We start from the raw sequence: 137,116 nt of genomic DNA, 5'->3' as shown, positions 1-137,116 counted from the left end.
TGGCGTCGGTTGCTTCAGGGTCGGCTTCTCTTTTTGACCCGGCTCTGGTCTCGGCGATCGGTCACCACAGTATCATAAGAGAGATCTTTGGTGATGTAAGGGAGAGTACTAAGTAGTATATTAGTAGTAGTTATATAGTACCTGATATAACCCTAGCGATAATAACTCATTTGGTAACACAGTTTTAAAGATAATAGTTCTTCAGTTCCTAGTCATCACCTCACAATACCAAACTCCTTCCTCACTCACTAATGAGAGATTCGTTACGATGTCTGCTGATACCCTTGGCACAATTTAGCCTCAGGTCTAAGATATACCTGCATGCAATTAATAACAAATTCATGGCATTTTTTACGTAATAGTTAAAGTTGTGAATTCCTAAAAACAGTGTAACTTTACAATTTTATCAATGTAAAGAAGAAAACTTGAAAAAGTTAGATAATGCGCCTAAATGATGTTATAACACAAATGCTAAAAATGTACTGTTGCATTTTCTGCAACTCATTCTAAACTTGAAAGCATGTTTTTATTTATATCTATATTTAACAGTGTTAAATAAAATATCATTGCACTCATTGATATGTTTGCTAAAGCTTGTTGCCAAAACTATAGCTTGTAATGTGCAATAGAAAAAGAGTTAGGAATGTGTATCCATTGTAAGCGGTGTTAAAGATTGACTTGCAACAAAATTCACAACACAGTTATTTGATATGAAAAGATTCACCATGTCTTACTCCGTTGTTTTGTAAGTGCAAAATATGTGGAAATGTGATTACAAGCTCTTAAAAGCTCAAAAACGAACAGTTAATCGCAGCCACACAAGATCACCATAGTTTGGATTCTCTTTCCAAAATGGCTCAACTGTGACGCAGCTGTGGTAGACGGTTTCTGTTTACACTTTCGTGCAACCTTATTCGTCGAAATATTTTCACAAATATACTTCACGCACTCAAAACCCTGTATAGACATGATTAAAGATGTTGTCTGTTCTTACGCGTCTGTTTTATCGTCATTGTAATGCTGTCACTTTTAACAGTGATATCTTATAATTAACCGTAAAAATTGAGGTATTTTTACGCATCAAATATGGCTAACAGACTTTTTAACAGACATTTGTATGATCTCTATTTATATTAGTATATTTTGCTCTTTTTAAATATTTAATGATTAAATAAGTCAATTGTGAATAGCTGGATAGGTATTTATTAAAAAATAATGACGTTTTTGGTTGTTTTCTGATCACTATCTCACTCAGTAAAAAACCCCGTAACGCCATGGAAAACCCTGGGAAATCCTTTTCGTGAATGCTATTTGATTGGCTTAGCTCAAGTGCGAAACTGCACATCTCATTCCTGAGTACTTGGGAAAAGTGAAATGTTGCAGGTAGTTTGATGTTTCTTCTTTCTACAGACTTGAATTTACAGTTTGGAATAGTAAGTGAATTTCACAGGGACGGATCTACTGTGGTGCATATGGTGCAAAATTAATGCACCACTATAAATATGGCAAAAATTAAAAAAAAAAATTTAAAATCCATCAAGAATTGAGTAAATTATAATTCATTTCACTAAGAACTTGCTTTGGGAGGAAAGGAACAAAAACGGCCTAGTAGAGCTCGTTATAACGAACCAGTTTCAATTACATTGACCTAAATTTGTTTAGCTTATAAACAAATGAGAGTGGTCCCAATAAACATCCCCAATTGAGCCACAATTTTTCGAAAGAAGTACTACAAGCAATTTTAAAAGCAAAATGTCTCAAAAGAAAGGTCAAGAACGAACTCTGGATCATTTTTTTCGACGACAAAACAACAAATCAAAAAAGTAGGCCCTAATATATCTGTTTTATAATAGCATCATTATGTAGCTAATACTACGAAACATTTTTTATGGTAGTTTACAGAAATTATGGCTAATTTCTGCACAGCCAAACCAAATGGCTGTTGAGGTTTTGTGATTGATTTTGTCTTGATTTTATTTTACTGCACAAATGTTTGTCAACTTTCTGTTTACATGTAATCTTGATATAAATAGCTTAAGGAACATTATAAAACACCAATTTAATTGATCATGTCTAATGTCAATTTTTACCTCTAAACTTGTTGTTTGCTGCAAATAAATGATTAGACTCTTTTGGGCTCAAACACACCTCTCCTTCATTCTAAGATGCCTAAATTTCAAAAAGTTCTGCTAGCGCGGGGGCCAGGTAAAGGGGTCGCCCCGCGCACCCCCTCCCACTCCAGAGATATTACACAAATTTTGCACCACACACTTTTTTTTCTAGATCCACCCCTGGGTACATAAATTTCAATATTTTATTTCTCCTAACTTTGTTTCTCATTTAGGCAACGGTTAGAGATGCGATCCATATCCTGCAACCACAAAGTGCGGATAACATTCGAAAAGGTTGCTTGATACGTTGTGTGTATCAATCAAGTTATGAGACCAAATCATATATTGCACTTGGACAGAGATGGCAAGTTGAAACCTTTCGCTTTTAATGTCCATGAACTCACTGATGGTTTCAGCAAAACATTAATCCTGCTAAATGTTGGTCAAAAAAATAAGCGCCGGCAGATTTTTTGAGCCACTACCTTACTGCTATTCACGAACACTCGATAGTACCGAGCTTGCTCAGGTGTGACAGGTGCACTGAGAACCTTTTTACAAGGATTTGCAAATGCTGATGAATGACGATAATGACAGGTTCATCAAAGTGGTTCCATCTAAGGCTGTTCAACCCATAATCAATGCATGGACTTTTTTGGAGCTATCCCTAAAGACAGTGGTTGCAGACTTACCTAGATTTGTTTCAAGACATATAAATGGTTGGCATATCATCATGCTTGTGTTTCTGCTTCACAGCTGGCATTGTCCGTTTTTTGAATTTACCAAACAATCATGGAAGGCACATAAAACTGATAAAAATACCAACAAAGCTACAGCCATTGTGCCAAATTTCGTTTTGCTCACCCAGAATGTGACAAGTTTACACATATGGAAAGCCTGTGAACAAGGTATATTTGAAAACCATGAAGTGGGAACACCAATTTAGTAACAGCTCTAATCATGACTTTAGTTACACTCAGTAAGGGTTAGAATATGCCTAACACTGAGGGTGAATATCTAGATTTGTATAGCAATTTTCAACTGCTGAACCAACAGGATGCCGTAAGGCATTTACTTGACTCAGGTGGATCTATCATTTATATATCTTCATTTAGATTTACTGAAGCTATCATCGATGTTTTTGCCATTATTTTATGCATAGTTTATCGTTTCCAATAAAAAACTGAGCGACATCACTAGTTTTAGCAGTATTAGAGCAGTATTTCTTACACTAAGTAGTTTATTACTACTTAGTGTAAGAAATGTGATTCCAACTCGTCTTAAAAAATTAAAAACCACAAGAACACATAAATGAGCACATGATGTAATAACAAAAAGTAAAACTCCCCTAGTCATACAAATAAAGCTACAAAGAATCTCATTCAAAGATATGCAAACAGGCTATGAACAAATATATGGCAATTGTACACATTTGTTAAAAATTAAATGCAAGACCAGAACTGACTCCTGTCGGAGTTATCATGCGTGCCCATGCACACTAACTTCAAACGGTTTGAAGGGAACTGAGCTGGCACATTCAGGTTGCGAGAACTGATATGCCAAAGGCTATTACATCTTTGACACTTCAATCCAATCAATTCAACTGTGATACAAATGTTGAATAGTTCACAATAATTTTACCACATCACATACATGAACTTCATACATGAGGACATTAAAAGGGCAAATGTTTTGTAATGTAGTTAATAAATAACTTGTTTATCATCTCAAGACCATGATCTCTTACGATAACAACGCCATTCGCCACATCTGGTTTCTTTATTCTCAAATTGTTTGTTTAAAGTATACTTGGTGTACAAAACTTCGCCTTAACAGTAATGTGGTGTGACTCTCTCAATATTTTTTTGCTATGCCTCATTTTATTAGCAGCCACACTTCCTCCATCAATACGCTTGATAGAGTCACTAGTTGTGCGATTCTATACTGAAGTGTAAAGCTAGATTCATAAGCGCCTAGCTCCTGAGTAACTCGATGCAAAACGAAGCTGTTGAAACAGACATGACTGTTAGTAGTATCACTCAATGCACTTCTGTAAAAGAAAACACTTCACCTAAGGCTCAATGTAAACACCTGCGTAAGAATAGCTCATCTTTACTACAGTAGTGATGGATTATTGAATGACATAAACTGACCAATGACTACACTAGTAAGTGCACAGTCATTGTAGATATGACTAGATAGGCCTAGGCATTCTATGCCATTGACTTACCATATAGTTCTTCATCAATAAAGGACTAAAGTCATAATGCACAAATAGCTCAAATGACCAAAAAGGATGAACCTTTATTTGACTAAATCCTGGTGCCTTTCGTTAGCTGTACCCTAAATAATCCGCTCTGCATGCCACCACCATGGCATAGTTGTAGGCAGCGACAACATCTGACATAATAGATGAACGTGTAAGAATGTTGAAACATACCGACATATAGATATGTGAAGTGTGAGTGAGAGATACATTAGCCAGGGTATTAGAGAGGACATTAGCCAAGACAGCTAATCAAGGTCTTGACTCCCTCGAGGAGCGTGGGTTGTACTGTGAGAAGAGAGGGTAAAAGACCAATCAACACACTGAAAAAAGACAACTCCGAATTGAGTCGTAGTTGTGAACACCACTAGAAACAGTTTGTTGACTAGTCTGACATGTATTCTGTACAGAAGACATTTTGGCTAGTCGGAGTCATTTTTTTAAGTCTGCTGATTTGTGAATGTCTGCTGTCTGATCCACAAATACTATAATAGTAGAAACCTGACATACCGAAATACAACAACATCAAAAGTGAGTAAGAAGTCATCCACTGACTCACATATATAATTGCTAGTGAAGTCGTACACGAATAAGTCAAGGCTTTGCTAAAGGGGCATGTAGAGTGACGCTGAATAGTTTGAGCCTTGGGATCTTGAGCCAAATGCCTACCACTAACTCCTGCCCCAAGTATCTTGGCTGCCAAGCAAAGACTATTATACCATGCACACATCATATGCATGTGATTTCAGTGTAGCAGCCATTCTATTGCTCGAATCATAGGCAATGCCTTGCCCAGGAAAAAACAAAGTGGTATAAAAGAAACTGTGCCTGACTTTTAGCTGACTTATTGGTATAAATATTTAACAGTATTTATGAGTGACTTCCTCTAGGAGGTACTCCTCGTTTTATTGCTATCACAATGATTATAGTATTTCATTTTATTTCACTCAGAGACTTGAATAAAATAATAAGTCTAATAATTCATAAAATTTAAGAAAACAGTGGAACTTCTATTTAGGAAATTAATTAATGAAGGAAAACATTTCATAGCAATTTTATATGTAGAAACGCATTTTATCCCACAAGTGCCCTAACCTAATCTGCTCAAATCCCCCAAAACTCGGACAAAATGTTTGTATAATTATAATAATAATTATGAATACATGTAACAGATTTAAACCTGTAACAAAAACATGTTAGAATTATATTACTACATAATAAATAGAAAGAGCATACACAAAATGAAGAAAGAAGAGAGAAATAACAAATAAAGACCCTAGTATGTTTGTTTATTCAGCTTTGGTGTTGGCTAAGCAAAGACTATGGGGAGTGGGAGGACGGCGGTCAAAGAAAATGGGTGTTGTATTGTTTCGTTTTGCAGATAATGAGTGCTTCAGGAACACAAGTAGGAACATTTATTTACACCAGCACAAACCGAAGCACTGTAGGCCTATGTCATAGAACAGAAAAAGACAACTTGAATTGCTAAAAACTAAAGTTATCCTACTCTGTATGTGATAAAAGATAACTCTTAATTATACAACAGTGGGAAGAGGCAGCCAATGATTGACAGCTGAAAGAAAATGCAATGTGCAAAGATGATCAAACAGTAAATTCAAAATTAACACACACACTAAAACAAAAATCTACTTTTTTTGCTTTTCCATTTTTTCTTTGCTTTTTGAACGAATGGGCCAATATACAAAAGGCCTTTTAGCATTTCGTATCGAGAAATATTTTTTGTAACTTGAAACAATGTTTGTACAAAAAGACGTTTTATAACTTGGAAATCTCGTTTGAGTAAAAGTTTAAGGTACTAAATAGAGGCTTGACTGTATCATTAGACATAACAACAACTTATAACAAAAAATAATAACATAAAATTAAAAAAATCATTAAAGAGGATAATTAGTTACCGTAAAACCCTTAATGGAACGCCACCTCTATTTGAACGCCACCTTTATTTGAACGCCACCTTATTTGAGTGCCACCTCTATTTGACCGCCACTACGAGGGAAGGATTGAAAAATAGAGCATCACCCTCTATTTAAATGCCACCTCCACTTGACTGCCACTTTGAAGGTCTTTGATCTTTATCAACCAATATTATCAAGTGATCAGTGGAAAAGTGTCCACCAAATTGTATGAATAATGAATTGTTTACATTATTAACAATTGACTCTCTAGTTATCCAACTCCAAAGCTTTTGACTATTTTTCATTAAAACTTTGAAAGCAACACCATGGAAATAATCCACAACGGTCTGTCTAATAGTAGTTTCTTGTTTAAGTTTGTCGAAGTACATGAACATATATAACAAACAGTTTAAATTCACCTTGGTAGATGAACTTTGAAAGCCACACCATCGAAATAATTACTGTTTCAGGCTAATAGTAGTTCCTTGTTTAACGCGACCTTAATACTTCGAAGAAAACGCATATAAAAACTATTTGCAAGTTATGGGTCAAAGGTTATGTTTAGCGAGCAAACTTTCACCCGTTGCATTTGCGCTAAATGCAATTAGTAAAAGGTTTGCTCTGGCAAAAAAATGTTTCGGTGCTAATATCGACTAGTTCAGCAGTGCAGAAGAAGAGGTGGGGCCAGAAGATATTGGACAACTAAAAGATGTTCGTTCCATCGGAAGCAACAATCAGAATGTAGCTATCTGAGCAAACGATGGAAATATTTTTGTTTTAAAAACATTAATCTTTGTTTCTGCATGTAATATAAGTATGGTTCGTTTATGTCACTTGTTCATGAATATATATTTTTATCATTTGAGAGATTATTGTTGTATAACTTATAAATATGCAGATTTAAAGTATGCTATTCAATAGCATCCTTGTGGCAATCTCAACTCAGCTCATGACTCCACTTCTATTGCGCATAAACAGCTAGTTTTGGCTGCAAATTGTAGCAAATGAGTGCAATGAGCTTTTATGTAACGATGTTAAATACAGATATAAAATAAAAACGTCTTAAAAGTTAGAGTAAAATAAAATTGAAAATGCCAACAGATTGCAAAGAAGGACACACCCTACAATATCACCGCAAGGCTATTGCAAGCAATAGATATCAATTGGTAGAAATATTTCTCGTTTCTCGATGCATATTTATTAAGAGATCTTTGACAAGTTGGAAATAAGTTAGCAGATTTATTGCATCCAAAAGGTTTCATATCGCTCCACCGGAAAAAGAGAGTAAAATATAGGCGATATTCGCTTCGCCACAACAGGGCTAAATTTATCTTCCTAAAATTCTAACATTTAAAAAATACACCGCCAGCCTCTATTTGAATGCCTCCTCCAATTGACCATGACTATAGAGAAAGGGTTGAAAAATAGAGTACCTTGGCGCTCAATTGGAGGTTTTAAGGTATTCTATAAAGTAGTGAATGCGTTTTCAACAATATGAATATGCATATCTCTTATAATAATATTTTTTTCTGCGAGGCTGCATTGGCGGGCATGTAAGGATATCTATACATGCCAGGCCTTTTTAATGCAAGTAACTCTACAAAAATAGTTGCTTTCAAGACAATTGTTCAACCATTACTCGAGTATGGCAGCCAGGTATGGTCACTCTAAACTAAGGGCCTGACGGACAAGTTAAGAGACCATTCAGAGGACGAGTGTTAGGTGGATGTTTAGATTAGGTCCCTTGAGTAGAACTATGAATTGTATGGAAAAAATAACATCCAAAGTCTGACAGAGGAAGTGAAGGAATGAGTTAGATTTAAAGTTTCAAAAGAGAATAGAGTTTGGTCTATATGCGTTAGATCTCTCCAACTAGATATCTTTAAACCACTCTCACCAGACCTGTTGTGGCATATAAAAACCACATTTTAAAATAGATTTATACATATACACAATTTTAATAGAATGGCGCCAGACATTAAATGGCCAGAGATTCCTTCTACTTTCCACCTATAGAACAATTTTGGTTACTCATTTAAACTTTTAATTTTATGTCCATGCATGTATGTATGTTGTATGGAAGTATTTGCAAAAACTGATAGCATAATGGAAAAACGCCTAAACCACCGGACAGATACATAATGTTACAATGAACGAAAACACCTAGTACATAAGAGGATCATCAGGAAAGACAGTCATCATATGCCCATCTACAAGTGGATTAGAAACCTTCAGTGAAAGTAAGCCATAAGACATGAATTGATGTGCCAGAAAACCATTAAAAAAATTAGACCTCTACCAGACCCAAACAAAACAATTGGAGTTAGTCATAATCTTCAATCAGTAAATTCCCATGACGTACTTAAAACAAGTCCGCTCAATTGTTCAACATGCACGCCTAACCACCTTCTCATAGGCTAACAGAAACATCTATAGAAGAGAACAGCTCCATTGACTCAGCTTCTCTTTCCTAAGGACCCGATACGGCTCTCTCTTTTTCTTCTGCCTGCTGAAGCTTACCCCTACCTGTTGAGCCTCTCTTTCCTTCTGCCTGTGGAGCCTCTTCCCTCATCACCTGTTAAGCTCTCTTTTCCTCCGTCTGCAAAACCTTTTTGCCTTCACTGCCAAAACTCTTATTTCAACTGCTGAGCTCTTCTGCCTAAGGACTGTCATGACTCTTGTGTGACTTGTTTTGGGATAGAAAGAGAGTTCCAGGGACACAATATACTATTTGTTGGGGATATGAACTTTCCAGGTATTTACTGGACAAAAGAGAAGGTCAAAATATCAGCTCCATTCAAAAGAGTGCAGCAAGCCTTTCTTGATGTGTTACACAGCAACGGGATAAAACAATTAATAACTGGTCCTACACATGTACTAGGTAATACTCTAGATTTAGTGTGTACCAATCACCAAACCTACATTCTTGATACTGAAGTTGTAGCACCAGGACTAAGTGATCACTCTTTTATCACTGTGTATCTTCAAGAAGAAATCATATCTGCTTTCCCTAGACCACACACTATCAAACAGTACAAGAAAGCAGACGAGGAAACATTTCAAATAGATATGCAAAACACAAATGAAGAACTTGCTCAATTGACTGACCCTGAGCTAAAGTGGGATATCTTTACTAAAAATCTAACCAGAAGTAATGAGCAGTATGTACCAATAAGGAGGACACCCATCTACACCAGATTGGTTCAGCAAGCGGGCACTAAAACTTCGATATATGCAAAGAAATGCATATATAAGGTCTAAGGAAAATTCAAACAAACACGAGGAGAAACTAAAAAGGGGCTAGACGCTATTTGAAAAGCATATTATACAAATAGAATATATCAACCACTAAAAAAGGAAACTCAAAGCTCTTCTTCAAACTCCTTGGTGCAGACAAGAACAAAATATCTAGCCAGAAAACACTTAGGGATGGTCAGAATATCCTCACAGAAAACCCTGAGCACTGTGCTGAACTACTGAACATTTTCTTCCACAGCCAGTTCCAAGATGGTTATTTAGCCAAGGATTTTAAACGGATAGAGAGTGATGATGACAGTCTAAACATAACAACTGATAGAGTGGCGAAACTCATATGCGACTTGCCAAATGGAAAATCACCAGGATCTGATGGAATTAGGAAACCTGACAGGCTAATAGACCTGCCAACCACTGCGAAAGCACTAGCACTGATTTACAAAGCTTCTCTAAAATCTGGAAAACTTCCTGAACAGTGGAAATATGTCAATGTAACCCCTGTACATAAAGGGGGAGACCCAGAGTTACCTAATAAATACAGGCCAATATCACTCACAAGCATACCCTGTAAAATGATGGAACACATAGTGTTGCATTATCTAAACAAGACACTTGATGACGTACTTCATTACCGACAACATGGCTTTATGAGGGGAGTGTCCTGTCAAACTCAGCTCTGTGCCACATACAACGGACTGGCAAAAGCAGCAGACGATGGCCATACCACTCACACCATCATCATGGATTTCAAAAGGGCTTTTGACAATGTTCCACATCTACTGCTCCTTGAAAAACTACAAAGCATACCAGGGATAAACACACAACTCATTAACTGGATCCACGACTTCCTATCTGACAGGGAACAATCTGTAGTACCCAACAGAAATAGTTCTCAGAAATGTGCTGTAACATCTGGAGTCCCACAGGGCTTGGTACTGGGACCTACCTTTTCCTATGCTACATTAACAATCTACCTGAGAGTTTATTCTGCAATGTTAGCCTTTACGCTGATGGCACACTAATTTACCAAGAAGTTAATAGTTCAGGGGATGCCAAATATTCCAAAATAACATTAAGGAAGTGTACAACTGGTCAAAAAAATGGAAAATGCCATTCAATGAGAAAAAGTGCCAAGCAATATGCTTTGGTACAATGAGCCAGCAGTTTACGTATAACCTAGGAAACTTACCTCTTGTCTGGACAGAGGACACAAAATATCTAGGTGTGATCATCCAGTCAGATCTAAAATTCGATCAACACATAAAGAGCAAATGTAGTAAATCAAGGAAGATACTGGGGGGCATTAAACATCTGATGTATAGCGCCACAAAGGAGGATAAACTGCTCGCATACACAAGTCTATGTAGACCAATTCTAGAATATGCAGATGCTGTCTGGGACCCAACCAATAAAAACACAATCCAATGCATAGAGCTAGTACAGAATGATGCTATACGGTTCATAAGTAACATGAGAGGGCGTGGGAAAGTGTTTCGGAAGCAAGAAACCAGCTAGGTATAAAATCACTGGAAGACAGGCGAAAAAGCCACCGACTCTGTCTGCTCATTAGAATTCTTCAGAATGAAGAAAAACACCATTCCCTCTCTGAAGCCAACCAAGACAGAGAAAATATGACAATAACAACAAGAGCCTCCAGGGGAGAACTTAACTCTGTAACAACAAACAAAAATATCTACAACAATAGCTTTTTGCCTCGAACAATTCGAGACATCAGAGGTCTCACAACCAAAACTCAATCCTAAGCAGCAGTGTGCTGCTCTCCAAATTATACCCCGACTCAAAACAAACCCAATAAATAGAGGCGTTCCTTTAGATTTAAATTAAATCGCTAGGAAGTTCTACCTCGTCTGAGGTAATAGTCTGAGGTAAAAGACTGTCAAGACTCGCAACCGTATGGGACTAAACAAGCGAACACTGACGACTGCTCGAGTAAAAGTGAACTTTTATTGGCTATTTTAACATTTTTCATTAATATTATTGTTTAGCATTTCGTTAGTTGTGTATTTTAATTGTTAGACTTATAAAATAAAAAAGTAACTTTTACTGGCAAATATCGGTATTGTTTACAACAGCCTAACGCATTCACTGGTACGTACTTGACCCAGTAATAATCCAATTAGTTTCCACAAACTAGCATAAGTTCACAAACTATACATTGTTATGTATTTGTATAAACCGGATGATGTTCATTATAGTTTTTGGTTGACTCACTCTGAGTTTCGTTTTGGGTTGTTCTGAAAAAGCATGGAAACTAACAAGACCAAAATATATTGTTGAGTTTGCTTTTAACCAAAACATAAACCTTTGTTAATTGTTGCATAACATCACATGGTGGCAGCGGTGGTTTACAGATAAATGTAACAATGGTTGATTCAGTAGAGCCAGCAGAAGGGCCTCAAAAACCAGTTGTAATACAAAATACTGTAAATAATGCTAGACCTATTCCCAGGGTAGATCCACCTGCCGAGCTAGTATTGAGTGGTGATCGTGAATCAAACTTTAAAACATTCAAGAGCAGACGGAATGCTTTAGGGTGTTAACTAGGTTAAATGGAGAAATTGCTGAGTATCAACAAGCTTTGTTGATATAAGGCTACAAGGCTATAAGGCTTTAAAAAGGCTACACAAAGCTCTCCAATCGATAGAGTATGCAGTATATGTGGCAGAGAACCGCACTCACTGTCACAATGTCTAGCTAGAGCTGTAGAGTGCAGAAATTGCAAAAAGATTGGTCACTGTGCTAGACAATGCAGGTCTAGGCAGGTACAGGAAGTGATATCAGAGAGAGAGAGAGGTCGCCGAGAGTGAGGACGACTTCCTGTTTACTGGTGGACTAACTATTGGAGAGGTGGATCGTTGGAATGCACGGGTTGGGATAAATGGACATGAAACATTGTTCAATTTAGACACAGGTGCTGATGGCACTATAGTAAGTGACACAGAGCCATGGATGAAGCATATAAAGCTATGTGAAACTGATGTTGTTCTACATGGACCTGGAGGTAACCGGTTAGAAATATTAGGAACCTTTGAAGCTAAGATGTCTTACCAGAGAAAGATACATGTGGAGACTGCTTATGTACTGAAGAATCAGGCAGCCTCACTACTCAGTAGAAATGCATGCTCAAAACTAGGACTTGTGACTTGTCACGTGAATGAAGCTGCTAAGCCTTCAAACTTGAGAGGCTAGCCCAATTGTTAACGAGTTTCCTAAATTGTTTTCGGGACTGGGTTTACTGACAGGTTATACATATAAAATTTCTCTTAAAGATGGTAGCAAACCGACTTGTATATACACACCTAGAAATATTGCACATCCTTTGCGAGAAAAAGCTAAAACACAGTTACAGGAGATGGTCAACCAAGGTGTGATATTACCAGTAACTGAGGCTACGGAATGGTGTAGTGGGTTGGTCACTGTCGCTAAACTGTCTGGAGGGTTGAGAATCTGTGTAGATTTCACTGGGTTAAACGAAGCAGTATGAAGAAAGATCCATCCAATGGCTACCGTGAATGAGAGCTTGAGTCAGCTTGGGGACAGTACAATATTTAGCAAACTAGATGCCAATAGCGGGTTTTGGCACGTTAAGTTGGTTGAGGAATCACAGAAACTCACAACATTCTTGTCACACTTTGGTAGATACAGATTTAATAGACTATCATTTGGAATGGCAAGCGCTCTCGAGATATTCCAGAGAGTGATGTCAAAAGTCTTAGAGGGAATACCAGCAGTGATTTACCACATAGATGACGTCCTGATACATGTGATTGACCTTAAAACTCATGACAAGGTGCTATATGAAGTTCTAGAGACTACTTGCATCAGGACTTACACTGAATATTAAGAAATGTGAATTCAGAAAAGATTCATTGAATTTTCTGGAACACATTGATAGCCATGGCGTTGAGCCAGACCAAGCTAAAGTTACTGCTATTACAGAATATCCTGCACCAACCAGCAAGACAGAGTTGCGCAGATTGAATGGCACGTTGAGCCAAATGGCTAAGTTTGTACCTCAACTAGCAACTCTCAATGCACCTATGAGAGAGTTGTTGAGGAGAATCGAGAATGGTTATGGGGTTCCGACCAGGAGAGGGCTTTCACCGAGGTTAAGGAAACGCTCGAATCGTCTAAGACGATGGCTCATTACAGTCCTAACCTGCCTACTATTATAGGTACAGACGCTAGTAATGTGGGACTGGGGGCTACTTTGTATCAGATTCAGGCTGATGGTACAACATGCCCAGTTATTTATGCTTATCGCTCACTATCAGACACAGAAAAACGGTACGCTACCATTGAGAAAGAGGCATTAAGAGCAGTATGGGCATGTAACAAATTTGACCAGTTTGTTCAAGGGATGACATTCACCTTGGAAACTGATCATAAACCGCTGGTCCCTATCATGACAACTAAAGACCTTGACCAGGCATCACCTAGAATTCTGCGTATGTGGCTTCGACTGATGCGTTATGCTCCCAAGGTTGAATATGTACCAGGGAAAAGCCATTGTCTAGTGGATGCTCTTTCAAGAGCACCCGTAGACACTTACAAAGGTGGAGACATTCTATTGGTTGAGGAAATGGAGATTGCCAAAAGGGAAAGCTTACCAACCAACTAGGCAGTAGAGGTGCTGAAGTTAGCTCAGGAGAAAGACGAGATATGTAGAAAGGTTGTTCAATGTTGCCAGGAGGGCTGGCCTACATACAAAACCGATGCATACACAGCTATACATCCTTACTGGGAAGTAAAGGAACATCTCAAAGTGATTAATGAAGTCCTTCTGTAAGACAGCAGGATTGTCGCACCCACCAGCGAGAGACTAAGTATCTTAGACAGAATTTACCAGGCTTATCAGGGCATTGTAAAATGTAGACTGAGAGCTAGGAGATCTGTATGGTGCCCTAGAATGTTCACACAAATTCATGAGATGGTTCAGAGTTGCCATGTTTGCAAACTCAACTCTGATACACCTATAGAACCTTTGTGTCCCTCCACCTTGCCTGAGAGACCATAGGAAAGGCTTGGAGCCGACCTGCTTGAACTCCAGAAGTCTCACTATCTACTTATTGTTGACTATTACAGCAGATGGATTGAAGTTAGAAAACTGCCTTCAATTACCTCAATTGACACCATTGAGGCATTCAAATCTGTGTTTGCTAACATGGCATTGGCGAAGTGCTGATATCGGACAATGGCCCACAATTCTCATCTGGAGAATTTCAGAAGTTTGTACAAGACTATGGATTTATACATATGACTAGTTCTCCATGTTACCCAAGAGCTAATGGAAAAGCGGAGAGAGCGGTGGGGACTATCAAACGAATGTGGAAAACATCGGATCCTCATTTGAGCTTACTGACATATAGAGCTACTCCCCTTGAGAATGGGTATACTCCTTTAGAACTTTTGATGGGAAGACTTATCCAAACTACACTACCAACTCTTACTGATAACTTGCTGCAGAAAGTTACTGCGAGAAGCCAAATTGAGGATTCTAAAAAGGAGAAGAGACAGTATGCAAAAGGTGTCCATGATCAGAATTGAGCCAAGGAGCTACCAGAATTATATTCACGAGACAATGTATATATTAGAGATAAGCAGAGAGAAAGTACTGTGATAAAAATGTTAGCACCAAGGTCTTACTCAATTCAGACTGAAAATGGGGTTATAAGACGCAACAGAAGTGCCTTGATAGATGTACAACCAGAATCCAAGACTCCACAACAGAACTGGGGTGAGGAACTCTTCACAGAAGGCCATGGTCAATGTCAGACCACTACAAAAGCTAGTCGAGTTCCTCGCTCTCCTGACGCCACTGGTGACGCAGAGGGCAGGACAACTTGGTACAGTCCACATGCCAGTCCTAGTGAGTGCCGGGGGTCCAAGTCAGATGTTGCAGAGGGCACTGTAGCCAGGCATACTGATTTGGACCATGGGTATGGTAGACCACAGAGGTCGAAGAAGAAGCCTTTATACTTGGAGGACTATGATCCTAGCGGATAAAAGACAAAGCCAATATTAACTATCTGAACTCTAACTAAATACATACTATTTGTTTTGACAATCCTTCTAGAAAGGGAGATGTTATGTATTTGTATAAACCGGATGTTGTTTATTATAGTTTTTGGTTGACTCGCTATGAGTTTCGTTTTGGGTTGCTCTGAAAAAGAATGGAAACTAACAAGACCGGAATATATTGTTGAGTTTGCTTTTAACCAAAACATAAACCTATGTTAATTGTTGCATAACATCACATGCATAGTCAAAATAGAATGAGATGACAAAGCACATTCAACACTAATGTTGTGTGTGAATTCGCATTAAATATTGGCTAACATAATCTTTCCCAAACCACCCATGACAACGCCTTGGGGTGTATGTATTGGACAGATTTGAATATATATACCAGTAATAGTTTTTTGCACCTCCTACCTGTACTTGATAGTAAGTAAATTTACAACACCCAAGCTGGTGCTAGTCTCATTCATTTATGACAGAAGTGCTGTTGTATGGAAATTCTGCGAAAACAAGATACCAACAGGGAATGTAGCCAGACCACAGGATAAGCATATAATTCGTACAAGCAGCAAGACGCCCAAAGACATTAAAAGATTCAATAATTTGAAAATGTCAAAAGCAAATTAGAAACTACAAGTTTGGAAGAAATCAATCATAGAAACTGCGTCAACACCAGATGGAAAACATGCCAAAGGGAAGTCGAAGCAATTAAACTTACCAACCACTATCATCAAGAAGCTACCAGAGAAACATTAAAGACGAGTTAAATGAGTCACATACAGATCTGCCACTCCTGTCAAACATGACCTAGACACCAGGAGTAAGCCACGAGCTCCACCCTACATGTCAACATCACGTGCACCAGCTGAAGACTTACGCAAACAAGAGATCTTCCCATGCCTGACAGAAAGCATCGAACCTTAACACTCAACCTACACCCACAGGCTAACCATCCCACATGCCAGACATCTATAAAAGAGAACAGCTCCAATGACTAAGCACCTCCCTCCATTCCCCTCTCCATCTCCGGCTCTAGCCTGAGCTCTGGCTCTCTCTCTCTTCCCGAGGGCCTCCTTGGACGCTTTCCCATCTGCCTGCTGAGGAGTCTCTCTCTCTTCTCTACCAATGGAGCCTCCTTCTCCTCCACCAGCTGAGCCTCCTCTACCACTACCTCCGCCACTATCTCAACTGCCGACACTCTCTACCTATGACCTCTCACGACTCTAATTTGACTATCGAAACTCGCAGCCGCATGGACCGAGACAAGCAAACACAGACGACCGTTTGAGCAAGGATGTAATTTTTATTAGCTCTTCTATTTGTTTTGTCATTAATATTGTTTTAGAATTTTGTTAGTTGTTTATTTTAACTGTTTGACTTATAGCATAAAGAAGTAACTTGTACTGGTAAATATCAGCATTACTTGCAATAGCTTAACACCTTCACTATACCTGAACCGGTAATAATCAAATTAGCACCCACAAGCTAAGTAAAAGTGCACAAACTAAACATAGTCAAAATAGAATAATACGACAAGCAAATTCAACACTGATGTTCTGTGTGGATTCGGATTAGTTATGCATAACATAATTTCTCCACAACCACACATCACAGTGCACTTTGAATTATGAAGACTACCTCACTACAGCGAGAATAAAACCGAAAACAAGAAATAAAAAAAACTGACACACTAGAAACTTTAGCAGGCAATCTAGCAACAGTGTGCCCAAGAACGGGCGTCCCAATCCCTTTACCTGAAACGTGTCCACTTGCAAGAAAAACATTTATGCGCTAACAGAAATCGTCTTGCGGCGAGAGCTAAGTTCCTTGTCAAACAACTACGAACAATGTCAAGTTTTTCCCACAATTATCTTTGCCACCTTAGCTATTCGATTAAGTGGAAAAAAAATGTGCAGATCATTAAAACCGTTTTAGATACACTCAATAAATCGACTAAACTAGGTTACAGGTGAGTAGCTTATCCTTGACAACCGGTAAATGCTGATCACCGATGTTGTACTGATCACTGATGTATTGTTAATGCGTAATTCTTTTTGCAGTGTTTGATATCGCAATGATCTCAACTCACTCTTCTTTATTGGAGAAATTTCCTGGTAGAATTGGTGCTAGTCGACCAGCAAATAAGTTTCTTACAACTTCGCACCCCCTTATTCAAACCCACTTGAATACATCTTCAAGACTGCTCGCTGGTTTAGAGCTCTCAGCAAAGCGCCCTTTACCCTCATCTGAAACATCAGGTAGGACACTACACACGTTATTTATTAATCTTTTCGACGTGTTTTATTACTTAGTAGAGATGTCACTGCCACCAATTCGAACAAACGAATTCATTTTAATCTGGGTAATTTCTTCATACGCGTACACGTATTTATATCTGTGTGACTTACCTGTACGCAAGCAGTGGCGTAAGCCAATGGGAAACTGGGATTATTTTTGTTGTAACCTGTAATTGACCAGGCACTCAACTAAAGATTTTTTTGATATTGACAATGCATTATTTTTGCCAGAAAAACCATTCTTACCAATATATATTATGGGTCTATAATTGCTTTAGAGCATAATTCTCTGGGATGTATTGTTTGAGTCTCTTATACAATGTGCATTTTTTAACACCGAACAATGTGATTATTACAATGCTATTACATTATTTCTTAAATCATCACTGCTGCTTAGTTATTACTATTGCTCATGGCAACCTTGAAAAAATACACGCAGAATCTCTCATTTTCGGCTGCTCTAAAATATAAAAACGGCTCACTTTTCAAGTGTACACAATGCAGTATCACGTAAAAAATGGTAAAAATGACAAATAGGCAGCATTTGGGCAGACAGGGCGTGGCGGAACCACCTTTGGTTTTGGCAGGAGTTATAGTAATAAAAAGTTAGTTATGTGTGCATAAAGTTTATAACAATTATTATGGCCCATCTCTTTTTGGTCATACTTACGTTGATTGCTGTGAATCGAGATTGACTACACCGGTTAATCAAAGTAAATGAAAACAGATTAATGTCTCTTTGTAAAACAGCACATTATTAGTTCACTATAACCATTATTTGTTATCTGTTGGCCCTGTTACAGATTCCACTAGCATTATCGATGGTTGAATCAGAGTCATCATACTAGTCAGTCTGATATAAACCATCAAACTCCGAATTGCGGGCATCTCAACTTGCAGATTTGCTGACATATGATGCAAAGTTTGTGCAAATATCTTTCTCGAAATGCAAGAGAAAATGAATAGGCATATTTTTCAACCTGTGGCACACAAAGTTGTGCAAATTTGTACATGCATGTATGCAGTTCATCTTCATCCGGTTTGCTTTTATGGTGCGCGAATAATAATAAAGAGCGCTTTTATATCTTATCAAGTTTTACAGAGACTGGTGTGAGTGGTACAAAAAGACTTACTGGTGACAAACTCAATGATTTCTGTTGTATATTACATCTTAATGTATATTAAGATGCAGGTGTATATTACATCTTAATGTATATTAAGATGTAATATATTATATATTGTTATTTGATATCAACATTTAGCCTTCTTTTCTGTGACACTTCACTAGGCAAACATGGGAAAAGAACTCGGTCTCAGCAGAAGGAGGAGGAGCTACCGGCAAAAGGCGTGTTTAAAAATAAGATATTTTATGTGGAGTTTGCTCTCACTACACCCTTTCATCTTAAGCAAAAGATTAGAAGTGACATAACTGCTAATGGTGGAACGTATTCCCACATCCTTCGAAAAGAGGTAATCATTGTGCCTTCGCATTGTGTAACCACGGGTCATTTTACTGCTTTAGCCAAAACCAGCTAAGTATTTTGTTTGCAACTTGTGGCATCATAATTTAATTTTAATCGAGCATTTAAAAAGTCAAAGTATTAATGTTTCTTCTTCTTCTTCGCCACTCATTATATTGCAAGAAAATGTGGCTACGACACACTTATCAACTGATGTGATGTTTTTAATTTAAAACTTTCAAACAATTATGTTGGTAAAGCGTTTTGTTTATTCCATCAAGAAACCTCTGAGGACTTCCTTGTTTTGTTTACCTCATAGAGAAGCGTATGACGACTTCCTGTTTTTTTTAATTCTATACAGAAACATCTGAGGACTTCTTGTTTTGTTTAACCCATAGAAAAACACCTGAGGACTTGCTGTTTCGTTTGCCCTATAGAAAAACCTCTGAGGACTTCCTGTTTTGTTTACGCCATAGAGAAAAATCTTAGGACTTCCTGTTTTGTTTATTCCATAGAGAAACAGCTGAGAACTTTCTGTTCTGCAATTTTGTAGCAGATTTTGCAACTAAAGTTTCTCAGTCTCACAGGCCATTCTTATGGCGCTTTTGTTTGGCGTGCAGCATTGTATCGATGCTTTAGTAGCTGACTAGGTCGATGGTGTATGTCGATATTTTCAGCCTAATTTTCCTATAGATAGTATTTTTAACGGTGCTTTTAGACTTCCTACATGTTCCCTAGAGAGATGCGCGTGACAAAACATGGCCAAACCATAAATTTATGTCGTCCATAAAATGGGATACTTTAATCATTTTTGTAGTACTATGCATCATTAAAAACTTGGAGTTATCCGCTACTTGCCTCTTATCAATATAGTAATTACTCAATCAATGGTCCATGAATGAATCCAATAAATAAATTTAGTATTCCCTGAATGATTTTGCTATAAATAAAAATACGCGTTCTATTATTTTAGACCACGAACATTCAACTTACTTTTAAAAATCTCAGGCTATGGCTTTTGATGATGCATTGGGATGAAACTATTACGACCCTACTCAACCCCGGTATCATTTACTCCACCCAAGGAAAATTGTCATAAGCCTGCTTTGATTATGAGAGATACACGATTAAATTTGGATTCGTATAATGTACCTGAATCGTATCCTCTCTACGCGTAAGGAATATGAACTCTAGACGTAGGTGATATAAACCGTCCTATAATCACAGCCGGACTGGCAATATATTGGCTAATGAAGTCACGTATTCAATGTTAGCTTCTCTATTCTGATAGTCATGAAAATAATGCTTATCATCTCCATATTTTTAAAAACGAGTCAATCGCTTTCATATCTAAACATTGTGCAAAGCAAAAAGCCGTTTGAAGCATTACCAACATGCTCAACCAAATGGTAATGTCATCAGAAGGATGTGTTGAATATGTTCACATTGTGTCAGTGCTATGCATTGACCTGTTTAGTCACTCAAGTACCATAGTGGAGTTACTCTGAAATCGGATTGAGGTAAATATTTGTTATCAGCAATTTGCGTGTAATAAAATTGGTGATATGGCCTGACAAGTTTTGCAAGCTGTATTGTTGTTGCGCAAGTGCTCTTGGCGAATCACCAGGCTTTTAAGAGGTTGCAAATTAGCTTCCTCAATGAAAATTCCACAATCGGTTCTGCCTACAAGGGCAGTCAATCTGTCTAAGATAACCCAGTTTAGTTGGGCCTTGACTCTATGGTTCTAACATTACTGGCTCCACTGGTACTACTATGTTGCTACACTGGATGATAACATCATCATTTCATTACGCTGCCAAGGTTCACTAGGCTATAGTAGTAACTGGTGTCTAGTGTTACCGATCTTTAACAAAAACCATTATCTACATGTTTGATTTGTTGAGCTATGATGTCAAGGTCAAAAAAAGTGCAGCTAAATAAAGATCCTCTGCTGACTGTTGATAGAATTAAGTTTAAGAGCTCTGTCAGCATTGGAGCATAGCTAAACAACAGCAGACTATTAAGGATGTTGAGGCGTCAATAAAAGCAATCACTTTTTTAAAAGAGATAATATTTAACTGACATTTTGCTGCGTTTCATGAGTTTTGGCGAGCGATAGTAATAAAAATAACAGTGCTGAATCATGTGTAGTGGCACTGCCTGATATGGGAGATAGTGTCTCGTTTCCATGGCAACTCATGAAAATAGAACTCTAAAGATGGACAATAAAACTGAACCTACTAAATCTTTAGCAGCGGTGGTTCAGTGGTTAGTACACTGGCATGTTATCAGTAGGTCAGTGGTTCAAATCACAAGAGGACCATTGGTAGTGATAAAAAGCATGCAGCCACAATTGATTCTGTGCCAAATGTCATGCGCAGATGGTCATAGTATAATTAGTACCAGGATAAATCTGGTTCAGAATAAATTGCCATACATGCAGCAGAGAGGGAATAAATCTTGATATTGAATGTAATGAAAATTAAATTTCTTTTTAAACTTTTAAAACAGATTTCTATCACATGAGTGTGAAGAATACGAGAAGAAATGTCTTATGAATTAGTTTTAGCTCTACTACTCTGTGTATATCTGTCGATATAGTTTACATTGAGCTTTCTCTTTAGTTCATATGTATACAGTAAAGAATTGTGACCGGATGGCAACATTTAACCGGCGACAGTCAACACAAACGGGTTGCAGAAAAGTCTACTATTGGCAATGTTTAAGATCTTGAGGCAGAGTGCTCAATTTCTCAGGTCTCTGACTCTCTGGTAGGAAACTCGAGCCTGGGTAAACATTACTATCCACTTAGGTTAATTGGGATGAAGAAACAATTTTTTATGACTATCGTTTATATAATAACCGCTCAAATGCCAATTTAAGGAGCGCAGGCTTGGAAAAACTCGAATATAACATTTTCGCAACAAAGCGAAGTTTTTCGGTTTACAGTAGATACGACACCAACATACATTGGTTAATTGCATGTTTCTGACTCAGCATTGCGGCTGCAGAGAAACCTATTCGATAGTTTTGTGATCAGCACCGTTCACCCTTCATAACTCCCTGAATCTGTGTTTTTGTCCTCGAATGTTTGTTTTTGTTTTTGACTGTCAACTTTATGGTTTGAACAGGTTGATGCTGTTATCCTAGCCGACAGCACACACAAAGAGTCATACAAATGCAAGAGAGCATTGGATTTGTCTATCCCTGTATTAGACTTGACATACATTACTGACAGCATTGCGCAGGGAAGCTTGAAACATTACGATGACTATATGATATTTGGGCAGCGTCTGGTGAATCAACTACAGTCAGGAAAGATTTCTGGTATGTTACAATATTCACATGTAAGTGTCATTAATATAAGTCACCCAGAAGATTGTGTTTCCACCCAAGTAATTAAAAGATCATGCAGATTCACTATGTAAAACCATAAAATAACTGTTTGACCTGCGGTCCGCAATATGTAATCTTTAACACTTTGAAGATTGTGTCTGAGATCATGTAGGGAATCATTTCCCCCTGATTCTACGCCCAAGCAAACTCGCCTGCGTAGTTTTGCTTTATTTCCGTGTACTTCCGGTTTACGTAGGGTTATGGAATCTTCGTTGCTTTCCACTTAATATGTTCTCAATATGATTTCCAAGTCAGTTGGACTATTACTTCTTGACATATTGCCGACTTCAAAAGACACTTCTAACTGACTGAGAAATGAAAAATGGCAACTGACAGAACATTAATCTCTAATGACACACTGATTAGAATTCTTTTTAATGAAAATCAAAAATGGAAAAAGCTGGAAAACTTGTTTCTTCAGCAACAATAGTTGTAAACTACAACTATTGTTTTACACACTCTTAGCTCCGATAGATCTTACACACTCTAACTTTATTTGCTATACGCTATCTATCAGACTCAGTGTACTGCAATCATTATGTATCTTCAGTTACATCTAAAATATCCCTTCTTTGAAAGAGTGTGAATAAAAACTATTCTTCTTGATTTTGTTTTTTTTGGTTCTACATGTTTGAATCCTAAAAATGGTATTCGGTTCGAGAGAGATTGTGCTATTATAGGTTTTTCATAGTTGATGGAAACTTGTTAATACTGTCTAGGATCTGGGGACACGCTTGTGTATACACATGACTAGACTTCCAAGTGTAAGGCTTACAGGTGCCCATGAGCTTGGAGCTATCCTCTACTTTTAGCAACTTTTAATAATAAGCGATGGGCGGACGTAGTAATTACTCTGTCAAGTGAAGGAACATTTGTAGATGATTCCGATAACATTTATAGAACGCTTTCAAGAGTATGTCGTTAGTGCCTCCGCATATCCGCAGTCAGCATGAGTCTTTGCGCCTCCCATCCCCAAGTGTAATTCTACATTTGTAAATGTTGCATGACTTAACTTGGAATGTTATATGTACCCAATGTTTGTAGCCTCTTCTCAAATGGAATCTAAGAGTGCCTTGATAAACAAGGTTTTTAAATTTGACTATGTACTAGCGTTATTAATCAGTGAGATTTTATCAGTACAAGTGCACACAATTTCTGATTATACACTCAGTTCCTACAAGAAATACCAAATGTTATACAAAGGCTGTCAAAGTTTGTTAGTTTTGTTAATAAATTGTAAGAAATGAAGAGATGTGTAAATTACTTCTCTGTGCTCAATTACAAGTCTTTAGCTTAGATGTCTATGGCTATGTGTTAGTAAACTAACCTACTCGTGTTGACCATTTTGGTTTAACATTGCAGCCTTTCACTTTCCCTAATTCTGCCTTCAATTTAAAAAGAATTGACAAATCAACTTTCTTTCTCTGATTGAGGTAATCCACAGACTTGCAATTACATATTTTCAAAGGAAATACCAAGAGCAAAGCTGCTCACACCTTGCTGCCTAGCTCAGTAGACTGGAAAAGCTTTCCAAGCTATACGGATGATAGGTACACAGGCTATATAGATGAACCCAAAAGATATAGAGTGCCTAAATGGGCATTCCAGCACAAAAAGGTAATACAGTTTCTTATTAGCCTATTTTTTGAAATAAGTTAAACAGAAATAAAGTTGAAAAAATAGAATATTGAACATAGTTTCACAACTTTCCAACCATCTCCAATATTGTGGCTGCTTGTGAAAATTATTATCACTACAATTCAACTAGTTTCCATGATAATCAAGTACGTAATATGTGCAAAGTTGGTCACCTCGCGATTCTATCAGGACTGTAGATCATATCCGTAGTGGGTGGCTGCCTTTAAAGCATTGTTGATTGTTGTATTTCTAGCATGAGGTCACAATAATCTAACTTCAACCCCGCCTCCCACCCGACTGCACGCTGTTAATGCATGCCCAGTTCTTTAATCACTCAATTTAGAAAATTTTAAGCATCTATTACTAGCCACTTTTATGGATGTTTAATGTTGCGGGTTTTTAGCATGTGATCCTAGGAATATATTTTTGATCACATAATGTTAATAAATGCTCGATTGCAGGTATAAGTTTCATAGTCTCCTATACCTTATGTAAATTTGCTCGTGTATGCAAAATCACCGTGTTAGTTTTTGTAATTATTTGATTCCAAAATCTGGTTGGTTTATTTATAACTATTCCGATGTTTTATGATTTGTTCATCCAATCGCCAAGAGGCATAGACTCACGAGTCTCACAGACTCACGAGTCTACCTTTTCTCTCAGAAGTTTCCATCTCTTTCTGTATCGCTAGCTCTCTATTGTCAGTAACGTATAATTTCCTCTTAACCAGACATTCCTTGTAATTTTACAAGATTTATGTGAGTCTCTCTACGCCTGTGTGTACCTCTCCTCTCATCACTTTCCGTAATATACCTAAAATGTTTAGTTTGCCTGATGTAGTTTTCTGCCTTATTCATTGTATACTTCAGAAAGATTATGTATGCAGTATACGGCATACTGGTAACATACATGTGTGTATTTTGTGTAAATTAGTAGTGATTTTTTTTCATTCTCATTCTATCTCAAAAGTGTTAATGATCTGCAGAATGGAGAGCTGTGCGTTCTTGAGATTCATGTTCTCCTGACGGACAGCGACAAGAAAGAGTTCAAAGTCACTACCCAGCACTACCCTGACATGGTAATCCATGACTACAATCTCTAGAGCTATAACTGTGCTATGAAGTGTGAATACTTATTGCGACTATCAATAGTTATCATCGCTGGATAAGATAATACGGTACTGTCGTTACGCACAGTACTCTGGCAGTCTCGGGTGCCGAGAGCAATCGTCAGGCAGGCTGATAAAAAGCATTTTATAACTGCTTGTATATGTACAATAATACTTTAGTATGTGAAGGTAACTTATTGGCTCAAGTAGTAGCGTGCTGTCCGATGATGCTGAATTCTGTGGTTCTGCTGGTTCGAATCCCGTATGATGCTATCTTTTCCCAACATCATATCGTGACATGGAACAGGTGATATGGTGCTAGTTTTTCTTGATCTAAATTAATTCTCTACTCTCGTCCATCATATCATGATAATTGATTAACTTTGTGCCTCAAACTTAAACCATTTTTGAAATTTTAAAATGGCGCTTCTACAAAATTTTGGAAACTTGGAATTTTTCATTATTTTGATTTATGCTAAAACAAAAACTAATTAATTTAAATCTTTTTTTTATGAAGATTGATTGCTAAATGTTTGTCCACTTGTACATCATATCTCAAGAGATTCATATGTAGAGTAGTTGTAAACTGGGATTTTCAGTGTATAGAGAGAAAAATTTGTTTTCTTTTTCTAATTCAGTTTAAATGTAAAATTTTAAATCATTTTTTTACTGATGTTTCACAGAAGTTTGATTCGCAAAACTAAATGATGAATTTTCAAGTAGCAAATTTTTTGATTTAAAAACTAATGCAAACTAATGATGGGGAATGAATGACAGTGAAGATTTAAAGTCTGTCCATTGTGTTGGCAATTATATCAGTAGAAGCAGGTTTTTAGCTAATTATTTTACTTTCTGAGTCAAGTTTCAACTAGAAGACTGGGTAATAATACACTGCCCAGCTCATAAATTGATTTGGCCTAGTTAAAAGCTAGCTTAATAGTAATAATACTATTAAATCTGTCAGATCGAACTCCATATGTTTGTATAGATGTATTGTTTGCATATGTTTGTATGATTGAACTCCATATAGTTCTGTACAACTGCTTTAGCATACGCCTGGTGAACATTTATTACAAGTGATTTTATGGTGTTACTTACTCTTGGTTAAAACAACTTACTCTTGTTTAAAATAACTTTGGTTAAAATAACTTACTCTTGGTTAAAATAACTTACTCTTGGTTAAAATAACTTACTCTTGGTTAAGATAACTTACTCTTAGTTAAAATAACTTACTCTTGGTTAAAATAACTCGTTCTGTAATCTTATTCAAACAATGCGGAAAAATATGCTTGACCTTTACCCTTCCTTAGAGAATTCAGAGATAAATGTTGATGTAAGATTAATAATAACCTTATTTTGTTTATTGGCCCTGATATAGATGTGACACACATATACAGTATATGTATTTGGCATGCATATATATGGCACAAATATACATGTATATGTCGCAAATATATATGACACATATATATATATGGCGCATACATATAAATGACACATATATATATATATATATATATATATATATATATATATATATATATATATATGTATGACACATATGTTGGCACAAAACATATACATATATGTATAATATTCTGATCACTGATGATATTATATAGACTTGGACTTGTCTTACTTTTTAGAAGTGAAATCTAAATCCTTATTTTTGTAATTTAGTCAAAAAGGCCATAGCTACAATCATGCCTCAAGGCAGGTGTGTTCAAACATTGTTACTAAATCTTTTCTGAAGTGTTATTGTCCTGACAAACAAAGTCAAGCGTTTGGTAGCCTTGAAATATGTCTGATAATTTTATGCTGGGCCGTGTGAAACCTGACTCGTATCGCTTTTGTTTATGAACTTTGTGTTGCTTATCTGCCATTCCTCAAGGTTTCTTATGAGCACAATTATTTTTGCAAGAAAAGTATTTTGTAAGACTTGGCTAGTTTGCAAATTTATTGGATGTGAAAATATGGCAGTGGAATAGCTATCACAAACACAATTAAACCCGAATTGCAAAATGTAGTTTTAAATGTGGGTAAAGCTTTCGGGTTAACACAGGTTTTTACCAATGTTAGGGATGCCATCCTTACATTGCCGCTAGAATACTGAGTAATTTACTATGACCCAGTTAAGACAACCCTCTAACATAGCACATGGGCAGAAAACTACCTTCACTATAAGCTTTGAGATAAAATTCACAATTTTGAATTTTTGTTTTTGGTGTTTTGAAATCTTTTTTAAAAATTTATCCAGACAATTTTGAGTTGAAAGGGTAAACGAGCCTGTTGTAAATAAGCCTGTTGTATCGGAAGTGCTAGTGTATCAGATGGTGCTGCTCTAGAATTTCTGGTTTAACTCCTTACTTTACCCCAATTGTTTACTGGCCTGAATGATTTATTCGGTATCAAGAAGTCTTTTTGAAATTAGAGTTATAGAAATTTTAAAAGTTTAGTTCAATGATCTTTATGTGTAGTCGTAATAAAATTATGTCAGTTTATGTTAGCTGTCATAAGTAGAAGTTTCTTTTTCAAATGTTTTGATCTGAAAACTTTGTACAGCTATTTAATGCCTGTTTGTTCTACAGAAAAAGGAGAGCTCATCCACAGAAGTAAGAGAGGCTAATGGGCCTTTTCAGGCAGAGCTATTATTTGCTAGCCTCTGTGCTCACAATGAGTACAACTTGGGCTATTCTCGCATGAGCTACATCCCTGTACGCAGAGGATCACCAAAGCTCATTCAGGTGTGGCATTACACAATCACTTTTGTAACTTTTCTAACAATAACTACAACATAACCTTTCTGTTCTGTTTTTGCTGCTTCTGTCTTTATTTCCTGTGTATCCATTTCCATTATTACTTTTTAATAAATTTAGAATATTGTCCAATATGTTTTCTATATTTAGTGTTATTTTAGTTTCCATGTAATAATATATATATATATATATATATATTAATACATGAAAACTAACATTAACTTTTGCTTCCAAATTAATTTTTTTTACTGTGGCATAATTACATATTTAGTAAAACCTAATATTTGATAAGGGTGCGTATACGCTGTCATAGCATTTGAACCACACGGTCTATAAAATATATTTTGATACCAAATTAATCAGCATAAAATTTAACATCAGTCAATGCGATTGATAATACCACAGATACATGTATGTTGCAGAATGAACTCCGACACTCTTTCGACCATTTTCACTGCGGCTTTGAGCATGTTCAAGTCGCACGATTTATCAATAATGCTACGGCTTACGGCATTATTATTATTATTGCTCCTAAAAATAAAATAATCACTCTCAGTAGTCCTATTGTTCAATAAAAGTCACCCAAAACCCAAAGATCTAAAATGAGAGAAACCTTCGTAGCTCTAATGGGTCTGACACAACTGGTCATTGCCAAGAAGAAATTGCGATACAAAAGAAAGTTTCTGTAAAGTCAAGCTATGCTCAGGACGGGTTTTAAACATATTTTCTATTGGCTCAACGCATGCAGATAATTCTTTCCTTTCGTTAAAGTACAGATACGATACGATTGGGTAATTAATCAACTACTCACTAATCAGAAACGTATTGTTCGAAGCTTACAAAAGCCGGATAATGAGGCTCTTGACCATGCGCAAACGCTTTAACAATAGCGAAAGAGTTAAAATTTAAAAGATAAAATTTAAAAATAAGTTAACTCTTTCAAAGTCGGCAGGTCGCACCATGCGGCTTTCTGGCATTGCGTAGTTCATTTTGTTGCATAGCAACCACTAATGGTAGCTAAATAATTATTTTTAGCTGTGTTCGGCGCAAATTATCTACAAGATACACTCTATTTGAAATCTTATGTCAGCAAAATAGTGGTTTTATTATTTTTCCAATATCGGCAATAAAAAACGAAGGCTAAATTACCAGAGCTTAGTATCCGGTTTAATTTTTCTTATTGCTGTGAAACGAGCCACACAATCGATGTGAATTTTGTTATTCGAAATCTTCAGGAGTTCCTGATTCTGCTGCAACCAAGTAAAAGCGTTTTAGCAAAGTGTTTGATCAACTGATCTGGCTAGTAAATTACCCTTACCCAACTATCATTTTTATGAGCGCTTTTAGTTTCCGAATTTTCTCAGTTAGTATTAGGTCTAGAAATGACTTTTTTAAATTGCTTAGAAATAGAACAAATCAACACTTTTATTTTGTACAAACTTACAAAGAGTGTCCTCACTCAAAGCATTAACGAAAGTAAAAGAGCATTCATCATACAACTTCCACAATCCTACTCATATCTCTTCGTGGTGTTTGATGGAAACATGTCCTCTGTAATGCAAAATAATAAAGCTATTATGATGACAAGGTTTCAGTGCTCACTATGATGTACATGGCTAACATGAGAGGTCATAAACATGTGTAACATTATTTTTGTCTTTTTATAGCCAATGATTTTCTGCAATTTAGGGCGGTTTAGAAATTATATCTCTAAACCATTTTTTTTCATTATTATGGAATAGAAAAACTTAGTAAAGCTAGTCGTCATTAAAAAGAAGATGTGCTGAAGAAAATGCAATTTTCCGTTTAAAGAAATACCAATTACTTTTCAAGTTATGAAAGATTATACATATCCATGTCGACTTTCAATTTTTTTTGAAAATGTGTTTTGACTTTGAAGAGTTGAACAATCTTTGTATATAAAGACTAAGTTTTTATTGTAAATTGGTATGCTGGCAGCGCTGCGTGACGTGAGAGGTCGTTATGCTTAACTATATTCACAATTATTCTTACATGTGCAAAGGTGGTCGAGTGGAGCAGGTGGTAGGTCGAGTGGAGCATGTGGTAGGTTGCTTGAATGAGAATCTGAATATCATGGGTTTGATTCCCATGCAGTGCAATCCTCTTTTTTAACGCTCACGATGGGATTTTCTTTAAATGTTATGTTAAACTGACTAGTGTTATATTACTATTGCCGTTGTCATATGCCTGGGCTACAAAAAAGTTAGCGCTCATATCTAGCCCATTCACTTAGAATACTTCTGTACTTGACTACCTTGACGATGTCATATCTCAAATTGCTGCCTTGTGAAACTCATGAGTATATCACAAACTCCAGAGCGTTTAGTTCAAATCAATTGACCAATGAAAGGTCCGGATTTCTTTACGGCGTTTACAGTGTTCGCATTTAATAACTTTGTTCATTTTTCTGTATATTTCGGCTGAAACAAATACAAAAGAACAATAGATTTCTAATGTAAATATTTTTTATTGAAAACTATTGTTAACAGTGTTGATTCTATGGTACATTATATTGGCGTACATTATAAGTTCATCAACATCACATTTAAAATCATGTGTGTAATTTTAGATATGCTATTCTGTATTTTCCCAGAAACTTTCACTTAGAAGTGAACCTTTTATAATTCTTATAATTGCCCTTTCAGTTCATAGGTTAAGCAACTAAAAGGTAAGTTTTGATTGGTTGAGCGAGCATTCTTAAAAAGATTGATTGGTATGAAATAACAAAATTTCTCAATACAATTTTTAATTTCTTAGTCTTTTTAGCTTAGATAAAAGTAATAATTTATTGAATAATATTGTGTTTACTTTCTGTGAAAATTTATCTTCTCTTTGAATATTCTTTGTTTCCTGTTTTGTAATTGCAGGGTTGTAAACATTCACATTTGATCTCTTTGTTTAGGCTCTCTTCACATGGGCCACTTCGTGCAGGGAATTGACAAGCATGGTCAAGTCATTCGTACACACCGTGTGGGCTGATGCGGTAGGCGAAGTGGCGAAGCACTTGTCAATCCCATTGAGTGATCTGTCCAAGGCAACAGTTGAACAAGCGGAAGGTATGAGATACTCCAGTAAAAACAGACTTGAGGAAACTTGCAAATGCAATTTATATGCCCTCAGTTGATGCCTAATGAAACAAAATTATAAATTGTAACACTCTAACGAAATCAACTATCACTTTTAAATCAATGCAGAAGCTACTATTTTCTGTACCGCTTTGAATGTAAGTTTTACCTGGTATTGACTTTCCATAAATATGCCTACCTACTAGTGTGCTAATTGGGAAATGACCATCTGGAAGTTGCGTGACTCCTCGTCCTAAAGTAACCTTAGTACGCTGATGTGCTAGGATGCCTTTGAATTGGTTAAAAATCATAATTTGGAGTTTTCACCTCTTTATCAGTCTAAATCAGATAACTCCCACGTTTTTTTCAAAATGTCATCTTTCTTTATCTTTTAATAGGAATTCTTATCGAGATAAAAGAGAATTTTAAAGAAAGTCGAAACAACTCAGAACTTGTAAAGGAATTCTACAGCATCCTTCCTTGCCAGGATGAAACACACTCCAGGCTCGATAACCTCATGTCCATCAGCAAGAAGTTTTGTGTGCTGCAAGTAAGACTACTCAAACATTCTAATTGTTGATTACGGTAACTTTTCTTTTCTTTTTTGGGAAAAGGTTGTTTGTACAGTAATCCCTCACCACTTCTCCGTTTAGCTATCACAGTTTCAGTTTTTTCATTGAAAAAGTTCATTAAAAATAAAAATCAAAGAATTCAAATACATAAATATTTATAATATTCTGGCCCGGTGAGATCTCTCTCTCTCTCCATAATGATATCAGTCATTGTGCTTCGCCGTTTCCTGTTACATTTTGTGCAGTGTAAAAGTACAAAGTATTTGTAACACGATACCTCTTAAATGCCCTTGACCCTCAAAACTATCTAACGAGTCCAACAAAAAGATGAAAATGCTTACAATTAATAAAGAAGTCACTTTTTCAGTTTCTATTTCATGAATTTTCTCATTTTACTGAGTCCCGATTAACCGCCAAAAATGAGAGATATGTTATCAAATGTGTTATTTAATAGGATATCTATCATACTTTCATTAATTTAAGAAAACTATTTGCTAGTGACTCTCTATCAGCATGAAAAACTCTAAGAGCCAAGTTCTATAAAAACTCATTATGTCTCGGCCATTCCATGAATACTTATCCTGTTTATTCAAATTAAAAAATATTATACATATATGTATAATACCGCATTGCAAAATTATTTTTGCTACGTGGTATTTTGCGAGACTAACAAAACTGTCAGCCAGTGAGATTGTCTGAATTCATTTACATAGTGGCGTGTTTCCTTTACTAATTTCCATTACTCCTTGTTTAAGATAACTTGTATTACAGGTCATTTAGGATATTTCTGCATTGTTACCTTTTTGTACAAACTGTATGATTGTACACATTTGTTAATGTATTGTCATGACATGCTTCATTCCAACACAACTGGAATCTAAATTACCGTAAAATCTCTATTTGACTGCCGCCTCGATATGACAGCCACTAATAATAGGGAAAGGTTGAAAAATTGAGCGCCATGGCGTTCAAATAAAGGTTTTACGGTACTCAAACTAATTATCTGTATATCTTATCGGAAACTTTAGCACCTGCTTAAGCTGTCAGTTATTTTAATTCCTAGCTGCTGTATGACTTGTTGAGTGTTGGAGAGGCTACGGATTGGAATCTAGAGTGTGACATCACTACGAAACTCCGGTCTCTCAACTGCCACGTTGCTGAATGTGAAAAACAAAATTGGCCCCAGCTCGTCAAAGAAATCGAAAGCGGGTATTTCTTAGCTTACTTTAGCTTATTTGTCGTATCTCAGGCTTTTTATGATGGCATCTCGCAACATCATTCACTGTATTGTCACATGTCTCATTTGCGTGTTATCGTTTTGATAGCCATATTGTCTACAGCTTACATATGCACGATAATGTAGGAAAAAGCCTTGCGGTGTATAGGTATTGAACCTACAAACACCCGATCCATGGCGCCCCCACTTGCAACTTAACTTTTTTATTCGATGCAGCTCTGTTACGAGCTTCTACCCACATTATATGTGCCATTCACTGACTACTCTATAGCTCCGTGTTAGCATCTTAGCCTGAGAGCCACAGCTCAGATTTGGATACGATGTCTTATGATCATATTTGTTCCCGAGTTGTTAGAGCATGCGCACAATATGGCCATCGAATTTTATATAGTAGGTTACTTTTATTGGTGTCTGCTGTGATGATTATTTTTATATTTGCATAGTTGTCTTTTGGTTTATTAATCTATGTATACATAGAGAACTTATAATAGGACACGTTTTTAATATAACGCAGGACCAAAGAATACTGAGAAAGTACAGTCATACCTCAACATAAGAGCTTAATGCGTTTTGCCACTGAGGGCGTATGTCCATGATCTGGTATCTCAATGCAATATTTCCTATATAAAATGACTAAATACAAGTTAATCCGTTCCCATACTATTGAAAAATCACCCAAACACAGGATACAATTATGGCAAAACGTGTTTTGATTTGTTGAATTCAGTAGCTACACTCACAAAGTAACAAATACCTATTTAGTGGTTAGGATAATTATGTAGTGAAATGTAACAGTACTACTTACGCTCTGTTCAAAGTTCTTACCTTCGAGACAGATGTACTGGCTAACGGCGGTGTGAGATACTTGACAGCAATGCGTTTGGTACACTAGAATTTTGTGACGCTACGTAACATAACATAAATTGGAATTTAGCTTAAATGATTTCAGCTCACTAAAAACACACACATAAAGCTGAGGTTTAATCTTGTTCTTAACTTTCATTTTGTCTTCGTGTTAATTTTTTACCATCTGTTCTCGCTTGGTGCTTTTTGCCTCACGTTCACTATTACTTTTAGCCGACATGTTTAAAACTTTTTTAAACTGAGTCAATGAGAAAGGCCGAGCAATGCTGTTCTCAAACTGACCTCTCGCATGCTTGACCTTTTGACCTCTCGCATGCTTAGCCGTTTAGTGGCCATCGAGAACTGTCTTGTATGCTCATATGTCAAAGGGTTCTTGTACCTTAAGCCATAAATATGCTTGGAATTTTGTCCGTATCTCGATTTTCCCATATTTTGGGCACTCGTATGTCGAGGTATGACTGTAGTACACTCGTATGTCGAGGTATGACTGTAGATAACTCATTGCTAAGAACTTGAGTCTAAAACGGTGCCCTGTGTTTTACGTTTACTCATATTTTTTTGCAGTGAGGAGGATATTGTCATTAGTGAGGTATTTGCTGTGGCACGACCGACAGAGCATCTCCCGAAAGATGGCAAGCAAAGACAACTCCTCTATCACTCATCTAGCCGTGAGAATTACCTTGGCATTCTATCCAGGTAGCTTCATTATTGTCATTGTTTATGAATCTATGTATTTGTCTCTGCCAGTTTGGTTTGGTAGAATTTAGTTGCAGACCTCGATTGTACTGGAGACGTTTAATAATATCAACTAGTTAATAAAATTATAATAATTTTAAACATTAAAGGTTGACTTGCAACAAAATTCACATTACAGTTATTTGATATCGAAAGATTCACCATGTCTTACTTTGTTGTGTTGTAGGTGCCAAATATGTGGGTATGTGATTACAAGCTCTTAAAAGCTAAAAAATGAACAGTTAATCGCAGCCACACGAGACCGCCGTAGTTTGGATTCTCTTTCCAAAACGGCTCAAATGTGATGTAATTGTGAAAAATGGTTTTTGTTTACACTTTCATGCAACCTTATTTGTCGAAATATTTTCGCAAATATACTTCACACGTTCAATAAAACCATGTCTATTGTTCTTACGCGTCTGTTTTATCGTCATTGTAAATGCTGTCACTTTTAGCAGTGATATCTTATAACTTGCCGTAAAAATTCATTTAGTTTTTTAGTTTTTAGCCTTACCTCGAAGGAGTACATATCATTGTTTGATAATCATGACGAGCCTGTTGGTCGCCTTTGATAATCGAAAAGTGCTGCAAAAATTATTTTCGAAGTATTGGGTCACATAATCAGATTACGACTTGCCGATTAGACCAGGCCGAAACAAAACTGTAAAGTAGTGAGCATCTATATTTGATACGGGGTCTTCGGTAAAACCCGAAGTGCTTGTCATAAACTAGTGCTACGATAAGTTTTATATTGAGCTTTTTATTGACCTTTCAATTCACGTGAGAACATCCGTGACAAGACAATAAATAAATTTCATGGCTATGTCAGAGAAATAAAGAGATTCCAGTCTAAGGCGGCTTATCGTTTTTGAGCTTTTAAGAGCTTGTAATCACTTTTCCACACATTTGGCACTTACAACACAACAGAGTAAGGCATGGTGAATCTTTTGATACCAAATAACTGTAATGTGAATTTTGCTGCAAGTCAACCTTTGAGCTAACCCACTCCGAGATATTTTTGTCACAGTTCATACGTTGAAGCAAATGCTTTTAGAAGAATACATTATACTCGGTTTAATTCGTTACACAGCCAAAAAACCTAACGATAAATACTTCAAAATAATGACTTATAACATTAATGCAAATGCTTTAGATAAAATTAACTAAAAACTAAATTATACATAAGACACTAAATTCATGAAGTAGTAATCAATAAAAAGGTTTTTTTTGGTCACTGTCTTTACACCGAAGACATGAGAATTGAGCTATGGTCCCAGCAGGAAAAAGATGTTGTATTCATACAGGTAGAAGTTGTGATAGAGATACGGAGCTAGTCTAACCTAGACTAGTATTCATGCAGGTAGAAGTTGTGATAGAGATATGGAGCTAGTCTAACCTAGACTTGTATTCATGCCGGTAGAAGTTGTGATAGAGATACGGAGCTAGTCTAACCTAGACTTGTATTCATGCAGGTAGAAATTGTGATAGAGATATGGAGCTAGTCTAACCTAGACTAGTCTAACCTAGACTAGTATTCATGCAGGTAGAAGTTGTGATAGAGATACGGAGCTAGTCTAACCTAGACTTGTATTCATGCAGGTAGAAGTTGTGATAGAGATACGGAGCTAGTCTAACCTAGACTTGTATTCATGCAGGTAGAAGTTGTGATAGAGATACGGAGCTAGTCTAACCTAGACTTGTCTAACCTAGACTAGTATTCATGCAGGTAGAAGTTGTGATAAAGATACAGAGCTAGTCTAACCTAGGCTAGTCTAACCTAGACTACAAACACTTGATTTTGCTTATCGTAGACTAGAATAGTCTAGATTATTTATTAGTTTGAACTGAATTCTGTAGAGGTCTTCTTCTTCCTAAGCATGTCGTGGAAGATTTCGGAGGAAAAAGAACGGATGCGGGAGATCTTGGAAATGGAATCTACTTTGCCGATGATTTTCGGTAATATTTTAAAATTTGCATACCAGTTGCTAACGTGAAAATAATTAATGTAAGGTTATTTTAGATATCGTTCTTTAATTATTTGGGAATTGCTTTTCATGATATTTTCACAGTATTGATGTTGTGATAATAGCTGTGCATATGGTTGATAGATGGCATTGTTTTGCTTTTGTGATTTTTCTTGTTTGTTTCAGTCATTGCTTGTCCTGTAAAAGTTGCTTAGAATTCTAGGTGTGATCATTTTTATGCATTTTTATGGTTTCTGTTGAAAAACATCAAATTCTTGTGGTGCTTTTTACCTTGGGCAGCAAGAAAGTTTTCAACAATGACGAATAACGAGAATTATAAAATGACATAATAAGTAGTTTGAGAATTAGTCACAATAGATCAGTTGAAGGTGACGGTCACTTTTGTGGTTACAAGTAAACTCTGATGAATTTTAATAACCTTCGCAACTATCAATTTTTAAAAAATCAATAATTTTTCTAAAACTGCAAAATTGAAGAAAGCACATGCTGTCATTGTATAGGCATGCTTTTATTGGTTGTGAAGCTAATTTCACTACCAGTGTAATATCTTGTAGTATCTTACAAGATATGTGCTATATATACTGTATGTGTATACAATATGTACAATCTATATTGTAGATATGTATACATATACAGTATAGATATATTGTACATATATCTAATCTATATTGTGTATATGTACAATATATCTACAAGTACCTTGTGATATCTTGTATCAATAATATTTTGGAATGTTTAATGTTCTTGTGGAGTCTTGTTGGTTTTCTCTTGTAGAACCAGCCACAGGTTCTCTAGTTGCTCCTCAGATAATTCGCGGCTGATGCTTGTATGCGAAGTGGTAACAGGTAGTTGCTTCACAACCACGGCTAAAATGCCCGGTCTGGTTGAGCCTCCCACCGGATATGACAGCGTTATGGCTGAAGGAGGTAGCAGGTCCGGCGACTTTAAGGTACCTGTCATACGTTGTCATGTAGTTGCTGAGTCCATTGATTTTATTATAGCATTCTGTGAGCTGATGATTTTTTATCAATTGGGTAACACTTCCATTATGGTTCATTTTGGTCGAATTAATTCATGCTGAAAAATCTTTGGTTGACATACACTCGGCATTTTTGCTGTAAAAGCTGAAGTTTCTGTCGTAGAGCTTTAATCTAAAGCAGTGATGTCAAACTCAATTGTACAAGGGACCAAAATTCAAAACACAATCTAGGTCGCGGGCCGAACAGGATAAACATTTATTTAACACACTGAAACAAAAGTTGTTGGAACATAAATATGGATAAAAACAGACAGGAATATCATTCAGACACAAACTTCAGGTTTAATGGATGCGAGAAGTGCGTGGCAAGGCAGCTTAATCATTGAATTATAGGATCCTTAGTATCTGTGCAGGATTATATTATCAGTGATTCATATCGACGGGCCCAGAATAACAATAATGTAAAAGGATCTTGCGGGCTAGATATGATTACAAGGTGGACTGGATGTGGCCTGGGGGCCGTGAGTTTGACACATGTGATCCTAAAGCTTTTTAAAATCAGCAGATAATTCTTTACAAGCCTCAATGCATCTGACAAACAAAAGCCATGTTTAGTATTTCTTTTAGTTTAGTGAAATTGGGTGAAAAAGAAAAATGCTTTCATTCTCACACATTGGCCAAAACAGACCACCATTCTCTGATATAGAAATATAGCTATCAAAAACATTTGAGGCCCATTGTTGATGAATTTCACTAGCAAAAATACGAAAAGCAGAAAGCTGTTTACAATTTTTCTTTTCAACCATTCTAAACCGAAAAAAGAGTTTTGGAAACTGGCATATTTTGTTGTGCATTCTGAGTACAAAGGACACTGGTTTTTTTGGACAAAATGATAACACAATACACATATCTTTATTGTGGCAAAATCCTAGGTGGATATGTTAGATCTGTGATTCGGGATCAACGTTTTTATATATTAAGGCTGCGTTATGACCTGCTGATATTATGCTTTTAGGCTCTTATAAATGGTTTTATATACTTTATGTTTTTTTTTATATAATATTGAGTTTTATTTTAAGTTCTAAGGTGAGCTGTTATAATGGCTTTTCATAGCTAAAGAGGTAACAAGTGAGATACAGTCAAACATGGATAACTTGAACTTCACGGGACCGAGCGAAAGTGTTCGAGTTATTAGAGCGTTCAAGTTATCAGAGCACTGTCACAAGTCCATGTATTTATTTATTTATTAGTAGATACATGTACATATACAAACTATAATATAAATCAAAAGCATAAATGTCTTGTTTCAAATTAAATGCTTCTAATGTAAAGTTTAAAACTTTTTATCAAAAACTATAGAGATTTTTCTATCACTTGAGATTGGTTTGTTGTTCGAGGTGATGTTATTGCCAGGACATTTTTTAGATTAAAATTGGCAAAACTTGATCGTTGTTGAAATGCTCAAAAGAAAAGACATCTTTTTCTTTTGAGCGTTTTACCCACTATCTTTTTGATAAAACGTTTTTATCAAAAAGTATAGAGATTTTTCTATCACTTGAGATTGGTTTGTTGTTTAAGGTGATGTTATTGCCAGGACGTTTTTTAGATTGACATTGGCAAAACTTGATCGTTGTTGAAATGCTCAAAAGAAAAGACATCTTTTTCTTTTGAGCGTTTTACCCACGATCAATTTTGCCGATTTTTCTTGAAGTTTATGCAAAGATTACCTCACTTTTCCTTGCTTCCGAAGAGCGATTCCTAAGCGGATGTTTGGTAAAAATCAAATTTCGCCAAACCTTAAGAAAAGTCGTTGACAAAAATTACTTTGCTGAGGGTGGTAATAACGACGCCTATGAATTACGAAAAGTTGAGGTTTACCTCTATGGCTTGGAATAAAGTGATTTTCTAAAGCGATAAAGAACCGTCTCGGTAGCCATTGGGCAAAAAACTGTTCGAATTAACAGAGTTGAGGTCGAGTTATCTAAAGCAATTTATCATTACGTGGGAACGGACCAAAGAAACCGTTCGAGTTAACCATGTGTTCGAGCTATCCGAGGGCGAGTTATCCATGTTTGACTGTACTTAGTAAATGAGTTGGTATAGATAGTGCAGAACCCACTAACCATATTGACATGAGTTGGTATAGATAGTGCAGAACATTCTAACTCTATCAACATCAGTTGGTATAGATAGTGCAGAACCCACTAACCATATTGACATGAGTTGGTATAGATAGTGCAGAACATTCTAACTCTATCAACATCAGTTGGTATAGATAGTGCAGAACACACTAGCTCTATCAACACCATCTAGGTTAGCCTTAGCTTCTGACCACAATCTGTTCCAAAAAGTGTTCAGAAAGAAAATTGTTTGAATTCCGAAATGTTTTTTCCTCTTACAAATAATCTTCACTGTAATAAGAGTGGTGTCTGTCTGTTTGTTCATGTGTCAGGGGTAGAGGTTAAAATACAAGATTGATTTGAACAGACTTGAACTTGTATAAGTAATATTTGATGAAGAGCAATTTCAAATTGTTTTACACCATGAAGTGTATGTCAAGAGGTCCAGTAACACACATTCAGCACACTGAATTTCTTAAAAATACCGGATATCGAGTATAAGTACTAGATATAGAGTATTTATACTCTATCTATAGAGTATAAATTTATACTCTATAGATAGAGTGTTTATACTGCATATAGCATAAATAGAGTATAAATACGTTCCCCAAGTAGGCTATTGAGTATATTCCCATATATGTAGCAGCTAGTATCAATGGATAAGGTAGAAATAGTTTGGGTGTTAAATTCTAATCAAATATAGAAAGCCGTAATGCAATAGTACACTATGCAAAACACAAAATGTACTCCATATTTTGCAAATCACAATGAACACTCTGCATACAAAGGTTGAATACAAAGGCTGATGAGAGAGAGAGAGTCAGTTGCTATTTAAGCTGCATCGTCAGATTTTCTAGGCTTAATGTTTGTGTTCCAAATTTTTATTCAGCATCTGAAGAAAAACAGGTCGTGAGACTTCGTTTTAACCAATACTTGTTTGAATTCTGAGATGATTGAAAACGGGGGTTATTTCTTGTTGAGCACGGAGAAGTTTTGCTGTTTTTTATGTAATTGAATAGATCAATGTAACAGATAGTAACCATTTGAACAATGTTTTCTACAGAGCAATGAGTACTGCGTGTACAGTACAAAGCAACAGGCGCTGAGATATGTCATACGCTATACAACTAGAGCGGACAGAGAGGCTGGTGTAAAAGCTCTAACTGACAGCTCATTTGAAAACATTGAAGATAGCCGACCATGGGAAGATGACAAGACAGCTACTCAGGCTATTATAGGTCAGTGAATTGACAGGTTTGGTAGATAAATGTCTCAATACATATATATATATATATGTACGTAAAAGAGTCAATAATGCTGTTTTGCGGGTAGACAAACATTTAATACTGTTTTGGTTCTTGTTCTGTAGTGTGGTTTATAGAAATGATTTATTTGCCGGACTTTAGATGTATATGGGATTATTAAACTGCAGGGATGACTTTTGGTTTAAAAAGATCAATGTATAATGTTAAGGTACAATCACTCTGTCAAAAAGAAGTAAAAAAAACTTTCCTAAAAATTTTTTCAAGTCTAAACAAGGAGTTGTGTACTCGTCCTAAATTTTTGGATGAGGGAACAATTCCCTGTTTGTACATTATGACCATTGCTTAGCCTAGGATATTAAATAAGGTGATCAATATGTGGCTTATTTTCTCACTCTTCCCATGTCTATAGTAGTAACTACTAGATACGCATTCAACTAGTAAGCAGACAGAAAACTGTAGTTGCAAGATCATATTAAATAAACTGTAGTTGCAAGATCATATTAAATAAACTGTAGGAGTATGTGTGGTGGTGTAGTAGAGGAAGATAGATGTGGGAAGAGTGAGGAAATGAGTTTGGGAGGAGTGAAATTTCAAGTCATTTCAAATCTCGAAATTTATGTACGTGTAGTAGCTTGACTCTAGAGCAGAGGCTTGGCTCTATTTCTAAGTCAGTTGCATTCACTGTAGACAACACTTTGAATCATCACCTCTGCAGGCTGAAGGGACGACTTCAAAGCTGCCTAAGGCGTGACTATCAGATTTTAAGCCTAAATGTAATGCAACGCAGGGAACACCCTATGAGGCAGCTGTTGGAATAAGCATAATCATTGAATGACGTTGTGTGACTTGTTCAATTGGGTCAACTTTTCTGTGGCATTGCTTCTTGCGTGGTCATTGACTCTTCAAACTTTGTGAGCGTGAATGTACTAGTTTGTATGCACAGTTTTTTCTAAATCTTCATTCATAAAATGTAAGCCATACGTTACCAAGTCGAATAAAGTTTTCCTTAGCAATGCGTCTCAACAATAATGTCCGGTGTAACAAACATGGAGAATTGGTTGAACAGCTAAGTTGGTTGACTGTTGAAAGGAAAAATCTTACATATGCAATAAATAAAAGTTATTTTGGATCAGTATCACATGACATAGTCACCATGTCCCTGTTAACCATTCAATAATGTAAGACATGGAACACAGGCTTACAAGAACACAGACTTACTTTCATAAAAAGGAGAAAATGATAGACACTGATTAATTGTAAGCATGTTCACATTGAAATATTAAAACTCGTGAAATGTAGAACTTTTCATCCGCAAGTCTGCCAGATTTTTCCCTACTAGAATTATTTAGTTCCTATTAAAGCCGGCCAACCTTCCTACGCATTCTGTGGTTTATTAATGGAGTTGTCTCTTCTCTGATGCTTCATAATTTTTTGAATTTTCTTATTGTATCTATAAACGCATTGAGACTAAGTCATCTGACAGATAACCCTTTAGTTGTAATGGTACTATGAATGACATAATGTTGTACCATCCTCATTCAGATGATGTCAGCGATATTAAGTTGGCTGATGTGCTTCCTGGACTTCAAGTGGAAGGGGACAACCAGGTGCCCATCCCTCTATCCGAGCTGCAAGTAGGAGCTAAACTGGTAGATACGGCTGCAGAGGTAAGTCAGCTTCAGTTTGTATTTATTTGTATCAATAATAATGCTCTTTTCTCTGCGGCTTTTTTATTATTGCACTGGCTTATACGTGTATATGTTTGGGAATTTGTGTAACAAGATCATGTCTGAAGTTAACTTATTACAATATTTAGGTAGTGGTGCTTCAGCGCTACCGGAATGAGAGCCCTGATGCCATTGAAGCTAAATTTGTATTTCCGCTAACTGAGATGGCAGCCGTCTGTGGATTTGAGGCTTTTATAAATAATAAACACATTGTGGGAGAGGTGAAGGAAAAAGAGAAGGCGCAAAAGGAATATAGACAAGCAGTGAGTGAGGGGCACGGTGCCTACCTCATGGTGCAGGACAAGGAAAGGCCTGTGAGTATTACGCTTAGTTTCAGTCTGCTAATATATAATATATATCCAACATATTATGTTAGATAGGCCAGTGTGTACATCGCATATGACTATGTATATACATGTATACAGTAGACGTTCCTATAACAAAATCTCATACAAAGTAAATTCTACTTAATGTGAAGAATTTTTGTAAGATTTTTGCTTTGTATTACATAATAATTTTTATATAATGTAAATCGTCAAGTCGGTGAAATTTCTCAAATTCGATTCGAATAACGAGAGTCCGATATTTAGCTTTAAGAATATCCTTTTCTAGCTGCAGTTGGAAGAGGAAACCAAGTGTATCGTTGTCTCTATTACAGTATACATATTGGTACCCTAGTAGCCTAGTGTGTCATGAGAAATTGTCAGATCTACTATATAAACGGCAATCGTTGTCTGTCTGTCTAACTATCTGTCTATCTATCTGTCTATCTGTCTGTCCGCTTTATAGAGTACCGTACTTTTCCGACTATTAGCCGCTACTTTTATATAAGGGCGTGTCTATTCTGTGGTTTTTTTCACTGCTAGGGCACATTAACGGGAATCTCCGGTTAGTACACGCCTCTATTATAATACGTAACCCGCTATTCATCGTAGGGATAGACGATAAATACTGACATGCTAATAGTACGAGTTGTCTTCTCGATATATTGAGTCACCGATAACTCCCAAATATGAGCAATATAAATAAATTATATGGCGGTCTTTTTTTCGATCGTTAGTTAGTAATGTTTTATTTTGCTGATAACAAAATAACAAAAAGCCTCTATTTGCAGGCATATTATCCAATAGAACGGAAACTGTAGAAGAATCCTGAATGCAAGATAGTAGTGAACAATTCATATTTAGTTTGAGATTATTTGTGTAAAAGTTAAAAGAAAATTTACATGAGAGGATGACTTCAAATAAGTAATGCAGGATAGCTTATACAAAGATAAATTGATTGATATGTACTATATACAAGGGTTCAGGGCTGAAGAATAGATCCTCTATGAGTATTGATTGTGGCAAGATTGTAACAGATTCGATCGTACGAAGCAAACTTAATTAAATGAGTAAGTAGTAAAATTAAATTAGTAGTAAATATTAGTAGTGAATTAAATAAAATTTACTACTCTTTAAATAAATTAATGAGTAGTAAATTACATCTAATTAATATTTACTGTCAACGTGTACCGGAAAGGTCATGTGAACATTTGTTTTTTGCAACCAGTAGAAAAACGCTGTTCTCTATCAGCCATGACCAGCTATACGTCGCCTGCTCAAAAGTAGGCACACGCCAAAAACTGTTTCTTCATACGCCCGACAGAAAAACCAAAAATGTTGTCTATCCGCATGTGTCGCGTTGAACTAAGGGAGAGAGAGAGGGAGAGAAAGGGAGAGAGAGAGAGAGGGAGAGCGAGGAGGAGAGGGGGGAGAGAGAGAGGGGGGGAGGGAGAGAAGGGGAGAGAGAGCGAGGAGGAGAGGGGGGAGAGAGAGAGGGAGAGAAAGAGGGAGAGAGAGGGGGAAGAGGGAGGGAGGGAGAGAGAGGGGAGAGAGGGAGAGACGGAGAGAAGGAGAGAGAGAGGGAGAGCGAGGAGGAGAGGGGGGGGGGAGAGAGAGAGGGAGAGAGAGGAAGAGAAAGAGGGAGAAGAGGGAGAGAGAGAGGGAAGAGAGGGAGAGAGACGGAGAGAGGGAGAGAAGGAGAGAGAGAGGGAAAGCGAGGAGGAGAGGGGGGGAGAGAGAGAGAGAGAAGGGAGAGACGGAAAGAGGGAGAGAGAGGGGGAGAGAGAGAGGGAGAGGGGGAAGAGGGAGGGAGAGAGAGAGGGGAGAGACGGAGAGAGGGAGAGAGGGGAAAGAGGGAGAGAAGGAGAGAGAGAAGGAGAGCGAGGAGGAGAGGGGGGAAGGGAGAGAGAGAGGGAGAGAAAGAGGGAGGGAGAGAGAGAGGGGAGAGAGGGAGAGAGGGGAAAGAGGGAGAGATGGAGAGAGGGAGATGTAACTGCATATTTGGAGTTGTTTTACAGTATGAAAGACAAATCTCAATAAACCTTATGCTGCGCGTGAATCTATTCCTGTAGACGGGTAATGCAGCTAGTGTGCCTATAAAACATAGAAAAATTAGCCGCATAATTATCCAGGAATCCTTTGAAGTGGTCGATTGATACATGTGTCACAGAGTGTCCGTTTATCAAACTGAATGTCTCGTTGAAAGTTATTTTTTATCATAACATTGAACCCTGGTGACGGATAGATTGACAGACAGACAGACACCGCTGTTATTATAGTAAAGACATTTTTATTTTACTCTATTTTAGACATACAACATTTCCAATAACTGTTTCTTTGCAGAATAGACCTTGCTGTCTGAAAAAGTAAAAAAATCAATTTAAATTGATGTTGAAGGCATGCACTCTCTTTACCTTGTCAAAGAATTACCGTAATCCCTAAACCGGACTCTAAACCGAGTGAAAGTAATAAAAAAGAAGAGAAAACTTGTCGATATAAACCAATAATACCACAGCTACTGTACGGTCATTAAATTAAAAAGTTATGTCGATTTTTTTAAGGGCAAAAGAGGCGATCTTTGAGCGGATTAGGCAATTTAAATATATTTTACTGTTCATATAACATAAAATCCCTATAACATAAACATTCCCGGAACAAATTATCTACGCAGTAAGAGCATCTACTGTATATAGGACATGTCAATATATGTTGGGTATAATAATATATATGTTGGATATATCAATGTATATGTTGTTGTATACAGACGCTCCCCAACCTACGAACGAGTTACGTTCCGAACGATCGCTCGTAAGGCGAGTTCGTTCGTAAGTTGCTTCAGTGCTATATTTTGTATTATAATTTATGTTTAAGGCCTATATAAGTATATTGAAGGTTCATATAAGTATGTTTAAGGCTTGTATAAGTAACCTGTATTGGTTTGTACTGAAAAATATTTAATAAAATGGAGAGAATACTTTGGTGGACACCGGGCCATGACACTGCATTTCTTATTTATTGTATGTGTTGTCCTTTTTATTATATCGTTGTTTTAATCATTATGCTATCACTTACCGTTGTTGTCTTATTTTTTTGTATTTGTTGTCTTTTTATTATATCATTGTTTCACTCGTTATGCTATTGTTATATCTGATATCCTGTCATAACACTATCACTTATCGTCACTCATATTGTTGTCATACTAACGAGCTAGCGGTCCTATTTATTCACCTTGTTAGCCGGTGTTCTTACCGTTTGCCGTTAGCCGGAACGGTTGATATTATTGTATATAAAGGAGCGCGCTCATTTAGTTGAGCAGAGCAGATAGCCGCACGCTTCTCAGCTAGTGAAATTTCCTTCGCTAATAAAAAGCTGAATGAAACTACACGCACTCTCTTCTCTTTATTTATTAGTCTAGATCGGGCCAAGTAAAGGCCAGCAAATTCCTTCACAATACGTACAATATAAAAAAAAAGTTCTTTGCGCACTGGAGATACGTTCATGCATTTATGCACTGCAACGAACTGGGCAGCGGAAGGTGGATGCTGGGTGGTGCTTCCGAGTAGTGCCTCTTTTCGCCGCTAATACATCGGTAATACTGTCGGTATTAGCGGCGGATGTACGCGCAGACCTGTTCGTATGTACCGTTGTTCGTAACTCGAATGTTCGTAAGTAGGGGAGCGTCTGTATACCAATGTATAGACTTTTAAATAGTTCAATATAATCTTTGGGTTCTCACAGATGCACCACTAGCATTTCATACGTATATCATTTCCTTTGGCCCATTTGTTACATGTAAGCATTCCCAATTACCATCCTGACCTATCAAGGCTTCATAAACTTATCTTACTGTCATGCTACACTTGCTGCACACGTTTTAATATTTTTGTCTCAAGTGTTTAGCCTGTTTGCTTTCTGACAAATATAACCGTCACTCACATAGACATTCCCGTGTCAGGGTTCTGATGGTAAATGGGTGCTTGTGAGACTGTTCAAATGTAGCCACTCGGCATAGTAAATATTTTAGGTTTAGCGTGCCAACTTATTATTTTAAATATACAGTTGTAAGGCAAGCTATTTATTTAAATTTGTTTCAATGGAGAATTATAAGTGTATTTTGAAGTTGTCTTCTTTTTTTATAAAAATACGTTAAAAATAAATTTTCGCAAAATTTTTAGTAAATTTCATCTGAAAAAGTTTGTATTTTTCTATCATTTGCAATTCTTTTTGATGTTTGGGGTGTTCTGATTGCCAGGATGTTTCAAGATTAAAATTGATAAAACTTGATCGCGATTCAAACGCTCAGATCAAAAGAAAGTGGTTTTTGATACATTTTGATGAAATCTACAAAGATTTAGTGTAAGTTCATCTTCAATGAGCAATCTTTGGTTCTTGGAAAAAATAATTTGTTATGGAGTTGATATCAATGGCCATGTCTGGTGCATTGTCATTGTTAAAACTGGCAAGTATTTTACCTTCAAAACCTTGGTTGATTGGTAAATTTTCTCATCTTCCGATGTCAGACACCATCTTGTTCCTCATTAATCTTTTAACTTGTCAAATGGTGGTCTATGGATTGCAGAAGAGCAACTCACCCATTGGCTGATTGCTCAACACCAAATTATCCCAAAAAGTTGAGTTCACATATTTTAATTAACGATTTATTAATACCAATAAATATAATAAATAATCGTTTGATTTTGCACACCCAGAATATTGTCTTTTTCTGTTTTATCTCATGTTCCGTACACTTTATTGTTGAATGAAATTGTAACATAAATATAACATATATAATATAATGTTTTGTCCTTTTTGGACGATGTGTAACTTGCTTGTGGTTACCAGCCAAGTTATCTCATTTAGGTTCTAAGGCTACTTAATCACACACTTTTGCTACCCACAACATTATTTGCTTCAACTTATGTTTTAGGATGTATTCACTGTGAGTGTAGGTAATCTTCCACCCTACTGCACAGTGCTCATCAAGATTACCTATGTCTGTGAACTCTCAGTCTCTGATGGCAAGTTCACATTTGAGCTGCCTACAAATATAGCCCCGTGGAACTCTAAACAAGCTCTAGCCGCAGCTACGCAGGTAAAAATTGGTACTTTTATTGTCTGGTGGTTAAAAATGACTGTTAAAAAGAGTCATCAAATTACATTTAATATCATGGAAATATATGCAGTCGTGGCTAAAACTGGAAAATGTGATATTACTAAAAATAGTGCTATTCACTTTCTAAAGCCATCGATCTTAAGTCATACTTGAAATCATGTGTTCAAAGTAACAGATTATGATGTAACAGTCTTATATGTAACGCATTATTGCACTGTCGACATGTCATTTAATCCGTCTATGATATATTTTATTACGAGAAAACTGGCTTAATAAACTCATCTAGGTAATGATTTCCCCAAGCATATATTGATGGTGGTACTTCAATAATAATATCGTAAAGCTGTTAGGTGGTTCGTTAGTTTCTATACTTATTTATTTCTGTCAGCATAGATACGAATTCCTACTGTACAACAAATCTGCGAGCTATTAGTGTAACCTCATCCTATTTTTCAGAAGGTAATTATTGCTATTGCTTAAAGTTTAGAGTACACAGTGACCTTGACCTAAACCTCGTAAAAAGTTTAGAGTATACAGCGACATTACCAATTAAAAAAACTTAGGGCGCATCGTAACCTTGGCCACTTAATAAGCTTGACAACTTACAAGAGTATACAACGACCTTGACCTTTTAACAGTTTTAGAGTAAACCGCGACTTTGATCACTTTACAAGACTTAATCTTTTGTTTCCGATACTGAGTGTTTTCCAAGTAGACTATGTATCGAATGCCTTTACTGTGATGTAATTCGCTATTCATCAACCTACCATCATCTGACTCTGCGCCTACATATGCTGTCTTCTTGTTTTGTTCACAGTCTACCCTTCAGAAGATCGGTGTGGACAGCTCCAAGATGAAAGATGTGACTTGCGGAGTGCAAGTTTCAGTGCAGATGCCTTTTGACATTCAGGAGATATGCAGTCCCACACATAATATTTTCATTAAGGTAAGGTATTCTCATGCTGAACGTTGATTTCAGCAGCAGCGCTCACTCTCCTAAAGACAATAGTTGGTTTCCTATTCTACTATCTGTAGGTACGATCTGTAGGTACTATCTGTAGGTACTATCTGTAGGTACTATCTGTAGGTACGATCTAGTGGTATTCGTTATATAAGCAGTAGTCTCGCTTACTACGTAAATAATTCGTTCCACTAATGTTTATGCTATAGGGATTTTACGTTATAAGAACAGTAAAAAACGTGTAAATTGCCTAATCCGTTTCAAGATCTTTCCAAACTCACCCTTTTAGTCGTACAAAAAAGAAAAACTAGTAGAACAGAGTAGAACTTAGCGTTCTACTTTGTGGGCTGTACCATAACTGCAGTATTATTGGTTTGTGGGCTGTACCATACCTGCAGTATTATTGGTTTGTGGGCTGTACCATAACTGCAGTATTATTGGTTTGTGGGCTGTACCATAACTGCAGTATTATTGGTTTGTGGGCTGTACCATAACTGCAGTATTATTGGTTTGTGGGCTGTACCATAACTGCAGTATTATTGGTTTGTGGGCTGTACCATAACTGCAGTATTATTGGTTTGTGGGCTGTACCATAACTGCAGTATTATTGGTTTGTGGGCTGTACCATAACTGCAGTATTATTGGTTTGTGGGCTGTACCATAACTGCAGTATTATTGGTTTGTGGGCTGTACCATAACTGCAGTATTATTGGTTTGTGGGCTGTACCATAACTGCAGTATTATTGGTTTGAATCTCCAACTTTTCTTCTTTTCTTATCACTTTCACTCGTTTTATGGACCATGATTACGGTAATTTTACAATAAGCTAAGTACATTTTTGACGTCAATTCACTATGATTTGTTTATTTTTTCTAGACCGCAAGGTCTACTCTGCAAAGAAAACCTAATAACAAAAATTTTATGCGTCTACAATAACGTAAAACAAAATTTTTTTTAACTATAATAAGAGCGGGTTGTACCTGTTTGTACCTTGCTTGTACCTGTATCTGTGTCTAGGGGGCAAGGTTAGGATTGACGATACTGCAACTCGTGACATTTAGATTGATAGACCGGCGTTGTAACACCTGAACCAATCGACCGCCTTTAAGTATTTCTAAAATAATTGCACAGCTACTTATTCTCTCTGTTATGCGACACATCTGACGATCTGTCACGGCCAACTAGAATGCCATGGAACTTGAATACAGTATAACAGAAATGACGCTATGCGTAAGTAATTTTGTCTTACAAGTGCGGCGGGGAAAAGAAAGCAACGTTTTAAAGCTAACTACAATATTCTCATTACAGTAATACTTCAACTTACGAGTGCTCCAACGTACGAGAAACTTGAGATACGAGCCAGCTTTCAAGCAAGTTTTAGCACTAACATACGAGCCATTTTTGAGATACGAGCACTTGAGTCAGTTGCCAAGTATGCCGGAGGTGTTTTATGAGAACAGCATCACTCTGTATTTTTCAACTGCTCAGGTTATACTGTTGTACCGTGTTTTTTGTGCACGATTTTCTGTGCAGAATTATGTGAATTAAGAGTACTGTGCGTAGACCGAATGTTTGCCAGTAAAATGAAAGATAATACAAAGAAAAAGCAAATGATAACAGTCGATATTAAACGGAAAATATTGAAAAATATGCGAAATGTGTATGCGTGATTGAGCTAGCTCGGCAATATGACAGAAATACATTCATAATTATCAAACAGAAGGATTATATTCAGGGCATTTAGTTCGCAAAAAGACTAACCATAGTTTCTAAACGGTGCAGCGATCTTCACGACCGCTGATGGCATTGGACAAACAATTGGCCGGTGACAGCGTAACTGAAACGATGCTATGTGAAAAGGCCGGCGCTATCTATCCAAACTGTTTAATAGGCATTCGGACAAGTTGGCTAGTGGTCATGCATTAACCATTTGTGATGACACCTGCGTTCGTCCTAATCGCAACATGTTGCAAGGGCGACAAAGGCAAACGTCCTTAGATAGGTTTTTCTTAAAACGGCCGGCTAGTCGTGAAAGCGGAAAAAAAGGACAAATTTCTAGCTAACCAGCGAGAAACTTCAAACTATGAACGCCGAAGAAATTTTAATTACGTTTAGTTGAAAATGAAAGTTTGCTTTTAGGTTTGCTTCTAAGTTTGTCTTTTAACACTTTGATAAAATCCAATTTTATCAAAGTCAACTGTTGTAACGAAGGATAACTTATATCTCTCTCCCTGGCAAATGCGAGTGTTAACTGCAATTGTATGTATTTAATTTTACATTTTAATTAATCACATTTCCTTGCATTATTTTTTATTTGTTGCTTTTTGAAAGCATGTAGTACGTAAGGACAATAACCAACATGTTCTTTCTGTTACAATATATTGTTTTGAGTGTTTTTTATTTGCTGTTTCTAGAGTATGGAAACCAATCAATATATATATAATTGTTCTATATATAAATGAATTGCACCAACATGCAAGTAAATTGACATACGAGCTCAGTCTCGGAACGCATTAAGCTCGTAAGTTGAAGTATGACTGTATTCAAATAGGAATTGAGGATTTGCACTGACTTGACACTTTACATTATATGGAATATTTTAATGAATTTTTTGAAAGCTTTACATAAATTTTTTACGCTATGTAGAATTTAGGATATAGGAGGTTTACGTTGTAGGAATGTCTACTTTATAGTTTGTAAGAGATTTCAGCTAGCCTAGTACTAGGACTTCAGGCTCTCAGCGATTCATCATGATAATTGTCTTATTTTCTAAGCCACTTTTTCTTGCTGATACTTTTTACCTGCTTTAATAAAAGCAATCGACGATTTCTACAGCAATCCTTGCCGGTTTTCAGCTATTACAGCTTCAGTGCTTTGTGGGGTAAAAATTATTAATTAGAAAATTACAAAGCAATAAAAATAGATATAAAAATAAAAACTAAAGTAAATAAAATACATAAACCTATCTTATACTCTGGCTCAGTGGGTTCTCTCCATGATCATCATCATAATGATAGCAGTCGGTGCGGCTCGCTGTTTGTTACGTTGTGTAAAGTGTAAAAGTGCAATGTATTTGACACTCTTCATCATGCGCCCTCGGTCCTCACAATTCTCTAATGAATCTAAAAATAAAGGAAAATGCTTACGGTTAATGAAAAAGTCCATTTATTACAAATGAATTTTATTAGTTTCTGCTTTGCGAATTTTCACTTGTCGCCAAGAGTGTCGGTCCTGATTAACTGTGGAAAATGAGGGATTATTAATATATTATTACGTATTTATTATACTATATTCTTAATGTATTATTTTTTAGTCTGTTGACAGAATTTCAGTCATTTCTCTTCCCAGTTTAAAGTAAATTGACTAGACGGTTCCCTCAACAACGGTTTAAATATGAACTTACACAAAATGTTAGTAGATTTTATCAGAAAGTATTGATATTTTTCTATAATTTGTGATTGTATTTGATGTTTGAGATGATCTGATTGCCAGGATGTTTGAAGATTAAAACTTACAAAACTTGATCACGTTTAAAACCCTCACGTCAAGCGAAAGTGCGATTATGACGTCTATAATTGCAACGAGGCTGACATATTAGAGACACGTAATGCTGCAACTTGAACACAATAGCCGATAGCAATTAGTGACGTTAATTCGCACATCCTTTTCTTTTGAACGCATTTACCACGATCTTTGAACAGCCTGGCAGTCAGACCACTTCAAACATAAAAAACATTAACAAATTGTAAAAAAGTACTGATACTTTCTGATAAAATCTACCAAATCTAGTGCAATTTCATCTTTAATAATGATAACAAGTGGTGACATTCATGTGACAGTCATGTGAAGATAACTCTATAACATGCATTTGGGTATTGTTCACCAGACCCTTTAATAGGTTCATCTCAACTTTCCTATTGTTACTAAAGTTAACTATTCTAATTTTTGACTTTTTGACCAAACATGTGTTGATCTAGTTTGTTCACAGTAAAGTTTTCCATTATAAAATAATTATAACATAAGGCAGTACTTGGTAAAGCTTCAATTGAAGCTTGAATTGAAGCTTTCAATTCAATTTCAAACAATTTCAATTCATTCAATCAATTCATTTGAAGTTTCAAGTGAATTGAAATCAATTCACTTGAAGCTTCAAGTGAATTGTTTCACTTTCACTGATTCACCTTTCCAAGTATTTATGGTAAACTTGCAATGAACTGTAACTTTAGCATGGCTATGATAGGATAGCTATCTACTGTTTAGTTACATACATGTATTTGTGTTTTAGAAAACACAACTGCAAGCGATGGTCGAAATGCAACCTGACCAGTCATTGGCTGATGGTTTTGTGCTGACCATTTCATTGGCTGAAATACATGTGCCTAGGATGATCATTGAGAAGCACACTGATAGACCAGAGTCAGAACAGGTTTGCAGATAAATCAGCATGCTGTCCTGTGGTTTGGTTGTTAGTTAGGCGTGTTCATGTGTCGCAGGGATTAGATTTGATCTGCCCTGATTTATTTTCTTAGTCTTTTAGCGTGACAATTATTGTATGATGTGCTTTTGCGTTCTGTATTTTATTTCCGTTTTATAATGACCAAGCAACAATGAAAATTGTTCTTCTATTACTGGAAGTAACTGTACCTTTTTATTTATTGGCTTTCTGTATCTATTTGACTGTGTGAATATTTCTTACGCGTTAAGATCACACGATTGATTACATGTCAGGCATTCTGATTTCCATCACAATTTTAGGAGACATGGTAGTTTCTCCTTTTATTGTCATACTAGATGAATGCCTGGCATTGCGAGGGTACTAAAAAAACGCTTATAAACAGTAGCGGGTAATGTAGTTGGCAGTGGTTAAGTTTACTCATTAGTTGATGACAAAATTAGCAAGTTGGCTAATTTGAATGACTTAAGCTCGTAACTTAAGCTTGCTTATATTGCTTACCATGTTGTTAAGCTTACTATAATGAGAGTCGTAAGCCAAGAAGCCAGCTTGTGTGACGTTACGCGTCACACAATGTCGCTACGCATTTTTTTAACCGATGTAATGGATGTGACCACATTTATTCCATCATGTAGCATTGTAGCTAGTTGGCTTAGTGCAGGGGTGGACAAACTTTTCGACCACATTGACTTTTAAAATTTGACAGACGGGTCGGGTAAGACTACCAAGCTGATTTGTAGTAAGATTTGGCTGCATGAAAGCTGGTGCAATTTACCTCAAACTTGTCGTAGAAACCCTAAATAAATATGCATTGGAATGCTGAGGAAATCGTCTACAAACTGATATATTTTTTTTGGAGTTCCGGCATGAATATCTTAAAAAGTGAGTTGCACATTTTTGGACTATTTCTTAGATTTATTATATATTCTAGTGGATTTTTAGACTCAGTGAATATATGTAAAAAATGTATTTAAGTCCATACCAGTGGCTCTTATGTTTTCTACACTTTGCTGCAAAAACTTGACTTTTTATAAGCCATAGAAAATGAGCTATGAGCCTCAATTCACCGCAGTTTAGGTAACGATTGTCAGGTTATCTAACGATATGCCACAAATATGCAAATTACTGAAATTAATAAGTTATATAATAATAATTCATCAAATTTTACAAAGATATAGTCCTAAACAAAAGTGTTCATAATACTTCCAGAAGCAGAAATAAAAGAATTGAAAAATTTTATTTAGCATCGCTAGCTTTTCGACTCTGCTACCAGTTGTGATCTGATTGCTGCTTCCACTTTGGCATTCAATTTCATTTCATTTCTCAAATTCTTAACTGACTTCTGTGCTGAAATATTCTTTCTCACTACTGTACTAGCCGATACCAGCACCCAAATTCATTTTGTACGCAGCAGAAACTTTCTTACACGGCTTCATGAATACTTTTCACAAAACAGAACAAGAACTCATAGCAACCTGCACATGTGCGCGAAGCACAGATAATAAATGTTGAATTAAAATGGTAGCACAGATTGCGTCATAATTGCTAAAACCGATAGTTGCTGCTATAACACAGATTTATATATAGATAAAACGGTTTTAAAAATGTCTGTGAATTAGTGAGTTCTTACGGCTGCATCGGAATCGGTGCGCTTTAGGTTAAAAATAAATTCAATCATTCACCTCGAACCATAATTTCTGTTACTAAACTTTCATGGGCCAGGTTAAAAAGAACGATGGGCTGGGTCTGGCCTACGGGCTGCAGTTTGCCCACCTCTGGTCTAACACGCTTGTCCGCAGACCTGGAGGTTCTGAGTTCAAATCCATTGCGAGGTGAATTTTCCGTTACTAAGACTTTATCACTATAACTGGACACACGAATGACAGACAAACGACCAACACTGAGACTTGTATATATAGACACAATTGACCTACACAATGTTACACCATAGCCGTGTCGAGTCTGTTGGCTGAATAAGTGCATGCGTGGCGACGTATCGGAAAAAGCCATGGCCTCAGATCATAGTAAATATGTTAACGTCTAGCCAAAGTCCTGCCTTAAAACATCCATGTTTGATATATGCATAAGTGTTTTATTGGTCATTGCTTTCATGAGTCTGTGCAAGAGTAATTAGCATGTTGGGCACATATTGTTGAAAGTAGCATGTAGAGGATAACTCCAAATTTATTGATAAGCATGGAATGAAACAAATGCCTATCATGTACCCCATTTTAGGATAGACATTTTCTTATGTTGGGGAATTGGCAAGCGCCCAAATTTAGGGTTTCATGGTTCTTCGATGAAGTAATTACCAAGTTTGGCACGTATGGCTAAAGTCAGCATGTAAAAACTACATCAAAATCTACATGTTTGCGAAAAACAACGTATGCTTATTGTCTGCGCCATTTTCAAAAAATATTTTTTGGACATTTTGTCACACATAACCTGCTAGAGTAAGCTTATGAAATCTGAAAGTATCCTTATTTTTTGTCTCTGTAAATCTTAATTCTATTCATTCAAACACGTTAGCCGGCACTTTTAGGCATGCATGCTGACTTTCTATCCGGAGTTTGACTGCGCGACTCAAGCCAACTACGAGATGATAATCATGCTTGACTTGAGCAATTCCATGTCTGCTGATGAACTTTCTGCTGCCAAAAAGGTCACTCTTGTTCTACTTTCCGCTCTTAGCAAGTCCTCCTCCTTCAACTTGATTGCCTTTGGATCAAGTGAGTATCTCCTTACGGAAGTGTCACACCAGCTACAGTTACACAGACATATAGCTGTATATATTGGTTGTAGGCTGCACAGTTCAAGCATATCAACTCCAGAGTTCTATAGGTTACTTGAGCAGTTTTACAATTGCTGTACGTTTGCCGTACGTTTGTCGTACCTTTGCTGTACGTTTGCTGTACCTTTGCTGTACGTTTGCTGTACGTTTGCTGTACGTTTGCTGTATGTTTGCTGAGTTAAGGCAAAGTTTACAGTCGCCTGTGTAGTGCTGGTTTACAATTAATTGGCTTCTTGAAATCGTGAATATTGTTTCTAAATATATATTTAGAGATCTGAGCGTCAGCTGCTTTATGCCAGCTGATGGTTTTTTAAAGTTTCAGCAATAGCTTGTATTTTGTGTAATCTGGAAGTGGTACCTTTTGCTACTTGCCATAAAATGCCATCGCTGTGCATCAACTTTAACCAGCTACGGTTTAGATCTCTTTGATTGAGTTTTAGATTCAAAAACGTTGTTCATTAGCCAACTCCCTTTGGTATGTAAAACGTGTGAGCGGATTTTTAGCAAAATTGCTTTTTGTGAACAATGTTTGACAGGGGTATGTTAATTGTTGTAGCATATGATGAGTTGTTTCAGAAGTCTATGCCTGCTAGCAGGTCTAACATTTCACGGGCCATTTCTTACATTCAGGTTAGTCTTGTTTTTACTGTTGCCATAGATACCATTAGATAGCATAGACATCAGTAACTCAGACATTGATAAAATATTAAGAGTTAACTGGACAGACACGACAATTCTAAATGTTTTATTCATTCTCATGTGCCGTTATTTTATTCAGGTTTATGGGATGTGATTTTTTTCAATGATCTAACTAGTCTTCATAGGCATTCATAGTCAAGGCAAACATTGATAAAAGGATGAGTTTATTGTGAGTAGGCAAGACAACTCCAAAGTTTTCTTATTAATTTTAGTTCTTCAGTAGAAAATCCCTAATGCTATCTGACTGGAACAAAATTTTAAAAAGTTTTATGGTTACACCGATTTGTTGACTTGTTTTTTAGTGTGTCATTGTTCATCACTATTAGTAGGATCCAAACTTATATTAAGTTTGTTAGAATGAAAAAATGTTTGCTTATATATAGTAATAATAAAGCTTATTCAGGCTTTATTTTACATAAAGGCCATTTAGTATTTACTAATGTTTTTGTAGATATAACACAATGATACACACTAACTACATAATTATAACATTGTGAGATGTGTGTATAAATTAAAGATTAACTTGTTCGTGCTTTAAAATTCTATAACATTTCTGTATTTGAGACCGGGGGGCGCAATACTATTCTAACGAAGGCCTCCACTGTTGGATACTGCATAGCCTTAGCACCTGCTTTCTTGTTAGCTGCTCCGGACACTTGACTCATTCTAATTATTTATGTGTTTTTTGGTCACATTATCACACGCTATAGAAGTAGCAACTTTAAAGGCTTTTCTACCACAAAAGAATATGATTTTAATGATAGTTTATTTTGTATTTACTTGAGAAATGCCTTACATCTGTTTTTAATGTATATGTTTAGACGAGGAAAAGCAGACAGGGCAATACAGACTTGCTCACTCCTCTCTCAAATATTTCTATTTTGACGGACACGTGCAGGCACCGTAATGTTGTGGTCATATCAGATGGTCATATAACACATCCTAGAGAAACGCTCCAGGCTGTCAGTTCTATGTATGGCACCATTCGACTCTTCACTTTGGCACTAAGGTAGTGTGGGATCTGAGCTCATATTAACTTAGTCTCTATGAGATGATGGCATGTCAGAGGTTCGATATCTGGAACTAAATCAGTGTGTTGAAAGACTGGCCTGTCATTGTGCAGATACAGTTGGTGTATTGAAGAACTTGGGCGATTGATATACATGAACTATTGCTGCATATTCTCTACAGAATTGCATGGTTCTAGACTTGAATGAAATTACAATAAAGATTCTTTCAGTTTTTGTTGCTTTTGTTTATGGAAGGACAAGCAATTAGTTGTCTGCTCATGACGATCAAACATAAAAGCAGTGATTTTTACGAACTTTTTTTGGTAAAAATTTGATCTCAATGCTGTCACAGGTCATCTATAGCTAAAACAGAAATAACTATTACATAAAGCAGTTGCCCATATTTATACTGAAATTTGCTAAATTTGGAGCACACTGCCCCAACAGACCGCAAATAAATTTCTATAGAATGTGTATTTTTTAATAAAAAAAATTGGTAGATTGGCTCTGTAATTAGGACAGCAATAGCCTTTAATGTCAGTGCTTTTCAGTGAAATAGTCCCGAGTATTTCAACAGTATAGTCACCACGCTATTTATTGTTGGCTATGTTTCGACCGTAAGTTGACCAGCTAATGCATCTTTGGATTTTCCATGTACCATCACCTCGTGAAAACTATCTCATTCCCATATCTTTGTGGGGCTCTGCTGTGCCATTCAATACATTGCTCATATAGCTTAATGTAAGAAGTTGCAAAGTAAAATAACTTACATTTAAAAAAACAATAACAATTTTTTTCATCAATTGAACTCTCTGGATATGCTGTTTAGTGCAGTAATGCCTTGACATACGAGTTTAGTGTGTTCCGGGACTGAGCTTGTATGTCAATTCACTCGCATCCCAAACCAACTTTTTTAATATAAAATAATTTAAAAAAAAAAAATCTGTTCCCACCTTCTGAAAAAACACCAAAATAGGATATTACAATGGACAAATATGTTTTTAATTATTCTAATTCACCACATTTTCTCACAAAGTAACAAATACTTATCTAGTGGTTGTGATCTGCAATATAATGTGACATCGCTATGTACAGTACTGTATGGAGTTCTTACATTTGTAACAGACAGTAACTGATAACGATGGTGTGAGAGAGTCTTGACGGCAACACATTTGGTACGCTATATACTTTTGTGACACAACGTAACATATCATAAACTTTAAATTTAATTTAAATGAATTTGGCTTACTATGCAAACACTTAGAAATAAGTTTCAATCATACACAAAGCTTAAATATTTTTTATCGTTTTTATTTTAAAATTTTTTTTCTTGCTTGACTCTTTTTACCTCGCTTTAAGACTTGCTCTCACCATCACTTTTAGCCAGCCTTTGTAAATATTTTTTAATCTGACGAGAAATACCGAGCGATGCTGCTCTTGTAAGCTGCTTCTTGCATGCTCGACCACTTAGCAGCTGCCTCGGGAACTGTCTTGTTGTCTCATGTCTCAAATTTGTCCATATTTGTCTTCTATATCTCAAGGCAGAAATTTGCCCGTAGTTTCCCTTATATGTCTAATCTATCGCACGTCGGTACACTCGTATCACAAGCTATACAGCTTGCAACAATACAGTTCAACTCTTACTAAGATATTCGGCTAGTCAGTTTTGATGAAAATGTTTTTTAAACTAAACCTTTTTTTCAAATTTAACAAACGTCTTGCTATTCAGATGTGACAATTTTTGTCCCTTATTGCAACAATGTGGGGCTAAAACTGTAGATAAGCTCATATCTTCACAGCTTTTCATCATCTTGTAGCGCAAACGCCAACAGGTTCATTATGAGGGAGCTTGCTAGAGTTGGCTCCGGTACCATGGAGTACCTGAATTCTAGCTCTAAGTCTAAGTGGTACAAACAGGTAGGCGCGCTAAGCTAATTTTTTCTGGTGATAATAATAACTTTACTATGGTACAACTCTACCACAAGTTTGTCTGAAGGGTCAATACGTATGGCTGCTAGTATGAAACCCTCATATTTTATGTTGTTACACTGCAAGACTTGAACAGCTACTATTTAGTATCATGTTAACTTCCTGCTGGTGCTATCATTGACCATCATCTTTGTAATTTGTCTTCTCCTTTAAATTACATTTGCGATCTTGTGATGTTTCTGACTGAATTTCTTATAGATCAAAGAGGTTGTTGAGAAGGCAGGGGAACCCTTGCTATCTCAGGTTAAGGTAATATGGCAGGAGCAGAACACGGATATGCCTGCACCACTTCAGGCACCAGCCTCTATTCCTTCAGTGTTCAATGGCAATCGGATTGTTGTCTATGGCTTTGCTTCGAATTGCTTTATGGTAGGCATGTTGGTTTATTTGTTTCCTTAGCAATCTTGATGGTCCCTTAGTCTTTGCGTTATTCCTAAAGATAGTCTTTGGGTTATTCCTAAAGATAGTCTTTGGGTTATTCCTAAAGATAGTCTTTGGGTTATTCCTAAAGATAGTCTTTGGGTTATTCCTAAAGATAGTCTTTGGGTTATTCCTAAAGATAGTCTTTGGGTTATTCCTAAAGATAGTCTTTGGGTTATTCCTAAAGATAGTCTTTGGGTTATTCCTAAAGATAGTCTTTGGGTTATTCCTAAAGATAGTCTTTGGGTTATTCCTAAAGATAGTCTTTGGGTTATTCCTAAAGATAGTCTTTGGGTTATTCCTAAAGATAGTCTTTGGGTTCCTAAAGATAGTCTTTGGGTTATTCCTAAAGATAGTCTTTGGGTTCCTAAAGATAGTCTTTGGGTTATTCCTAAAGATAGTCTTTGGGTTATTCCTAAAGATAGTCTTTGGGTTATTCCTAAAGATAGTCTTTGGGTTCCTAAAGATAGTCTTTGGGTTATTCCTAAAGATAGTCTTTGGGTTCCTAAAGATAGTCTTTGGGTTCCTAAAGATAGTCTTTGGGTTCCTAAAGATAGTCTTTGGGTTCCTAAAGATAGTCTTTGGGTTCCTAAAGATAGTCTTTGGGTTATTCCTAAAGATAGTCTTTGGGTTCCTAAAGATAGTCTTTGGGTTCCTAAAGATAGTCTTTGGGTTATTCCTAAAGATAGTCTTTGGGTTATTCCTAAAGATAGTCTTTGGGTTCCTAAAGATAGTCTTTGGGTTCCTAAAGATAGTCTTTGGGTTATTCCTAAAGATAGTCTTTGGGTTCCTAAAGATAGTCTTTGGGTTCCTAAAGATAGTCTTTGGGTTATTCCTAAAGATAGTCTTTGGGTTATTCCTAAAGATAGTCTTTGGGTTCCTAAAGATAGTCTTTGGGTTCCTAAAGATAGTCTTTGGGTTATTCCTAAAGATAGTCTTTGGGTTCCTAAAGATGAACTTGTACAACATTTTAATAGATTGTATCATAAAGGATCAGTATTTTTCATCTTTTGTGATTGTTTTTAATGTTTGAGGTGATCTGACTGTCAGGATGTTTCTAGATTAAAATTAACAAAACTTTATCATCCCACGACCAAACACGAGCGAAGCGATTAGTTTGGGAGATTTATGATAAATGCACATGTGCACACAACTCCCGAAAATTATCCGTTATCGGCCGTCACCAAACCCTTGTAACGAAATCTTATCAACAAATTTAACTATTTTTCAGTAAAGTCGTTCAAGTATAATAATGATACAAAACGCATGTAAACCTATTTCAATATGTTACCAAGCCTTTGAAAAGTTACCGCAAATTCCTAAAACTAACCCATCTGATCGGATTATACATAAATAGACAGATTTGTTTGGCCGAAAATCGTTATTAAAACTTGCTAAGCCTCACTTTTATCAAAGTCAAGACCGGAAATTAAAACGCCGAGCGACAGAGAATAGAACGATTAAGTTGTGCGCATTTTACGAAAAAATAACATGCACATTTCACCAGTCTATAATAGCATTGTCAAATTGCCGAAGGTTTTTGTAATTAACGTAGGAGTACTGAAATCGTTTCATTTTTGCCGAATTCAAAGTAACTGACATTTTTAGACACTTTTGAGTACTTTAGTATTCTAACTGATGTCCAACGCAGTGTAAGTAAAGGAAATGACGATGATATTTTTTCTAACGGTTTTTATGAGATTATTACAATAATTAATTATAAGTTTGGATGACTACAGAACAATGACTACGTAGTACAGATTTTCTAAAAATCTATATAAACATCACAACTTCGTGATATTGTTAGCTATGCCGTTTTGAAATGTAAACAAAATTGTGCATTAGTTTTTTATTATTACTATATAAATAATATTGGTTATTCTAATAATATCAGTGCGTTTTACTTCTATTATTGGCCAATATTGCACTTCTCCTATTGCAGGGGAGAGATATAAACATATAATCTTTTCCTTTCATTATTGCTGTTTGTTGTATATAATAACACCCACACCCAGTACATTGCAGCTACCATTGCAGTTATCCTATTGCACTGCTAATATTGCATTTCTCAACCATCAGTACACTTTCTTTTTTTCCAATATCACTTTGGTCATGGGCTGTATGACAGTGGAATTTCTAGTGGCTAAACTGCTCAGAAGAAAAATACAAGCGAAATGACGTCGCTAGTTGCTATTGATCTATTGATCTATTGGCCAAGTTGCAGCGTGACACCTTTCTAATCTGTCGGTCTCTTTGCAACTATAGAAGTCATAATCACACTTTCTTGATCTGAGCATGTAACCGCGATCAAGTTGTGTCAATTGTAATCTGGAAATATCGTATCAGTCAGATCAACACAAGCATAAAAAAACAATCACAAATGATAGAAAAATACCGACACTTTCCGATAAAATCTGCTAACATTTGCTAACATGAGAGTGCATCTTAAACGCTTTCTGTACAGACAGAAATTTTCAGCTCAAGTCGAACTCTGCTTAAGTTAAGATGCGGTTAAGTAAATCTATGACATTCTTGTGATTTTTAAAAGTTCGTGACCCGATAACGATTTACCGCCGTAAACATTGACCCAGCTAGTTCGAATATGAGGTAAGAGGGAAAATTTGGACATAGCGCTTAGAATCGAAGTGCCGATGCGTTCAAACAATTAATAATTGATTTATAATGATTGTTAGTAAAATTTAGGAAATTATTAAATGCAAGAGACACTTGTCTATATAAATCACTTCCAAAAGTGTTATACCTTTTGGAATCCCATCGTTTGTGTATTATTTGGCTTTCATGAAATATAATATGACGATTCATAAATATTTTAAAAGCCGTGACATAAGTTTAAAAAAGAAACCTATTTAAAACTCAGTAAAACAATACAGTTGTAATACATTGCATGAAAAAAAATTTCTGCATATAATTTGCCATTACAGGAGTTGTCTAGCCTCTGTTGTTATTTTTGAAAACTTCCACAGCTTAGAATTTTCTTTTTTCCAGGCTTTATATATTGAGGTATATACAGTATAACGTAGTGTACAGTATATAGTGGAATGTAAATAGGTCTTGTGTAAGTGATATGTATTTGGTTGTGATTGTACCTCTATATATAAACCTATATGTATCGGCACACTAGCTGTGCTACCCAGCTTTGCCCAAGTATTAAAATCAGCTTATAAACAATGAGAGATAATGAGAGTTGCCTATCACCTGCTATTAGCCTGATACATTGCCAATGGATAATTTGGGTAAGTTTACGAATCAGAGCTATCCCTCTCCGTGACATTACGCAATCATGCCATTACTTTGCGTCGTGACCGAAAGCTGTAGCGTATGTGCTCACAGATATCGCGTGAAGGTATCAAGCTTGTGTGGCTGAATTGGTAAGGCATCGGACTGGTGCTGGACTGATCCGAGATCAAATCTCCTGCGACACGGATTTTTTATTCCAAGATTTTAATAGCTATAGCTGGAATGACACACAAACTTTGAGAAATGTATATATACAGTGCTGTCAGAAATTATGAGACCACCCAATAATTCTCGCCTTTGTTCAACTTTGCACCTCTGCTGGCACCATATTAATTCATTCATTTGCCACATATTGTACATCATTAGATGCAGAATTTTCTCCTTGTTCTAGTAAAGTAAATCAGGAGTCTTTCATTCTTCTTTTACAGCATTGGTGATAGAATTAGTGTCATCAAGTTATCTCTTCAGTGTCCGACCACATAGCTTGTTAGTGGTAAAACGTGATGTCATCACTATGTGTTGTGCATTCTGTAATCTCACAAAGTCAAATAGTTTGGCATAAAAAATAAAAAATGAATAAAATAATAAAATGAATAAAAAAACGAAAATATCTTTTCGTTTTTTTATTCATGTCAGTTGCATATGCCTTTCGATTGAGATAAAAAATAAGTATGGATTGTTATGTGATGGAAATTTGCTTCATATTAATCAGTAGAAAATTCCGCATCTAATGGTATATGGTTTATGATAGTTTTTGTAAAACTAAGTCAGTAAATCATTGCTACCACCAATTGTCTCTTAAAATGTGAGGTGGTCTCATAATTTCTGACGGCACTGTATATGTAGATATAGTGTATTTCTCAAATCTATATATATATAGATAATAGATATAAATAGGTCAATTGGTTAAATTGGCCAATTAGCTAAACCTACCTCTCCTATTAGTATATTATAATTATGGTTGACTGTATAGTAAGCGCATGCAACATGTTACGATTGTCTCCCTCTTTGTCTAATATACTAAAGTACTTAAATAGGGTGTTTTAAAATTCAACCTGGTTGTTTGGAAAATCAAATTTGTTATCAGAACAATGGGATTCAAATATTTGTATGCCAGACTTCAAACATGGCACATTCACACCATCAACTAGATACATTCTTTTGTCATTCTATCAGTTTCATGAAATGAAAGTTACCGCTGCGAAAATGAGTTAGAAGCAGTAAAATCATCTAATTATTGTAAAAAAAATTTCTGTCGATCCTAAATTCTTTGGTTGTAGTCTTGTTTTAGCCTGGTGCCATTCCAAATCAATGCTATTGCTATCCCTGTCTGTTGTGCAGGCGACTTTACAAGCTGTAATCGATGGGAGGGAGGTGTCAACTGTTGTGTCTGCATCCCCCATCACAGCAAGTACAGGCCTCACAATACACAGACTGGCTGCGAGGGCTGTTATTCAGGACTGGGAGAATGGCTGTCTCTCTACTGACTCAGTCGAACATGAGGTGGGTCGCTTCATTTATTATCTAGCTCAATATACATATTATTATATATTATGCAGATAATATATAAATCTTATATACATCATTATACCACATAATATATAGTATAATTGTTATATAAATATTGTTATAAATATAACATTTATTATATTAGAATTCTAAAATTATTAAGAAATTTCTAAATATTATAATATTATAATATATAACAATATTATAATATATAATATTGTTAAATATAAATAGTATATATTTATACAATTTATATATTTATATTATATTTATATAATACATAAATATATAATATTATTATAAATTGTATATGTATAAAAAGATAAAATTTAAATATTATATAAATTATAATATATAATTTAATTATAATATAAATATTGTTAGAAATATGGTACTTATACAATATATAAATGTATCATAGTATTATATAGCTCAATGTACAACTCACTATGTCTGTGAATGGTTTTGTCACACTCGTGCCCAGAGCATCATCAGGTTGCCTTGACTTTTTTCCTAGTTACCATACTTTTCGGACTATAAACCGCACCCCTATATAAGCCGCATCTGCTTTATTTTCCAAAAAACGATAATAAAACAATACATAGGCCACACCTTTGCATAGGCCGCAGAACTAAGGACGGTGTTTTTTAACACGGCAGCAACTTTGCTGTTTAAAACGGAACAGTGTCTAACGGCACTGTTTCGTATTAACCGACACTTTTTAACCTATTGCCTAACGGAACAGTATCGTTAGGCGTTGTTTCGTATTTTATTTCACTGCTAAAGGCGCACTAACCGAAGATTATGGTTATTGCGCCCTAGCGGTCCAAGAAAAAGTCACAGAATCGCCGCACCCTTATATAAGCCCCATGGCTCAAATCATCAGAAAAAAGTAGCAGCTAATAGTCCGAAAAGTACGGTACTTTGATCCTGGTTTCTGCTTTAGTCTTCAACAAAATCTACGTTACGGGACAAACTGTTTGAAAAACAAGAATTTACAAACAAATAGTTTGAAAATTTCAGCACTAGCCCCACCTAATATCTGTTCTCAGAAAAGGTATTTTAAATGCTATATATGTCAAACCATTTATTTCATTTGATTTACTAAATGTTGCCCTTTTTTATGGTGTATGTGTATGACATAGTTTGGAAAACATTCCTGTTTAAAATGAAATTATTGCCAATAAAGTAAAAATAAGCTGTAATATGATATGTATCTATAAATTGTATCTATAAATTGACGTAATGAATTTCTAGGGGGTAATATAGTCCAAATGAAGATGTTTTTGCAAAGACAAAACATGGTAAGGCTGGCTTTTTCAACAGATCTAAAACATTCTATAGAATAACAGTACAGAAACCTTTTTTCAGTTATAAAAAGCACTGTAAATCAGGATAAGTCTTTACTATTTTATGAACTTATTACATTCAGTTCTAAAAAGCACTGTAAATCAGGATAAGTCTTTACTATTTTATGAACTTCTTATTACAGTTATTGAAGAAGAAACAGAAAGCCTCAATCATAGAGATGAGCAAGGAGTACAGTATAATCACACAGTTCACTAGCTTTGTTGCTGTTGAGAAGAGGGGAGAAGAGCCCGAGTCTCAGCTGACATCAGGTAGTTACCGTATATACTCATGTATAAGTCGATCTCATGTATTTCAAGACAGTAAATTGCATTGTTATAAGTATTACTCATGTATAAGTTATCCCTATTTTTCCTGAATAAATCGTTATTTTTGATTCAATTTTGCTATTAGAAATAAAAATTAACATTCAAAATTCAAGGTCTGTTTACTCGATGCGATACATAGAGGTCTTTGACATGTTTTAAACAAGGTTTGGGATGACACAACTTATGCATAATTACCTATATACGGAAAATTAACCCAATTTTGTGCTTGTATCATGGCTTGCATGTTATTATGCAAACCATAAGCTTTCTATGAATCTATCTGTTCTGGGCTCTGTAAAAAAATCCTAGCATTATTTTTATGAAGTTAATTTATAAACTGATGTTATTAGTGTTATTCTTAACACTAACAACATCGGTTATTCGTGGATCTCATTACCAGTTATGGTAGTCCCTCACTTTTTGTGATTAATTGGGATGGAGCTCCTCTCCCCCAGGGGACGGCGCCTCCCCCCCTCCCCCTCGATAAGCGAACATCTTGAAATACAAACTAATAAACTCGTATCTAATAATGCCACTTTACCATTAATCGTAAGTATTGTCCTCTCTTTGTTCCATTAGAATCGTAAGTATTGTCCTCTCTTTCTTTGTTCCATTAGAATCGTAAGTATTGTCCTCTCTTTCTTTGTTCCATTAGAATCGTAAGCATTGTCCTCTCTTTCTTTGTTCCATTAGAATCGTAAGTATTGTCCTCTCTTTCTTTGTTCCATTAGAATCATGAGGTTTAAGAGTGTTTAAGGGGGCATGTGGAAAGTTTCACAAGTACTTTTGCACTTTACGAAACGTAGCAAAAAAACAGCGAACCGTTTCAACTGCTATTACAATATTGCTTGTGGATCCTACAGGGTCAGACTGAAAAAACTAAATACAGTGAAACTCGGATAACTCAAACTTCAAGGGACCGAGCAAAAGTGTTCGAATTATCAGAGCGTTCAAGTTATCAGAGCACTGTCACAAGTCCATGTATTTACTTATTTATTAGTAGATACATGTATATATACAAACTATAATATAAATCAAAAGCACAAATGGCTTGTTTCAAATTAAATGCTTCTAATGTAAAGTTTAAAACGTTTTTATCAAAAAGTATAGAGATTTTTCTATCACTTGAGATTGGTTTGTTGTTTGAGGTGATGTTATTGCCAGGACGTTTTTTAGATTGACATTGGCAAAACTTGATCATTGCTGAAATGCTCAAAAGAAAAGACATCTTTTTCTTTTGAGCGTTTTACCCACGATCAATTTTGCCGATTTTTTTTGATGTTTATGCAAAGATTACCTTACTTTACCTGGGATTCGTTAAGAGCAACACTCCGAGGCAGTTCAATTAAAAGTTTTACGAGGTTTTACGGTACATTGTATATCATTCACGCTTTTTGAATGGATACTTATTGAATTTAAACACGTATTCTGTGTTTAGGTCAAACGATGAATAGTTTTCTTTAGCTAAGACAATGTATACGTTTAATTACAACAATTTTTAAGACGTTTTAAACATTCAACATTTCGACGTTGATTCAACACGGAATCAACGTCGGAAAACTATTCATCACGGGTTAGCCGGGTCACGCACTTAAGGATTTTCGCCACGCAAATGCAAAACAAAAACAACATGCTGTTTTTGTTTTGTATGTGCGTGGCGAAAATCCTTGCGCGCATGCTATTCATCGTATAGCAGTATAAATCAAATTTCACCAAACCTTTAGAAACGTCGTTGACAAAAATATTTTGCCGATGGAGGTAATAACGACGCTTATGAATTACGAAAAGTTGAGGTTTACCTCTGTGGCTTTGAATAAAGTGATTTTCTAAAGCGATAGCAACCGTTTCGGTAGCCGTTGGGCAAAAGACAGTTCGAATTAACAGTGTTGAGTTCGAGTTATATAGAGCCATTTATCATTGCGTGGGAACGGACCAAGCAAATCCATTCGAGTTAACCACGTGTTTGCTATATCCGAGGGCGAGTTATCCATGTTTCACTGTATATATTTTAGTTATTTTTATTTCTACTTTTTTCATTATTAGCTGCCCCGCGATGTAATGAAGTCGTGAAAACTGAACCACGAAGTAGTGAGTGATTACTGTATTAGATCAGTGATCAGTTATCAGTCTCATTATGGGAATCTTCTGTAGAGAATCCAGACTCTTACTGGGAATTATTGAGTTATCGGACACCACTTGTGCTTTTGACTCTTTGATATAATGCATGTTTGTTTGTACTCTTAGTTCATGGTTCGTTATAGTAGTTGGCAGATATTAGTTAATGCTGATCATGGTAGTTAATGAGTTTTAGTTAATGTTAGTTATGGCCGTTAATAGGTGTTAGTTGACGGTTACTCATTAGTTAAAAAATAATGTTCAAAATTCTCATGTAATATTTTAGTTTTTCACATATTTTCATTGTGACTAATTATTTGTGCTCTTTATACCTTATTATTTCTTTTGCTCAATCTTGATTTTCAGAAACAAAGTTATAGCTGTTATTTACGTAGTAACAGGAAATAATGATTTCGTTCAGCTAGAACTCGGAGGTTCGAGCTATAAATTCTATTACATGTATATCATCGATTTAAATTTAGCAGCTCTTGATTTTAAAGCTTGCAACGAAAAATTTCTTACTGTTTTTGATCTTTGTAAAATCAAGATAAGATGATTCCTATATATGACCAACCAGCGCAGCATTAGAGATGTAAAAGTTATTTTCTTGCTACACGTAGATATAGCTGCAACTTGTTGTTCCTCCTTCCTAAACACTCGTAACTTGTTGGCTGAACTGGTAACCAGAACTTGTGCGGGGCTATTGAAACTTTTCAAATATCAATATATTTATCTCTGGGATATTTCTAAGAAGTTTTTCTGTGGGTTTCTTTTCAAATGCTTTTTTATCCTATTTTTTTGGGATATAATTTAATATTTGTCACGTTTCATTTTTTGATTTTGCTCATCAGGCTGTGCAATTTTAGAGCTTACCATGGCTGAGCTGTTGATGTCTCTCCAACTTGACCTGCTGCCTTACATGGCATACGATCACGAATTGGAGGAAGATGGTAAGAGACCCACTTTACCATTTTTCTGGATTTGAACATAAATCTAATGTTTTAGGCTCTCTGTGTAACCTGGAAATTTGATATTTTTCCTTAGCATGTGTGTTTAGTTTGTTGAATTTTTCTAGTTTTACCCTCAGGTTAGTACAGTCGTACCCCAATATACGAGCTTAATGCGTTCTGGGACTGAGCTTGTATGTCAATTTTCTTGTATCTCAAAACAATATTTCCTTTATAAATATTTCCTATATAAAATAACTAACTACAAATTAATGTTTTCATGTTATGAAAAAACCACTTCAAACATAATATTTTGATGAAAAAAATGTGTTTTTAATTGTTGTAATTCACTACCTGCACTTACAAAGTAACAAATACCTATTTAGCGGTTAGTGCTGGTTAGTGCTCTTTAATAAAATTTAGAATTATTATGTACAGTGCTGTATGGAGTTCTTACCTTTGAGACAGACATAGTATGGCGGCTTACAGCGGTGGGAGAGGCTTGACAGCAACGCATTTGGTACACTATACTTTTGTGTAGCTACGTATTGTAAAATAAACTTTGAATTTACCTTAAATTACTCTAGTTTACAGAACACACACCCAAGGCTGAGTTTTAATCTTTTACTAAACTTAACTCCAATTTAATAGGATCTTTTTTAATTTTATTATCATATTTTCTGGACTTTACACCTTTTGCCTCACTTTTGCTATAAATTTAAAAACTTTTTTCAAGCTGGTTTGATGAGAAAGACTAAGCGATGCTGCTTTCGAATGCAGCCTCTCACATACTCAGTCACCAACTGGCCGAATCGAAAACCGGCTCGTATGCTTGTATCTCAAAGTTTTCTTGTATCTCAAGGCAGTAACTCGCTCTGAATTTTGCTCATATTCCGACATTCTCGTATGTCGAGCACTCGTATGTCGAGCACTCGTATGTCGAGTACTCGTATGTCGAGCACTCGTATGTCGAGCACTCGTATGTCGAGCACTCGTATGTCGAGCACTCGTATGTCGAGCACTCGTATGTCGAGCACTCGTATGTCGAGCACTCGTATGTCGAGCACTCGTATGTCGAGCACTCGTATGTCGAGCACTCGTATGTCGAGCACTCGTATGTCGAGGTGTGACTGTATATCAAATAATCTTTTCAGTTAAATAAATCTATGCATGGAAGATTTAAATTGTCCTATAATTAATTGGAAAGTTTGTGTCGAAATGATAAGAATGGTGATAACATTATACCCTGAAAAATGTTTAGTTTAAAGATGGAACGCTTTTATATTTTAATTCACATATAACTCTTCTTTTAAAATCCATATTACCATGTACTTGTGTCCATGTTAAAGACAAACTTACACCGAATTTTAGTAGATCTTATTAGAAAGTATCAATATAGTTCTATCGTCTGCAATCGTTTTTGATGTTTGATGTGATTTGACTGCCAGGATGTTTCAAGATTATAATCGACAAAACTTTGCGGTTACATGCTCGGAAGAAAAATATGCGCCCTAATGATGTCTCTGCTATAATTGATATTGTCTATTGCATTCAAGTTGCATCGTTATGTGTCTCTATTCTGTCGGTCTGTTTGCTGAAGTGCAGCTATAAACATCATAATCACAGTTTCACTTGAGTTTGAGTGTTTTTCCTATGATCAAAATCAATTGTTTTTAACCTTGAAACATCTTCAAGTCGGATTACCTCAAGCGTCAAAACCAATCGCAAATTATGAAAAATTAATAATAATTAATAAAATTAATAATGATTTTTAATAAAACTTACTAACATTATCTGTAAGTTCATTTTTAAAGATGTCTCTCACAAGGTTCAAAAGTTTAGCCATTAAATACAAAGAAGAGAACACAATGTTTCTTTTTCTTTAATGCTTTTCTAAGAACCTTTTACATTTTGTGAAATTGAAAAACTTAACGAAACACACACCTCACCCATTAAATAATTTTAATTTACTGGATACTTGTATGCGATTGCGAAAAAAACTTGCGTTGACCAACATGAGACCCATTACCACAGATCACTCTTTTTATCTGGCTAGAATTCACTCACCGAGTTTTGACTGAATACATTCAAATATTAATAAAGTTATTTATTGATTGTATAGAAACAACAGTAGAGGTTCGTCAGACATATATGCAGGTACAGACATATATGCAGGTGCAGAAATATATGCAGGTACAGAAATAAATGCAGGTACAGAAATAAATGTAGGTACAAAAATACGAGTTGGAAAAGAGGATCAAACGTATATCTGTACCTATGCGTATAACAGATATATTCATAGTTACGGAAATACGTTTAGGTACAAAATTACACATAGGTTCAGAAATACATGTAGGTACAAAAATACATGTAGGTACAGACATACATGCAGATACAGAAAACATACAGAAATAGTTAACTTGTCTACAAAGTCCTGTATGCTAAATTGATACATATTTTTACTTTATTAAAAATACCAGTAATAATAGGTGTATATTATGGTTTGCTCTAAATATTTCAATAACACATTCATCTCTAGAATAAGATAGATAATTATAAGAAGATTAATGCATTCCTATAAATATAGCAATATTTCTGGCTATAGAGTAATATCTGTTGCTATAAATAAACTAAGGCGGCAGCTACACAGCCTGATGTCGAGCTATGACCATTACATCAATGGTCTTGTGGTCAGTAGCTCATGCGCATTCACTAATTTCTTAATAATAATGATGTTTTTTACATTTTTCATACAGCTATAGCTGTTTTTTACACTCTAAAAATCAGCTACAGCTGTATGAAAAACATAAAGAAACATCATCGACTCGCACAACCTAAAACTCTTGAAAAGTAAAGAATCTACCAGGAAAAATTCACCAGCAAATGCTTGCAACTGTCGTGTAAAAGCCAACTGCCCACTACAGAGGAAATGTTTACAGCCTGCTATAATTTACCAAGCCACTGTCACCTCCCATGATGGTGAAGCTAACTACATCGGCTTCACAGAAACTTCATTTAAAACGCGCTATAACAATCACAAAGCGTCAATTACACAACAAAATAAAATAACTGCCACTGAACTCACAAGCACATATGGCGGTTGAAGGATTCAAACACTAACTATTCCATCAACTGGAGAATACTGGAGCAGTCCATGCCGCTGGCCAATGGCTCTAAAACTGTACTTTGTGTCTACAAGAAAATTTATATATTATATACAGGCCACACCTTAGTTCATTAAACATACGCACTGAACTCGTCAGCGCCTGCAGACATGCTAGCAAGTTTCCACTGTCCAACTTTAAAACCTAATGCTTCTATGAATCCATAACCTTCCAGCTATAAACCTTTAGTAATTTTAATAGTTCTAGCTGTATATAAGTAACCAAAACTGGTGCTGACATTTATCTGAAGATTGCTTTTACCAAGCATGGAACTAATAGTAATAAAGTGTTTTATCTAAAGTTATAGTCTGTTTTATTGATTATATATATATATATATATATATAAAAACTGTTTCCTCACCTCGGATACCCCGTATGGGTGGTAATTTCTGCTGCAATTCGGGTCTCCTATCAGAGACCTGGGAGTTTGAGCGCTCGCCTCAAGATCTTAGCTGTTCCCAATAGCGCACTTTTCTGCAACTCACCTGAGTTGATTTTTGTTGGTATTTGGGCAAGCCACATTTTATGCGCCGGTGTTATTGCGCCCAATGCCCCAATGACTACTGGTATTACAGTTGTTCTTACATTCCAGCATTTTTCAATTTCTTCTCCAAGAGGGAGATATTTCTCTACCTTTTCTTTTTCTTTGCTGGCTATATTGTAGTCATTGGGTACTGCTATATCTATTAAAGTAGCCCTTTCGTTTTTCTTGTCTACCACCACTATATCTGGTTGGTTTGCTAGGACATGCTTGTCAGTTCGGATGTAGAAGTCCCAGAGGATCTTAGCGCGGTCATTTTTATTGACCTTACCAGGAGCTTCCCACAGGTGTTGTGGTTTATTAAGGCCATACTCATCACATAGACTTCTATACACAACACCTGCGACATGATTATGCCGCTCAGTGTATGCGTTTCCTGCTAGCTGCTTGCATCCACTGATGATGTGTTGAATGGTCTCAGGCGCATCTTTGCACAGTCTGCATCTAGGATCGTCCCTAGTGTGATAGATTTTTGTTTGGAATTGCCTTGTTGGGAGCACTTGCTCCTGGGCTGCCATGATTAGCGACTCTGTATTGGCCGTTAAGTGTCCTTTGTTCAGCCACATATATGTCTGGTGAAGATCGCCAACCTTAGATATTTGTTGGTGGTAACCACCATGAAGAGGTTTCGCGTGCCAGTCAATTTCCTCATCATCAGGGCGTAGGTCCGTTGTAAGAGCAGCCGATTGAAATTCAGCTAGCAACTTATCTGAAATGGCCATGGAGGCTGCATATGCTTTTGATGCTTTGCTCCTCTTCTTTCACTGTCTGCTGTACACTTTTGAATCCCCTACCGCCATCTTTCCTATTAAGATACAATCTAGTAGTGTCAGATTTTTGGTGGAGTGCTCCATGCATGGTCAGCAGTTTACGAGTTGCTATATCTGTTTATTTGATGGCTTCCTCAGTCCACTTTATTATGCCTGATGGATATCTTATTACTGGCAGTGCGTAGGTATTTATTGCCATGACTTGGTTCTTGGCATTGAGCTGGCTCCGTAGGACCTGCCGAAGGCGTTTCTTGTATTCTGTAATGGCTTTGTGACGTACCTTGGCTTCGTGGTTGATGTTGCTTTGCATAATCCCCAAGTACTTGTACCCTTCTTCTATATCTTTGATGGTACCATTTGGCATTCTTAGGCCATCTGTGAACATAGAATGGCCTTTCTTAAGAGTTAGCCTTCCACATTTCTCAATACCGAAGGTCATTCCGATGTCCTTGCTGTATACCTGAGTGAGGTGTATTAGCGAATCAATGTCCCTTTCTTTGTTAGCGTACAGCTTGATGTCATCCATGTAGAAGAGGTGGTTCATCTTGGTGCCATTCTTAAACTGGTACCCATATTGAGTCTCCTCCAGCATATTGCTTAGAGGGTTTAGGCATATGCAGAAGAGCAGCGGTGATAAGGAGTCACATTGATAGATGCCTCGCTTAATTTTGACACTCGCCAGCTTTTTGCCATTAGCCTCCAGTTCCATCTTCCATTTGGTCATTGACATCTTGATGAATGCCACAAGAGCAGGGTGAACATTGTACATACTGAGGCACTCAAGTATCCAACTATGGGGAATTGAGTCATAGACCTTTTTGTAGTCAATGCAAGCCATGGCAAGATTGGTTTGCCTTTTCCTGCTGTCTTGACAGATCGTCCGATCCACCAGTAACTGATGTTTGGCTCCTCGGGTGTTGCGCCCAATTCCTTTCTGAGCGATGGTCATATAGTGACTCATGTGCTCTTCCAGTTTGTCTGCAACTATTCCGGAGAGCAGTTTCCAAGTGGTGGGCAAGCACGTTATTGGTCGATAGTTTTTGGGAATTGGCCCCTGCTTTGGATCTTTTATCAGAAGTACAGTTCGTCCTTTGGTCAGCCATTCTGGATGGTCACCTTGTTTTATTAGGCATTCCATCTGCTTAGCCATTCTAGTGTGAAGTGATGTCAATTTCTTCAACCAGAAGGCTTGAATCATGTCATGGCCAGGTGCTGCCCAGTTCTTCATACGCTGCACTCTGCACTTGATGCTATTTGCTGATGGTGAGTCCTTGCTGAGCCACAGTGTGTTGATGGCTCTCTTTAAGCCTCTTCAGCCAGTTTGCAGTGGTGTTATGAGTAGTCTCTTTCTCCCAGATGTCCTTCCAGAAATTTGAAGTTTGAACTTTGATCGGAGAGGCTCAGACATTGGCCTCTGCAGTTCACCTTTGAACTGGGAATACACTCTAGACGAATTTTTGATGAACAGTTTGTTCATTCTCTTGTTATCCCGCTCTTTGGTGTACCGCTTCAGTCGTGCCGAGAGTGCTACTAGCTGCTGTTTGGCAGATTCTAGAGCTTCTTCTGTGGCTTCCCTTTTTGGACGCTTCAAACTGTGGTTAGATCTCTCACTGAGCCTACTAACTTTCTTGCGCAAGTGCTTGATCTTATTTTGTAGCCTCAGCTGCCAGGATGGAACTGCCTTGTTGGCAGTGGCTTAATATCCATCTCCTCCAAGATGATGGTTGCTGTACTGTAGATTAAGGCATTAGTCTCACTGATCGATTCAGTTGAGATCAACTTCAGTGCCAAGTTAATGTCTTCTAACAGCTTCTTAGGTATGGCCTTGCTAACTCTTCGTAGTGGTACCCTGCTTCCATAATCATTAGCAGCTGACATGTTGTTGATGATATTTTCCGCAAGCTCTCTCACCCTTGACCCAAGGGTGAGAGAGCTTGCGGAAAATATCATCAACAACTCCTTCAACCTGTGTTGACTCACAGGTTGAAGGAGACATGCCTCAACTCACCCTTGACCCAAGGGTGAGTTGAGGCATGTCTCCTTCAACCTGTGAGTCAACACATGATCGTGTATGTGTGACAGTGTGTGTTGACATGCACTTTTTGTTGGTTGAGGTTACTTGGGTGAATTGTTCTCTAATTTCATCTACCTCAAGTTCCGATATGAGGTACCGCTTGATCATGTTACTCCTCTGAGCTACAAGTTGCTTAGCGGTTAGTGGCAATTTCAGGGCGCATGTTTATCCACAGTTGACGCATCCTTCCCATGTAGCCCCACTTTTGAAGTTCACTCATAAAGTAGCACTGCATGAGGACCGTGTTATCAGTCTGAGTCCATTTCATCCGTTTTGAACCAGTAACCCATTTTTCACTGCCTTGTCCTGGTTCAGCTACAGGCAGCGCTTAGCTGCCTGTAGCTGAAACGTGCAGTTCAGCTACAGAAAAGTGCAGTTGTTGGGGTTTGAACCGAGGACCTAATGATCACGGTCCCGATACCTCACCAACTGCGCTATCTGTCCTGTATGTGTATATATATATAAATATATATATATATATATAATATATATATATAAATATATATATATATAATATATATATATATATGTATATATAAACATATATGTATATATATAAACATATATGTATATATATAAACATATATGTATATATATAAACATATATATGTATATATATATAAACATATGTTCATATATATAAACATATATGTATATATATATATACTATACATAGATGAGCAGCCATGCTTCAACAATTGAGAGTGCCTGACCTGTGCACAGCAGATTGGAAGACAATTTCCAAAATATGTCACTTTTTGTTACAGGAAGATAATCTAACTTTAAATTGCTGCCGCTATCAAATCAACTCATACAGATTACGCTGTACTCTGTCAGGCAAAGCCTAACTAGACTTTTGCGATTGAGAAATTTATAGACTAATACTTGCATATCCATGTTGTTATTTGTATTTCAGGCTTAAGTGAGAGCTCGATTGAGAGCTCGAGTGAGAGCTCGAGTGAGAGCTCGATTGAGAGCTCGATATATTGCATGGCTTTAGACGGTAAGTTCAAGTTACATTTTTTCTTTCATTAATAGAAACATCTATATTTCCTTCCTTTTTGGAACATCTATATTTCCTTCCTTTTTGGAACATCTATATTTCCTTCCTTTTTGGAACATCTATATTTCCTTCCTTTTTGGAACTTCTATTTTTTCTTCCTGTTAGGTACATCTATCTTCCCTTTATTTCAGTAACATCTAGCTTTCCTTCCTTTTAGAAACATCTATCTTCCCTTCTTTTTAATAAAATCTATCTTCCCTTCCTTTTAGGAACATCTATCTTCCCTTTTCGGAACATCTATTTTCCTTTCTTTTCAGGAACATTTATTTTCCCTTCCTTTTTGGAATACCTCTCATTGCTTTTTTGTTCAACTTCGTTCAACTAGAGCAGTGATGGTACTCACATCAAAGACGTTGCGTTAAACAATCCTCATGTCGTTACGTTTTGCACAACAGAATAATTTGTCTTTGAAGTTGCTAACTTGCTATAAAAGTGAACTTCTAGCGTTGGTAGATTCATTCAGTCAAACATCGACATCATGCCTCGTCATCTTACAGAAGCAAAGCGAGCAGTCATCGTACACCTTTACCAGGAAGGCAAATCACAGCGGGAGATTACCAAAGAAGTAAAGGTTGCTAAAAGTACTGTTTGTAACACCATCAAACGGTTTGGTGAGCAAGGTGACTTACAGGAAAGAAAGGGTAGAGGACGGAAAAATGACTGAATGATTTCACTGAATTAATCTACCAACGCTAGAAGTTCACTTTTATAGCAAGTTAGCAACTTCAAAGAAAACTATTCTGTTGTACACAACATAACGACGTGAAGATCGTTTCACACAACGTCTTTGATCTGAGTACCATCACTGCTTTGAGTTTGAACATAAATAAAATAAAGGTTTAATTTTATTCAAAATGAGTGGAAATGCCAAAAATAATTGCTAACTTTGACTCTCTCTAAAACTTATCTAACATTGTTGTTTCAAGCTAAAATTAGTTTCATCAAGTTCTACTCATTCTAAGCTTTCTTTTGATGTATACTATGTATAGGTTCTACTCAATAACAAGAGCTTAATGAGGGATTTAATCACCTTGAGTGCTGAGCGCTAGCAATGACCAAGTTTTATAAGGTGGTCCATTTATTTTTCACACCACTGTATATACATGTAAGTGCATGCTAGCAGAACATATATATAAATGTAAGAGCATGCTAGCTGAACATAGATATACATGTAAGAGCATGCTAGCAGAACATATATATACACGTAAGAGCATGCTAGGAGAACATATATATACATGTAAGAGCATGCTAGCAGAACATATATATAAATGTAAGAGCATGCTAGCAGAACATATATATACATGTAAGAGCATGCTAGCAGAACATATATATACATGTAAGAGCATGCTAGCTGAACATATATATACATGTAAGTGCAGGCTAGCAGAACATATATATACATGTAAGAGCATGCTAGCAGAACATATATATACATGTAAGAGCATGCTAGCAGAACATATATATACATGTAAGAGCATGCTAGCAGAACATATATATACATGTAAGAGCATGTTAGCCGAACGTATATATACATGTAAGAGCATGCTAGCAGAACATATATATAAATGTAAGAGCATGCTAGCAGAACATATATATACATGTAAGAGCATGCTAGCAGAACATATATATACATGTAAGAGCATGCTAGCTGAACATATATATACATGTAAGTGCAGGCTAGCAGAACATATATATACATGTAAGAGCATGCTAGCAGAACATATATATACATGTAAGAGCATGCTAGCAGAACATATATATACATGTAAGAGCATGCTAGCAGAACATATATATACATGTAAGAGCATGTTAGCCGAACGTATATATACATGTAAGAGCATGCTAGCAGAAAATATATATACATGTAAGTGCATGCTAGCAGAACGTATATATACATATAAGAGCATGCTAGCAGAACATATATATACATGTAAGTGCAGGCTAGCAGAACATATATATACATGTAAGAGCATGCTAGCAGAACATATATATACATGTAAGAGCATGCTAGAAGAACATATATATACATGTAAGTGCAGGCTAGCAAAACATATATATACATGTAAGTGCAGGCTAGCAGAACATAGATATACATGTAAGAGCATGCTAGCAGAACATATATATAAATGTAAGAGCATGCTAGCTGAACATATATATACATGTAAGAGCATGCTAGGAGAACATATATATACATGTAAGAGCATGCTAGCAGAACATATATATACATGTAAGTGCAGGCTAGCAGAACATATATATACATGTAAGTGCAGGCTAGCAGAACATATATATACATGTAAGTGCAGGCTAGCAGAACATATATATACATGTAAGTGCAGGCTAGCAGAACATATTTATACATGTAAGAGCATGCTAGCAGAACATATATATACATGTAAGTGCAGGCTAGCAGAACATATATATACATGTAAGAGCATGCTAGCAGAACATATATATACATGTAAGTGCAGGCCAGCAGAACATATATATACATGTAAGTGCATGCTAGCAGAACATATATATATACATGTAAGTGCATGCTAGCAGAACATATATATATACATGTAAGAGCATGCTAGCAGAACATATATATACATGTAAGAGCATGCTAGCAGAACATATATATACATGTAAGAGCATGGTAGCAGAACATATATATACATGTAAGAGCATGCTAGCAGAACATATATATATACATGTAAGAGCATGCTAGCAGAACATATATATACATGTAAGAGCATGCTAGCAGAACATATATATACATGTAAGAGCATGCTAGCAGAACGTATATATACATGTAAGAGCATGCTAGCAGAACATATATATATATACATGTAAGAGCATGCTAGCAGAACATATATATACATGTAAGAGCATGCTAGCAGAACATATATATATACATGTAAGAGCATGCTAGCAGAACATATATATACATGTAAGAGCATGCTAGCAGAACATATATATACACGTAAGAGCATGGTAGCAGAACATATATATAAATGTAAGAGCATGCTAGCAGAACATATATATACATGTAAGAGCATGCTAGCAGAACATATATATACATGTAAGAGCATGCTAGCAGAACATATATATACATGTAAGGGCATGCTAGCAGAACATATATATACATGTAAGAGCATGCTAGCAGAACATATATATATACATGTAAGAGCATGCTAGCAGAACATATATATACATGTAAGAGCATGCTAGCAGAACATATATATATACATGTAAGAGCATGCTAGCAGAACATATATATACATGTAAGAGCATGCTAGCAGAACATATACACGTAAGTGCAGGCTAGCAGAACATATATATACATGTAAGTGCAGGCTAGCAGAACATATATATACATGTAAGAGCATGCTAGGAGAACATATATATACATGTAAGAGCATGCTAGGAGAACGTAACATTTCTGTTACACTCTTGCATTGATTACATACCATTAAGTTTGGAGCTACATTGAGAACCCACAATTTTCAAATGCCGACACATGAGCTCCGCAAATAGTTTTCAAGTTGTTCATCTTCATTGGTGTAATGTGATGCATGTCTTACTTATTGCCATGTCCGAGATTATTGTGTCATACTTCTTGTAGTTAGTTGTTTATACTTTTATACAGTGCACCTTCAGGGTACGATAACCTTGATATATGATTTTGTCACCTTACGAATTGGAACATGATGATTTTTTCATATCACCATACGAATCTTATTTCACCATAAAAATTCAACAAAATTTTCGCCTGAGTTCAAATTTAGCAGCTGGTGTGCTTATTACGTACGTCAAAATAGCGAAGACACCAAATTGATGTTTGCCGTAAATGTTGTTTGAAAGAAACACAATGACCGGTTTCTTCCAGTGTGGCAATTCTCACGTGTAAAACGGGAATATTTTCCCATTAAACCAATCACAAAGTTGGAGTTGCGATCCCTTCAAACAGAAGGGCAATGGTCAGACAATTTCTCTTAACCTGCTAACAAAAATCCACTTCTTGCGAAAACGGCATCGTTTGGGTTTTTTTGCCGCATTATGTTGAGAAAAGTTTTAATAAGATCGACTAACATTATATTGAAAACGAAGCCATAAGCAAATTGCGTTAAGTTTTAGTGATAAAAAGTGGAAATTCGTATCAAGTTTGGATTAAAACCGTATCCTAAGGGTGCACTGTACATTGTAATATTAAATTTATTGCTGATCATAACCACTAAATACACTAAAGTAACTGTAGGTAGTTATGGTTACTAAGGTTAATATACTATTTTGTTACTAATTTTTAATATGTACACTACGTATATAGAATTTTGATGATTTTTACCAGGGGTGTTTCTATTGGATAGTTACTATGGGTTTCTATACCCCTCTACATGACATTTTTACTAGACGATGACATCACTACAATGAATTAAAATTGTAAGACGAGTGTCCGCTGTGTATAATTAGCCTATCATATCGCTTCTTAATTGCTAGGAAATGGTAATAATAATGGTAGGTAATAAGTAGGTAGGTAATAATAATGATGTAAGCAATGAAGTAATAATAACAATAACGATAATGATGTAAGCTATAGTAATAGCGGTAACTCAACTCGTCTGACTCAGAACATGCTCAACTTGTCAACCATGGTAGTATGAAGAGAACAAAAGGTGGCTGAACTCTTTCTGCAACACAATTGTGACTTTTTTATTGGATCAGATGATGTTAAATTTTGTGCAAATTAATTTGGTCAAATGTTATGAAAACTTATATGAGCCAATTTGTTTCGGTAAAAACATTTCGTTGCGAAAGAATTAATGATAACTATTATTGTTGTTTTACTTGTAGTAATAACGTAAGAAATGTATATTCTCTGTACATGTATATATATATATTGTATACATACAGTGTTTATATTCAATATATATATATTCCCTGAATATACTATATATATACACAGTATCTATACAACATATATACAGGGAATATACATATATTGTATATATTCCCTGTATCTAAACTATATATATATGCAACTTATATATATATATATATATATATATATACATATATACATATGTATATATACATATATATATATACACTAGACGAATGTCCGTTGTTGCCCGGGTAATAAAATTCTTTGCACAGAAAAATCATTTTTATTTAACATATAACAACAGTTAACATTCTAACTTTCAAATCATGTGAAAAGTGTTTTGTGCAGTTTAAATAAATTAAGAGAAAAAATAAAACTGTAAAGGTTTTCAAACTTTGTCAAACAACTGTAACTTTTAAATTTCAAATTATGAGGAAAAAATTTTGTGCAGGTAAAATAAATTAAGGAACGAAATAAAACAACTATAAAAGTGTTTAAATATAAATATGAAATAATTATTAGTAATAGCTAAATTAAGCCTGTTTAGCTACGATTACAATAAAAGATGGTTTGGTAATGATACAATTATTACGAACTGAGAAAGTAGTATAAAAGTCCTGAATATGTTGAATTAATAATAACAATTATTGCATAGAAATGTGTGCGTGTGTGTGTATAAAAAGGTTACTGTTCCAGCAGACGCAATCTATCAAAACTTTCAATACGACAATACTGGTACCTCTTGATACTGGTACAAATCTAAAAATGAGATATCGGACTGTCTTTGTCTGGTATTTTGTCTGACCGAACGGAAAGAGAATGTAAAGGCTATTCCTACTCGAGATAATACAATTAACCGCGTGAAAAATATTTTCCTTTACCGATTTAGCAATCAAACCTTATAGCGGAGCAGCAGCCTACCATAAAGTGCTCAAAAAAATTGATTTATTTTATATTAGGATGGACAATATGCTGAAATAATGTTCTAGACCAGAATTTTATGCTGATTCTGAATATCTAGTTTCTACACTTCTAAACTAGCCACCAGACTAATTATAATGTATTATATGATACAATAAATTAATAATATAATTTTTATAATTTACAAGTTCGACCAGAACAGAGCGGGACTGTGATACATCAAACTAGATCCAAATTTGTAGCTGATTTCAAATATCATATTATAAGATTTCAAAAACGGATGGATTTGAATTTATATTACATGATATTATTATGTAAGTTAGATGCGTAACTTGAAGTATGTATTAAATATAATTGTGAATACCACTAAATTCCATGTGTTTTTGGACTAAAATTTGAAGCTTGTTCTGAGTATGTAATTGACAATTCTCTCAACTGGCCACAACATTTTCATAATGTATTATGTAATACATGAATTTAATGATATAATTTCAAATTTCTCCAGTTCATCATTTGGGGAAAGCAAAGAGGTTGCAACACATCAATCAAGATCAGAATTTGTAGTATATTTCAGATTTAATATTTATATCTTTCTAAGTTGCATAGATTTGAACTTATACACGATATTATATAATATAATGGATTACATAATTTGTCTGTCTGTCGGTCTGATGTAGCACCATGACTGTGTGTTATCTCCTATACATCTACAAGAAGGAAAAATGAATCAAAAACTGTCACAGCTGTTTAAAGATTGGACCAAAATGTAGAATTTTTTTTCTGTCTGGTATCAGGGAAAGGTATCATGAGTGGAAATTTTCTGCAAACTTTCAAAGAAATAACCTGATACTTGATGTATAATAACCTAGCTTTACCGACATCCTCATCAGAATCTGTATTCTCTTCTTCAACACCAGTTTTGTTTCCACAGTCCTTGCACTGGCACATATCTGTACATTTGAGTCCAGCCTTCTGGCGCTGGCATCTATTGGATGAACATCCTGTCTTACATCAACAAAACATGTCTTTCATCACATCAGAAGGCGCTGGGTTCTGTGTCATCCATGTGATTTTGAGATTTCCATTATACAAAGTCCAGCCATGATTAGTGGGTAGGGGTGGATCAATTGTTGGCTGCACAGCTCTACGCCATATGGCTGCTTGGTAACCAGCTCTCATTACATGCAGCCTCAATTCATCTTGGGTTGGAGGAAGGTTAGCTTGGGAAATCCTTGAGGGAGAGCAATAAACCAAATAACTTGCTTCATTGACCTTTTCAGTTGTGTCAATATTATAAAGCCTGCTGAGTATCATCATCAACCTCAAACTCTAAGCCCAAAGAGCTTAATACGTTGATGAACTCAGGGTTCTGATTGAGCAAATTCAAAAAGGATTTCTTTCCCTTTGAATGAAATGCGCTGATACTATCACAACCGCTGAGTGCATGTAGACCCAGAGGTGCTTGGCAGTAGGGCGGTGTTAGAATACCTGATACATTTCCAATGTGTATGTATCGCATTCGTTCTTTCTTCCCACAGAAGTAGTACAATCGATCTGATGGAAGCTCATGTACCAAAGATATACAAATCATAAACACATCTGTATCTTGACACTTTATCATCACCGTACAGTTCGATCCTTAGTCTTCCATGATAGACATTATATGTGCTATCATTCTTGTGTCAGCTTCCTCATGATCTGATGCTAGACTCACTATAATTTTATTACTAGTGTTCCCATCCATTTGAAAACTGATCTTGTTGCACTTGGAAGAAAATGCTATGTATACATCAAGATCCTGTTTGATCTGTGCACTGCTCCACTCCTTACTCAAGAAAGCCACCAAAACTTCTTTGTTAACTTCCTGGCAGCTTCTCTGCCAAGAAGTCTGACCATTTTGGTACCATTTGATTCGATCCAAAAATTGTCACCTTTTGACTACCTTTCAATCCACGACGCATTCATTCTGTTGATTTGATGCTGGCCTCAGGATAGCTATCACAGACAAAATCCACCCGAGAAAAGCCATATGATGTAGCGATTGATGCTAGCCTTTTCAATAGGACACTAGCAACCATTCCGAATGTTGCTGGGGGTTTCAAAGCTTGAATCTCAGCCATTCCATCAATGACCACAGCATCAAATTTTGGAAGGTTTTCAAATTTTGTGTAACATGTTGGATGTGGCTCTAGCTCTTTCTCCAATGCTGTCATAAGGGTAGACTTAGCTGTCTTCATCATCAATCCATCCGCATTTGCCAGGCTCCAGCTTACATTGCCAAGGGAATAAGAAAGTACTTTTCTAAGATCGATGTTCCTCTGCTGGCTGATTACAAGAAGACGATCAAAGATCCGTCCTGTACACTGTAGATTTTTCTTACTAGAAGTCTTCTTAGCACTTTGACTCAAAGCAAAATCTTTCAGTTTCTTTGCCTTTATTGGTGCATTGAATTCTACTTCTTGAGTTGCCATCCGTTTGGTGACAAAATCTTGAAACTGCTTTTCTCCGATCTGTCTTGCATTTTGTAAATCATAGGCAATGTCAGTTGAAGCCTCCACTCTACTGACGATAGAGACAAGGTTTTTACATTTGTGCTTGAATAGGTTGATTCGAGCTAATATGATTTCTTTGATGATACATCTTATATCTTCGTCAGCTTTCCATGCTGATTCTGACAAGCCGTGCTTGTCTGAGTAGTGGAGTCCAATTCTAGAAGGTTTTTTATTTCTGTGTGCACAGCTGTCCTTTGTGGATGCGCCATGGTCCATCTCTGTGAGGCAGATTGGGTTTTTGTGAATCCAATGAGACCTCCCTGTGATTTAGAATTCCGATTGACAGTCTGTTCTATCGCCATATCACAGGCAACGCTGGAGAATGGGCGGTGATGCTCATATTGAAAGGTAGAATAACCACGGTGATCTGTCATTGCTTGGTAAATTAGGGGGTGAGTCTTTGCCAGCTGCGTCATCTCCATATAGTAAAGTGTGCCCATACCTTGCATAGTTAGAGTGGTCGTATGCAAAAAACCATGGCAAGAGTCTATGTAGTGAGTTGACATGGAGGTTCCAATCAGATTCCCTTGTGGCGCGGACAAAACTTAGCAGTTGTGTCACCATTTCAATATACTCTACCCAGAATCTAAATGTGGGGTTGCCTTTTGAAGAGGTGACTATAAACTCTTGGAATGCCTGATTCATGTGGGCGAGTTCAGATTGATTACATTCAGTGTGATTGGAAACAGCTCTACTAACGTACAAACTAAAAAAGTCAAGGGCACTAGAGGATTCAAGACTTTCAGCGAATTCATCCAACAATAGGTCATACAGTGCTTCCATGCAAAGTTTGTGTGCCATGATGGACCTATTGTAACTGTGACCATTGATCACCCCTTTCAGGCTTCCTTCAGCGATACATTGCGATTCTGTGATTATTTTAGCCCACCCACCATCACCATACCTTTTGCCTATCACACCAAGAAAAGCCATCACTGTGTGGAAATCTCCTAATCTAGAGACAAGTCTTGACATCAGAATGGGATTGAGGAAGCGAATAGTTTGTGCTTTACAATATATAGCTTGGTCAAACACTACTACTGCAGTTTCTATACCAAACTTGTCAGCGTCATCGATACTTTTCTGAAGAACTTGATTTACAACCTCAATATCAGTAGGGGCAGCCTGTATCACTGGCAGGTACATAATCTCAGTTTTGGGAGAGCTTTCAGCTTGCCTAAACATCTTATTGAAACCAGTCCAGCTAGGCTTGCTGTATTCGTTTTGCCTGCGTACAAGGGCAAACTGGAACTCAAGAATGTCAGTGTCAAGAATTCTTTGTATGGGAGAGATCTCAACTGCATTCAAATGTGCAGGGTTTGTTCTTGAATATGTGGGCAGGTGGTCTATTGATTCAGTAAATTGGATTAGTGTTCTAGTTCCACCGCGTGGTCGATTTTGTTTGTCTGTTTTGGTTTTGGGTTTTTGGAAACGTAGTTGAAGTAATATCCCATTTGTGTGTTGTGTAGTATTGTGGCCCGTTCTCGTCGCTTCCAAGAAGTCTATGTTATCCCATACCACCACTATGGGTTGTCCATACTCAAAGTTGTCTGGCACTTTTGACTGGTTTTCAAGTGAGTGCATAGCAAGTGATGTTTCATACCTCTGTATGCTGTCATATGATGCACAGTGCCCCATGTTATGAAGAATATTTATCAGCTCTTTAGATCCAGTCAAATGTTTGACAACTAGCCCCAATGCCAACGCTTTTGGAGTAGTAAGCTGACCCTTTGACATGAGCATAACCAAATCCTGGCAAACTGAAGTGACTTTGACTTTATCAGAATGTGGGATAGGCATCCCTGAGCGAGATTGCAGGAGTGTACCAACAAATTGCAAAATTTCCTCAGGTACAGATTCTTCAAATGATTTGAGATTGACATGGGCAGATGTTAAAGGCCATGGCGTCTTGTAGGAGTGTTCATCTAAAGAATTGCTTAACATGATTTGAGTGTAGTAGGCTGATTGGAGGGGAGTTTGTAAATTGTGTGTCCCACCTAACTTGAGAGGGCTCATGGAGTACTGTGAGGCAGCATCATCTGTTGTGTATGTATCAGTGTCTTCATCGCTGCAATGATCAACTGCTGATGGATGGTAGACATTTATACCTTCTTTCTTTGTCTGTGCATGCATAATCAAAGTTGGGCAGTCTCGTTGTAGTAAGCGCTTCAGTTGTTCTGCCCTATAAATAAAAAAGTAGCCATGATTTGAACTTTTTTAGCAAAAAAAAACACATCCAGATCTAGAGTAACACATCGTAACACATGCTATCATATTTATTCAGACCTACTGTGAATAAGTTTTGCCATCAAAGAATATTATTAGTTTTTCAATGTCGCCACTTACTGAAATGTTTTGACGGCTTTATCCTCATACTTGTTTATCATTTTGGTGAAGACTTTGGTCAGTGCCACCAATCTATATATTTTGCCTTGCTCTACAATCTTTTTCTGGATGAATGGCATAAAGTATTTCCGGTACGTTTCAGTGTATGGATCTGATTCTCTGAAAGCATCAATATAAAAAGCAATGAAAAACTTTCACCAATGACCCCAAAAAGCCCAGAATTTAACAAGGTAATGTGCCATTGCTAGATAGCTCTATTCTAAGATATAGATATATATCTTAGTATATATCTATATATCTATATCTTAGAGATATAGATATATTCTCTATTCTCTTATATACAGTATATGTTCAAGTTAGATTGATTGCAGGCAAACAAAATGGCTTACCTTTGTACGGCTGGCTGTGTTGTCCTAAAGTCTTGGCGGGTGAATTCTCTGAAACATACTCTGTGGTATCTCGCTTCCATAGCTACCAAATCTGGGTCCTGACCAATTAAATCCAATACCTTTTGTCCATCTGGCCGTCTTCTGGTGTAGTCAATCAGCAATCCTATAAAAAAGTGAATGCCAAAAATTTATGTCGATTGGTTATTTTGGAAGTAATAAAGGGCTAAGTAGGTCGTCATAATCATGCAGCCTATTTGTAACAAGACTTGATTCATCACCTGCTGTCAAGGTTTGTGCTTTGACTAGCGTATCTCTTACAGTTTTCTTTCCCGATTTCTTCAACCATTTATCTTTCTTCTGACATATGATGCACAACTGAGGTAAACGAGGACCAGTTCCTCTAACAGTGCCAAATGACCTTGTTCTTTTTGTGGTTTTCTAGAATAAACTCATGACACAAATAAACAGTCATTGTAACAGTGCATGACTATAACATGGACGGAAGTCACCAAACACCATGTAAACTTTCAAATAAGTTAACACAAATGGAGCACAAATGACATTGCTTTGCTCTTACTAAACTTGTAAAACAATATGAATATAGAGATTTATTAATAATAAATATATAATTTATGTGTATCACAATGGCAATAAAAACAATGAAGAGCAACATTATTCAGTGCCCAGTGGTGAAATGGATGGACACCACAGTACCCACCTCTTCAGAGCTGGCAGCATCCTCTGCTGATTTTCTCTTCCCATGTCTGGCCTCAGCTCTTTCCAAGAGTAACTTATTGCAGTATTTTTTGTAGCATGCATAGTGACAAACAAGGTTTGTGTGTGACTCATGTTCAAGAATGTTAGCTGCAATTACTATGTTAAGTTCATCATCCAACTCAGTCCACTTCCGTGTGTACTCCTGAGCAGTTTTCCACTGCTGTGCTGTGACCCTAACCAAGGTTTCCCCACAAATTTCCACACAATGGAAGACACACTCCTTATCATCCATGCTTTTATAACTCTTAAATGTGAAAACTTGACTCGTAGCAGTAATTTCAAACAGAAAAATACCAATTTTCCGAAATTTTAGGAGTTGTCCTCTCTCAAAATAAAATCGTCCTAGAACTTCTAAATGTGACCAGTTATAGGTGTAGAAACTATATCATTAAACTCAGCATAAAATTCTGGCCAAGAATCTGGTCTTACTTTATTCTCCATATTTATATAAATAAGAGTGAAAGATAGCTCTGGGCTGCTTCTCCACTATTACGGAAAACCGGAACTAGAAATATAACCAACATTTGAAATTGAAACGGCACATTTAAATATTACAAATTAAAAATATAAGTAGTGGTAGCAAAAATTAGCTTTTCAACAGCTTCAAAAAATAACCAATGCAAAAGGTAATATTAGTTAATAATCAAAAGTGCATATTTGGCCTGCACTTTTGCACCGTGTGCGTACGGTATACACTGTATGATAAGTGCAACACATTTATGTCTGCATAGCTCAGTGGTTAAGCGTGTGGATTGAAAGACTGCGGTTGTAATCATCATGAGTTCAAATACAGTGAGCAGGGAGCTTTTAATCTAAGATTTTACTAGTTATATCTCGACATACACAGACACACACTAACTTTGAGAAATATATATATAAATATATATATATTTATTTATATATATTTATATACACTGTAAATAAATATATATATATATTTATATAAATATATATATATATAAATATATATATATATATATTTATATATATTTATATATATAAATATATATATATTTATAGATATTTATATATATATATATTTTTATATTTATATAGATTTATATATATAATTATATATAAATATATATATGTAAATATATATAAATATATATATATATGTTGTATATCCAAAGCCTACTGTGAATCACAGATGTGTTCTGTATAAATAAATAAATTTTTTGTATGGGGATAGTAATTGTAAGCTGGTGGATAACCTATTATTTGAACTCAGCAATTGGCTGTTGAGGACCTTCTGTTGTTCTACCTGATGTTTATCAGTTTTTGACGGTGTCCATAGTTTTAATGTGCAGTAATTTGCACTATGTGATGACTATTTTGCTCGGGGTATTGTCCTCTACACAAAATGCTGAGAATTATCAGTTTGAGAACAGATGATTGCTATAGACAATATTTTTAAAAATTAGTCAAGATTTTTCCTGTTGACTAGCAAATTGTTTTAGCCGAGTCGGTTTTACGGATTGAGTCGTGGTGACTGTTGACCATTAGAAAAGATGATGTTTAAGTGACTAGCTTGGCTTGGTTTAGCGTGAACAACAGGCCTCTCCTCTAAATTAGCCTTCTAATCGTACATATAAATATCTTAGGCAGCCCTCTAAAAATGTGTGGAAGCTTTTTTACATGATCATTGGGAAAATTACAAATATTCTGTTATTTCATACTAATTTTGTATTTATTACGGCATTTACTTCTTTTGTACCTCATTTTTTGCCTAAATTTTTGCTTAAATTTGAAAGATCGTTTGTCAAACATCTGTCACTCTTTCATGGCTTCACGCTTAACACTTCAGCTAGCGCTATGCGTGAAGCCATACCAGAAGAAGAATATGTGCCCATACGAGAAGAAAATTGCTTCAACTCACATGGCCAACAAGACTATTGCAATCAGTATAAAGCTGTAGTAGGTACTGCAGCCGATACAGTATGAATCACACAAAAGTAATGGTACACAAACATAAACATAGTACATGGAAATGAACAAAAACCTTCATTGAAAAGTTGGAATGGTAGATATTGCATACGTTGGTTAAATGTAAATTTTCTGTGCAAAAAGGTTTTTATTACCTGTGCGACGCCGAAAATTAATATACTATATATATACTGTAGATATATATATATACTGTATGTATATATATTGTATGTATATATACATACTGTATTTATATATATTGTATGTATATATACTGTATGTATATATACATACAGTATATATACATACAGTATATATACTGTATGTATATATACTGTATGTATATATATATTGTATGTATATATACTGTATGTATATATACTGTATGTATATATATTGTATGTATATATACATACTGTATTTATATATATTGTATGTATATATACTGTATGTATATATACATACAGTATATATACATACAGTATATATACTGTATGTATATATACTGTATGTATATATATATTGTATGTATATATACTGTATGTATATATACTGTATGTATATATATTGTATGTATGTATGTATGTATGTATATATACTGTGTTTCTCTCCAGATATGGAAATGTATGATGCTGCTGTTATGGACTGTGCGGAGGAAACGGTAGAGGACTACGAAGATTGTCTGTATGGAGGTAATGAAAGAGAAGGAAGAATGTATGCTGGGTGGAAGTGCTGTTATTAACTGTTAAAGGTTGACTTGCAACAAAATTCACATTACAGTTATTTGGTATCAAAAGATTCACCATGTCTTACTCTGCTGTGTTGTAAGTGCCAAATATGTGGAAATGTGATTACAAGCTCTTAAAAGCTCAAAAACGAAAAGCCGCCGTAGATTGGACTCTCTTTATTTCGATGACGTAACCACGAAATTTGGTTATCGTCTTGTCACGTATATTCTCACGTTAATTGAAAGGCCAATACAAAGCTCAATATAAAACTTATCGCAGTACTAGTTTATGACAAACACTTCGGGTTTCACCGAAGACCCCGTATCGAATATAGATGTTCGCTACTTTACAGTTTTGTTCCGGCATTATTCAATCGTCAAGTCGTAATCTGATCACGTGACCCAATACTTCGCAAATAATTTTTGCAGCACTTTTCGATTATCACAGGTGACCAACAGGCTCGTCACGATTATCAGACAATGATATGTACTCATTCGAGGTAAGGTTAAAAAGTTTAACGAATTTTTCACGGTAAGTTATAAGATATCAGTGCTAAAAGTGCCAGCATTACGATGACAATAAAACAGACGCGTAAGATCAATAGACATAGTTTTATTGAATGCGTGAAGTATATTTGTGAAAATATTTCGACGATTAAGGTTGCAAGAAAGTGTAAACGGAAACCATCTCTCACAACTACATCACATTTGAGCCGTTTTGGAAAGGGAATCCAAACTACGGCGGTCTCGTGTGGCCGCGATTTTCTGTTCGTTTTTGAGCTTTTAAGAGCTTGTAATCACCTTTCCACATATTTTGCACCTACAACACAACAGAGTAAGACATGGTGAATCTTTTCATATCAAATAACGGTAATGTGAATTTTGTTGCAAGTCAACCTTTAACATCTCAAAACCCGTTAAATAACTTGTTGGCATATTTCCAAATTTGATGAGATGACTATTCTGTTAAAAGTTTATAACTGTTTGTTAAGTTAATGTAGATATAACATATATGCTCCAATAATATCATAGTGGTTGTCATGCAAAAAATCACTTACATGAATCTCAAAGACCTTCGGCTTGGTAAAGGGTGTCTGTGACAAGAAACTTGGTGGGAGAATTTTAGCGCCTAAATACTTGAATGGTGAAATTGTTAGATATTTTAGATTTTCAGATATTTATTGTCACAATTTGACCCTGTATTAGGTTCCTGTCAAGCCCTTCATTCTTACATTATGTAAATAGAACACATCAATCATAGCAAGCATAAGCCAGGCAGCCACGTGATTAATAGATTGAAGTGAGTTGGGGCAGCAGTCAGGGGATTGTTAGATTGAAGTGAGTTGGGGCAACAGTCAGGTGATTGTTAGATTGAAGTGAGTTGGGGCAGTAGTCAGGTGGTTGTTAGATTGAAGTGAGTTGGGGCAACAGTCAGGTGATTGTTAGATTGAAGTGAGTTGGGGCAGTAGTCAGGTGATTGGTGGACATAGAGATAATCTGCTTGATTACACAACTTCATGCGTGATAGAAAGCTGATGGGGAAAGGGAGTTGTGTTTGCTTGTTAAGGATTTGGATCAATTTAAGCTTTGGCATATAGCTAACCATTAAGCTCACTCTTCAGCAAAATGTCAGCTCGAGTTATTGGTGCTCGAATACTTATCGGTATTCGATATCTGTAGCGTAAGAGGGAGTGATCATCATATACATGATTATTACCTGACTCTATCGAGGTCCTAAGGTTATTACCACCTAGTTATAGCATCATTCATGTGTTTATAAAGCCACTGTCTTTGCTGTCGGCATCATGCATTACTTTTGTGTTAGTCTAATTATGTTTAGTAGAGTATAATTACTTCTGTGTAATAATTTGACTCATATAACATGTTTTCTTACTATTTAGTGGATCGGTGCAGGGATGCTTCTATTAAGGCCCGGCGATCAGCACCTGCGACAGGTTCGTTCAGTTTTTGTCCAGAGTATTTCTCTATTCATTGTTATTATTTATCATATTCTTGAAAAAATTGTGGATGTTTACTGGCTGATGTTTTCCAAACTTCACCGGCATATGCTCTTTTATTTAGTCAGGTCACTAAAGTATTTGATCTCAAAACTCCATCTGGTTCCTATGAACCAGCTTCCTAAACACTCACCTTTAGGGTATCTGATTGATAATGAAAAATCCCAAGCATCACCAGGCCTACTGGTGGTTTAGATTAAAATAAGTAGTGTGACTAAAATAAGTAGTGCGACTGCCAACCAATCAATGAGCACAAAGAGCTGCTCAATCACATGACCTCATTTTATAAGTTTGTACTCTTTATATCAGTCTAACTGTATATTTTTATTTGGTAAATAAATTATTTATTACATCGGTCAGTGTCAATGTATTATTTTTTGTTTAAAACTGCATATCAAGAATTTTCATGTCTTTATTATGCCAGTTTATAGTCTCTGACATTCTCAGACTGCCAAATCAGCCATTGAATGAACTAGTTTTAATATTTAATGTTAGGAATGAGCAATTCCTCTCTTGATGATCTTTTCCCTCTTCAGACAACTTTTTACAAAGTTTCTGGCTGCCCTTTCAATTTGCAATGATTCTCGTGGCTCCATGTGACAATCAGTAAATGACTCTAATGCTTTGTTTAACTAAAGGTCTTGACCCTAACCATTGTTTAAGCAAATGATGTCAATGAGATGAACTCAAATTTTGTTTGTCTATCTCACTTAATATCTAGTCTTGTTGACACCTAACTTTATTGGTCCTGTGTAAACGTTTAGAGCCGTATCTGCCCAGACCATGTTTTACTACTTGATTTAGATTGGTTAACAATCAATTTTCTTTTCCTATGAAAGATTACATGATGTGACTTTTAGTTTTATATTGGGTATTGAACATTTCAGCTAATTCAAACTTCATGTTTCAGGCAAGCCAATTCAAAATTATTCAAGTCAAATGAGTCAATCAAGGGAGCGTCGTAAACCTAGAGGTAAGCTTAGCTACTGTACATAAATACATAATTATCCTTATATGCCTTTGATTGGTGCAAGCATTAGTGTTCCGGTCTACGAAGTGGAATGCCACAAACTGAAGTCCAGCACAATGCATTATTTTGTTTTAACCTCTACTCCTGGCCTCAGGCAGATGGACAGACAAATACAAAATGTGTACTAGAAATTCCCCTGTCATACAGCCCACGACCAAAGTGATATTGGAAAAAAGAAAGGGTACTGATAGTTGAGAAATGCAATATTAGCTGTCAAATGGCACTGCGGTGCAATAGGATAACTGCAATGGTAGCTGTAATGCACTGGGTGTTATTATGTATAACAAACAGCAATAATGAAAGGAAAAGATTATATGTTTATATCATCCCGCTGCAATAGGAGAACTGCAATATTAGAAGTAAAATGCACTGATATTATTAGAATAACCAATATTATTACTATACAGGCCTGCCAACCCAAGAGTGGGGCAATGCTTGAGATTTGGTTTTGGGGCAATTGATGTATCAATGATAGTATATATAAAATTGTGGAAATTGGGGCAAAAATCTCACGCATTTTCACTTTTTTATTTGGGGTGATTGCGTGAGTCTCACGCCCAATGCGTAAGAGTTGGCAGGTATGTTAATATACTAATACAGTAATAATAGAAAACCAATGCACAATTGTTTACATTTTAAAGCGTCATAACAACCAATATCAAGAAGTTGTGATATTTATCTAGATTTTTAGAAAATTTATTTAACAAACTTATTTAGAAAAAATAATAACAGTGACATATTGCCCAACATCGGTCACTATATACTTCGATCTTTTAAATTCGAATGACTATTCTTATAATTAAACCTTATAAAATCAAATAATTATTCTTATAATTAAACATCGTAATAATCTTATAAGATTCGTTGGAAAAATATCATCGTCATTCCCTTTACTTTCACTGCTCCGGACTTCAGTTGGAATACCAAAGTACTCATTATAATTGTCCAAAACGTCAGTTACTTTGAAATCGGCAAAAAAGCAACGATTAGTTTTGTGTACTTTTACGTTAATTACAGAAATGAAATTGAAAATGAAAAAATTGAAATAGGCAAGAATGAAACGATTTCTGTACTCCTATGTTAATTGCCGAAACCTCCGGCAAGTAGACAGTGCTATAGACTGGTGAAATGTGCACGTTTTTCTCGTGAAATGTGCACGACTTAATAGTTCTACTATTTGTTGCACGGCCTTATTGGCGTTTTGTTGGCCGGTCTTAATTTTGATTAGAGGAAGATTGTCAAGTTTTTATCGTGGTTTTTGGCCAAATTAATCTGTCTATTTATCTATAATCCGATCAGATGGGTTAGGTTTAGGCATTTGTGGTAACCTTTCAAAGTCTTGGTAACATATTTAAATAGGTTTATACGTGTTTTGTATCATTACTATACTTAAACGACTTTACAGAAAAATGGTTAAATTTGTTGATGAGATTTCATTACAAGGGTTTGCGACGGCCGTTAACGGATAATTTTTCAGCAGTTTTGTGCACATGTGCATTATCATAAATCTCCCAACCAATCGCTCCGCTCGTGTTTGGTCGTAGGATTATATATCTATATATATTTCTCAAAGTTTGTCGTATGTTTGTAGGATTGATTGTGCGGCTATAGATCTTAAAATCTTGGAATTTATATTCCGTACCGAAGAAAATTCGATCTCAGACCCTGCCATTCACCAATCTGACGCCTTACCTACTAGACTACAGAAATCGAATTGCTAGCTTGCCAATATAAGTCATTATATGAGAGCAAATACCTAACTGCTTTGCGTATGATACGGGTCATAGCATAACGTCACGAGAAGCTGTTTGCTCACATTACTAAACATACTGGCTAATAGCGCGCGGGCCAATAACAAAAACGCTCATTACTTCTAAGACAAAACACTTTTCTCATATGTAGTTTTAGAATGGCAAATGTTGTTATATGTTAAATACAAATCAATTTTCTGTTAAAAGACTTTTCTATTACCCGGGCAATGCCAGGTAGCACAGCTAGTCTATATATAAATCAAAGTTTGTCATGTTTGATTGTCCAGCTATAGATCTTAAAATCTTGGAATAAATATTCTGTAGCGAAGAAGATTCGATCTCAGACCTTGCCGCTCACTAGTCTGACGCCTTACCCACTAGACTACAGAAATCAAATTGCTAGCCTGCCAATATAAGTCATTATATGAGAGCAAATACCTAACTGCTTTGTGTATGACGCGGGTTATAGCATAACGTCATGAGAAGCTGTTCGCTCACATCATTAAAATGGCTAATAGCGAGCAACTCTTCACTCCTTCTCATTATTTATAAGACAAAACACTTCTCTCATGATATGTAGTTTGATAGTTAGAATGGCAAATGTTGTTATATGTTAAATACAAATCAATTTTCTGTCCAAAGACTTTTCTATTACCCGGGCAACGCCGGATGGCACAGCTGTAGTATATATATACTTATTATATATCTGTCTCTCCAGCCATGAAAGTGTGTGATACCTATTGGGGGGACTCAATGAATGAATTTGAAGAGGAATATGAAGAACTTAATGGTATGTATTGTTAACATCTCGTAACCTGTTAAAAACATAACATGTTAAAAACCTGTTAAATAGTTTGTTGGTATGTTTAAATTTGATAGGATGAATCTAATTGTTTGATGATACTGACTCTTCTGTTAAATATCTGTAACTGTCTATTAAGTTGAAGGTATTTATTAACTTTATGTTGTAACACATGTGTAAGATTTTCTATTATGAGATTCTTGCAGAAAATTTTTGGTGCATTTTTCAAAGTTTTTTAAACATTCTCTAATTTTAATATGTCATAATACAACATCTTATCTATTTAAAACTTCAAAAAAGTTTAAAATCGGCCAGTTAGTCCATTATATATTGACGATTGTGTGGCGTCTCATTGGGATGCAAATGCATGTGACAAAAAGACACCATGATAGTCATAAGACACTAATGAACTCGGTAGCACAGTGTGATGTGACACCCTGTGTGTACTGACTTGCAGGAATATAGTACATTGTTACGGTGTTTTGAATACTTCATCTCTCATAGCTTGTCTCTTCTCAGTCATATTGTATTAATAGTTATGACACAACTGACTGTCGTTCTTGGCTTATTCTTCCTGCTCTTTGCGAAGCTTTTGATAACTCTTGCCTTCTGTCAATTTAGATGGCAGTCTTCTTAAAGAGTTATTTGAAATGATATATTTTAGTTGGAGTAGTAGCTTATTATACATCATAGCCTACATAGCTATTATAGTGCTTTATTCTTAAACCGATCTAAGTGAAACCTTATTGTTTAGTTGATGTTTAGAAATTAACACCATATTTATTATAAAATTAGAAGAGTTTTAATTCAAATAAAATTGCATCAATATACAGACTCTGCAGGCAATAAAGCTATTTATATTCAATGAATGATATGTAAATATGTTTTTTTACCAATTCCACAAACTAAAAATTAGTAACTCTTCTTGTGACTGATTAAATTGTTGATAACTAACATTTGAAACGATAACAATAAATAATTTATAGATTATGGGGCAATAAATATTTACTAACAGCAGTTGTAATCTGAGCCTAATTTAATTTAATTTAATCATTATTTACTATCTTACTATTTACCTATCTATTCATGATCGTTGTTTAGAAGAAATAACAACTGACAAAAATATTTTAAAAGCGAATTAATCTAATCATTAGCGCAAGACAAGCACCTAGTTTATAGTATATTATGTAAAACTTTATTTTAAATGATAATTTACTACCAGTCTAGATGTTTGTTCTTATCGCAACTCGCTAACAGAAATTTAGTTATACATTAAAGAGTAACGACTGAGACGATTAAATGCTCATACAGTCCCTCATCAGTATTACTAGATTTAAAAAAGCATCAGGTTAGTCTCTGTTATTAAAACTAAAAGGAAGCAATTTACAAATATCTCTTTTACAATTATCTGTATGATCCATTTTTCAAATAAAGTATAAAACAAACAAGCTTTTATTCATTGTTGAAGTTGGAGATCAGAACAATTTTAAATTAGCGCTGATGGCGTGATAATCATAGTTGAATTAGAATGTCATATCTGTGATGAAATTTTTTTGCAATGCCTGTGTTATTATTGTAAAAATGGCTGAAAGTGTCAAATTTTCTATTTTACTAAAAGTTTGTCTGGATGGAGTAGTGATGTAATTATAATAATTTTTGCAAGCGAGCCTAGTACTATCATCACAAATTTTAATGACTAGCGTGACGCTATTTTGAAAGTGTTCGTAACGGTAAAACTGGTGTTTGAAGATTAAAATGCTTGCGAATTATGTTTTAACTGTAACAAAAGTTGTCTCATTTTAATTGGAGAGCATTTTAGAATTATATTTTATCTCTATACAGAGAACAACAACAATAAAACTGAATGATACTTCTGGATGCACTAGGTCGCAACCCCACCAGCCAGCAAAACATTTATTTAAATGTCGTTTTCAAGTTAATATTCTTTATATTGCAGTTTATGATAGCATAAAATGTGAAAATTCTGAAAATAAAGAATTTTGTTGTAAACTTACACGTTACAGTATGTTTTCAGTCAAATCTTAATAGGAGGTTCTGAAATTCTGTGTTTCCCATAATAAAAGGGCTTACCTATATATGCTCCAATAACAACGTAGTGTGTTTCATACAAAAACACCTGCATGAATCTCAAAGATCTTCAGCTTGGTAAAGGTTGTGGCAAAAAACTTGATGTGGGAATTTTAGCGTCTAAATACTTGAATGGGGAAATTGTTAGATATTTTAGATTTTAAGATATTTACTGTCACATCTTGACCCTGTATTAGGTTCCTGTCAACCCTTTCATTCCTACATTATGTAAATAGAACACATCAATCATAGCAGGCATAAAGCCAGGCAGCCACGTGATTAACAGATTGAAGTGAGTTGGGGCAGCAGTCAGGTGATTGTTAGATTGAAGTGAGTTGGGGTAACAGTCAGGTGATTGTTAGATTGAAGTGAGTTGGGGCAACAGTCAGGGGATTGTTAGATTGAAGTGAGTTGGGGCAACAGTCAGGTGATTGTTAGATTGAAGTGAGTAGGGGCAGCAGTCAGGTGATTGGTGGACATAAAGATAATCTGCTTGATTACACAACTTTATGCATGATAGAAGCTGATGGGGAAAGGGAGTTGTGTTTGTTTGTTAAGGATTTGGATAAACTTAAGCTTTGGCACATAGCCAACCAATAAACTAACTCTTCACCGAAATGTCAGCTTGAGTTATTGTTGCTCGAATACTCATCGGTATTCGATATCTGTAGCGTAAGAGAGAGTGATCATCATATACATGATTATTACCTGACTCTATCGAGGTCCTAAGGCTATTACCACCTAGTTATAGCATCATTCATGTGTTTATAAAGCCACTGTCTTTGCTGTCGGTATCATGTATTACTTTTATGTTAGTCTAATTATATTTAGTAGAGTATAATTACTTCTGTGTAATAATTTGACTCATCTAACATGTCTTCTTACTATTTAGTGGATCGGCGCTGGGATGCTCCTCCTAAGGCACGGCGATCAGCACCTGCGGCAGGTTCGTTCAGTTTTTGTCCAGAGTACTTCTTTATTCATTGTCATTATCATATTCTTGAAAAGATTGTGGATGTTTACTGGCTGATGTTTTCCAAACTTCACCGGCATATACTCTTTTATTTAGTCAGGTCACTAAAGTATTTGGTCTCAAAACTCCATCTGGTTCCTATGAACCAGCTTCCTAAACACTCACCTTTAGGGTATCTGATTAAAGAATAGAGAAAGCATAATATTATTATGCTTTATTATTTATCTTGAGGTGTTGACTGATGTTCTAAAAAAAGAATCAAGGAGATTGACCAAGCAGAAGCTGAGATATAGCCAGCCAAACACAGGTCTACCAAAAAACATAAGTGTTTTGGTAATCATCGATATATGACGTATGAAATCGACTTGTGTGCTATTGGTCAATTAAGCCAACTAATGCGCTCTCCTATAACAATCACGGCGTTTTAATTGGTTTAAACCCTGGAAGTATAGAACAATCAAATTGGGCCTAACGATCATTGCTCTGAGAATTCCGAACCAGTCCCTCTGACGTGTAGATTAGTTTTAGAATAAAATAATTACACGCATCTATTATTTCGCAACATTCTGCTATCACTTTTTACAAATTATATTAGTTAGCCTACATCATTTATTCTATACGCAGTTATATTATTATTTTGTATAATATGCATTATGATTATTATATCAATCATAAAAAATAATCATAGATAAGATAATAGATCAATAGAAAAATCAAATCAAAAATTATCGTTTTCTTTTCTTACAGCAAGAGCAGCACGGTCAAGTTATTCTTTTTAAGATTATGGCCGTGGTGAACTTACAGTCTGTTAATAGTGACGATAATAATGAAAATCAACTAAATGCTGCAGTAGATACACAGTAGAAAAATGATGAATGAACAAAAATTCACATTCCCATTTCTTATTCTAAACAAACTGCAATCGCGGATGTCGCATATAGACCATACACGCGCCGTTAGTTGAACAGAGGATCTTCGGAGCATATCCGTGGAGACCGAGTTAAAATTTGAAGCACAATAGTCAAAATATGCTCTTCTGTTTTGAAAAATCACAGCGAGGGGTTGTGGGTAAATGCCTTTACCACACAATGTTTGCTTGATTTTCCTGAGAAACCAGAGCTAGTCTGTAAATTATTTACTATCGCGAGAAGCGTTTCACATCTCGTAGCCAAAACAATCATTATACGTAACGGCGGTAAGGGTGCGCAACTCCGGCACATGAACATTAAGTCGATTTTATACGTCACAGTTTTCGGGATTTTCGAAGGGTTTTCCTCTGATTCTTTATTAGGTAGACCTGTGTTTGGCTGGCTATATCTCAGCTTCTAGTGGGTCAATCTCCTTGATTCTTTTTTTAGAACATCAGTCAACACCTGAAGATAACTAATAAAGCATAATAATATTATGCTTTCTCTATTCTTTAATAAGGAAACATTCGAAGCAGTCACCAGGCCTACTGATGGTTTAGATTAAAATAAGTAGTGTGACTGCCAGCCAATCAGTGAGCACAAAGAGCTGCTCAATCACATGACCTCATGTTATAAGTATTTACTCTTATATCAGTCTAATTGTATATTTTTATTTGGTAAATAAATCATTTACCAAATTATTTATTCAATGGCTGCCAAGTCAGCCATTGAATGAACTAGTTTTATTATTTAATGTTAGGAATGAGCAATTCCTCTCTAGATGACCTTTTCCCTCTTCAGACAACTTTTTATAAAGTTTCTGGCTGCCCTTTCATATTCCATGGATTCTCGTAGCTCCATGTGACAATCAGTAAACATTCTAATGCTTTATTTAACAAAAGTCCTTGACCCTAACTGTTGTTTAAACAAATGATGTCAATGAGGTGAACTCAAATTTTTTTTGTCTATCTCACTTAATATCTAGTCTTGTTGACACCTAACTTTATTGGTCCTGTTTAAACGTTTAGAGCCGTATCTGCCCAGACCATGTTTTGCTACTTGATTTAGATTGGTTAACAATCAATTTTCTTTTTTTTGTGAAAGATTACATGATGTGATTTATAATTTTATATTGGGTATTGAACATTTCAGCTATTTCAAACTTTATTTTTCAAACAAGTTAATTAAAAAAATCCTAAAGCTTAAAGGTCGATCAAGGGAACATGATACAACTAGAAGTAAGTTTTACTACTGTATATAATTTTATTGTTCATTAAGTTTTTGTGCCCAATTCTGGCTTCAAGGTGTGTTTATTCTAATAGTGACATTTAAGCGATTTAACAAGAAAGGCGCGTTCTTGTGGCGCTTTTATATGGAAAATGAAAGTTCCAAGACTGCGAATCGAGCCAGGCACTGCTCGGAGTGGGCCTACATTTTCACATTAAATATGCCGAAGGTAATGGATGGACCTCTGGTAGTCAGCTCATATAACTCATTCCTCACGCAATAATTTTTAACATCACGGGTACCACTCCTATTATATCCCGGACACTTTATATTTCGCTAGTATTTATTTTCGTGAGTAGCATACAGAGTAAAATTTCGCTACAACTTAATTTCGCGGATCTGATGAGTGCGAAGATATAGGGATGTGAAAATAAATGCAGTAGAACAAACATAATTGGATTCCTCAGGTCCAGTTCACTAGTAAAAGAATTTTTCAATTTGAGACTAGTTTGTATTTGTGAATTGCGGGTAGAAATGTGTGGGCGAGATCAACAATGCAATTTGATCGCTTGCTACTATATGTTTCTTGGACTATCAATGACGTCTAGGTCATTGCCCTTGCCCGCCGTGGCTGATGTGGCACCAATATTATATCTCAAGTATTTATAGCACGTGGTGGCCATGGCTCAAGGTTGTTATTGTTTTTGGTTGGTAATAAAATTCATCGCTACAATAATTATTATTCAATTTTATGACTTTCCCTACCAGACTTTCATCCGCATCAGTTACAAATTCAGTGACTAAACTAATATCATCATCTTCTTCATTTGTCTTGGCTTTTCCACAGGCCCGTATTCCCTGGGACAGCTGGCCGGCTGAGCCGCCCCAACTTTTTAGGAATTTTTGGCGGCTAAGTATAGTCAAACTCGGAGAACTCGCCTTCGGATAGAATGTAAAATTTTATCACGAACACTTGGTTAACACGAATGGATTTCTGTGGTCTGTTCCCATGTAATGATAAAGTGCTTTAGATAATTCGACCTCAACATCATTAACTCGAACAGTTATTTGTCTAACGGGAACGGTTTTTATCGCTGTAGAATATCACTTTATTCCAAGCCATAGAGATAAACGTTAACTTTTAACAGTTCTTGGGCGTCATTATTATCATGATTGGCAAAATATTTTTGTTAACGACTTTTATAAAGGTTTGCAAAAGGTCAAGTTTTACCAAACATCTATTTGGCAATGGCCCAACGAAAGCGTAAAAACCTTTGGATGAACTAAAAATAAAATCGGCAAAATTGATCTTTGTTGAAACACTCAAAAGAAAAAAGATGTCTTTTTTCTGAGCGTTTTAACTGCGGTCAAGCTTAGCCTGTTTTAATCTGAAAACGTCCTAGCAGTCACATCACCTAAAACAAACAAATCTCAAATTAAAGAAACAATGTTTATACTTTCCGATAAAATATTTTAAAACTTTACGTGAGATGCCCGGTTGAGGCCCTACATGAAAGAAACCTGTTGAGGGGGCTGATACAGCCCCTCCAAACCCCCAGATGCTCATAACTAGTCGCCTAACATTAGCTGCCCCAATTTGCAACCAGAGAATACAGGCCTGCTTTTCCAAAAGAACTTGTTATCTCAATTTGCTTTGCCACGCTGCTCAGTCGGCGTATTAGCTATAATGAGTTTAGCAGAAATTGCCCAACGAGCCCAACCACACACAAAGGTTACCTGCATTTCTAATTAGATGATTTTCTTGTGGATATCAATGAACAAAGCTATTTAAGTTCGCGTTTTCGCTCGTTCGTTATGATAGTTTAGTTTCGCTCATGAAATTTTCGCGAGATGAATGACTCCGCGAAAATTTGAAAGTTAGATGACGCGAATGCAAAAGTGTCCTAGGCTAGTAAAGATATTCTGCTAAGCAGGAAGACAGTTTATTACTTACAAAACTCTGACTATCTTCTAATTTTGCTTAAAATCGTCACACTGAATACATAATACAGTCAATAATTCAAGTTCTTCTATCATCTTCATAAAAGTTTGTTTTGCGCGGGATTCGAACTCATGACATTCAGCCTAGCAGTCTGACACTGTATTACCTGCACTTATCGATTACCTTCTGGCTTACTGTAGCAGTCGACCCGCTTATGCTCAGAATTTCTTTCATTATCAGTCAGATAGCCTGCAGGTGGGTGTTTGATAGGACAGTACCCAGGAACCAGACTGACTTTCTTTGGCCAGACGGTTTCCAGGAACCAGACTGAGTTTTGAAACTAAATACTTTTAGCGACCTGGTAGAGGGCACGAAGCACATGTGACAGGTCGTCATACTTGCCAAGTAGTTGAGAAAAAAAAGCATGAGATTGACGGTAAATGTAGTAGTTGAATCTGAAGCCTAGATTTCTTTGTGAAGTTTTTTTTCTTCATTGGTACTTACATAGGAGGCCCTTTCACGATTTTATTTAATGTTCAGGTACTCTACTATCAATGTGAGGTCATGGTCGTTTGCCAACGATATGTCACAGCTCCATGTATAATCTTTGTTTATTGATGAAAAACTGTAGAGCAAATCGTTAGACATCAATGTTGCTAAATCTAAATAGCCCAGGTTTTATGGCAAACATACGGTTTAATAGCGATCTGTTTCATTGTTGCTAACTTTGTATGATGATGAGGGCTCACAACTAGTAAACAAAAGGAGAACGGCAAAGAAAAAAATTAAACCACTACTTTTATTTGAAAAAGCTGGAGGAAAACGGGAGATTTTGTGCAAAAGGGAGACTGACTTAAAAAACTGGAGGGTCCCGGCCAAACCGGGAGACTTGGCATGTATGCAGGTCGTATAATTTTCAATACAAATGAGGCATTTCATATAGTGCACGATAGCCTCTCAAAGTCTAATTAACAATGTGGCTTAAACTTGTGTGAAGCCAAGCCATTTCTAACATTCATAAAAATGTAATGCTCGTAGGGTGCGGTTGAAATGACCTCCCTAAACATAAATAGATGATACTATTTAAAATCCAATCCATCTTTTTTGGAAACAAATTTCTCAGTTTTTTTGATGTTGACCATATTGACTAACGGCACCTTTTCAATTGTGCACCGATGGCACTATTTCCAATTCCGAAAACAGTATTGAAAAGCTGAGAAATTTTTCTGTTACATAGGGCTGTAAAATAATTTGTTATCTGACCTCATTTGTATTGATAATGATATGTCCTGTCACATATGTCACCTGTCACATATGTCACCTGTCACATATGTCACCTGTCACATATGTCACCTGTCACATATGTCACCTGTCACATATGCGTGTGAAGTTTGGATGAAATCAGCCAAGAATGTGGAAACATGATACCTACACGGACTAACAGACAGACTTATGATGAAAGTGTGGGATTTGTTAATACAGATATCATTGGCACCCTCAGGATACGATTACCCTGTTATATGAGTTTACACCTGACGAACTGGAACATGATTATTTTTCTGCCTCGCCATACGAATCTTATTTCACCATACCAATTCAACAAATTTTTTGCTTGGATTAAAATTTGGCAGTCAGTATGCTTATTACGTACATGGAAATAACGAAGACGCCAAAATGCTGCTCACCGAAAACATTCTCACCATGCATGAAAGAGACGCGATACAGTCTCTTAGTTCTCTAGAACTTAGAGACTAGTTCTAGAGAACTAGTCTATCAACTAAGCAGGCTCTAAAAATCTGTTGATGCTCGCTAACATTCTTAGGAGAAATTATAATAATTTAGTTAATTATCTTTTGTGTTTTATGTTTTTGTGTTTATATGTTTGTGTTGGTTTTTGTATTTACTATAGTATTTCGGGTTTCTGTAAACTGAAAGCCAAGCTAAAATTTATTCAGCTTGGAACAAGCTGCAGGCATTATCTCACAGGCATTATTAAGGGCTAGTTGAATAATAGTAAAACCATATAATATAATAGTAATAATAATAGTAAAGCCATATAATATAATAATAATAGTAAAGCCATATAATATAATAGTAATAATAGTAGTAAAGCCATATAATATAATAATAATAGTAAAGCCATATAATATAATAATAATAGTAGTAAAGCCATATAATATAATAGTAATAATAGTAGTAAAGCCATATAATATAATAATAATAGTAAAGCCATATAATATAATAATAATAGTAGGCCCCTAAAGCCATATAATATAATAGTAATAATAGTAGTAAAGCCATATAATATAATAATAATAGTAAAGCCATATAATAGTAATAATAATAGTAAAGCCATATAATATAATAATAATAATAATAACAGTAAAGCCATATACATGTAAATTACAGTTACCCACCAGAATTGCACTTTCTGTACTATGTAGTATACAGTAGATTTTTGTATGCATAGCATTTTTTAGACATTCCCAACTATTGATAAAATAATAAGTTGCTGTCAATTGTTTTTTCTGGAGTTTCAAGAAGAATTTATTGCCAGTTTACTGAATGTTTGAACTCAATGACTTTTATAATATTGGTTTGGATAATCTTTCAGGCAAGTTCAATGAACGGAAAGACAATATCACTCCATCATAATGCAAGTCTTTACCTTTTTTCTTAATGCTGCGTAGAAAGCAACAAAATCTGTTCTTAATTGCGTATGTTTTGAGATGTTTTATAATATATTTGCCAGCCCTCTTCCTGGACGCTTAAGTTTGTTCAAAATGTGTTCATTCAGGAAGCACCGAGTCAAATTGCCCTATTCACCTTAACTACCCTTGAAACCTGTCTGAGAATGTGGTTAGAGTCAGATGTTTGATCTGTTGCAGCTAGATTTTAGTTACTGATGCTGTTTGTTCTAGGCTAGTTCTAGACAATTAGTCTAGAATTTCTCTCAGTTCAGCATTTTTCATGTGAAAAATACTAATATTTTCCCTTAAAAACCAGTAGCAAAGTTAGACTTGCAGTCCCTTCAAACGGAAGTTCAGTGGTCAGGCAACTTCTTTTAACCTGCTAACAAAAATCCACTTCATTAGATATTAAACAGAACATCTTCGAGAACAGCATAGCTCAGGCTTCCTGGCGAATTAGATTAAAAAGGTTTTAATCAAGTCGACTAAAAGTTACACTGAAAACAGAGCCAGAAACCGATAGGTGATAAAATTTTAGTAGTGAAAAGTTGAAATTCAATAAAATAGTTTAAAAATACATACAAAAACTTAGCTTTAAATATGTGTTTAGTAAGCTAAACTCATTTAAAATGAATTAAAAGTCTATGTTATACATCTGTCTGTCTTGAAGGTAAGAACCTTCTACGGTATGTACTGCTCATAGCGCATTCCAATGTTACATTTTAATGCAGATTATAACCAATAAATACTCTAAATATACTAAAGTTGATGTAGATAACTATAGGCACCAAAGTTAATCTACTACATTGTTGCTAATTTTTAATTTGTACAGTATACTTGTATAAAGTTTTGATGATTTTTAGCAGGGGATGTTCGCATTATATAATTACTATGCTTTCTATACCTCTCTATACGATTTTCTCCCCATACGATGCCAACTCTGTAATGGATAAAAATTGTAACCTGAGGTTGCACTGTATGGATTAGCAAAGTGTTCTTTAAAACTCAAAATGCGTGCAAAGGCACAAGCACACTAGTGTATTTTAATCAATTAAGAACTACGCTTTGTCTTGCCATAATATATTATAGTTGGAGTACATGTATAAGATAATAAGACTTGCTGATTTTTAGATAGAGATTGGATTTAATAAATTTTAGCTTGGCTGTCAGTTTACAGAAACCCGAAATACTATAGTAAACACAAAAATCAACACAAACATATAAACACAAAAACATAAAACACAAAAAAACACAAAAAGTAATTAACTAAATTATTATAATTTCTCCTAAGAGTGTTAGCGAGCGTCAACAGATTTTTAGAGCCTGCTTAGTTGATTGATTCTACCATATATTGATAAGGACTTTGAGTTAAACTATACCAGTGTATATTAAACTTGTTTTTATAATTCTTTTACAATACATCGTTTAACATTTTTAAGACAAAATTAAAATAAGTCATTACATTGTGATTTTTTGAAGACTTCCTTAAAAACAGTATTTAATTATTGCATGGCTACATTTAAAGGCAATGGGTTGTGCTAAGGTTACTGATTACCATCATTCACTCTAGCAAAATCTATTGTATGCAAGCCTACTTGATTGAATGATCTTGGGATGATAAAAGTACTGTTTGAATTTAGGTTATGGGATGCAGAGCACCTCTTCAATGTCTCAACCTCTCAGTTCATCTCTCTCTTTCCCACTTCCTCCTGGTGACCTTGAAGCGGCTCATGTTTCAACTTCTCCAAAATATTCACCAACTTCTGCCAGATATTCTCTGCCTAGATCAGCTAAGAAGTTTAGACCTAGACTAAACTTTTTATCAAACCTTTCAAGTGTCTCTGCTCTTTCAGCAGTGTCAAAGGATGACGAAAATGTTCACATGAACTCCACAGATTCGCTGCCGAGTACAAGAGGTACGGAGGAGAATTTTGGAATGACTCAAGAGTCTGAAACCACATTGCCAATGTCTGCACAAAAGCTGTGCAATCTTGCGAAGCAGTCTGAATCATTTGGTGCTAAGACTTCAGCAGCACCTCTGTTAATCCAGGGACTAGATTTGCCTGTTAAACTGTCTCCTAGCAGAGTAATGAAAAAAAGGTCTTCAAAAACGACTGGCTTTAGTCCTCAGGTACGAACTTCATCTTCTATAAAATCCTTCATGACTTCTCAATCCTCAGCACGTTTCGATGATGATATCTCTGTAACTAACCAGATAAAAGATGCCGGATTTGATTCTCAAGTGTCCAATAAATCATCCCCAGTACCAAACTCCCCAGTAGAAAACTACGGACAAACCTGTCGCATTGCCATGGCACGGCCTCAATATAGGGCATCAGCATCACTGCAAACTCAAGGTATGCTATTTGGAGCCGCCCCACCACCACTACCACCTCGAGTAGTGCCATCTGCACCACCACCTCAAGACAGGGTATTTTCACTAGCACCATCATCGCCCCAAGGTGTGACATCTGAAGCACCACCACCACTACCATCTCGAGCAAATGCATTTGCTGCGATACCACCTCCACTGCCACCTCAAGGCACGGTAGGGTCATTTGCATCAACACCTCAAGGCAGGGTATTGTCATCTGCACCAACACCTCAAGGTGGGGTATCTTCAGCAGCACCATCATCGTCTCAAGCTATGACATCTGAAGCACCACCACCACCACCGCTACTATCTCAAGCAAATGCATTTGCAGCGGTAGCACCTCCACTACTGCCTCGAGGAGTGTCATCTGCGCTACCACCCCAAGGTGGGGTATCTTCAGCAGCAGGTATGGCATCTGCATTACCACTACCTCGAACTGAACAGTACTCTAACGTATCCTATCTCAGTCTCTCATTCCATTCTGAGATGGAGTCGAAGAGTGAGGTGAAAGTGATTGAGTGAGTTTAAGTGAGTTGGGGCAGCAGTCAGGTGATTGTTAGATTGAAGTGAGTTGGAGCAGCAGTCAGGTGATTGTTAGATTGAAGTGAGTTGGGGCAGCAGTCAGGTGATTGTTAGATTGAAGTGAGTTGGGGCAACAGTCAGGTGATTGTTAGATTGAAGTGAGTTGGGGCAACATTCAGGTGGTTGTTGGGAAAATTACAAATATTCTGTTATTTCATACTAATTTTGTATTTATTACAGCATTTAATTTTTTTGTACTTCATTTTTTGCCTAAATTTGTGCTTAAATTTTTGCCTAAATTTGAAGGATCGTTCAACAAACATGTGTCACTCTTTCATGGCTTCATGTTTGACACTTCAGCTAACGCTATGCGTGAAGCCATGTCAGAAGAACAATACGAGCCCATACGAGAAGAAAATTGCTTCAACTCACACGACCAACAAAACTAATGCAATCAGTATAAAGCTGTAGTGGGCACAGTAGCCGGCGCAGTATGAATTTCACAGAAATAAGCTTAGTACACATAAATAAACACAGTACACGGAAATGAACAAAAACCTTCATTTGAAAGTTAGAATGGTAAATGTTGCATATGCTGATTAAATGTAAATTTTCTGTGCAAAAACGTTTTTATTACCCGTGCGACGCCAAAAATTAATCTACTATATATACTGTATGTATATATACTGTATGTATATATATTGTATGTATATATAATGTATGTATATATACTGTATGTATATATACTGTATGTATATATACTGTATGTATATATACATACAATATATGTATATATACTGTATGTATATATATATTGTATGTATGTATATATACTGTATGTATGTATACTGTATGTATATATACTGTATGTATATATACTATATATATATATTGTATGTATATATGCTGTATGTATATATATTGTATGTATGTATATATACTGTGTTTCTCTCCTGGTATGGAATTGTATTATGCTGCTGTTACGGACTGTGCGGAGGAAACGGTAGAGGACTGCGAAGAATATTCGTCAGCATTGTTTGGTAACGTTATCTTTATGGGGGTAATGGAAGAGAAGGAAGAATGTATGTTGGTTGGAAGTGCTGGTATTAACTGTTAACATCTCAAAAACGGTTAAATAACTTGTTGGTATATTTCTAAATTTGATGAGATGACTCTTCTGTTAAAAGTTTATAACTGTTTGTTAAGTTAATGTAGATATAACATATTAACATGTTAACATATATGATCTAATAATATCATAGTGGTTGTCATAGAAAAACACCTCCATGAATCTCAAAGATCTTCGGCTTGGTAAAGGTTGTGGCAAGAAACTTGGTGTGTGAATTTTAGCGTCTAAATACTTGAATGGTGAAATTGTTAGATATTTTAGATTTTAAAATATTTATTGTCACATCTTGACCCTGTATTAGGTTCCTGTCAACCCATTCATTCCTACATTATGTAAATAGAACACATCAATCATAGCAGGCATAAAGCCAGGCAGCCACGTGATTAATAGATTGAAGTGAGTTGGGGCAGCAGTCAGGTGATTAACAGATTGAAGTGAGTTGGGGCAGCAGTCAGGTGATTGTTAGATTGAAGTGAGTTGGGGCAACAGTCAGGTGATTGTTAGATTGAAGTGAGTTGGGGCAACAGTCAGGTGATTGTTAGATTGAAGTGAGTTGGGGCAACAGTCAGGTGATTGTTAGATTGAAGTGAGTTGGGGCAACAGTCAGGTGATTGTTAGATTGAAGTGAGTTGGGGCAACAGTCAGGTGATTGTTAGATTGAAGTGAGTTGGGGCAACAGTCAGGTGATTGTTAGATTGAAGTGAGTTGGGGCAACAGTCAGGTGATTGTTAGATTGAAGTGAGTTGGGGCAACAGTCAGGTGATTGTTAGATTGAAGTGAGTTGGGGCAACAGTCAGGTGATTGTTAGATTGAAGTGAGTTGGGGCAACAGTCAGGTGATTGTTAGATTGAAGTGAGTTGGGGCAACAGTCAGGTGATTGTTAGATTGAAGTGAGTTGGGGCAACAGTCAGGTGATTGTTAGATTGAAGTGAGTTGGGGCAACAGTCAGGTGATTGTTAGATTGAAGTGAGTTGGGGCAACAGTCAGGTGATTGTTAGATTGAAGTGAGTTGGGGCAACAGTCAGGTGATTGTTAGATTGAAGTGAGTAGGGGCAGCAGTCAGGTGATTGTTAGATTGAAGTGAGTTGGGGCAGCAGTCAGGTGATTGGTGGACATGAAGATAATCTGCTTGATTACACAACTTTATGCGTGATAGAAGCTGATGGGGAAAGGGAGTTGTGTTTGTTTGTTAAGGATTTGGATAAACTTAAGCTTTGGCACATAGCCAACCAATAAACTAACTCTTCACCGAAATGTCAGCTCGAGTTATTGTTGCTCGAATACTTAACGGTATTCGATATCTGTAGCGTAAGAGAGAGTGATCATCATATGCATGATTATTACCTGACTCTATCGAGGTCCTAAGGCTATTACCACCTAGTTATAGCATCATTCATGTGTTTATAAAGCCACTGTCTTTGCTGTCTGTATCATGCATTACTTTTGTGTTAGTCTAATTATGTTTAGTAGAGTATAATTACTTCTGTGTAATAATTTTACTCATATAATATGTCTTCTTACTATTTAGTGGATCGGCGCTGGAATGCTCCTCCTAAGGCCCGGGGATCAGCACCCGTGACAGGTTCGTTCAGTTTTTGTCCAGAGTACTTCTCTATTCATTGTTATTATTTATCATATTCTTGAAAAGATTGTGGATGTTTACTGGCTGATGTTTTCCAAACTTCACCGGCATATACTTTTTTATTTAGTCAAGTCACTAAAGTATTTGGTCTCAAAACTCCATCTGGTTCCTATGAACCAGCTTCCTAAACACTCACCTTTAGGGTATCTGATTGATAAGGAAACATCCCAAGCGTCACCAGGCCTACTGATGGTTTAGATTAAAATAAGTAGTGTGACTGCCAGCCAATCAGTGAGCACAAAGAGCTGCTCAATCACATGACCTCATGTTATAAGTATTTACTCTTATATCAGTCTAACTGTATATTTTTATTTGGTAAATAAATTATTTATTACATCGGTCAGTGTCAATGTATTATTTTTTGTTTAAAACTGCATATCAAGAATTTTCATGTCTTAATTATGCCAGTTTATAGTCTCTGACATTCTCAGACTGCCAAGTCAGCCATTGAATAAACTAGTTTTATTATTTAATGTTAGGAATGAGCAATTCCTCTCTAGATGATCTTTTCCCTCTTCAGACAACTTTTTACAAAGTTTCTGGCTGCCCTTTCAATTTGCAATGATTCTCGTGGTTCCATGTGACAATCAGTAAATGACTCTAATGCTTTGTTTAACAAAAGTCTTTGACCCTAACCATTGTTCAAGCAGATGATGTCTATGAGGTGACTTCAAATTTTGTTTGTCTGTCTCACTTAATATCTAGTCTTATTGACACCTAACTTTATTGGTTCTGTGTAAACGTTTAGAGCCGTATCTGCCCAGACCATGTTTTGCTACTTGATTTAGATTGGTTAACCATCAATTTTCTTTTTTTGTGAAAGATTACATGATGTGACTTCTAGTTTTATATTGCGTATCGAACATTTCAGCTATTTCAATTTTTATTTTTCAAACAAGTTAATTAAAAAAGTTTAAAGCTTAAAGGTCGATCATGGGAACATCTAGAAGTAAGTTTTACTACTGTATATAATTTTATTGTTCGTTAAAATTTTTGAGCCCAATTTCTTGCTTCAAGGTGTTTTTATTCTAATAGTGACATTTAAGTGATTTAACAAGGAAAGGCGCGTTCTTGCATTTTTCATCAGATAGATTGTGGTGCTTTTATATGGAAAATGAAAGTTCCAAGACTGCGAATTGAGCCAGGCATTGCCCGGAGTGGGCCTACATTTCCACATTAAATATGCCGAAGGTAATGGATGGACCTCTGGTAGTTTGCTCATAAAACCCATTTCTCACGCAATAATTTTTAACATCACGGGTACCACTCCTATTATAGTAAAGATATTCTGCTAAGCAGGAAGACAGTCTATTACTTATTACTTACAAAACTCTGACTATCTTCTAATTTTGCTTAAAATCGTCACACTGAATACATAATACAGGCAATAATTCAAGTTCTTCTATTATCTTCATAAAGATTGTTTTGCGCGGGATTCGAACTCATGACATTCAGCCTAGCAGTCTGACACTGTATTACCTGCACTTATCAACTACCTTCTGGCTTACTGTAGCAGTCGACCCGCTTATGTCCAGAATTTATTTCATTGTCAATCAGATAGCCTGCAGGTGGGTGTTTGATAGGACAGTACCCAGGAACCAGACTGACTTTCTTCGGCCAGACGGTTTCCAGGAACCAGACTGAGTTTTGAAGCCAAATACTTTTAGCGACCTGGTAGAGGGCACGAAGCATATGTGACAGGTCGTATCATTTTCAATACAAATGAGGCATTTCATATAGTACACAATAGGCTCTCAAAGTCAAATTAACGATGTGGCTTAAACTTTTTTGAAGCCAAGCCATTTCTAACATTCATAAAAACGTAATGTTCGTAGGGTGCGGTTGAAATGACCTCCCTAAACATCAATAGATGATACTGTTTAAAATCCAATCCATTCTTTTTGGAAACAAATTTCTCAGTTTTTTGATGTTGACCATATTGACCAACAGCACCTTTTCGATTGTGCGCCGATGGCACTATTTCCAATTCCGAAAACAGTTTTGGAAAGCTGAGAAATTTTTCTATTACATAAGGCTGTAAAATAGTTTCTGATCTGACCTCATTTGTATTGACAAGGATATGTCCTGTCACATATGTCACCTTTCACATATGTCACCTTTCACATATGTCACCCGTCACATATGTCACCTGTCACATATGTCACCTGTCACATATGTCACCTGTCACATATGTCACCTGTCACATATGCATGTGAAGTTTGGATGAAATCAGCCAAGAATGTGGAAACATAATGCGTACACGGACTAACGTAACAGACAGACTTATGATGAAAGTGTGGGATTTGTTAATACAGATATCATTGGCACCCTCAGGATACGACTACCCTGTTATACGAGTTTACACCTTACGAACTGGAACATGATTATTTTTCCGCCTCACCATACGAATCTTATTTCACCATACCAATTCAACAAATTTTTTGCTTGAGTTAAAATTTGGCAGTCAGTATGCTTATTACGTACATGGAAATAACGAAGACGCCAAAATGCTGCTCACCGAAAACATTTTCACAATGCATGAAAGAGACGCGATGCAGTCTCTTAGTTCTCTAGAATCTAGAATTTCTCTCAGTTCAGCATTTCTCATGTGAAAAATACTAATATTTTCCCTTTAAAACTAACCAGTAGTAAAGTTAGAGTTGCAATCCCTTCAAACGGAAGTTCAGTGGTCAGGCAACTTCTTTTTACCTGCTAACAAAAGTCCACTTCATTGGATATTAAACAGAACATCTTCGAGAACAGCATAGCTCAGGCTTCCTGGCGAATTAGGTTAAAAAGGTTTTAATCAAGTCGACTAAAAGTTACACTGAAAACAGAGCCAGAAACCGATAGGTGATAAAATTTTAGTAGTGAAAAGTTGAAATTCAATAAAATAGTTTAAAAATGCATACAAAAACATAGCTTTAAATTTGTGTTTAGTAAGCTGAACTCATTTAAAGTGAATTCAAAGTCTATGTTATACATATGTCTGTCTTGAAGGTAAGAACCTTCTACGGTATGTACTGCTCAGCGCATTCCAATGTTACATTTTAATGCAGATTATAACCAATAAATACTCTAAATATACTAAAGTTGATGTAGATAACTATAGGCGCCAAAGTTACTCTACTACATTGTTGCTAATTTTTAATATGTACAGTATACTTGTATAAAGTTTTGATGATTTTTAGCAGGGGATGTTCGCATTATATAATTACTATGCTTTCTATATCTCTCTATACGATTTTCTCCCCATATGATGCCAACTCTGTAATGGATAAAAATTGTAACCTGAGGTTGCACTGTATGTATTAGAAAAGTGTTCTTTAAAACTCAAAATGTATGCAAAGGCACAAGCACGCTAGTGTATTTTTAATCAATTAAGAACTACGCTTTGTCTTGCCATAATATATTATAGTTGGAGTATATGTATAAGATAATAAGACTTGCTGATTTTTAGATAGAGATTGGATTTAATAAATTTTAGCTTGGCTGTCAGTTTACGGAAACACGAATTACTATAGTAAACCACCACCACTACCACCTCGAGTAGTGCCATCTGCACCACCACCTCAAGACAGGGTATTTTCACTAGCACCATCATCGCCCCAAGGTGTGACATCTGAAGCACCACCACCATATCAGCATATCAGGGTATCTTCAGCAGCAGGTATGACATCTGGATTACCACGACCTCGAACTAAACAGTACTCTAACGTATCCTATCTCTGTCTCTCATCCCATTCTGAGATGGAGTCGAAGAGTGAGGTGAAAGTGATGGAGTTGGCAGAGTCGGTGCCTCAAGGTATGACATCATCACTGCAGTCTGTTACATTAAAAACTAATACTGCATCAAAACCAGCAGAACAAGTTCAACATCAAGTCATGAACTTCATGTCATCCTTAGCGGATGCAGCAGCTATGTCACAATGTTTTCCATCCAATTCCGAGATGAGGTTACCAAGCACGATGAAAAAGAGGATGGTGCCAAGGCTTGAGAGGAAAAGGAACGAAAATTTTCAGGTGAATCTGGTTATTATTTCTACAACTTGGCATCATGTTCTTCAGAGGTTTAATATTTTTTGATTTGGTAGCATACTCTAAGCTTAGTAGCGCGTCTCACAGGCATTATCAAGGGCTAGTTGAATAACAGTAAAGCCATATACATGTAAATTACAGTTACCCACCAGAATTGTACTTTCTGTACTATGTAGTATACAGTAGATTCTTGTATGCATAGCATTTTTTAGACATTCCCAAATATTGATAAAATAATAAGTTGCTGTCAATTGTTTTTTTCTGGAGTTTCAAGAAGAATTTATTGCCAGTTCACTGAATGTTTGAACTCAATGACTTTTATAATATTGGTTTGGATAATCTTTCAGGCAAGTTCAATGAACGGAAAGACAGTATCACTCCATCATAGTGCAAGTCTTTAACTTTTTTCTTAATGCTGCGTAGAAAGCAACAAAATCTGTTCTTAATTGCGTATGTTTTGAGATGTTTTGTGATATATTTGCCAGCCCTCTTCCTGGACGCTTAAGTTTGTTCAAAACGTGTTCATTCAGCAAGCACCGAGTCAAATTGCCCTATTCACTTTAACCACCCTTAAAACTTGTCTGAGAATGTGGTTAGAGTCAGATGCTTGATCTGTTGCAGCGAGATGTTAGTTACTGATGCTGTTTGTTCTCTAAGTCTTGCATCTTTCACACATTTTCATTTATTTTTTTCAAGGAGCCAGAACCAGTAACGGAATCAATGGAATTCTGCGTTGATGATTCTTATGGAATCTATCAGAAAATCTTAGGTAAGACTTTTAGGTTTCATCAAGGTACTTTGAATATAAGCATAATAAATTATGAAATGATTCCAGAGCTTCGCAATCTTTACTATAATAAGAGCCATGTCTGTCTTTCCATCCGTAACCACGCTAAAAGCATTAGGGAAAAATTTCTCCCCTTCAGAATTGAACTCAATTATTCAATTTTCTAGAAAAGCGCATTAACCACTCCACCACTTTGCTATCTTGGTATTTTATGGAATAGTTATGAACATACTTCTTACACACGCTGATCTTTCATGTGACTGTCATGTGATTACTAGTATGGTTTATTTGTATTTTAACACACTTTATGTCAATACTTTGTGTCAATACAGGTGATTTTTATGAAAAATTGTCTTTCTATCTTAATTGTGAACTCCCTTGGACAGAGTCCAACATTTTTACCTAAACAAACAAGGACGAGAGCGGACAACTAACATTGTTGCTTATTTGAATATTTAGCAACAAGTTTTAAATTTTGACTGAAGGTTTATTGTATTGATTACTGTTAATCAATGTAGACTGAGATCTAATAAATATTAAGAGTTCATGAGGGGATCAACAGTCGTGACAAAAGTGCAGTTAGTTAGCGCAGTTAGCTCTGATTCCTGTAACAAGCTAGAAGTTAGGGTACATGACATTTCAATGGCAGTACAACAATATAAATGCCTATCACAGGCTCCAATCTTTGAGCGCAAAGTAACTTATCTTTTTACTTTAACCTATTAGAGCTTAAAAACATTTTCAGGTTGCTGAAACATCTGCTGCATGTCTACCTTGGTGATCAGTTGTCCATGCTTATAATAAATTTTTTTCATTTTTAAAATGTTCTGATTAATATTTCTGTCATACCTTTGACACAATCCAACCCAGTCTTTGTTATCTTATTCATCTGCCAAGAATTCTTTGGTTTTCTTTGTCATGCGTTAAAAGTTTGGCGGTAATATAAATATATAAAATAATGTATATAATATATATAAAACAAAAATTGCCAAAAACTTATGGAATTATATTACGATTATTACAAACAATGCCATTGAACTAGAAATAAGTCTTTGTCTGTGTAAATTATTCATGTACAAAAAAATGGTGTGGAGTATTAGATGTACAAACAAGAGTTTCTTCTAAGCATTCTATTATGTATGAGCCAGTTTTTTGTCCAAGTTTTTGCCAACGTTTAAATGTACTTGATGAAGAAATGCATGTATTTTCAGTGTATCATTTGTCTATCCGCGAATATAGTTGGGAAACATGAATCTTTTTATGAAGACGTGATTGACGAGGTTTTAAAGAACAAAGTTTCTAGTCAAACGCTCAATCACACAGCTTTTTGAGATCTTAGTTTTATAATGAGGTTAGATAGGTTATAACTAGCCAAACATAATTTGTGCTAGCACCCTGATATATAGTTATATGATATGTTCTAGCGCCTCGTGTTTAGTGCGTTAATCGAGCACAGGGAATAATCATCTGCCTAGTTATTTGGATATGCTGGAAGGTTAGCGCAGGTGGAATGGGATCCTAAGAAGTTCTAATCTCGTTTGATGCAATCTTTCATCCTAGCCTCTAACCCCACTTTTAGAAGGATGGACAGACAGAAGCGGCTCTTATTATAGTAAAAGCTTTATGTTCATTCCAAAGTCATGTCATATATACTTACCTTGATCATGTTGTGGCTATGCTTGTAGGTGGTGAGGTGCATTTACGAATCAGCTACGCCAGGCTTACTGATTTTAAGTGGAATGAATCTTTGCATCTCATTGGATGCGATTTGGACGAATCAGCTCCATCACCTATATTCAGTCCAGTCCTGTATCAACAGGTAGCTTTTAGCTAAATGCCACATCCTGTCTGTTAGCAGACTGTTGAACTACTAGGGTATGCAACGGTTTGTAAGTTCTTGAAATTTCATAGTGGTTTGGTCTGAGCCGTGAAAGATAATCTAAAACTATTGAGATGAATACAGTAATCAATCCTACTGCTCGGCTTCGACGATCGCGACTTCGCTGTATCGCGGTTGTTTGGTAGCTCTCATTTGAATATGTATAGGAATACACTGTTTGTCTTGTCACTAAGGCATAAATGTGTAGTGCAGTCTCTTGATATGAATGTCACCTAGCAATGCGCTGGCCAATGTCAACGAAAAGTAAAATGCCAATGTCAATAAAAGTAGAATATCTTCCCGCAATTGGTCGAGATCGCTTTTCAACCATTAAATAGAGTTTGACCATCTCTCCTTTGTCAACATGGGATCGCCAAAAAGCGCTTTTTATCATTTCGCTATTCTAATGTTGATTGGCCCAAAACTTCTCATCATTTCTCTATTCTAATGTTGATTGGCTCAAAACTTCTCACCATTTCGCTATTCTAATGTTGATTGGCTCAAAACTTCTCACCATTTCGCTATTCTAATGTTGGTTGGTTCAAAACTTCTCATCATTTCGCTATTCTAATGTTGATTGGCTCAAAACTTCTCATCATTTTGCTATTCTAATGTTGATTGGCTCAAAACTTCTCACCATTTCATTATTCTAATGTTGATTGGCTCAAAACTTCTCACCATTTTGCTATTCTAATGTTGATTGGCTCAAAACTTCTCATCATTTCGCTATTCTAATGTTGATTGGCTCAAAACTTCTCATCATTTTGCTATTCTAATGTTGATTGGCTCAAAACTTCTCATCATTTCGCTATTCTAATGTTGATTGGCACAAGAATATTCAGCGTTGTCGTAACCTCTTTGGTTCTCACTCCAGTCATGCTTTTCCATTTGTTTCTTGTGAGGTCCTTATGGATTTCAGTATCATATATACCATGTACTATACAGATATGCTGCATGCACAAGGACATATGTATGTACTTACATGTAGAGTAATTGTGAAAATGTAGAAGCGGTATAAGTGTTCGGAAGCGTCAAAGTTATGACTCATGTTTCAAAAAAATTTATTTTTTATTTTGCAGAAATTTTCTTTTTATAAACAACCTTTAGAATTTTCTTTCCAAAGTAACTCTTGCAAAGAGGAGAGATTACTGCAATTTTTAACATGAGATAAATAGGGGAAACTATGTCTTAGTGGATATTTAATATGCATAGCCAAATTTTTACATTTATTTTGTACAAATCTTTTTTAAAAGTAGGCTCGATAAAAAGATAGGACCAAAGGATAAATATTTTTGGCTGCAGACTACTGAATGCCTAGCGTTGCGCGGGTACTAAAAAAAAGTTTCTGCACAGAAAATTTATTTTTTATTAATCAACGTATACAACATTTACCATTTTAACTTTTAAATGAAGGTGTTTGCTTATTTCTGCGTGTCCGGCCAATGCATGATTCAAATATTCAAAGGTTCAAGGCATAGCTATAACAGATTGGTGAAAAACATTTCTTACCTCATATGCTACACATTCGCATAAGATCTAAAACAGCTTATAAACAGTGACAGGTAACGTAGTTGCTACTGACTAAGCTTCTTTAACCAATGAATTTGAGTAACTTAACCTAGTAACTTGAGATCTTGATCTTAATCTTAATGATCTTGAGAACTTAATCTTTTTTCCTCTGTTCATTCTTCTTTTCACGTGTATTTTTTCTATTTCTTACGCAGTAATCTGATTCTAATATGCATTTCTTACAGGTTTTAACCATTATTTTATAACACATGCAATTATTATGTCTGAGTTTTGTGGTGGCTTGGAACGAGTTGGGGTATTTATAGAGCAACATGCGCTCATTGTTATTCCTACTGCTTATGAAACGGTATCCAAAACATAATAATTTCGTAAGCAGAGCTTCCACTGTATTATGTAAAACTGCTCGTTTTTGATCAGTCATTTAAAAACTGACCATGTCCTTTGGGTCTGCACTTACTTCATCATTTAACCTTCAAATGAAATGTTTTATACCAATTGTTACAGACGGACTCCAACATAACTCTTATTGAGAGTTATCTACTTGCTACCAAGAAGGTTGAAAAGTTCAATTACAAGGCACTGGAGGAACTGCTTATAGATGCTGGTGTTTTGTCTCTGGGTGAGCTAAATGGCTAAATAATGCCTTCCGCACTATCAGCAATACCAACCGCAGTGATAGCTGATGTTCTTTGTAACCTATCTTTTGTTATACAGTACCTTGAGATACATATGCTCAGACCTATGAGAAATTTGAGATACGAGACAATTTTGAGCAAATATTTTCTCTGAGATACGAGACAATTTTGAGCGAATATTTTCTTTGAGATATGAGACAAGTTTGAGATACGAGCATATGAGACAGCTCTTGATGCGAGAGGCCGTTTACAAGAACAGCATCACTCGGTCTTTCCCATCCACAAGGATTCAAAAAGGCCAGTTGAAAGTGAAGGTGAAAGCGACTCTAAAAGTGAAGCAAAATGAGCCAAGCCGGATGAATATAATACAAACTTAAAATGGAATTAAAATTAAATTTGGTGTAACTTATTTTTTAGTGTGTGCTTAGTAAGTTAAATTCATTTGCTGTACATACTCACGTATATGTCGAGTTTTTGGTCGACGATTCTAAGGTAAATATTGGGGGTTGATTTATACATGAGTAGTGGACATGGATCTGTTGCTGAGATGAATAGAAAGTGAATATGAAAAGAAAACTCCGCTGTTATAGATGCAATATGCACATCACTCTATGAAGCCTTAACAAACTCTCATAATAACGGTACTTCATCGTACAAGTGTGAGCTACTTCACAGAATTACTGGTATAAAATATTAGGGGCAATTTCACAGTTACCAGCAAACAAACTTATGACAGCACTTTCAATCATAACAAGGCAGCTGCTTTTGTTGTGCTGCCTACGGCTGATTGTAAATTTAAGAAGTAATATATTTAAAAAATGATAAGTGAATTTTTATAACTGTAAATTTGTAATTGTGTAGTCTAATATGCGTAGTCTAATATTTGAATAAACCTCATTCAATAAATGTTTGCTTTTCGTTTGCTTACTAGCCACGGTGTAGCAAACAGGCAACATTCTTAGCATGCATTCTAGCAGCTTTAACGTTCGCGTTTTAGTGTGCAGTCGTTGCACCAATAATATCGTGAGCGAGTCCTCGTAAAGTTTGTTTAAAATTAGCGGAAAAACTCTTTGTCATATCGAGTCGGAAGAAACTGTAAAATTTGAAAGTTATGTTGTTATTCTGCAGAGCAAAGATCAATTCAGATTCAAAATAGTTATTCGAAATATTCCGAAATACCGAGTTTGACTTCTACATGAGTAATACTTATAATTATGCAAGTTTTTGTCTTAAAATACCTATCGACTTATACATGAGATCGATATATAAATGAGTATATACGGTAAGTTACATTTAAAGTTTATGTTATGTTAGGTAGCGTCACAAACATCTAGTTTACCAAACGCATTGCTGTCAAGTTTCTCACAACGTCGTTAGCCGCTACTGTTTGTCTCGAAAGTAAGAATGCCATACAGCACTGTACATAATAATGTTACATTTTATGGAAGACCATAATCACTAGATATGTATTTGTTGGTTTTTGATTCTAGGTGGGGAACTAGAACAATTAAAACATGTTTTTCTCTAGTAGTTTCCTGTTTATATGCATCTTCTTAGATGCTGGAAATGGATTAATTTGTGTTTAGCTATTTTATTTAAAAAAAATTATTTCTGATACATGTGAGTTTACGTACGAGCTCAGCCCCAAAGCGCATTAAGCTCGTATCTCATAGCAATTATTTCTACATAAATAGCTGACAGACTCTACAGACATTTAAACCCTGTTATCTGGTTCTTACTTTCTTCCTGTAGGTAAAACAGCTGCAGCAGAAATTGTATGCATTTTCCTCTGGAAGATTGCGACATTCCTTGAACACGTAGCGAGAATACTTGAAGAGTGTGATGTTGGTAAAAAGACAAGCAAGGATGTGGAGTCTGGTGAAAATGTTCAAAAGTTGCTCCGTATGGTGAGTTCTGAGGATGCGACCATTGCCAGTAGCAAGTGGCTTCTTGACAAATATCCAAATTTGTTGAGACGACTCGAGTTGGGCTCCTCTTGGAGTCATCTGCTCTTAAACATGATGTGTACTGCTCACACCCGACAGCTAGTTATCCGCCTTAAAAAAAAGGAGACTATTATCTAATCATGCTAGAACAGTCATACTCAACGTCTGGTTATTATGTATTGATATAATTTCTTGCTTCTCTAATTGTGTGTTTAACTCTTATCTCTGAGGTGTTTATGGGATATTAAATATTATATTTCTCTATTTCTTTGCTATTTGATTTATATCATTATGATATACTTTCTTTTTGCCATGTCTATTTTGGTAGTCGGTTTTATATTCCACTATTGTAATAATCTTAAATCTATTGTATTTTTGTAGACCCAGTTCATCATTGTTTGAACACATATTTGTCAAAGGTGCTTGTGTGAAACGGATTTGTGTGAAACACGTCTAAAACCAAGTCTGTTTCTACCAAACACCTTAGATCCTATTAGCTCTCCATAATTTGGTAATCCTTCATTTTTTGTGACGTCATTTTATCGTTGTCGGCCATCTTTATAGACAATTTTTTCATTAGAAACACGAAGCTTTTGCAATGATAATTTGAAAACGACGTTTTTGTTTGCAATTTTTTATTATAGTATCAAAACAACACTTAAAATTACTAATAAATCGAAGAAAAACGATCGTTTTCTACAAAAATGGCGGCTTTTTCGTGAACGAGCGCATGTGCAAACGACTTGATGACGTCAAAAAAAACGATGGGTTAAAATTATTTTATTTTCTACATTATGGATGTCAAGTATGCTATGTGATAAAATCGTGTGCCGTTACAGCTGAGGATGGGGATGCCTTTCTAATAAGGATTGAGTTGGTTTATAGCTTTATATGTCTAGGCTGCCAGGTTATTTGTTAATAAAAGTTGTATTTTACTTGACGCATATCAGTTTGTTAAAAACTGTTGGTGCGCATGTTGAAACAGTGTTAATTGTTATTAACATCATAATGTCCTCATGTTCTCAATGTACAGATGTTTCTGTTGCAGTTGTTAGAGTTCTCATTTACCTGATTTTAACAAACTAGCGTTGTAAACTAGCTAGTTCACTGTCAAAAGGCAAGAGCTATGCTAGCTAAATATCTGGCGTATGTTTTTATTATGCAACAGGTCTGCAACAGTGCCTATCAAGTTGCTAAACAGCTATACCATTATTAATTGGTTGGTTGGCATCATCTGTAGTACTTAATAACAGTGCCATTGTAGCCATTTTTGAAGTTAACATTAAGAAATGCTCAGGTGAACTTTCATAAAGACTTCCATTGTTTTAAATTACATTTGTTTTTAAATTAGTGTAGCAGCACCCTTTAAACAAGTGCAGCAGCACCCTTTAAACAAGTGTAGCAGCACCCTTTAAACAAGTGTAGCAGCACCCTTTAAACAAGTGTAGCAGCACCCTTTAAACAAATGTACAAAACACTTCAAACAAATGTAGCAATAGCCTCTGAATGAGTTCACCAACACAGTTTGAAAAGTTCGCCAACACACTTTAAACATGTGCACCAAAACACTTTAAACAAGTGCACCAATACGCTTTAAATGAATGCACTAACACACTTTGAATGAGTGCACGAATACGTTTTAAATAAGTGCACCAATAAACATTAAATGAGGGCACCAACACACTTTAAACAATTGCGCCAACATACTTTAAATAAGTGTGCCAACTCACTTTAAAAAAGTGCACCAATCCACCGTGAACAACTCATTAGAAACCTGTAAATACCATTTAAAACTAATTGATCATTAGACCTGCATTACATTGATCATTAGACCTACATTAGATTGATCATTAGACCTACATTAGATTGATCATTACACTTACTTTAGATTGATCATTAGACCTACATTAGATTTGTTAAGTCAGTTGCTCAAGTTGCCGAGATGCACAAATGAAGGTTCACGATTCAGAACTCAATGTTTAGTCTGAATAAAGTTGGATCAAAAATCAATAATATTGATAATAAAACTGACTTCGACATATTAGTGTGTGCCTCATTGTAAGTCATTAATGAAGTTGTCAACACTTGCTTTTAATAAAGTAATTCAAACAATATTTTCATTTGCCTCTTTGCGTAAAATGTAATGACAACTTCTTCTAAACTTACTTTCCTTGCTCAGAGTGTTAAGAGAGTAACACAATTACATTACATCCAATTTAACTGCCAGCATTTCTAGTTTCCCAGTACAAGTTTGGTATTTAGTCTTGTTTTTGTAGCAAAAAGGATAAAAAAAAAGAGAAGCCCAAAAAAAAAGATGGTGATCAACTCCAGGCTGTTTTTACGAAGAACCATTGAAAGCAGTGGCAGTCCGGGTGCTGCATAGAAGTTTGTGTACAATCCAATCCTAATTTTTTCCAACTTAATAGGAGAGAACAGCACATCACACAAGATTACAGGTGCTAGAGAGGTGTTATATAATACCCGAGAAAATGTTATAAACACTCTCAAGCACTGCGGTAGAGCATTGCGGTCTCTCCTTTTAATGAATTGATTTGCGAAGCACTACCAATTGTGTAGCCACTGCTGGCATTGTTTGTGATTGAGTTGAAATCCTAGTTGGCATTTCTAAAGACTTGTTTGCGTAGTTGTGTTATCTATTGACACGGCTACTAGGCCAATCACGTAAGGCTAATCTTGGTTACTAAGCGACAAGTACACAGCTATCAAGCGTAAAGAATCCGTATTGCTATATTGAATGAAAAGCAGCCACTGGAGGACATACATGCTGTGTGTGTACAAGGGAGCTCATTTAAAACATACCATTAGCCGCGATTGAAGCTGCGTAGCCCTTGTCATATATTTTCACACTAGCCATGTTTGTATTGCTGCCTTGTTGAGGAGTTATATTCGACCACTGACTTTCTCAGCATGTCGGACCATGAGCAGGAGACAACGATGAATGGAGAAAGAGAGAGTTTAACAGATAGTCCAACTACTGCGGGCTCTCATCGGGAAGAAGCTGGTTCTCCAACTAGGTACGAGAGTGAGAGATCCTTAAGCTCTGCTGACCACAAGAATAGAGAAACAGAAGGTGAGAATCTATATGTAAGATAAACTGCGATCAAGGCGGTGATGCCTATATTCCAAGTGTTCACTTCTCAAGTATGTGGTGCTCAATTGCCGAACCGTCAGAGGCTAGTTTTAGAATAAAACATATAAAAAAGGTAGAATAGAATGTAGCTCCGATATATTATTATGGTATATACCCTTCAGGTCATCGGGACATGATGCCGTAAGTTCAATAGCTGCAGTCAGTTCACATGTAAATTTGTAGCCAGGCATACACTGTGATACAGAACGACTTTTTGTGGTATGAGTACATAATTATGTGATCTGCTAGCGTAATGTTGTGAGAACTTGTGAGATGTGGTGTTAGGATATTTAATGACAACTGTGAATATGTGCTATGAAATACGAGCTTGCTGTTTCCACTGCTACATGATTGTGCTCGATATCGTACAAACTGCGCAGAAGGCACTTGGGTACATGATTGACATCTGCATCTTATAATATACTGCCATGAGATGTCAGGGTAGTATATTGTGGTGTAACAACAGTGGCATTCTATGATATGATTGTCAAATAACTGGTAATGCACTATGATAAACATCCATTACCACAAAAGAAGTGATGTTGAAGTGGTACAGTAATAGTAATATACCTGTACTAGGTTAGGTGCTGTGAAACACCATGTGGCCTAATAGAATACATTCATTCAGGTACAGAATGGTAGCAAAACTTTTTTTCTTTCCCTCTCTCTCACTCTCCCTCTCTCCATCTTACTCTCTCTAATTATTTCTCTCTATCCCTCTCCCTTTTTCTTTCTACCCCTCTCTCTCCCTCCATCTCTCTCCCTCCCTCTCTCACCCTCTCTCTCTATTTCTCTCTATCTCTCTCTTCCTCTCTCTCCTCTCTCTCTTTCTCCCTCCATCTCTCTCACCCTCTCTCTATTTCTCTCTTCCTCTCTCTCACTCTCCCTCTCTCCATCTTACTCTCTCTCCCTCTCTATTTCTCTCTATCTCTTTCTCTTCCTTTCTCTATCTATTTATTTCTTTCTATTTCTCTCTCGCTCTTCCTCTCTCTATCTCTCTTTCTCTTCCTCTCTTTCACTCTCCCTCTCTCCATCTTACTCTCTCTATTTATTTCTCTCTATCTCTCTCGCTTTTTCTTTCTACCCCTCTCTCTCCCTCCATCTCTCTCCCTCCCTCTCTTTATTTCTCTCTCTCTCACTCTCTCCATCTTACTCTCTCTATTTATTTCTCTCTATCTCTCTCGCTTTTCCTTTCTACCCCTCTCTCTCTCCCTCCATCTCTCTCTCCCTCTCTCTCACCCTCTCTCTCTATTTCTCTCTATCTCTCTTCCTTTCTCTCTCTCTTCCTCTCTCTCTCTCCCTCCATCTCTCTCCCTCCATCTCTCTCCCTCCCTCTTTCACTCTCTCTCTCTATTTCTCTCTATCTCTCTCGCTTTTCCTTTCTACCCCTCTCTCTCCCTCTCTCTCCCTCCCTCTCTCTCTATTTCTCTCTATCGCTCTTTCTCTTCCTCCCTCTCTCACCCTCTCTCGCGCTCTGTTTCTCTCTATCTCTCTTCCTCTCTCTCTCTCTCTATTTCTTTCTCTCTTCTCTCTCTATCTCTCTCCTCCCTTGCAATTGGTCGCTTTGACAATGACTATCTTATAGTTTAGGCTTTATCACTGACTTCCATGCAGCTCTGTTTTCCACCTTCTCTTGCCATCTGTTTGTGTCTAGTTCCTTCAACTTCATGTTAACCTTTGCTACATCTTTGTACTTCAGTCTGCGTCTTCCCAGATTACTTTTTCCTTCGCAGAGTTATGAATACAATAACTGTCGTGGTAATGACCCATGACCTTTTTTTGTGCACATTTCTCAGCCATTTAAGGTATTTTTTATTATTTTCTATTATGTAATACAGTAAAAAAACATGAAATATAGTGGCTTGCTTATGTCAAGCTGTTGGAACTTGATAGATTACTCAAACTTTTAGTACATATGTTAAATACCTGATTATATGAAAAACCATTTTATAAACTTAGTTACTGTATGTATAGTATATTTAATATTTGTTCTGCAGTAGTTTTGTCAATACTACAAAAAACATTTTAAACTCATTTAGCCGCTCAAAAACGTTAACAGAAATGTCATTGCTATGATGATAGAAATCTACTCAAGACTTTGGAAGTTAAACTAGATTTGTATAAATAAGCTCCCAAGAATTTTTATACTCGTTCACTCGGCACAGAAATTTTCACCATCTCGTATGGCTGACTACACTGATCGTGAAAGTCATTTTTAGTTCATTCTTATGCTTTCTAGTTTACTGTACATCAAAGTATTGATGTACAGGAAGTTCACATGTGTTCATGTTTTCACACTTAATGTATGTCAAAGTATTGATGTACACTAAGTCCACATGTGGTCATGTAATTACATTCTATATTTTTAAAGCATTGAAAAAAATTATTTTTAAAGAAATGATGTCAAGTGCGATCGCTAACAAGACAAAAATTGTTTCGATGATCGCAAGAGTTTGCTTCTGTAACACTACAGCTTGGTCATATGTATTACGATATTCATGTGTCTTAACGCTCATTCTTTGATCGTTTTAAAAGTTTGAAATCATATAAAATGTTGTCTACGTATATATTTATACACATATAATAACATGCCATTTGAGTACTGCCAACACTATACTATTTCAAGTAGCATGTTTTGTTATAAGGTAAGGTATAGCCATAAGGTATAGTCTTTTGTTTGTATAAATCTTCAGCTTATTTTTCATGCTTCAACTTAGAGACTTTTAGGTAATACAATGATTATTTTAGCAAACAATATATAAATTCCATTTTATATAATCTTCCTAATTCCTGGTAAAAACCGTGATTGCACCAAACCAGATACTTGTTCAGATTTTATTATCAGGTTTTTGATACTTTTCTCAATAATCTGTTAGTAAGCTGTTGCTTTTAACCTTTTCAGCCAAAGTAATTGATATTTTCTGAATAAATCTGTCCGCTTTCTGCTTTTTTAGTCATTTGGTTTGTTCTTCGAAGAGTGTTTTTTATCATCATACTATGTTATTATAGAAAGAAGCCGATCTGTGTCAGTAACCTACTCAGATGATGGCATGGATATCCTGATAAAAGACCACTACGAAAGTCTCATCGAGCAGATAGACAAACTCTCTAGTGAACTCAGCTCTACCGACCTTAAGAACTACACAGGCATGACTAGATTAAATGATTTGCAAAAACATGTCACATCTCATATGAGTTATAACGAACAGTTTTTAGCCAAGATGGTTATGGCTTTTCATAAAACAAACGACGCTCTGAATCGACTAAATAGCACCATAATGCAGAAGATAGAAGAAGAAAGTTTGGATTCTTGGCTAGACCGGCCAATCAAACTTCAAGGTAAAGTCAAAACTAATCAGAAAGAAATTATATGTTCTTATATTTGTATATTATGATATATTTATATATTTTTTGTAATTTAACATTTTGGTATTACACAGTGATTTATAACTGCTGAAGTGATCAGACTATGATCGCTGTTTTTTATACTATTTGTAAGCTTTCATTTACAGTTTAGCTATTTTATTATTTGTACAAGTTATAGTACAGTTGCTGTTAATACATATAACAATAACTCAGTAAACAATGTTATTTAGGTAGATAAAATTGCTTACTGAACTTTTTTTTCAAAGCAGGATTCAAGAAAATAGATTTTGCATGCTGTTGATAGAGTTATGTAAAGAATATATTTCACTGATCAGCAAGGCAGTGAATTATATCCTTAAAGTAAAAATTCAACATTGTTGTTTGTTTTTAGTTTGGTATTGAGTATTTGATCAGATATATTGAGAAAAAATTAAAACTAGGGCCCTGAGTTATTTGAAAATATTTGATGCATTCAGAGACCTGACTCAGCACTTGCAAAATGAAAAAGTCCTTGACACTCCCTCAGTTAACTAACAACCACTTTTTTTCTCAAGGGTTCGTAGGCCTACAACTGGTGGGTATGAGAAATGTTAGTTGTATCTGATATTAAAAATGTGTTTTACTAATCAGCAAGGGAAGCAACTTCCGAACAGAATCAGCTTTGTTTATGCTTTCTTAGTCACTTAGTATTTAAACAGAAACGTTGAGAAGGTAGCCCTAGGGTCCTAAGATTTTTGCCACATTTGATGCATCCAAAAACCTGAAAATTAGGAAAGCGCTAAACATTCCCTGAACTAACCGCTGTGTTAACTAACTGTATTAAAGAGTAGCAGAGAGTTAGAGTCTTGTTTAGAGCTTCTACTACAATAGTGCTTCTATAAATAAAAATAATTGGTATATCTTATGCAGATGTCACTGAGCAGGCTGGCTCTCGTGAGCTCATGTTACAGGCTGCCCAGTTGAGAGAGAGTTTAGCTAACACAGAACAGCAGTTAGCGAGTGTAACAAAGGTGAGTGTCAAATGTCGTCTCATTATTGTTATTACTACTTGATGGAATAAGAGATGCAGTGTTTGTTTTTTTATCAAATTAGATGGGAAAATTTCCACAGCAGACGGACTTTATTGGCTGCTGCAGATTTACTCTCTGAGCATTTTATGGCAGCTTGTGAACTTCATTTTAACACAATTTTGGCCTTTGATTTGATCTAAACTTCTATCACTGAAATAAATGAAATGCTCTGCACAAACTGGAAGTAAATAATCTTTACTTTGAAAATAAATTCTAATTGCTCGGAGCATTTAGGAACTTAGGCTAAAATTCTGCAGCAATTATTTTTATTCATCATAAAATGGCTGGTGGAGACCGTAGTTGTTTTCTAAGCCGAGGCCAAGTATGCACATCTTAGCCAGTTACATGTAAACCGATGATTCAAATACCTAAAGATTTAGTGATTCCAAATGAGAGACTTTGTTTAACAATTTAATGTTAACAGATTGTTTCACTTAGCATGGCCCAACCGGACCTTTAAATCACAAAGGTTCTGTAATATCAAAGCAAGGAACCAAATTGACCTCCAATACTCCAGATCATCATCAAATGGTTCTGTTGGTTCATACTTGCATCTTTCAGTCAGGACATTCACTATGTATCAGCAATCTTCCCTTCTCTCTATTCTGTCAGTCAGGACATTCACTATGTATCAGCAATCTTCCCCTCTCTCTATTCTGTCAGTCAGGACATTCACTATGTATCAGCAATCTTCCCCTCTCTCTATTCTGTCAGTCAGGACATTCACTATGTATCAGCAATCTTCCCCTCTCTCTATTCTGTCAGTCAGGACATTCACTATGTATCAGCAATCTTCCCCTCTCTCTATTCTGTCAGTCAGGACATTCACTATGTATCAGCAATCTTCCCTTCTCTCTATTCTGTGTGATGGTTTTAGATGTGGTGGTGTCCATGTCTAGTTTTTCAATGTCTAGTTTGATGTTTTTCCCATGTGATCTTACGAGCACATTGTGACAATTTCATTGGTCGCTGGTACTCGCTCGTTGCTTGTTGTACTGTTGTTTCCCCAGGTTGGGGCATGATGTGGCAAAACATATGAAGCCTTCTCTGGGTGATTTCTTTGCTCTATAGTCTTTTTTGGCCTTGTTGTGCAAAATTTGCAGAACTGATTTTTCGTGGCTCTCTTCAAATGCTCAACAGTGCACTTGATGCATGCGTGTTTTGAGTCTGTAAATAGCTGAAGACGATTGGTCAAGTGGGAATACCAGGCTGTTGTTTTGCAAGTCCTGCGCTACAAATTGTCATTGCTGTTGTTCATTGAACATTTATTGTTTACATTTGACTGAACACCGTAAATGATCTTGCTAACTCAATCGGGTTTGTTGCATGGCCTGCCCATTACACTGATCATTGCAAAACAGTCAATGGTTCACTGAGTATAATCGTTGTTTAGTGTTGATTGGACGCCGTTATTGTTCAACAAGGCGTGATGCTCTAGCCTAATTCAGGAAATAGAGTTTGAAATTGTTCTTCAATGTTTGCAAGCCAAGCCTATTTTTAATTTCCTTTTATTTGTTTATCTTTAATGCTGCCAGTGAACGCTGCCAGTGAACGCTGCCAGTTAACGCTGCCAGTACGTACTGTAGGCAGTACGGGTCTTTTTGTGTTCTGCTATTGTTCAATACATCTTCTATGAATAACTTTATTGTTTACACCACGACTCTGGTGCTAGGCAATACCATGCAAGCAACTACACAACTTTTTGCAACGGACTACTGCAAGTTGTGAATCAAATCTTTAAAAGAATATTTTTTGTTTATGTAAAAAGCTATTTCAAGATAACAAATATATAAGGAATTTGGTAAGTACGTAAATAAACAAAATAATGTACTACTTTTTATTCAACAAAAATTAACATGTACGATTCTATGAAAAAAAAACAAAGTATAAAATATTTTTCTGCGGTTGTTTATAAAACTAATGTTTGTGTACGTTTCATCAGCTTGGACCAAGAATTGTCTAAGGATAATACTAAAAAGGTTTTTACAACAATGATAAAAGTTCTTAAACTATAGTGTCAAACCTTGCTGCACTATTCCGTTAAAACAACGAAACAATTGTTAGTTCTATTTTCTATAAATATGTAGGTCTGTGCTGACCTTGAACTGGCCACACTTGAGGCTCAACAGATGTCTGTTCAAGCAAGGCAGACAGCAGAAGAAGCAGCTCGTAAAGCTGAAGTAGCAGAAAAGGCAGCAAAGGAAAAGGTTGGTAGACAGAAATAGTACACTCTAATAACACTACTGCATTGCTTTATACTAGCCTGTGTTCCTATGAAAAGATGAACTGAGCTGCTTTATAACTATAGGAAACCTCCTGCCGTTTTATTCATTGACTCATTTGCATACGATTCAAAATAAAAAGCTTCAAAGGATTTTTGGTGTTTTCAAAAGATTTAATTTGTGAGTTTTTGACTTGGTGTATTAAAATTTTTTCTTTGATTGTTTTTCAAGTCAGCTGTTATTTTTATAAAATGACGATTGCTTTCTTAGTGTTGTTTAAAAACCGGGGTAGGAATAAAAAAGATCATGCAGTACTTGTTTCATGGATTTCTGCTTATCATTACTAAGGGAATATCGCTGAAGACTTAGCCTCTGTGTCTATTAAGCTAGTAGCTCTATTAATAATAAAAAAATGGAGGCTAGCTTGGCACTCCTGCTGTACAGTAGTAAAACTGGATATATGTATTACTCTAGGTGATTCGATGACTCAGATAAGAACCTAGGCAGAACTAAAGACGGGTCTCACTCCTCACCCACCCTTATTTTGATAGAATTTGTTAAACTAGTTAACTGATGTTTATATCATATATGTAATAGCTAAGTGATGATACAGGATCGTAGGCTCACAGCCTTACAGTCTAACAAACTCTGAAAGTGCTAAAAGTCAGAAATTTAGGCTAACTAGCCAGTTTCAGTACCTTTTAGCTAAACTTCTCAAAATAGATGACGATATTTGCATCGATGGTTGACAGTAAAATGTAAATTTGTGCCCAAAAGGGGGCCCGACTAGTTTAGAAAATGTAGCTATTATTTTACAATGAATCAAAAGTGTTGTTACACTCATGAGTTGAAAGACAACATTTGTGTACAACTGTGTTTGACATCGAATGCTGTAGCATCAAGTTCGCTGACGCTAGAAAACTGGGTGAAATAACTATAGACTTATTAACTATACTGTATAGTTTATAGGTATAGTTAACTGTATGGTTAATAGGTCTATGAACATAACCATAAAGCTCGCCCCCTTCTTGGCAACGTATGAACTTTAAGAGTATAACATTTACTTCTGCTGTAAGTTTATTTTTTGATGCAAGGGCTACTATCCCGTGTGCTTTGGCAAGCGTATAAAACTCATATTTGATAATACGCCGTGCGCTCTGCTGTCAGGCATCTCCAATAACCTAATCTCCAATCATGGCTCAGACAAATGACCATCGCGTGTTATAGAGTGTTTGCGTTTCTATGAGTGAGACAGAGATTATCTCGAATTGAATCAATATGTTATATCAACTTTACAACTCACTGATGTTACTAAACTTAGCCTTTCCCATGGAGTGCCACAAATGACAAAACACAGTGCAATCTTTGCTATAATAAGAGCAGTGTTCGTTTGTCCGTATGCGTGAAGCCACGCTAAGAGCGTTAAGAAAAATCGACTCACACAGGATTTGAACTTGAGTACTCCGATTTACAGTCTGGCGCTCTCACCACTTACAGCCCTCAGCTGCCTTACAACTTCATGAATTAATTATGCATATACTGAGTACTCATTACGATCTCTCTGGTATAAATAACCTTTTAGCTTTGGTAGCCTCTTTTCTAAACTCTTTCCAAAATATTGAACACCGACAGAAAATGCTGAAGGAAGTTAACACACAGTAACTGTAACAAAAATAAATCAATTTTTACTTTTAACTAAGATATGAGAGGTGACTCTTATTGCTCCGAAGGCTTAGTTAGTTGATTGATTCATCATAAAACCATTATTAAATATTTTTATTTTATTTTTGTTAATCTAAAAGGTGTTTGCGCTATTCTTTGGTAATCTTTTTTTGCCAATTTGAAGGAAACTTTTGGTTGTTTTCTAGCATTATCTTCTTCCGTTGATCAGTTTTAGCAACTGTCTCTTATGTTCACATGCACTTAGACTCGTTTACAATAAACAGGAATTCTGAAACAGTTGTCACCATTGGCTGCTGCATATTCTATGCCAGAGTCTATTAGTCAATGCCAGTACAAGACCTTTATTGAGATCTGTCAGTGTAAATAGCTGACTCATGCCAACTTGCATAGCGATTCTCTTGTGAAAAATGAATGTAAAATTTTTATATAGAAGTTTAGTGCAATTAGACTTTGCAGTGTAAAAGGAATTTTATTATTACATTCTACTTCATGTAAACTATAGATACTTTGATTTTTTAAAAATGGCGCTAACTTTTGAATCTCAAAATTTTTATTTTGAAACTATGCATGGAAAGGCTCACTATAACAATTTTAACAAACTTTAGCAATACAACAAACTTTCTGTAAAACAGAGGATTCTCGATTTAGCAAACTCTTTTACTAAAGGGAAAAATGGGAAATTTTGTTTCTGTTTTGCAAACTACTAAATGAGGTTAGTTAAAATTATTAGAGATAAAAATTTGCAATTTATGCTTATGATAGTAAGAGGTAATATAATTATAGATAGCTACTTAACTTTTCTGTTGCTAAATTGTTTAAATATGATCGGAACGATATTCGTTTTAAAATGTTTTTAACACTTATTAAGAAAGGCAGCTTTAAATGACGATACTTTTAATTTAGGCTAGACTTGAGGAAGATAAGAGGCAGAAGGCGGAAGCATTGGCTAAAAAACAAGCCGAGGAAGAAAAGGCGAAAAAGGAGCTAGAAGAAAAAAGGCGAATCGAAATGGAAAAAATCAAAGGCACTCCTGAGGAACAGGAGAGGAGAAATCCAAACAACTGGCCATCATACACGTACGTCTGTTTATATAGACACGCTCATGCTTGATTGCTTTCCTAGGTAGTAGACAGTTTATGCTTTTCAGACAAACTAAAATGTTTCCTTACTAAACATTCTACTGTAGAACATATGAATAGACAGAACTAAGTATGAATACTTGTACACGTGGTTCATTGTTCTCGAGACAGTCCAGTTTCCATTACACGAATCACTCTATAACAAGTTGACTAGCTGTATCTCGCTACTAGTGCAAACATCTAGCAGCCGATAGAAGATGAACCAGAAGACTGATATTATGTCAGCGGTAGATAAGTTTCTTTTTGAAGCAGTTTGATAAAAAGAACAGTATCAAATCCTTATAGATCACCAAGTACTATGGCTTAAAAACATACATGAGAAAGAGGCACAAGTGCTCATTTCATCATCTATGTGCCATTTAGGCATATCGGTCATTCTAGTGA

At 36.0% G+C, this 137,116-nt stretch overlaps 2 protein-coding genes across 2 annotated transcripts in view; both read left to right on the top strand.

Annotated features, from left to right (window-relative positions):
• Window positions 1-17,429: 17,429 nt before the first annotated feature.
• LOC137405104 (protein mono-ADP-ribosyltransferase PARP4-like) lies at window positions 17,430-125,041 on the top strand. The gene is made up of 41 exons (XM_068091329.1): window positions 17,430-17,556; window positions 17,648-17,845; window positions 19,173-19,354; window positions 22,476-22,671; window positions 24,209-24,357; window positions 25,364-25,456; window positions 28,075-28,230; window positions 31,166-31,319; window positions 31,727-31,878; window positions 32,964-33,109; window positions 34,566-34,697; window positions 36,594-36,692; window positions 37,496-37,670; window positions 40,884-41,058; window positions 42,628-42,752; window positions 42,902-43,126; window positions 48,063-48,227; window positions 49,066-49,194; window positions 53,495-53,635; window positions 56,205-56,391; window positions 57,010-57,083; window positions 57,974-58,161; window positions 59,980-60,079; window positions 60,350-60,520; window positions 65,171-65,332; window positions 66,831-66,957; window positions 69,996-70,079; window positions 77,542-77,628; window positions 92,078-92,155; window positions 94,092-94,145; window positions 95,119-95,181; window positions 97,708-97,779; window positions 100,772-100,825; window positions 109,473-109,750; window positions 109,835-110,399; window positions 113,173-113,226; window positions 116,774-117,309; window positions 118,021-118,093; window positions 119,797-119,930; window positions 122,025-122,139; window positions 123,908-125,041. The coding sequence occupies exons 2-41, from the start codon at window positions 17,662-17,664 to the stop codon at window positions 124,237-124,239; spliced, it is 6,366 nt and encodes a 2,121-aa protein (XP_067947430.1). The 5' UTR covers window positions 17,430-17,556; window positions 17,648-17,661; the 3' UTR covers window positions 124,240-125,041.
• An 8,768-nt stretch (window positions 125,042-133,809) lies between these two features.
• Window positions 133,810-137,116, top strand: part of LOC137404289 (death domain-containing protein 1-like) — a 23,890-nt gene continuing 20,583 nt past the window's right edge. The window contains exons 1-2 of the mRNA XM_068090472.1: window positions 133,810-133,895; window positions 136,497-136,669. Coding sequence (XP_067946573.1) covers window positions 133,818-133,895; window positions 136,497-136,669 — 251 coding nt within the window. The 5' untranslated portion in view covers window positions 133,810-133,817. The remainder of the gene's footprint in view (window positions 133,896-136,496; window positions 136,670-137,116) is intronic.

Source organism: Watersipora subatra, chromosome 9 (genome assembly GCF_963576615.1).
Source record: "Watersipora subatra chromosome 9, tzWatSuba1.1, whole genome shotgun sequence".
NCBI classification, from domain to species: Eukaryota; Metazoa; Bryozoa; class Gymnolaemata; order Cheilostomatida; family Watersiporidae; genus Watersipora; species Watersipora subatra.
The sequence above is the reverse complement of the archived record's forward strand: the minus strand, read 5'-3'. Positions and strand labels throughout refer to the sequence as shown.

Coding starts and splice junctions, on each gene's coding strand:
- LOC137405104 (XM_068091329.1), top strand. CDS start 17,662: ATGATCTCAACTCACTCTTCTTTATTGGAGAAATTTCCTGGTAGAATT. Junction 94,146..95,118: donor GCGATCAGCACCTGCGACAG/GTTCGTTCAGTT, acceptor TTCATGTTTCAG/GCAAGCCAATTCAAAATTAT. Junction 100,826..109,472: donor GCGATCAGCACCTGCGGCAG/GTTCGTTCAGTT, acceptor CTGCTCTTTCAG/CAGTGTCAAAGGATGACGAA.